General features: G+C 39.4%; 1 protein-coding gene across 2 annotated transcripts; it reads right to left on the bottom strand.

Moving 5' to 3' along the window:
* Positions 1-27655: 27655 nt before the first annotated feature.
* On the bottom strand, positions 27656-114432 carry efna5b (ephrin-A5b). 2 transcript variants are annotated; one of them, XM_072387717.1, is made up of 5 exons: positions 113289-114432; positions 44905-45197; positions 31545-31610; positions 31111-31191; positions 27656-29681 (listed from the first exon to the last, which is right to left on the bottom strand). In XM_072387717.1, exons 1-5 carry the CDS (start codon positions 113411-113413, stop codon positions 29557-29559), a joined length of 690 nt encoding a protein of 229 aa, XP_072243818.1. In that variant the 5' UTR covers positions 113414-114432; the 3' UTR covers positions 27656-29556. The 2 variants fall into 2 exon arrangements, with proteins under 2 accessions (XP_072243818.1, XP_072243819.1); XM_072387718.1 differs by lacking the exon at positions 31111-31191.
* Positions 114433-144179: the final 29747 nt, after the last annotated feature.

The raw sequence follows: 144179 nt of genomic DNA, 5'->3' as shown, positions 1-144179 counted from the left end.
CTTAATGTTATTTCTCCCTTTCTGACTGAGATTACAAGCTGACAAGTTTAAGAGTTATAATGTTCTCCTAAATTATCTTACAAGACCAAGTTGAATGATTTTAACATGGCTGTTCCTTTGAATTATATTCTTCTTCTCTATTATAGGGGGATTCCTCCATCTACCAAATCCTAGCTTTTGTGACTGAGGTCAGCAGTTAGAAGTACCCTTTCAACAAAAATGAAGAAGTGTAAATGAACTGAACTATAATAATGAATGAAGGGCATAATGAGAAGCTACAAATTGCCTTTAGTCATTTACTCCCCTTTGGATCATTAGTTGCAGTCATACATGACGCCGCAAATCAGGAAACTACATGAAACCATCAAGCACGTTTTAGGGCTCATTTGCACAGCATGTGAAGAATGTGGAGCTGAGAGCTTGCAAGTGTGGTGATTAACTCCTGGCTCTATTTCATTCCCCAAGAAAGAGAAAAAATGGATTACTTTGAAATAGTTCCATTTATGGGACCAGAAAATGACTGGATTGCTGATGTATTAATCTTGGAGTTTGCCATGCTTGTAGCACATGTATGCGTGAGATGGCATGTGTTATTGATCAAACAATAACCATTGTTTTATCATTTGACTATGAAACTGAGGCAGTTCCTCCACTAGCCTGGTCTTTTTTTTTTGTAAAAAAAAGTTGCAAATAGAAACAGCAGTAGTGTGCAACTCTGGTAAAGTGTTCAACCCAAACCCTAATGAGCCTGGGCTTACACCTATCCTTTAAACTGGGAAAGGTATCAGAGTTGACCCTGAGGTTCCAACTCACATTTAATTACCACCATGACTCAGCGAGCTGGACGGCCAACCAGTCAGTTCTCCTGCTGCCTTCTTGCCTGGTCCAAGCTAAAGGCACACCATAACAGAGCAGACTTAGAGACCAAAGCTTTGACATTTTGAGAGATAACAGCCACACAGCAGTCTGGGGTTTATACCAACTGTCTTTCTTGGCCCAGGATAGTGAAGTTCGTAATATTCAGCATATTTCCGACACGGCTAATATCTTCTGGATAGTGTCTCAGCCAGTAAAAATACTCTCATTTCCAGGCCTTGAAGCTGGCTTACATCCATATCTCCTTGACGATTTATGAAAATATAGGCATGAGGGGAAAAAAAGGAAACTTTTATTTTGTTTTTTTGTATGGGATGATGTAAATTGACTGCCAAAAATAAAAAAAAAACAGTAGCTTACAGCATTTGGTATAACAAGTCAAGAGATAAGAAAAGAAAAATCAGTGATGCAGTGATAATGCTGTGATAATGAAAGGAGATTTTCAGGCGTTGACTTTGACACCCACAGTGGCTGCACACTACATTTTCAACATTGCAAGTTTGCCAGAGGGCTGTATAATAGCATATCCAATGCTCATACGGACTAGGCTGAATTATCACTACCTCAAGGCTTTGTCATGTGCAATGTTACATAAATACATACATGCCCATAAAAATTTAAACATGCATATTTAAGTTCAGACATAAATATAAATGTTGCATCAGCAATACAAATGTCAATGTGTGTCAATGAAAAGTGTTTGCTGTTACTAACCTTCTGAACTGAACCACAGTGAACTCATCTCAGCCTGTCTCTCAGCTCTCAGCAAAGCCTGTTCATGGTTCAAGTGGCTGTGGTTTGCATTTTTGTGGAAGATTTTGGACATGATAGAGAACAGTTTGAGCTGTACCAACATTCTCTGTGTTTTCCCCAAATCTACACGGTCATCAGAAAACACTTAGGCTGAATCTGTGCAGTTGTTTTTGGACACACTTGATTATTCCACATGAAAAGAGAAAAAGTTTCAATGATCATTATCACAATGTCTCCCTGTCACAAAGCTATGATCAGTTATCAGTTCATGAATTAAAGTCCATTTGTTGACGGTGTTCCAATTACGTGTCTCATGATGTTTTGACGTTGGAGTACTTTTAGAGGAAACCAATCTCTTGCCTGCGCCAGGTCAAGATGGATGTGTTGAGAGCCACAGCCCAGACCTTATTCCCATTGGTTATTGAGCAACTTCGCCATTCTAGGTTCTGCTCCCCTCATCCTGGCCCCACTGCTTCCCCTTCAAGGGACTATTCCAACTCAAACTGCTGGAAATCCCCCTGTCTGTTGAAAGGCATCCTTCACTGGCACTCAGCAACCAATTCAGACGGACATGCAATTCGGCCCAGACAGAAAACGACAAGCATTTCAATCTTTCAGGCTCTGTGAAATGACTTCTGACTGGTTTAGGAAGGAAATACTTTGACAGGAAAAATGTGTATGCCTCCAGGACTCAAGATTAGGAAGCATGGATTAGGGACAATATTTCCGGGGCTGACCTGTCAAACTTAACAGGATTATGTTTGCCTATCTTGACAAACTGCACATGAGTTGTTTTCTGTCCAAATAATAATATCAGTTTTTTAGCAACTGCATTGTTCAGGGACCCTAAAGGATGTACTCAATGCTTCAGTGAAAGAAATTGTACAATAGCTGAGAACTAATTAGAGTCCATGTGAAGTGTGTGTTTTCTAGAACTTTATAATAAACAGAGATAGTGGTGTTATAGGGAACTGATTTCCCTTGGAAAGGCATTGTTTCAAAAATTGTTGTAAAAGTATACCTTTACTATACTGTTATGTAAAACCCAGCCTTCTTCCATTTTACAAGGCTTGGTATTATATGACTCTAGATGTCTGTCTCCATCCTCCAGACTCAGGTTTATGGCCCTAGCTGTTGTACCCTAGAGGTAAGTTTTGTCTCAGCATCTATCCCTATTTCACTTTTTAACACTCCTTGTCAGAAAGGGGATATGTCATTTCCCTCTGTAAATCTAAGTGGAACGTAAGCTTCCCTGGAAACACATGTTTTACCTTTGCGGACCCGACGAAGGTTATAGCTTCTCAGTCATCAAAATATTGTACACTGTGACATTCAAGCACACGAGAATGCAATTTCACATGCACAGGCCCTCACAAATATACACACAATTCCACATTTACACCCTCTCAGAAGGCGCACAACAGCCTTCTGCTTGACGAGAGTGATATCATGTGACAGTGCTACAGGCCGTAGATGGTGCCCCACAGTGAAACTGTGAAATGTTATTATTTAGTTCCTTGCCAGTGGTCTGTGACGCTATGAAGGACAGCAGGGCATACAGGGGAGGGGCCCTGGGTTAAACACATGGCGATAAACACTGCAAAGCTCCAATTATTTGGCGGACTCCACTTTAATTCAATTGGTGCAGAGTCATTTAACAGATTTACATGTTTTATTCCCCAGCATTAGATGACATCACACATTCAGTCACGTCCTAAACATCTGGTGAGATTCTTTTTAGCTTCAAAATAATGAAATTACAAAGGCTTTGTTTTTTCCATCTGACTTTCTCATTACGATTTTCCACGTGACTTCTCTGGCAATTACTCTGATAATTTCCTATCAACCACAAGTGTTTGCTTGAGCTCAGTGGCCCTTGCTAACTGTATCTCAAGGTGAAATTGCACTTTCAGGACAGAGCACACTCACACAATTACTAGTACCATCAAGGGTGATATAGGTTTACATTAGACCAGTGATTAAATTAATGCTTAGAGGAGGAGGGACAAATGGACTAACAACCAATTACACCAACTCTCAACTACCGGACCACGTTGCCTAATGAAATCTTCATCACAAATTGCACAACAAAGAAGCAGTTGAGACAAGGGTATGTCCTGTAACCTCTCACTCTGCAAGATTTTCTGCAATTTGAGTTTCATATCCTATCTACCACTCAAAATAAGGATTGCCTCCCGTATGTCATGAAGCAACTTCTCCCTAACTTTCTTCCTCTTCGACACACACACACACACACACACACACACACACACACACACCATATAAGGAAATGTCAAATTTATTTAATATGGTACTCATTAAACTCATATACTTTCCTTTCAACTTCACGCTATAAAGAGGCAATGGCTTGACTTGTTCCATGCTACTCATGAGCATACAACTCTGGGTTAACAATATGGAAGAAAGCCACTAGTTTCAACAGACATTTTTAAGTGCACAATTAAAAGGCATGTAACCAGAAATGTGATATAAAGTGATACATCTTTTTTCAATTTAGGCAAGAGACCTTGTTTACTCTTTGAATCCATTTAATGCTGACTTTAGTAATTGCGTTGATATTTTCTATATGCGTGCAAAATAAATAAAAAAGATGTATAAATATTAGTACATGCGGATATCTTTTTAGTTTGACAGCAATTCATTATGGTGTTTGCGGTTTGCCTGCATATTTTTCTGTCAGTCAGCATTCATTTCAATAGATATATGTTTGTATAATTTCATGTGTAAATTTTGAAACATTTTCATTTGGACTTTTCCTCCTTTGGCCTGAAGCAGACCACCGCTTTGCTTGTTATAGTTGGCAGAGTAGGCAATAAGTGATCACTGAGCTAATGATGTGCAAACCAGCCATGCGCCCTGTTAGTCTGCTCATCTGACCTTGCTCAAGGCGCTGCAGCTGCAGACAGAAGCTGTGCCAAAATACCACACTTAAAGGTGGTAGTAGGATTATCAAAGTAATCCTGCATTTATGCAGGTTTATTACACGTGGCAGTAGTCTTTTTTTCAATGATTTCATAAAGATATGGCAGTTGTCATTGTCTTCCCATAGCTTCGTTAAAAAATAAACTGTGAGGTTCCGCTATATTTAACCATAAAAGAAGTACAAGGTTGAATGACTGAGAGAACAGAGGCACTAATATAAAGGCTGAGAAATAGTTGGACACTGGCATAGCTTTTATCATTTCAGCTGTTTTGTTACTTGATGACTATAGACTAAAGTGTTTCCAAGCCTCTAAAGAAACCAGAAACATGAAAAAGAAAATCTGAGAGCTGAAATCTGGTTTTATGGTAAATTGTTTACTCAACCTTAAGAATACACAAGATGAAAATATTGTGTCTTAGAAGCACTGAAAATTACGCATATATCGCTCCATGTCATACTAAATTCAAAATGTACAATCCCCATCCAGAAATAAGATTTTCAAAGCTTTGTTGAGAACCCTTTTTGGGTCCTAACATTAAGCATTTAGTTTTGTGTTCAGCAAGCAGCATGCAGTTTGCCTGGGTTGGTATCAGGTATTTTACTCTGTTATTGCAAAATATTTCACTTCCATCTTCAAATCTTCCTTTTATGTAGCATTGTCCATTTGAGGGGTGAAGCACTATCCAATAAATGTTACTGCATTTGTCTGAATCTGAACAAATGTTATTTCCCTGTACACATAATTCAACCAGCTGCATCGGTCTTCTGTCACATCATCAATAAACACTAGTGACTCAGTGACAAGCATGTGTATTCTATTAATTAGTTTTTTTTCCTGGTAATCAAATACATTTTTCTGGGTTGCAGGTGTATTCTTGTAGCATGCAAGACAGTTTAAGCCTTAAAGGGGAACTCCGGTATTTTTAAACCTAGACCTTATTTCTGGCATGAAATACGTTTATCTACTCACCGAGAACAGTTTGGTGAAAGTCGGCGTCCTTCGGAAGATATTTAGATTACTCAAGATCCGTGTATATCTGTCAAGGCCTCAGGACACAGGACACATATGCAGGGTCGAGTTCAAAGTCAAGAATGTTTATTGAAACACAGCAGGTTGAGGACCTTCACACAGAGCAAACAAAGAGGCTGTGAAAATCCTGACGCACTCTCCTCAGTAACTATGGTTGAGGAGGGTGCAGCTATGAAAGTTATCCAAATCAAAAACTCTCTCCACTCTGGGAGGAAAACAGAAAGGCTATGAAAGATAATGAAAACTTTCATGCTCTCCTAATGAGGCGGATTCAAACAAAATAAGCTCTCTCGAAAGCAGAGGCACAATGAAACTTTACAATATCCATATAACGGGAGAGAACGGGGGCATTGACAATACAATAAATAAGACGAATATGAACTAACAGTGCAATAGTACGCGTGCATTCATTCATTCGTGTTAAAGTGTTGGTGAAATAAAGACAGATAATGCCTTATTTAGAGGCTGCATCGTCTATGCCCCCGTTCTCTCCCGTTATATGGATATACAGGGATCTTGAGTAATCTAAATATCTTCTGAATGACGTTGACTTTCACCAAGCTGCTCTCGGTGTGTGGATGAACGTATTTCATGCCAGAAATAAGGTCTGGGTTTAAAAATACCGGAGTTCCCCTTTAATATTGCAGTTGTAACTCTGGAAAATAAAAAATAAACAAACTATTTAAACCAGTAAGCCAGCTTATTTGCTGATGGCTGTGCAAGTGAATTGTTGATGGCATCCAGGCAATGAACTGTAAAAAGAGGAACTATTTCAACTCTTGGATAAAATAAACATACAGACACAACTGAAGTAACTCTGAAGTATTGTATATATTTCTTCCAATGGAAACCTGAAGGATTCACGTGGCCTCTAAGTCATGAGAGAGATGGAGGAGAACGAGAAAGAAGATCCTCTCACTACCCAAACACTGATGTTGAACATAACCTGTTAGGTATGCACCATCTGCTCCAAGGCGATATAATCTGATAAAAAGTAGTTACACTTCAAGTTACTTCACGAAATCCATAATACTGCTTTGTTGTAAAAGCCTACCACACTGTTCATATTGCTACTTTCAGTGTTCATAATCTTCCTACTTTTATTTTACAGGCTAAGTATGTTGTAGGTTCACAGCAGGCACCACAAAATGCAAATGGCACACAGAATCAATCCCCCACCTTTTACCACCTCATTTGATGAAGAAATAGTCAAGGGGTAGTCAATAGTTACCCATGAAAAAAAGGGTTCTACATATTCAAGAGCTATTATTTACAAACCCCTACTCAATTCTGGAATTGAATACTCTCAAATTAAAGCAGATGTCCATAATCACTGAATGATTGTAAGTAAAGTGTTTAAAAAAAGAAAAATATTTGCACATAATTCCACATGCATTTTTCCGAGCTCTTCTGGATTTCAATTAATGCTTATGCAAGTCAAGTGAAAGAGCTACAATTCCCTCACCACAACAGACAGCAACTGATTTATGTCGCACAATGCCCTATGATGGATGGAGTTAATTTCTCTCTGATCAGTTACAGATCTTCCTGAGGGGTAATAATGAGAAGTGATCATCCATACCAGTCAGGCCAGCCACATCAGTTAACATTGACTTTGCTATTCCTTTTTACTTGTGACAAATGAATAATGTCTCGTTTGCTGTGCAGTACACAATAGACAGTACTTCTTGAGCAAATGGAGAACTATGCCTGTGCATAATCAATTTTAAGATTTGGAGAAATGATGTCAAATAGAAAGATGAGAGAGGGCAAAAACTGATATGAAGGGAAAACGTCTATAATCAGCTGTGCAGTTGCATTGATGATGCATTCTCAGTGTGGTTTGATTAATTTAGACCATTAGAAATCAGGATGTGAAACACCAAATTTCCTATAGATGTGTGTGAAACGGCAAATGTGCCTGGAGTAATTTGTGTGTTGTTATCCATTATCCCACAGCTCTGCTACGATTATACAAAAGCAAGCAGGGCAAACCATGAAAAACCTTACATGATGCGTCTGTCTAAAAGATATTTTATCAGTAAACTCTTTTGGCATGTTTTGATTCCTTATCTAACAAAAGAAAAATTGAAGAAATAGAAAAACATAAAAAAAAGTGTATGGAAACAAGAAAACACAGTATGCTCTACTGTAGCATATGCTGTTGCATACACAAAAGATTTAAGATAAGGAAAAACAATAAGATGCAGCTCATAAAAGAGGACATCCTCAGTGAGAAATACAAGCTAAAAAAAAACCTCTTCCCCCATGCTTGGCAGTGCTCTCATTTTGTGGTGATGTATTCAGAACGGTGATATTACTGAAAAATCCCATATGGTTCTTCCAGACCCTATAAAAAATTAGTATGATGGCTGCAATACTGATGAGTGACTGTATGGCCCCGAGTGCTCCAGCAGGTGAACGTCCTAGAAAAGCCAGAAACCACTGTCCTCCTCAGAACTGGGGATTCTGTGGCCTCTTTCTAAGATGGGAAGAGAAAGCCTACAATTTTATTCTTGTCAGTGGAATTCCACACATACCTCCATTTTTGCTTTAAATGACAGAGGAGTGAATATAGCTAGAAATGAAACACAATGCATCACATTGGTCTCTCTGGTTAGGTTTGAGAAAAGGGTAAGCTTCCTTGCTTTCCTTTGGATTTGTTTTTAAAGGAGACAAATACACAGTAGGTGAAGGGATAGAGACAGCAGGACAATACTGGCAGTGAATCCACAACAAAATCAGTGCTGTGTGACCTTGAGATGAGCTGCTGGCACTGTGAATACCAGGGCCACGGGAGAATGAGGGTAAGCTCATTACAATTAAAGGAAATAAAAGCATAACATTTCCAGAGGAGATAGAGGGATGGGTTCAAATGTGGATACATTCGTGAATGTGGGCATGTTTGTGTGTCTGTGAGGGTGAGTAGTCTTGAGGGGCTGGAGGAGCATGCCTCATGAAAACAAAATAGTCTATACACCTTAATTAGCTGTACTTAGCAGGACCCTGGGAGAACCAGCCTGAAAGCGGTTGAAGGAGTTCAAGTAAAAAGAAGCTTGAAAAAAATCAAAGAGACGTAAAAGGATAAAAAAAAAATTAGAAGCCTCTGTGCGCTTTTATAGCCAAGCCTAGGTTTGAGGGGTTGTGTAGTGCTGGGAGAAAAGCCCTGAAAGCTTTTTACGATGACATGGAGAGCAGATTCTTTAATATGTGTGTTCGAATAGGACTCGCATTTCTGCCATGGCAACAAGGACACCAAATATAAAATCACAACACAATAGAGTATAATTTAGATCAGTAAAAAGAAAAAAAAAAAGAAAGTTCCTTGGGTGAAGTGTAATATCTGAAGTAAAAGACTAGTTTGTGGTCTACAGTGAAAAAGAGTTCTCCCCCAAAGGAGCTTATTATCCACATATAGACACATCGCTTTCCTCTTGAATGACATAGAGGATTGGGGCAAGCTACACTAAGTTTCTGTCAAACTTACACACACACACATACACACACACACACAGGGACTCACTGACAAAAAACTGGTTTTAAAGCAGGATGGCGTATCACAAAGATGTTTTCCACCGTGGTTGACCACCCTGCTAATCAAAGGAAATGAGGTGTTGGTGGCTCTCTTCTGTGGGAAACACATGTGCACTGGTGTGCATATTTCTGTTCATTCTGGCACATGTGCCAGTGTGAGTTTCTTCATCTTTTTGAGTCATGCTTGTTTCCTAACCTTTAAAAAGTGGCTTGGCAAGAGGGGTGCTTTGGAAATGTTTGTATTCCGTCTCGGAAGATTTAGAGACTGGGTTGAAATGGACCAAGAGCTTATGTTGGAATGTTGAATGCTGATTTTTATTGCATGTACGGGAATGACTGTTTGGCTGGGAGACCATAAATATAAGCGAGAGTGCTAAGGATCAATAGGTATTTCTTCACAAGCCACAGAGTATTTTGTGTGCAGAGTAAGAACTGACCCATTTCAAGTTGTTTGGCTTTAAGCTAATGCATTTTGTTAAAATGTAAACTTATAAACGTATTCCTCAATCAGTCAATCAAACTTTCTTTATATAGCCCCTTTTAAAAGAATCAGTGCTATTCAAAATGCTTTAGAACTGATAGAAAATTCATTTTGAGAATACTGCTTGCAGTTAAATAAAACATAAATAAAAGAGTAAGAAGACTAAATAACATAACATGCCTAAAGTTAACTGATGAAAATAGTACCATGCTTATAGTAGGCATTGGCTGGTATTTGATTCTGATTGTATGATAATCTTATACAAATACATTACAGTATTGTAACAATGTATCTAGAATTTGTCATTTTGAAATGTCGCAAAAGAAAACAGATTTTCCATTGAACTGTCTGATTGAATCTTGAACAACATAGATCATTTGGAACATTATTGAAGATGATGTGTCATACTCGATTACACACATTTGAACAATATTACAAATACACAATCTAACTGAGTTCAGGAAAAGTACAAATAGCACTGTGAATAACAATGCAAGATATTGATTCTTTTATCTCAGCGTTAATACACACGTACAAATAAAGAGAACTCAAGCGAATGGGCTTCATAAACCCACACACTCATGCACACACACGTACACTTGTGCTGTGTTTCCTTACACCACAGTCAGAAAAGCTACCAGATAACCAGCAGGCCACTTGAAAAAATGTAGAGTATTTCAACAGACGCACACAACAGTGGAAGACTTTAAAAAAAAGAATAAAAGGGATGACAACTGAATCTTACTAGTTTTCTGGTCTTCTCTGCTCTGTAAAGTAATGTTAGTAGTGTTAAATAGCTGTTGCTGGCTGGTTAATCTGCTATTTTATTTGCATCAGTAAAAAGCCCTTAGAAGGTTTTTGATTTCACCTGTGCAAGAAATATTAATTCCAGTGGCTGTTCATTTCAAAACAGTGTTAACCTTGATTGCTACTGACGAAGGTAGATGTATACTCCGATAGATGTGAAATTCTAAGTATGGCTTCCTCTGCCAGTGCCTCCTTCAAGCACCGTGTTGGATGATCTTCCTCATCCAAAGCCAGTAGAAGTACAGTATCTGTCTATCACTGACTATTCGTTTTTTTAACTTTCTTACTCTGCTTTTATGATCCGTCCCCATAAAGATTCAACCTTGTAAATACAGTACAATGCAAAGTATGCGGAAATGGAAAGGACATAACTCACTTTGCTGTCTGCTCTCTACCGTCTTTCTGTGCACTGACTGACTGACCTGCGACTTTATCATTTACAAATTTATCCCTGCATGAGAAAAGGGTCATACCCCTGTAGCAAATGTTATGTCACCAGTTTATTCATGAAGGCTACAAGCAAAGGTGTCCTTCATTTGATACCACGGATGATGGACTCTGACAGTACACATTGGAGGAGGTTGACGTATAGAGTGAAGTTAGTGGATCTGTGATTTGAGGGAAGAGAAAAGCCTATTGAATCAGAATATATTGCACTTTATGGCAGCAAAGTGGCCAAACGGTTTGCACCGGTGTCTGGCGGTAAGAGAGTTCTATTCTCAGAGTGTAGTTTGCATCTTCTCCTTGTCTTCACATAGAAATCTTCCAGGTACTTGACTTCTAATCCGTCTACGATATTGCCCAGCCTTTAACTGGATCTACTTCATGCCACCTCCAAACCAAAAGTTGATGAAAGCGCAATGAATTTCTCTGCACACCCCTATAAACTATGAATATAGTCTTCCACTGCTTCACTCTCTTTCCATGAATGCTTCTGACTTGTTCATTTTAATCGAGTTATCAGTTTCCATCAGCAGGCACGTGTTGTTTGTATAAAGACCATTATCTCAAGACCAAAGGGTTACATTGCTCTAAGTGGCCACAATAGAAATAGATTGACTGAGAACACCATTATTTTAGGGTTAGGGCTAAGTATCTTAGAGATACTTAGAGAATGTTAACCTCAAAATAAAACAAGAAAAAATACTTCATTTACTCCCTGTTCTATTTCGTAATGGTGCACATAAACTGATTATTTGTCTGTAATCCTTGCAGGATTAGGACTCTTTTAAGACTTGGCTGTTTGTGATTATACCCCACGCAGTCGGCTCTGCCTGGCTGAACCCAGAACATGTGTTTAAACACTTCATTGAGAGTTTCATGCTCGCTCCGGCTTCCAAGATGAACTGCGATTCTGCTTTTTTAATGCCCCCCAATAAAAATTCACAGTAGTTCATATATATTGAATGCTGGTGACCACGAACTGTGCCACAGCACGGCAGAGAGATGTGAAGAGTTTTTTTTGTTTTTTTTTCATCTTTGACACAATGCTTTCATTCCTTTGCAGGTGACTCCTGAAACTCAAGTTGCTCGTGCTCACAAAGAGTAAAACTGCACACTATTGGATGGGGTCATATACCCCAACTTTCTGTTTTTACTGTCTTCGTCTGTCCACACTCCTTGCATCACCATATTCATGTTAATTGATTTGACAATGTTAATGTGATGTCTGCAATAACAGAGTCAAAGCTATTTAGTAAAAAAAGTCCAATGATATAAGTGTGATCAATACCGTCGAGACAGTGGGACCACAGAAAAACTCAGCCTTAAACAGCTTTAACAGTGTTGTGGGAGGAATAATGCAAGGTCACTTTGCCTTCATATGGCTATGCTTCATGATGATTACACTGTGCCTTATTCAAATCATTTTATCCAACGAATAAAGCTGATACACAAACAAAAAAAATGGAACTTTTTATTTTGTGCATCTGTGGATCACCAGGTTCATACTTGCATGTATTGTCAGTATTAAAAAATACATATATAATATAAAAGTAATAAGGAGTTATCACTTTTTAAGCAATTGAACTGGCCACACATGCATACTTTTTTCTTTTGTCATTTCTGCAATAAATAATAGAGCAAATTAATATCACAGCGCAGAGGTGAGATGGGGGGAAATCAATAAGACTATTATGATTCAGGGAATGAACATAAAGAAATTAACATAAGTCATCTATCCTCAGGGACTAAAGCCAGATGATATCATCGGGAGCCTGTCGACGTCATCAACACAATAAAACGGGATGAGTAGCAGGATGAGTAGCTTGAACTGAGTTCATTTAAATAACATTTCTGTTTTCTGAGAACGTGCAACCTACAGTTCAGTGTTGCTCTGTAAAAAAAAAAAGACATTTTCATCCATTTTGCCAGATTATGATGATTATAACACCTATTATATTGTAAAAAAAAATTAAAAACATGTTGAAGAATCCATTTCATCACTGAAATGTTCCCCATCGATGCACTGAGCTAATCTTTGCATGGAGCTGAGTCAATTTTGGCCAAATCCAAGCCAAAATGTTTAGTTTCTCACATAATCAATAAGCTTGTTCAATTTCACCAAACAGAGAGGATCACACTGACTCAGTGGAAATACGGTGATCCATGGTAACCGGCTGAAAAATACAAGAATGGTCATTGTACTTTTGGCAATATGGCCTTATAAATAAATGTGAGCCATGCATTATCTTGTGACAGAGGTCTCATTTTGTTATAACTTGGAATTCTCTGTTTCCATCTCATCACTCTTCATGTCACTGAAGGTCTACGAAGGATGAAAATAAAAAAGTTGATTTATTTACTTTTATCAGATGAAAATGATGACACATAATCCCTGCAAAGCTGCTGTGGAAAATTATACAAACCGTATGTCATAGTACAAGAGGTCTGTGTGACATGCACAATACTATAGAAGCCACCCTCGATTCGTTCTAAGAATTTTCCTAAGAATTACATTACTAAATTGTAAAATATAGACCCTTTTTATTCCATATCTTCCTTTGACCATAAAAGTGAGATGGATGCTCTGCATCACACCATAAATGTATTTGTGTAATTTTGTTTTTATCGCTCTGCACTTGGTAACCAGTTTGATGAATATATCCTGGACCCATTGTGGATACTGCAGATACTGAATTCAAGGTAAAACCAAGTCATTATGTTATGTTATAAGTGTTTCTCTTTGATAAAGTGGCCTCTTCAAGTATTTTTCTCAGCTCTAAGAGTAATTGGTAAGCATATTATGAGCAAAGTTATGCTACTATCTTGGAATTTTGATGACTTTTCAAATAGGCGAGCATTACTGCACGAAGGCGTGGTGGTTAGCATGTTGCCTCACAAGAAGTAGAAAACTGGTTCAAATCTTTTTGTGTGGAGGTTGCATGTTCTCCCTGTGATTTCTCGTTCGGCCCAAAGCCAGGTTGCATCTCATCATTGGTTCTCAGTATGATATATATTTATCGGATATATATATTCATCGGACTGATAGCACCTTCACGAACAACACTAACTGTTTTCCTCATTTCAACCTTTCCCTCTTCCAGAAAATTTGATAAGATCTTTAAACTGTGACAAAAACTTAAATCTGTGATTTGTTTTTTTCATTTGTGTCTTTTTTAAAAGACAAAAGAACAAAAGAAAATTATCTTTGTGTCTTCTCTGTCCAACTTTATTGCATTTAGAAAAATGTAAACAAGTTGGGAGTGGGGGCATGTTTACCAATTTGATTTTTGGGAAGCCCAATCAAGATCCACTGAGCTAATTAATGCAGGGAGAATTTCTAAAATGGGCATGTTTTGGCCGGTTTCAAATCCTCTTCTTGGAGTGAAATAGCCATTGTTTTTACGCAATAGATAATGAGAATAAATACAACCAAAAAAGTTGCAGGAAAAGTTTCTGGGCCTAGTCTTTAGGGATTTATCCTTGAAAATATCATGTCTCTGATCTTCAAATGCTGTACTTATACCCTTAGATCCTGGCATGCGTTTGTGGTTTTAGCTTCACATTACCACAGTTCACTGTGCTTTTATCTGGAATTAGTTCCTAAGCCTACCTAAGAGTTGCCCACCCGCCTGCTTAAAACATTTCACACTCTACACCTTTGCTCTCTCATCATCCATCTACCCACAAAATCCACAACCATACCCACACATGCAAATACCCATCCACTCAAAAAGCTAAAACACACAGATGACTTAAGTACACAACATCTAATACACAGGCATGCACACACACTTCAGTCAACAGCTACATTCCAGATGGGTTACCTAATTTAATTTCCTGCATCTAGTGGCTTTGGGTCCCTTTTCGCCCTTGACCCTGCTGCTACTGGTGATCACCCCCTTCCAGGAGGCCTGCCTGCCTAGCCTATTTATAACTGGGCAAGATGGGGAAATAACACTCACACCAAGCACTAAATAAACATAGACACAAAACTAACACTTACAAAAAAAAAAGATGAAGAAGACAGCTGCTCTGTTGATAGAGTAATGGAGGATGGGTTCTGTAGCTTAAACAGAATAAGATGTGGAGCTGTGGAGAGTTTGGTGATGACACAACCTACTATATCAGCTCATCGTATCTTAGTTTTTGTCAGATGAGTCATGTTCTTATATGACATGTCATTTCATAGAGATTAAGGTTATAGTCATGACAGACAGTGAAGTATACAGCAAAACCTCACGCAGCGCAAAATCCCCATCATAGCTGCTGCCCACACACCAAGCTGGGCATACTGCACCTGTCAGATAACATCTATTCTGTCGGTGTTTTTTGTGAGTAACCTGCACAGATACATGCAAGAGCAACAAGCAGTAAAAGGCTGATAATAACATTTCTACAACTGCAAAACAGGTCCCATTGAAAGAAGTTTCTTTGCAAGAATGAACTAAAATCCCTCAAAGGTGTTTCTTGCAGTGCACAGGGCAATGCTGTCGCCAATTGTAGTATATTTATAATAGATTTCTAATAATTTATAACTGTGTTTCATCTTAATTGTAAGTTAGCATAAAATGTATATCTAAAACGTGCATGATGAGGTAATACTGACAGTTAAAAAAGGATACTTGATAGTTGTAATTCATCAGCCGAAAACAGTATTTATTGGCAAGCAAACACCACCTACTCTCACTGTCCAACACCATAAGGATGGTGGGTGCTGGATTGATCACAATCCCTGTCTTCATGCTGATTTATACATTTCATGATCAGTACATTCTTATGGAAGTTTGAGATTTTAAAACAGAAATACCCATCTGAGGAAACTTCCAGACCTCACTGGTGTCAAACCATAAATTGATAAAGAGTAATGTTAATATATGCTTTAGATTTTTTATGACTGCAAATACAGGAAATACAAATAAAATACAGCGATATATTGCAGTATCAATTATGATAAGTGTCTGCAATGGATACAATGGAAGAATCTGCTTTTGTGTGCTTTGTAATGTCTACAGCTGCTGAATGACTTTGCTATACCTGTAAGCATACCTGTAGTCAGGGTGTGATTTGTGAAAAAAAACAGAGGGAGAGATCATTTTTAGAAACATTTTATTCAGAAAAATTACCACACAACAGTGTGGAAATGTCACGGTTTATGTTTTAATATTCTTGTTTTCAGGATTCTTGGTTATGTTTCAGGTTCTGTCACGTTTTATGTTTTGATCTTCATGTTTTCAGGTTCTTATGTTTCTAGGTTTCTAGGTCATGGTTTTTCCCCTGTCACTTAGCTTCACTCAAGTCACCTGTTTTCTGTTCCACAGCTGCACATCATCACCAATCACCTCCCCACAGTATATAGTTTCCTGGTTCCTCTCACTCATTGCAAAATCCTCACTTTACCTTTCATGCCACAGTCACGATTGCCAAGCCGCCATAGCCACAGTTATTTCATAGTCTTGTTAATCATAGTCTTAGTCATAGTCTTGCCTTGTTTTTCTAACGCTAAGTATTTTTGATATCCGGCTCAGCCCCGTCCTCTGTTTTTGTCCTGTGTGCCTTTTTGTTAATAAATCACGTCTGCTTTGGAAGTCTGCATCTGCGTCTGCATCGTTCCTGACAGAAAACATGAAAACTGTTGATTCTTGCGTAGATAAACCTTACACTTAGGCTACATAACATAGGCGGTAGGCCTATTTTGAACGTGAACTTAACCACTGCATTTGCAGAAATATTTTCTAAAAATATTGTTTTTAAATTTGTCAAATAGAATTAAGATTTAAATTCTTTCCCGTGACACTTCTAGACAGTGCGTTGTAAAATCAACAAAGACATAAGTAACAGTAAAAATTAAATAAAAACATTAATTAAATAGGCTAACATATTATTAAATGAAAAAGTTTATTTTCAGTGACAATACTAACTTTAAAAAGTTCATATCATGTAGTGGAATGTATGACTCTGGTGGCCCAGAGAGAAACTTCAACTGACTTTGGAAGTTAGAATAAAGACAATGTTGACCTTGTAGCCTCTGACATTTAGCACGGTCCCTAAAGGGTTGTTCATGAACGGCAAATAGTTGGGGGTCAGCAGTGGGTGGCAGGCGTGTGACTATTTGACTTGTATGAAGACCTGAAGTTGTGTGACAAGGATTATAATTTTTATTTTTTATTTTTAGGTATGACAAAAGAATATCAAAAAAGCATGAATGTGTATGCTCCGAATGTTTTAGGTGAAATATTAAATGAGCCATGTTTCTGCCAACATGAAATTTTTACCATAACCTGCATAATGAAATCACATAAAATATAAATGAAAGATCAGTTGGATTTTGTCACCAGTAATTCAAAGTATGCCTACTCTGTGTGTGTGTGTGTGTGTGTGTGTGTGTGAGTGATGAAGAGGGAGAGACGACAGCAAGGAGTAAAAGACATAAGTGGAAGTTAGAGGGGTCATCTGTATGACCTTTGGGAATTTTAGGCTTTCACAAACTGAGCTAATACAAAAATGTGTTATTTCCCATGCTCTGTGGCCACTCTCAGAGTACATGAGAAACAAATGCTTTTTCCTTGGCATAATCAAACCACCAAAAAAATAGTGCTTTCACAGTTAGCTCCACTTTTTCCATTAATTGACGTAATTTAGTAATACTTTAGAATAATGACCTTTAATGAGAAAGAGTAGTGAGTAATAAGATTCCTCATGCATAATTTGAACAGTATTACCATAACTGATTCATTTTACCATTTATCACAAACCTATTGCTGCCCCATAAAATATGTGGACAGTTAAAATATCTGGGAATTTCCATGAGGTTGAAAAGGTAATTTTTTCAAAATGCAAGATAAACTAGTATACGTGCCAAAGAACAACACATTGAGCACAACTTAAACCATTTCAAGTTGTTATTTGAGTAACCATGCCTCTTTTAACGCCTCTATAAACCAAAAAATAGTTTGAATGGGTTCTGATTGCTCACGTTGCCATGAATACTTACTTTGAAGTATCGCATTAGAGAACATTAATAGAAACGGGACAATTTAAAACAAACTGCCTTAATTTCACGCAAAAAAAGTTTTTATGTTCGCTTGAAGTGTTTTTTGCCTTTTTTTCTGTGAAAGAGTTGATCCACATCAGGGGAGATGGAAAAACATTTAAAGTAAGTACATTCTCGCACAGCAAACACTTTACTCTCATTAATGATAACATAACTGACCAGAAAAAAAAACAATATTAGATTACATGAAAGGATAATCACAAGATCCCTCTTCAGTTTACTCTCCTATATGGCTACTGGTTTATTTGTGTAAAAATGGCACTCACGATGGTGAAGATAATGTAGAAATGTTTTTTTGCCCTAACTATGATTGGGATGTTATTTTCTAAAGCCAGCCACATTGTGACTGCACTCTTGTGAGCTGTATTTTCTTTCTGCAGCTTGCAGTGGCAGTGCTTTTATGAGGCAGTTAGGAGGTGTATTGATGGGTATGAACTAACGACCATTTCAGTTGGAAGACTTGTTGGATTACAGCATGGCCAATTCAGGATAGAGGTGTGGAAACTGATACATTTCAGGATGCGTCTGGATGTGGACGTGAATGTTTCTGCAACCTACCCAAAATATAGCATTTGATTGTTGATTGATTTTCTGGCCTCAGCAGAACAATAAAGTTGTAGGAACGAGTATAAACGAAGATGTAATTAGACTGTAAAGCCAACATCGCCATAACAGTAATATTCATGTTACTGTGAGAGAAGAAAGATAGTACCAAATCTATGTCAGCTTTCTGCTTTCTAAGAAACTTTGGAAGACCTTGGAGTCGCAGTATAATCTCCAATCACAAACTTCATTTGGCAGAAATTGCTATAACTGCACTATACAGCCAAAGTCAAACCCAGGTAAGTAAATGATATATGAGTTATATAGCAATTTGAAGAAGCAAAACAGTGAGATGCATTTTTAGATGTATCAAATTGGTATAACAGATTTATCGGAACTGTATCAAATTGTGAAGTCAATAAAGATTCATTGCTCTTTTTCAAGATCAGTGAAAGAGGTCTTAGATTTTACATAACTAGCCTGTACACCCATTCAATAGATTTACTGTAAGATATATTTGTAACTTTACATTTAAAAACACTGATTTTTTTTTATGTCTCAACTTGGAAATTTTTATTTCCAAAGTCTCCATGTTGACAATTATAATTGAAGAGTACCCTTTTTGTTTGTCAAAAAGTGTCATTTCAGATCCAACTCTGAGCTCTGTGCTAATCTGATCTCTGACAAATTGTATTCTCCTTTTGAAATACAACACAATGCCATCAACTGAAGTGATAATCTACCTAAAGTATCATTTCAACCAGAAATCCCTCAAAGAAATTGTAAGTGAATGTCGGGTAAGAAAAGCTTCGAATTAAGAATCAAGATCAAAGTTATGGCAAGCTTTATGAATAATTCAGCCATTGTTTATTTCCCCGGAAGTCAACTGTAAAACTTCCTTTTGCCAAGTCTCCCTGCTCTCGGTACTCTGAATTTCATCTACATCAGTGGTGATGGATAACATTTTAAAGTAAACTAATTAAACCCATAAAGGAAAATGAATTGTGACAATATTTCATCCCATCAGCATCATAATGGCACAAGTGTCAGACTATTTCAAGCCATCAAAAAATTAAAACCATCAATCAAAGGTTACGGAGGCAAAAAAAAAAAAAGAGACTGGGTCTGAAAGTTATTGTTTTAACAGAATGGCAGAATCATTAGAATCTAATTTATAACCCCAGGGCAAAGACTTCTATGATCTAGTGCCAACATGTCAGCGTAATATCCCCGTCACTTTTACCTCATTCATTCAATGGGTACTGGCAGGAAATATTTTCTCATTTCAGTGGTACACACAGTCAGAGCGGAATGAGCTGCTAAGGAGAAGACAAAGGCCCTCTCCTCTTTTGGTTAAGCTTGTGAATTGGGATGATCAAATGCCACTGAATTGTCCACAGGTAGCAAAGGAGGGGTGCGTGGAAGTGGATGTGCAGGATATAATTCTAAAATGTGACAACTGTATGTCATATTGGCCACAAATATTAAATTCTGCAATGTTAGATTGACAAAATACAAGCAAATAAACATGTCTCAGTACACTCTATACTACTAACATTTATGTGTATTCTTTTAGCATAAAGTTTGCATTAACAGCTCCATATTTCGACCTGTCCAAGGTGTAACCCGCTTCCTGCTTTGGGTCAGCTAGGACTCACTCTAGGATAAACCAAATATGAAAAATGAATGAATAAATGAATGAGTTTCATAAATCTCTGATCTTCTTTTATTGGATGTTACTAAAAAACTCAATACTTATTGACAGTAGTGTCACAACGAATTTGATTAAAATCAACTTGCTGCTTGACATATTCCATTGTTCAATATTCTATGTTTGCGTTTGTCTTCTGTCAGAACAACCGAGCCATCTTGTGCCAATGCTTCTGCTAATATTCCACTAGTTTGCTTTCATTTTTCACAGCTCCATGTGAAATTAGCTGTCACTTTGGAAGAGGAGAGCTTCATTTCTGCATGTGTGAATTCTCAGTGTAACACATCAAACATCGTGTGAAATACCGTGTGAAAGTCTGTTGTCTAACTCTTCATACAACAGCAATCTTTCAGATTCCACAGAGGAATAGAAGCCCTTAGTCTTTAATAGCAAATAATTCTACTATATAAGACATACATGTTTGGGCCAACATGTGATCCTACGTTTTATTACTCTCCTGCTACCACTGACAACTCTTTCAGTCTGTCTCACCTGTATTTAAGTTGACATTTTGTAGTGGCATCACATCTTTCCGTAATCCTCCTGTGGATTGGCTGTAGTCCCTCATCCCTCAGCCCTGAAGGTCAACATGTGAGAGGCATAAGTAAAAGAAAATGACCTGAGCAAAACATACTCCGGTGACCTCTGCCTAAGTTGAGGGTAACCTGTACTGAATGGTTAGAAGAGACTCATGACTTGCTACAGACAATTTCTCTGTTTAGAAAAGAAAACTTCTGAAACAACAGCATTTGACTTCATCATTGACAGGGTGATGGCTTTTCGTATTTAGTTTCTGAGACTAACTATTAAAAGAATTAATTTGTCTGATTTGCTTAAATCACCTAACAAATTCACCAAGGTACTAACCCTTAAAAACCGCGAAAGAGACCGAGAGATTATACTTAAATGAATATTGATCAAACACTGCTGAGGCATACTGCACAGGCTTTGATAGCATTAGGATGTTTCACACAAATATGTTCTCTGTGCTTTTCTCATAAATCTATGTAAAACCACTGAGCTTTTTTTCTTCCAATATCACCCAATTTTTTCCCTTTCATTGAATTTTCTTTTTTGTTTGGGCTCTCTATCACTTTTGTATCTATATTTCCTGATATAACTGGTAAAGTTGTCATAAATCTTAACTCCTGACCTTGAATTCTGTACCAACTTTCTAACACAGTAAGACTGTGACATTCCACAGTGTGACTGACACTCTAAAATGTATGCAGCTTATCAGTTATTTCTGGCAGAAGCAGCCACTCAGCAGCCCCCTCTCAGTAAATATGGGGTTGACTAAGTTGATATGCTTTGGGTGCATTTTAAATAATCCCCCCAAAATATCTATTCATAAAAGGGGGGGGGGACGTAATTGGGTAATTTATGACCTTTTCACACCACTGAAGCGATTAACTGAAGACATCATTCAGAGCTGTCAGTCAAACTGATTGTTCACATAGAAACGAAATACATTGCAGCCAATAAGTGAGCCAGCCGACTGGAGAATGATGCCTTATAACGCCTTTGACTAAAGTGGCCTCTTCAGAACTGTCAGATAAGCTGTTACTATGCTAAGATAAAACTTCCCATCAGCGAGCTACACTTGTGAAAGAAGAAATCGGAAGAAAAGGAACAGGTAAATCTCACCGTATTCTTGCATTCATGTTGTCATCACATGTGTCGTATACGTTGAGCTGAATACCATCTCATCTCAGTTTGCTGGTCAAAGAACTTGGCCTAATAGTACACCTGGGATCAATCTTCATATAAAGCTATCATCATCCTGGAATTAGTGATCAAGCATGATTTGTCTTTATTGGTCCTCTTATATGCACACACACCTGGAACCCCAGTCTTTTTGGGTAATAACACACAGAACAACTTGACACTAATTGGCTCATCAAGTCAAGAGTGTTCATGCATAAAGCATTTTCTTCCACTGATGCTTAAAAAAGCACCATCTTTAAAAAAGTAAGAGATTGGATGGAATTCAATTTTGAATGAAATTTCATGTAATTTGCATCAACACATTTTCTTCCTCATCTTTACTTTGACCCACAGAGATATTGAAAAAGCCTTCAGAAATCCTTGTTTTTTTTAAAAAAAAAAAGCTTATTTATATTATATACAAGTTCATCATTTCTTTATGCGTATTTAATGTATTGATTCACATGCTTCAGTATTTAAATAATGCATGCTTCTTTTTTTTTATTCTTCATATTGCTGCAGCCCATGTCTAAAGCTAGTTTTTTTTAGCTCCTGTCTCAGCTACATGCGCAAGTTTTTACTTGATTTACAGCTTAAATCAGTTATGGCTTACTTGTTAATAATTAAAACGCACCACAGTCAAAGATACATCTTTGTGCATTTCAGTGCACTATCTTCTCATAATGTAATATAATGACAAATAGCATATTTAAGAAGAAAAGCTGATGAAACCCAGAGTTCTCGATCACCAAATATGGCTCTCGACCCTTACCGATGAATGTTTTGGTGATCCTCTTCCCTCTCTCAAAGTTGGAAGGGCAAAGTTGACAGTGCATCATTTATTTCCTAAATGATTTGTCAGTCTGGCTGTGTTTCTCGAGGTTGCAGACATTAGGTCAGGAGCACAGCTGTTAATGTGGTTCCACATATCAGTTGTTTTGCAAAAGTTCACAACTTGCACTGCAGATTGTACACACCAAATACATCTTAAATATTATAGTTTGTGCTTTCCAGTAAGTAAAACAATTCAAAGAAGGCCTAGATGTCTGCTTTCAAAACACATGCCCAATATATCACAGCAATGTCAGGGTAATTTTGCATGAAAGTTTCAACAGAAGCAACATATATTCAATCACGGACATTTGAGAAAATCAGGAAATCGGAATTTTAGCAGTAGCAGACTAAAATTCCTCGTAGTCTAAAAGCATAAAAATACTCACTGCAACTAAGGATCAATAATATACATATTTTCAGAATTTCTTTCAGACTGTGTATACATGTTTTCAGAGCAAATGAAGCCGGATATGACAAAGCTGAAAAAGAATAAAAAGGTGACAGAATTAAATTTAAGCTAAATAAAACAGGCCAGAACAGAAGCCTTTGACAGTGATTTATATAGCCTTCATGCAAATAATAACTACTTAGGAAATCATCATCAATCATCAATTTATGGCTAAAAATGGGGGAGTAGATGAGGTTTGTGCACGTGCATATAGTTACACTATGACTGAGAAACTGTGCAGTCCATGACGGTGTATAATTTTCTCACCCTAACAGAGTATTTTCGAACATCTAAAACTGATCATGTATATTCATTTTAACCCTAAATGTGTACTTTTAAATCCTAACCATAGCCATTAGTATGTGGGAATGAAGTAGAAATGTGAAAGGACTGGAAAAAAAAGATAGGGTCAGAACCAACTATTGCCTGCTTAAAAAGCCAATGGCTTTAATGCCACCCATCATCCCCTTCCGCAGTATTTTTCCGGTACACAAGAGTGGCAACTTTCAACATCATTACATGGAAAGCAATAACAGTGTCATGTAATGACAGGAGCAGAAACATAATAGGAGTGGTATTGCAGAAGAAAACTTAGCTTTGCATCATTTTAAAGCTTAATTGTAACATAAGCTCCTGTGGACCATCTTGCATTTTGTCTATCTGTCATGACACCACATTGCTGAGAGAATGATTCTTTTGTATAGACTTTGGAAGTTGTAATAAAAGTTTAATGCGTGGCAATGTCCAGAGCTGAAAAATGTCAGTGCGAGCATGGCAGAAATTGCTATTGGCTTCCTGAAGCTGACTTCAAATCAAGTTTATCCATTTGGATCCCCATATTAAAGAGGTCATATCATGATTTGGGGAGTGTTATAATATCTATTTGTTAAGTGTTATCTAGCTTTGTGAAAGAAAAACATTTGCAATTACAAAATCCCAGCATCCTCACCAAAGGGAGATAATCTCTCCAACAGAGGACACTCCTGCTTAAAGTTTCTAGTTTGAAGCCTTTTTTTTTTTCTTCCTTTGGCTCACAAAATTACCTTGACACACATCTGCATAATGCTTGCCCACTGGCAAGCTTGGCACAACTCAAAATAATGCTCAATTTAACAGCCTGGTATACACAAAAAAAACAAAAAACAGTTTTGTTCTCCATAAGTCGCTTTGGATAAAAGTGTCTGCCAAATGCATAAACATAAGCATACACTCCGTAGCCATTTTCCCCACAACCTTGAGCATAATTATGAATGCCGCTGCTTTGACTGACTTAGGCGTGCTGTTACCATGACCCAGTGAACATGGATGGTGTCTTTGGATTCTGAGCCAGGTCCATCAGATTTACACTTCTCCTGGAAGCAGAAACTACAAATACATTGCAAACCATAGGCTTTTAAACTCTAATCCACATCAAACTGGTGAAGACACAGTAGCTACATGAAAAAATATATATATATATATATATATATATATATATAACCCTTAAAGAAAGATACAAAAGAACAAATGTAGAACAACTTGATGTGAGGGACTGATTTTATTCATTTTAGTCCATCAAATCCAGCTGCTTGGGGTTGCCACCTATAGTACTGTTAAATTCCGTAAAGTTAGATTTCACTGATCTTCGTAACACTGATGGATTCAAATTGACTTATCAGGGGGGCTTTACCCCCCATTTGGTCCTTAGGGCCCTTTGACTCAGTCTAATTACAAGAGAAAATGGAAGGTGAAGCTAAATGGTGCTGATGGAGTCCAGCGGAAGGTTATCAGGTGTCCTCATTACTGCTCGACTAAAATGAAAAGAGTGCTTAGGTCTTACTCTGATCCTAATGGAGAGTGTTCCTTTTAGTTTGTCTTTGTATGATTGCTTGATGTCGACAGCCAAGTAGAAGGTCCAACAGGGATAAACCTAAGAGAGAAGAGTGCGTGCGTGTGCATAATGATAGTATACAATCTGGCACATGATGAGAAGTTTCTCTACTTGAGTGTGTTGAGCATGTTCATTTTCTGGATTAGGAAACCTATGTTAACTAAAGTAAAACGTTCCCAAAGCCGTGATAACACATTTAAATTGCAGTCTTCTAGCTTTATACAAGAGTTTGAAAAAGGGAGAAGCAAACACAATCATCAAAGCAATGTATTTCTGATTTATTGTAGTACTCATAGTTGCTCAGACACGTGTATATACAAATACAGATCATTTTTTGTCAAATTTTCTTGTTGTTTATATACTGTAAAAGAGCAGGTTGGAAACATTCCCCACTGATGGCGAGTACGAGCAGGGTTCAAAGGAGAAGGAGGAAGGACAGCAGGTGGTGTGTTCGGGGTTGTACAAGCACAAGAAGAATGAGGCAGGACATAAAATGAACAAGTGGTTCATCAGCCAGAGGAGAACCTGGATCGATGATAGGCTTTACCCCCCTGCTAACAATCCTGTTCAGGATTTGGTGGAGGGGGTGCTCTAATCCTTGAACTGTGCCCAGGACCACCATCTACCGTTGTGACAAGTGATTTAGGGTTGTTAAAAAGGGAGAGAAAGTGAAGGGCCCTGTTGTAGTCTCTTCGAAGCCAGCAGCTGTTCTGTGTAAAAGCACAATGGCAGAAAGCGTCTTGAACTCAGACAGGGCTGCCAGGGCAGAGGCTATAGGGCTAAGGCATGGGAAACACTCTTCACTGCCAAAGAGGGTTGCCGCTTCCCATTCACTGGAGCAACAGTAAATGAGACACGCACTCACACTCAAACTTATAGGTCTCACACATTTTTTCACACCGAGAAATGTCCACATTGATGTATCCACTCCCAAACTCCTCCTCTTGGGAGCGCAGAGTGAGAATGAATGGACTTTTGAGTCATGGGATGAATACCATAAATGGATACAGAGACAGTGCTTCTTAAGAAAAGAAAAGTTGCTTTTGAACTACATAATGACTGACCCCCACTGTAACTTCACAACAAATGTTTGTGTTATGTACATTTGTCATCTGTAACTACATGGTTTGACATCACTCAAATGGGGAGGCAAAAAACACACAACATGAAAGTGATCAGAAAATCTAATACATCTGAAAGAAAATGAAAATTGCAAAAGAAAACTTTCTGAAAAAAACGTTTGATTTTTTTTCTTTTTTTTTTTCCTTAACATATCATCAAGTTCATGCGCATGCCACATAATGAAACTGGTGAGATCCTTCCAATAAAAAGCCAACAGTCCACTCTTAGCTGATCTTTTAGTTGACCAACATGCTTCTAAAACCCCTGAAGGCAAAAAAGTACAAATAAGCCATCGATTAAGTCCCAAATGTTTCGTTCCAAGGCAGGATCCTCATATGAAGAGATGTTGAAGGTTGGTGACTGGTTTGAAACATGTAAGAGGTGAGCCTCTCATTGGCTAATGTCCAGCCGTCTCTACACTGATGTGTACAGCTCCCACAGGTTTCCCCTTTGTATTAACTCAAAGTCTCTTTTGGCATTGAGGACCAAAGCACTCAATGCATTGTTTGAGAACAGTACACACTCCGCAAAACCCAGAGATAATACGGTATTCATTTTTAGAAAAGACATAAGAACCAAATTAATACTTTAATATCAAACACTATTTACATCAAGAAGTTTTCCTAATAATAATAATAGTCATAATCATTATCATCATAACAATAATAATAATTATACAGTTTTAACAATGACATATCTTAGTTTTCTTCTTTTGTCCTCCAGAAAGGTACAAAACAGATACTAACCTAACACTACATGTTTTATGATTGACTACCTCAGGATACACGGTATCCAGTACATAAGTTGATCCTCATTTCCCAGGTGAAGGTGTTTGAAGAATAAATCATGGTAATGATAGCAATAAGGACAAATAGTATTGATAATTATAAGAGAGTATAATTGAAGCTGGTTTCTGATAAAAGTGTTGTGTTAATCTGCTGGCAAGCATCCATTTTGAATCTTATGCAGTGCTTATTTCAGGTGGTGTTATAAAAAAATTAGTACCTCATTAAATGGCCTTGTCTCCTATTACCCCTCATAGCTGAGCTGCTATTTTGCCATAATAGCATTGTACAAAAGAAACAAATGGCTGAAGGCGAAAGCTGTTTTTTCGATCAAGAAAAAAAAAAAAAAAAGAGAAACAAAGCCACAAAAATGAAAATAAAGCAAAAACAAAAACAGTGCATGTCTCTGAGACTGAATGATAAAAAGGCAAACCTTGTTTGTTATTCAATTGGATGTTTTCCAGTTGTGTTGCATGGACCTTTTTGATGTTTTGTCTAGATTTGTTTTGTTAGGCACTAATCATACTATCTTCAGCTATCTCCCCTGACTTCACTAACTCTGTGTGTGTGCAGCTCTCCTTCTCATTCTTTCTGTCTCCTTCAGTCACCAGTTTTCTCAAACAGCAAGGTCACTGGTGCTTTAATACCCCCCACAGTGGAAATCTACACCCTGCACCCCCCACCCCCGCCCCCATCCTCCTCCCGAGACCCCCCCTAAAGCCTTTCACCATCTATTTCTAATACCAGAAATAACTCCCCTTGCCACAACATGGGGTCTGCATGCCTGTCATTTTGAACCTCATTAAAGAGTCACTTAAACCAGTAACACTAGAAACCGAAGGTGGACATTCATTTGCTCCTGTACTCCTTTTCTTGCTCCATTTCTCTCTTTGTTTGTCTGTCTAAACCAATTGGTGCCCCGTCTCTCAGACCCTGGCTCTGAAAGGAAGTCGGCTTCAGTAGACTTAAGTTTCATATCTGTTCATAACTGTTTGAAAGTAAAGAAAAAAAAGTTCTTATTATGCAAAATCACTGTGTACACTGCTGCTGCCCAGTGCATGCCTTTGAATCTCAGTGCCAATATAAACCTAGCAAGGCTAAACAGAGTTGTGCATTGCCTTGAAATTGATGGATGGCTTTTTCTGTTTGCACAGTCTGATCTTGACTAATAGGAGCGAAGCAAAAATCCTGTAAATGATGTACCAACTGCTGCAATAAGTGGGAAACGACCAACAAGTATATAGCTATTATAAGCCACCATTACTGTATGTTCAAGGAACAAAGAATTGAGGAAAAAAATATGGCACTATGAAAGACATTGTCTTTTCAAACACTTTCCCCTAACCTCTGTCATTGTTGTTATTTAATTAGATCTCAAACCAAAGTTTACAGTGTCTGCAAGCTTAAAGACAACATCTGACGACACGATTGCCAGAGTCAAATAACGTAATGGTTTAGAAGAAATTGTAAGGCAAAGTTTTAGTTATGAATCATTTTTAAACTCTCATTTTAACAATCAATAGTGAGGTGGGGTGAGGCGGTGGGGGCTGTAGATGTAAATGTTTATGGGAGTGTTAATATTGACTAATGCTCAACTGGAACAGAGAAAACAATTGTTCAGTAAACATTCACAAATGACTGTGCCTGTAGCCGTGAAATTATGGGATCAATTTTCAAAAGATATCGATCCTTGATTTTAACAGCATTTAACAAAGAGTCTGGTCAGAAAGTTTTAATTCAGTTGCTTTGCGAGTCAGAGTGAACCGAATTCTTTGAGATATGTTTTATTGCTACCTTTAGGTAGACAATCTGTAACATTCAAACACTCCACTATATTTAAGAGAAACTGGCTACTAGCTTTAAATCCAGGCAGTTTGATAAAGGTGCGTACTGTGTACATATTTCTCGTCCGTATGGTAGTTTCTAATCTGGCCCCAAATTAAAAACATTGTTCCTCTTTTTATGTCTTCATCTATCAGATTTATATTCTGCTAATAGAGCCCCAAAATTCTATGACTTCTGATCCTGTACAACTTGATTAAACATTTTTTGAAAGGCTTCTTGAGGGGTCTCGGGACAAATTTCTATATGTATATGTACAGCAATTTCTAAGTCTTAGAATCTTCACTGTCCTACTGTGCAATACTACCACTGTATTAACTACTGTAGAAAAAAAGCCATTTTATGCTGTTTTGTGTGTGTGTGTGTGTGTGCAGTGTTGTGTAACGCTGTCTGTGTGTATGTGCTATACAGTACGTGTGTTTGTTTGCGTAGGTAAACATCAGTGCTGCTATGACATAAATGTGATGTAAAGCAATGTCAAAAGTCACGGGAAAATAAGAATCACTAAGTGTCAAAAAAACAGGATTTGGCATCTTAGTTGAAGGTTTGAGAGGGGGAACTGTCTCTCCCACTTCTAACATCAACTTTTTTCACTCACACACGGAGAAAGACCACTTAAATATTTTTCTGAAAAAAATAGAGGGTTCCTTTAGAAGCCTGCTCTTATGCCCAATCAAGCAAATGCATTCTACCCTAACCCCACCCCCTACCATTCAGCCTAGGGTAGACTCAGGCCACGCTAGGTGTAAATGGCCTCCAGCATAGAGGGAGGCGCTATAAAGTGAAGAGTGCTGCTAGGCTGACCAGCAGTGAAGCCAGAAGTTGACTTGTTTTCTGCAGGTGTGGCGCAGCATTTGTTTCACTTCGGGAAGGTGCAGCCGTTTCATGGCTGGTATCATCTAAAAGATAAAAAAAAAATAATAAAAGAGGTGAATTAATGGCATGGCTGCTCTCCTGTGGCAGAGAATTACAATCAAATTGTGACATTTGTGCAGTTCTTAAATGATTTTTGATTTATAAACCGCAAAAATTACATTATAAATAACAGTTTTTAGATTTTTAGGCTTATGTCATGAAGTCTGAGTTGCCATTTGAACTTCAGTTGCTATATAATGTTTCTACTTTCACTGTCAGAAACATTTTGGATTTATCTCCCAGGTGAGCTGCCGCCTGTGTCTGTGTGAGAGGGGCATCTGTATCTGTGTTCAATGTTTGCCCACTGCTTCATGGAAAAATAGCTGAACCATGCACAGCACAGGACAGAAAGACAGAACAGAGAATCTGACAGTTACATAACTATTACAAGTGTGTGTGTGTGTGTGTGTGTGTGTGTGTGTGGTAGGGAGTGGAGGGACAGGGCAACAGCAGATGAAGAATGAATGTTTTAATCTTCCTTCTTTCGAGTGCATAAAGCAGGGAATGAGTCAAAAGAAGCTTGTTACTTTAGATTAGAGGCAGCCATTAAGGACGTAGGCTAGATAGGACAGCGGGCAAATGAGCATGGAGGAAAATCAGGCGGGCTGGCATGAAAAAATGTCCAATCATCTGGACTTGCTCTGTGTGCTCCATTTAGGTGGAAGTTTATACTGCATATTCACCATATTTAATAGTGTAAAAACTGCAATTTTCTGAACTTTTCATCATTTAAAAAATATATATATATATTACGATTTTACTGAGTAGTTCGTTATACTTTCTGAAAGTGGAATAGTCTTTGTGTTATTTCACACCCTGGGGTTCGCTGGTGCTGGGAATGAAAGAACAGCATGTGGCTGATGTGGAGTGATTTTTACTCCAGTGACTGGATTAGGCTCAAAAATAAAGACATAAAAATGTGTGCAGTCTGAGCACAGGAAATTCACTGAGCTACAGGGCCAAATGGCTAGTCAAAGAAGCCTTAAGCAGACAGTGTCTATATTCTGCATTTACATTCATGACTTTTAAGGGTATTTTTCTTACTTTTACTACATTCATTCTAAATTTCAAGTGACTGTATGTGTAAGATACAAAGGCAGAATCATTGTGATACTGAAGATGAGGACTGTAATGGTATGGAGCACAACAGAGCTGCAAATTACACTGTGTATGGTGTGTACAGATGTAGAATCAGTGCATGTCAACACAACATATTGCTCACAGTATAATTACGGAAACAGCCAATCTTAACATGAAAGCAGCAGCAGAGACACAACACCAATTTGACAATCTGGAGAAGAATCTGTTTTAGAGAAAGCATCAAGCGGTGATGTGGAAGGACATGCAGGACAGAACAAGAGATCTGCGGAAGTCATACAGAAAAGGATAAAAGAAGCAGGAAGCCATACTAACCTCGTGGTTCTAATGTATTGTCTACTTTGTCGTTTACATCAAAAACACGGTCATGTACGCCTATAGTTTTCACACAGCTGTCTATAACAGAAAATAGGGAGAATGAGAAAACATTAGAGGTGTATGCCAAATAGGTTAGATACATTTGTACCCCCCCACCCGACCCCCAACCCTCAAATTAAACATCCCAAGCAACAAAGCTCATGGCAACATTCAGATGATCTACCATCCCTTTTCATGTTTTCAGAAATCCTTTTTGTAACAAGTAAAGCAGGTCTGTAATAGATTAAAAGAGCATGTTGGACAGTGAGCTAAAGGTAAATCAGGGTGGTGATGTAACCACGCAATTAGTCTAAAACTGTTTTGATTTTTGGTCCAAGTGTGTTCTTCAGCTAGCTCTGTTACAAAGCCTCCTGTCGTATACGAACACTTACTTGATGGTCGGACGAAAACTTTGAGCTTTAGGCATGTTTTCCTCCCGTTCTCAGCAATGGTGGAGGCTGAAAAGATGAAATAGACACCGGTGTTAATTTGACACGTACTGCACATGCAGTAAACAATGACAAAATTCCACTGCAGGTTTTTCTTCCCCTTCATGCAAAGATTTGCTTCATAAATTCTTATTAACTAATATATTTAGTTTCTTGCAGTAAACAGAAGTGAAGTGTTTCATTCAGACGAGAGAAAAATTCTCTCGTCTGAAAAATATTTACTGTTGACTCGTAAGTAGATTTTGTAGGTTCAGTCATGGTTTTTGTGGAATTATAGCTCAAAATCATTTACAGATGTTCAAGTCACAGTTTAATTGTACCATTTTAGATTTTACAACTGGCCGCAACTCAAGAAGTGCCACGAGTTTCTTTTCTTTTTTTCTACTAAAAAAACAAAAAACATTTTATGAATACTTAATAAGTTTACGTTGACACGAAAGTGACACGAGTTCACACATGGAGGATATATATACTTCATGTGTGGATGGTTTGTGGTTGCTGTCAGGAAATGGATCCCATCCTGTCAAGGCCATGGGGTGTGAATCTCTGAGCGTTAGTTACCATAGAGGTTGTATCACTAAACCTCTACGTTCACTAAAAATATCTCAAGTAGTATACGTGTATGAGAGGGTGTGTATGTCCACCTGCATGAAGCAATTTGCTTCTTCTCTACCAGCAAAATATCCAGTGGCATCAGATGGAGGACAGCTAACAGTAGCACATCCTTCTGGCTGAACCAGTTTAGCTTCTTTGCAGCCTCTTAATGAGCAAACCGGAGGTGGTGATTTATTCATTTGCTACAAGGCTGCAATCTCTGATACTGATACGTTCAGCTTGACACTTGACTGTATGCAACAGACACTTTTCAAATGTTCTCATGACCCACAATTTTCAGTGAAATAGAAATCTGTAATCGTGGTGGAAAGAAAACGCACACAGAGCAGCTAGTACAGTTATTTTTTCAGTCCCTTTGTTGGCTCATGCTTTGAATTGTGCCATACAGACTGATTATTTGCTGAGCTGAATTTTCAAGGAGGTTGCAAAGTGAAATGACAAATTGCACCCAGAGAGGTACAACTCGGGATAGACAAAGTCAATCTTTGACAGTAGGTTCAGCACTACTTTTAAAGTTTCTTCAACAACTGTTTTTATTCAGTTCGATACCTAACAATCAACTCCATGTAAAGACATGGAAAAAGATTGTTTCTCTTGATATGAAATATTTTCAATGACAGAATTATTGGCTTCTAAACTATGGAAAATGGTCGAAGAAGATGCAACTATTTTGCTTTCTAGGATCCCCCTTATATTGTGAACTAAGCAGTCTTCATTTTGTAACATGCAGCTTCTTATTAAAATCTATACTGCTTTATACTCTGCTCATCAAGCTCTTGCTCTCCTTTTCTCTTCATGGCCTCACTGCTATCATTTTAATTTTGACACCTCATCAGCTGTTATGCGTCCCTTCATGATGTGTCACCACACAAGACAGGTCACTTGAGACCAGATGCTATTTGTCACAGCTGAGTTCATGTTTAGCAGATGCGGGAAAGAGAGGAGGGTGGTGGGGTGGAGGGGAGGGAACAGAGAGAAATAGGGCCTTATTATTTCACCGTGGAGGCAGCTGATGACACGCTAATGAACCTTGGCCACAGTCGCTCACCCTCTCAGTCACATATAAACACCAGTCCCCACACAATTTATGTCACTCCTATTATTACTCCACTTTTTTACTCTCCCATTTTCAATGTGCGCACACACACACACACACACACACACGCACGCGCGCACACCATCTCCACATGTTTTATCTTCATCATCATTGTGGGCTGAGTTGAGTCACAGCCATCGACACCAGCCACTTAGCAAAGGCAGCTGATCATGAGAGAAGTATGGCCCTGATGACAATAGGTAAAGAGCACGTGGGAGTCCCTTGGCAGTTTGCGAAGCTGTTATGTTTATAGATTTGGCCGTGACACTCGATTTGCCTCCTACACGGGAAAAAAAATCATGAACATCAGTAACAGAAGTAGACTTTTGCATTCATAGTTCAGTATTGTTTTTTGTTTTTTTTTAGTAGTTTGCAGGAAATATAATGCTAAAATCCCTTTTACTATAAATACAATATATGAGAATGATCAACCATGTTTAGATTTTTTTTTTTTATTTTACTGACAAAAAAACTAAATTGGCGCAACTGAGTTTTTAATTCAACTATTCTTTCATGTCCACAAAGTGAAGAAAAAGCTTTGGCTCCATGTTCCACTTGAAAGAAATTGTGATCCCTCTACCCCAGACCCAGTCTGTCAACACCTTTGCTCGTTTACTTTAGATTAACAAGCTACTGAGGGCCAGCATATTGTTCTTGGAGGCACTGACATAAACACCTGTTATTCTAGTAACCTTCAACTTCACAACCTCAACCGTCAATCCATCCAGCCTGAGCGAGTGGTCGCTTTAAAGGACAGAGGGCCTGAAAAGATGTCTCGAGATGAAGGGGGTGAATAGGTGATGAGGCGGAGGTCAGGTTACTTCTCCGTGCAGTGTCCCCTAGTTGGTAATGGCCGGTTCCTTCAGTGCACTGCATTATGCATCAGCATTAAGGCAAATGGAATGAAGAAGAATCCAATTACCGAAGAACAAACAGGTGGGCTCAGTGGAGCTTAGGCACAATATTGTTTAATCACAGCTCAAGCCAAGCTTTATTGCAAAAGTAATACTATGTGGAAAACACATATCCTCTGTCTTGAAATGGAAGATTCCCTTACCAGACGTTAGATTGATATGAAGGCAAAGCAAATTTTAGTAAGACATGATAAATCATATTTGGTTAACATACTGATTTGGAATCAATCTTTTGGGATATGCAAGCCCTGGATTCCACTTGATGTGGTTGGGTCACATGCCGTCTCCAACACGGTTGCTGTAAATTATCGCAGTCAGTCTAGACAATGCTTGTGATTCCATTCCAAAACAATTACTCTACTCTACTAAAAGTATATATATTTTTTTTTATAAATTCTAGTCTATGTTTGATCAAAGTCATTTCGATCAGCGCAGAGCAGATGAGTCGGATAAAAAGATGGGCCCGAGAATGACACAGACAATCATATTCATCATAAAACTCTCCGTTCAGACTCCTGCTCATACATCACATGACTGCAACTTTTATCACGGATGATAGCAAGCCAGAAAACAACCCGTCTGAGGACTTCAACCATGGATAACGAGAGCTTCAGCAGCTGAAAAACTCAAACTGTTCTATGACATCAGAAAATCTTGTGTCAAATGAAGGACAAAAGAGAAAAAGAAATGAACTTCAGGAATTTTGTACAGCGAGTAATTCATTTTCAGATATCAGAGACGTGATTTTGCCTGACTAAATGTGATTTGTCCAGTCGAGGTGAATGTATGCAGCCTCTGAAATCCTCCCATCGGGAAATGAAGCCACATTAGGGCGAAAGGAACGCCACACTGATTCCAGAATAAGATTAATGTGCATCTACTGGATTCCTGGGGTAATCATTCAGCTTCGGTCCTGGAATTCGATTGTTTCTTTAACATCGAATCTGGTGTCATGTGCAGCCCTCTCATTGTCATTGAACCATTACTCAAATTTGTACATTTGCCAGTGTCAGTGCAACCACAATGCTCAGTCCAACGTGTCAGATTATGACGCACTATATCACAAACGACTTTGATCACAGTCATCACAGTGAGTATTTCAAGTTCCCCTTTATTGACAAGTATGTTAAACATTTTCTTTGTGGCACCCCATCTGTTCATAAGTCCTCTCATACTAAGAGGGATGATTTTTTCACATCATAATATTTCACTGCGAGCACACACTGAGTTTTTGTTTCAAGAGTCAAGCCTTAAATAGACTTGCTTGCTGTCATGTGAAAATGTAGCATTAATAGAATCACATTAGCATGCCTCTAGTCTGCATTAGGCCTCCAGCTGGCTTGTATAATGGGCTCAAATCCTTATATCCCTTCTTATTTGGTGGATGGAATGGGTTTAACTAAATATCCAGCCATGTTGTGTCCAGTACTGTGCATTCCTAGTCAAACAATTCTGCCAGCTCTTTGAAAAACAGCCCGCTGGCCTCGTCTTTCATTTTCTAGGATTACTCATGTGGATTATGTTGTACAAACCTAGTTAAAGTTTAGGACTAGGAATCTGAATAAACATGTAACAATTTCTCAGAGATGGGACACGTAAAAACAAGTTTTCTCCCACAGCATTGCTTTCCAGAACCTTTACGCCATCTCCGTTTGTACAGTCTGTGGCCACCAAGCACCATTTACAGAAACCCCTGCTTAGAAAATGTTGAACCCCAGACAGAAGAGGAAACGTTCTACTGAATGGATTTAAGTTAATTTCAGAAAGATTGAATCTTCATGACCCCCTAAGACCTCTTAATCTTTTCCATGCAATATTTTTGCACACACATGCATTGCATAAAACATGTGGTATAAAATATTAATTTGCGCAAAATGATTAAACCAAAAATGTGTTTGTATATAAGAAGATGGAGGACATCATCAACTGAAAAGGCCCATTAACCATATGCTTCTTAAGTGAACACACAAAAGGAGGGAATGAAAAAGCTGGGACGACAAGTAAAAGATGAAGACTTGGAATCAAGCATCAGTGAGAACTCTCCCCCCTGATGATAGCTGGCCTTTTGCTCTTTCCCAGTGCCTATCTTTCATCAATCTTTGACAAAAGTGAACAAAAGTCCTTCCTTATGCCACTTGTGTAAGGATGACAAGGTCACAAGTAATGAGGAAGAGGGAGAGGAAAACTGAAGATGAGAGGGGGAAATCATTTTGAATTGATAAGGCCTAATTATACTGTGATTGTCTAGTTTCCTTACACTGTTTTATGTGAGCGCAAGAGTGTGGCGATACAATTATTTCCTTTGGCTATTGTGTCAAAGTAGATCCAGCGTCATCATTCTCTCAGAAACCACATAATGGTGCTCTAACAAATGACTGTCTTGTTTAAGATGAAAGGCAAGTGATTGAATATCTAAAAACTCTTCAAGTCATCAATTCACTCTTGTCTTTTACTCAAACTACAATAAACTTGGTGATTTATTCATCTATGGGGAAGTTTGGTTTTTAAGGCGGCCACAGAATGACAGTCATTGTCCATAATGATGTTTTATTGCTGCACTTGGTGTTTCAAATATAATCATAGCATATCCACTCACAATGTAACTGAGAAAAAATGCAAAAGAACAAAAAAAAATGAACAATTATCAGTTAAAGATAAAGACCTACCACAGAGCCCTGATGTAAGCACCATCATGTCAGAGTGGGATTACATGAGCAGGCAGGAGCAACTGAGTTAAACTAAATGGATTTAAAGCATTCTTCCTTTGCTTCTCAAAAACTTTTGCTCATCACTGTATGTGTCAGCGGTTTTAATGACAAAGGATAAAATGCCCTTGTCTTTGAATGAGGGAATAATAATCAGCTCTTGAGGATGGCTCTTAGAGACATGACTCTAACATCAGAAATACCTTGTGCCTTTAGAATCACAGCGGTCAACTGTCCTACTTTTCTTCTGATCTCTTGGCTTTTCACAGTCTTTCTATTTTAATTAATATTATTGTGTTTTTAATTCTATTCTAAGTGATGACTTATTCATTGACAGTCAAACTCGCTTATGTTGATTAGAAACGTTCCCGTTCTCTTCCATAACTTAGCATATGCTCTGCTATTAACCAAATCTGGCTCAGCTGGTTAACTGTTTTTAATTTATTTCTTTAATGTAGACTTTTGGAATTCAAATGAGCATGTCATTGAACATGATATTCTTATGTTACTGAATCCTGTTCGAAGCCTGCAGGCTGTAATTATAGATTTCCTAATGTGGGTTTAATTTGCATTTGCAGATAGGTGGCAAAAGCCTTGAAGAAATTTGTTGAAGCACAAAGGGCAGCCAGAAAAAGTCAAATGTTAAGAACCAAAAATACAATTTTCTGAAGAAAAGACATGACAGTTCGTTGATGGTTTACAGTGCCTACTCTCAATGTGATTGAAAATATCTCACAGGAATTATCTTGAGGTGTTGTTGAATATAATCACTATAATACACAACAAAATATGGTGGGCTCCCTGTGTGGAAGTATCTAAATTGGTTATGTACCCCACACCAAAAAAATAATTTTAGGTGAGTATGTGGAGAATGCAAAGTGTGTCTTGGATGTGCCTGTGGCATACAATAACATAAGCAAAGAGGTAAAGCAGATAGATGTTTGATGCAAAACAAACACATAGAAGAGACTTGATTAAAGTGTAGTGCAGACAATCTGCCAGAGTAGATGCAAGCTCCAAAAATACCCTTCAACTGACTGCTATTGAAAAAAAAAACAAAAAAAACAAAACATCAATTTCTCTGGAACTATGGAGTCTTGCAGTTCTTTTTCAATAAGTCATGATGTTCACCGTTGTTAAATCCAGGCCCTGCAATAAATATGCCAGTGGTCACTGTGGAGAATCGCTCTGTTAAAAAAGAGATTGCTCTGTTAATGAGGAGGCTTATAAAGGGTTTTGATGCCCATTGTGTGGCAGCTGATTGACCACCGTGATTGACAGTAGGTTCACCTGCTGCTTTTTCCGCCTCCTGAGCTCAACCTGTCTCAGACTTTCAGGGCTTCTGTAGATTAGACGGATATGTTTCTTTAGTTTTGCAAGACCTCCATCATTAATGGTGGTTATACCAACAAGACATTTACATTTTAGGTTTAGAGCTTTAATGATCAAATTTGATTAAAACAGCTCACTGTTCCCGGTTCCATAAGCTGCAACTCTAAGCTTCACTCTGGCTCCAATGGAAACTAAGGTGTGACGTCAAACTTTGTTGTGTCCAACACTGTATATAGAGTCTATGGTGGAGAGAGCTGTACTTAAATCCAAAAAAAGAGATGGGATGAATATGTGAGACAAGTAATGATGTAGTAACCAGGGGAGACAGGGGAGGTGGAAAGTCTATCCATCTATCAGGATTAGAATAATGCATTCCAGATGGAGAGCATTTGTGTGCTTCTATATGTCTGTTTATGCATGTACAATATACGTGAGTGCATGTATGTTCATACAAGTGTGTGTGTCGTTTTCTACACACTTCCTGTCACATTACTCCATGTTGTCAGATCATTTCTGACTGCTGATGACAGGATGGATTTTTCATGTGAATGGATGAAAGGCTTGAACTATGATGGGGTCCATATGCAGGTTCCCTTTTTCTACCACAAATGGAGCACCACTGACTATTTATCATTATTAGCAACCCTCCAAAAGCTCCAACAAAATACAGGCTGCATACACCATCTCCTGCCACTATTTCATTTGTCCATTAATGCCATTTTCCTCTTGCTGCTCCCTGATCCATCACTACTCCTCCCCCCCACCCCTTGAGAGTAGTTTGAAGGAGCGTAGTGCATCACAACATTTATGATCAATCACAGGACAGCTATAGCCAATGTTTTCAAGATTGTGTTTGAGCTTTGTGTGCATGTGTAAGTCCAGTTAAGTTGAAAACAAGCTTATGGAAAGGCTTGAACAGATAGAAAGTTTTGCCTGGGATGTATCATCATGTTCAGTCATGTGTAACAGTTGCATTTTGTATATTGGCCTACAGGCATCCACAGAGTGATGAAACCTTATTGGATGTTTTTCTATTTGTAATCTAAGGGGCAGCTTAATCAGGACTTTCTGGGTTTTAATGGACGTTTAACAAGTGCTCATTTGCTTGCAGCCACAAACTATTCTGAGGACCAAATGGTGTTGTTGATTATGTGAGAAGCAGCTCCGGTCCATGTGGATTGGCAAGTCAGTCAGCAAGAAAACAACATCATGTCTTCAACCGTCAGTCTGCCACTGCAGAATTACAGCCAGTAGTTTCCTATTTTCCACAAATCTTACATGTCTAAAAACGCCATAACTCTTTTCACTCATATCTTGCGAGCTGCCAGTGATATTGGATTTCTGCCCTTTTCAGATTAAAATCACTCAAATACAATCTTGCGGATTGTGTCCATATTACAAAAATGTGCTCGCATCAGCATTCTGTGAGATAGGTTTCACTTGAATCAAGAATGCACTGTGAACTCCGACCCAAGTTCTCCCACTGTCCTCGCTTATCCCATCTGTCTCTCGTAGAAGCAGACACTTCAGAGCTGTAACTCACTGCTAATGCTGCATTTTACTAAATTGCTTGCATATGGGAAAGGCATTAGATTACGCCTTGCCCTGGATCCCCCAGAATCTGTTCAATTTACCCTCTGCAATGAATTCTATCTGTTAATTCTTTGTCGCTCTGCTCCTTGTCAGTCGGTTTTGTGTTCACTTGTTTACAAAATATAGCCGGGTGTTTTCTGCAAGAAATGCAGGCTCCAGTCCAATTTAATTTTTTATTTTTTGTCTTCAATTAGCTGCTGCTGACAGAAACAAGAGGCTGACACAGACAAAAATGAAGAATTATGACCTCCATTTGTGTAAATTCCCTCTGTCCTGCAAGCGTTGATTAAGTTGTTTCTGTTGTTGAAGCAGATGACAGCAGAACGCTGTCTCCTCTCTCTAATTCTATCAGAGATGCAACAAATCAACCCTCAACTCGCATCAAACTCATAGGGCAAAAACACCATTAACAGGCATTTTCTCTGTAGGAATATGATTTGACATCTTAATTTTCATCTACAAACAAGAAAGCTAATCAATCATGTCAGTGAGGGCAATTTTTTCATCCCTCACTCCCTCCAGTCATTGGACTACAGGAAGGTAAAAGAGATACAGGAAAGATTAACATTTTGCTCCCGCATATCAACACTGTTTTTGAATAGAGGCTCAGTTATGTACAAACCTAATTTCCAGAAAGGTTGAGACATTTTCAAAAAAGCAACAATTTAAGTATGCAATTTGTTATTGTGAATTAAACTTTATTTAATGGGGACACTTCTAAAGAAATTATTTTCAGTGTTTAAAGGTACCAAGGATGAAGAAGTCTATATTAGAATTTTGAAGTGACATATGCTGCCATCAAGGCAATGTCTGTTCCTGGAAGGTAATAATATCAGATGCCAGTTTGCATCATTTACAGTGCCTTTGTGTTCGACTGGTCTGCCTGTAGTCCAGAAATGTATGGTGCATTGTGCGGAGAAGATGAGACTGACAGATGAGACTGAATCACAGACTGTCTCTTCAGTGTTGAAGTGCAGATGCCATGTATGATCAAGTTGTCCTGTACAGCAGAAATTTTTTTGACTATGTTAAAGCTAAGTATAGTCCACTGGTATGCTTTTTAGAACTTTTGGAAATTCAATCAATAGAAACTACGAAGCTACAACATTTTTAAAGAATGACGGCATGTGTGTAAATATAGTCTTTATCTCGAGCTGTTTTTTTTAAAAAACTTTTGTTACTTAGAAAATGAATCACGAAAAATATCACAAACAATCCCTAAAAAGGTGCACCCTGGGTCTGGCGCTAAAGTTTCATCAGCATTTCCTCACAGCTCTTTATTGTCATCAGAGATTGTTCCACTGTTGAATAAGCATTCACATCTGAGACATTGTACAAGACATAACACTACAATCATCATTTAAAGAGAGCGATACTTCATTAAATAAGAATGGCGTTATGGGGCAGTGACAAACTACTGGAACCACGGAATGTTCCAGAAGTTGATTATTACAATAAAACCAAGAGATAAAACTGTGATAAAAGTTGCAAAAACCTCACATAACCTCGCAACATTTGCTACAAAAAAAACAAAACATGAAGGTAGAATTATGCCAAAAGCTTCACTGCTTCATTAAGTCCAGTTGCTTTACCCAGTACTTAGGTCAATGGCTCACAAAAGAAATAATTTCAGAAATTGACTAGCTGTAAATGTGGAAGACATCCATGAAAGAAATTAGCTGCAAAACTTTGGAGTTCCTTAGTGATACTGAATAAAACAACTATGTATGCCAGCATACAACAGACAAGACAAACACAACTTGAAAAGTTTTCCTAAAAGTTTTCACCAACTTTATATGATCATAGAGTATTTGTTGTCGATGCCAAACAGATTAGCTTTTTAGGTACAAATAAGATTAGGGGATAGTTTTCAGTTACTATGACATCAGCATCAGCTTTGTGTTCTTAAAGAATTACAGACAGAAGATATTTTGTAATAAAAAAATTTTTCCCTCACTTTTTTTAACAAAACTTTTATATTAACAGTTTGCCAATACAAAATGTAATCTCAGAGATTAGATAGACTAACATAATTCATCACCAGTGTTGGTAATAACGGTGTTAGAGTATGATGGCGTTACTAACGGCATTATATTTTTCAGTAACGAATAATATAATTGACTACTTTTCCCATCGTTGCAACGCCGTTGCCGTTACTGAGAATGTGAAGTGGCACATTACTACAGTTTGGTTGAATAAAGCACAAGGTGTCAGGTTTTGGCTACACATCAGCTGCCTGGAGAGAGCAGGGGTGGGGATGATGACACCGTTGCAAATGCGATGACGATTGGCTGGGTGTGGGGATCGCGTCCCGCTCACGTTGTCTCACCGCACGCTCTGACTGCTAAACACAACAAGACAGCGACAATGGCAACAAGCCAGGGAAATTCAAAGGTAGCGTCCCCAAACTGGATGTACCGGCAATTACTTCTCGCCCATTTTAATTAAAGACAAGAATGTTTCTGGAACATGCACGCTATACCCAGGAAAAAAGACTTTATGCACGTCTGCCTCAAGCAACTCGAATCTTATGAAGCACCTCACATCAACACATGCTAACATGACACTTGTTGCTGCTGCTGCTAACCAAACCCCAAGCACAAATATATAAATATAGTGTTCTGTTGGCCTAAAATACAGCTACAGAGAATTGCACTACTTAATGGCCAGATTTTCCTTTGTTCCGTTTTACCCAAGTTTACAGTGTTTCTTAATTTTGCACTTGAATTTTATTTTCAATATTTATTTTTAATATATTTGTATTTCTATGCATGTCATATGGCAGACTGCAGTCTGTTGAGTTCAAATAAATACCTAATGTTCTAAAATACTGTATATAGTATTTTTAGTCTTCAAACAATATAAACATCTTTGACGCTAAAGATGTTATAGAACGTAACAGCATGTAAAACATGAAACATTACTTAGTTACTTTACTAAATTAGTTACTTTGCTGAGTAACTAATTACTCTTACAATGAGGTAACTGAGTTACTAACTCAATTACTTTTTGGGAGAAGTGATTTGTAACTGTAACTAATTACTTTTTAAAAGTAAGATGACCAACACTGTTCATCACAGTAATTAGTTAATATTGATTTGAAAAGCAAGACTTCTCCGTTGTAATTTGATTTACAGCTTTTTTAACTTTGGCGAGTAAGTTGTAAGATTTATTAAGAATCAGAAGTATAGCAGTTAAGTATAAGCAGATGCAACCTGAAAAATTCTGATATGTTGCTGGACAAGAGGAAAATTGTTGGAAGGTGCAGTGATGCAACTCCCTCTCTCCCTCTTACTCCTTCAGCTTTACATTATGTCCACTAAAGTGATTGCCCAATCCATCAGCAGCCATCTGCCCTTCCTCTTATGGGGAGTCATGCTGGACACAATGGCAGTGGGATATCACATGTCAGATGACTTCATGGTAGATGACTTTAATATCCGCTACAGTAGCCAGTGAGGCTATATGCTAGAATCATTCAATAGCCAATGAAGCCGCAGGCTACTAAACCAATATGGTGTGCTATGGCAGAATGGATGTGTTCCATGGAAATCCTGTTGGTCGCAGTGTAATTTAATCCAACCCTTAGGACAAGCATATCTCAACAGAATTGGAAAAAAATGTTTGAGACCTTAGGGAGTGGATGAATTTTATAACCCTAAACTAACCCCAATTTTCGCTCACGAGTTACAGCACTTTCATTTTTTAAACGTGCCTGGAAAAAAGAGGCTTTTTGTTTTGTCTTGTAGACAAGCAAGATAGAAACCATGCCCAATAACCATAGACACAACCTCAAACATTAGTTAGGCGAGTTTGTTTTGTTCTATTTCTAACTCAAGTCCACATCTATGAAATGCAACAGTGCACAATAAGGGAACAAAATATGTGAAATTAATTAACTTAGCAGACTGTCAGGTTCACCTGTTTCATAGAAAGGTATCAAGTTATAAAGCAGATCACAGTGAAAGAGTAGAGCTCAGGCCTGACTCCTTCAACAATGAGAGAGAAAAAACACAAAGACAAAGGGATTTGACAACCACTTACAGCTGCAATAACGCCTCTTGTCAAACTTTATAGATACAAAGATACAAACAATAACTAATTTAATACAAAAAAATAAAGTTTTCTTTCAGTAGGTAAAGACATAAAGTACCACACTGCAAAATGAGCAAATAAAAAACGATTAGCATCGTTGTAACAAATGAACAAGAAGCAGTGAGCCGGCCACCTGACAGCAACTGACGTCCGTATGTCTGAGGTGGAAGGACAGCTCAACTCAATTCCACTCTATTACCAAGCTTTGATAAAACCTAATTTCCCCGGGGCTTCAACTTCAGATGAACTCAGTTTGGTTCAGTTCCTCTGCCAAGAGGCAGACAACATAACATCTACAACAAGCTGAGAAGAATTATTCTATAATGCAGACGGAGAGGCCCTCCTTTTTGAAGGATGCAGTATCGCACAATGAGGGAAGTGAGGTATGGTTTTCAAAATGTCTCAATTTAACTCCCCTCAGAATTCTACAGCCATTTTAGGGAAGAGATTTCTGTAAGCGACAAGAGTGTGAAAGCATGAAAACATGTGTTAGGATCACTGTCATATCACTCTCGAAGCTCAGTTGAGAGGCTGAGGGAACACGGTTGAGGGAATGGTGTGTTTCTCGCTCTGTTGGATTAATAGAGAAACATTTGGTGGAGAAGGTTTGGCCAGTTTGTATTTTCTGTAAATGCACGTGGGCTTTTGTACAGCTTTTATTTACAGCAAACAGCATAGTGCTTCAATTTACAAATGACAGGATTAAGACGAGGGAAGTGTCTCAATCTTATATCCAAGTGTGTCTGTTATTTGTTGCTTCTGTAAAGTTTGCTGACAAATTAAATTGAAAACGAAAAGAGAAGAGGAAGGGTGTCCTCGTCGACCCAATCTACAGGGGACCATTGATTTTGGCTTCTGGTTGTTAAACACCTTAACTCTGATGAAGTTTTTACTTTAGCAATTATCTATTAGTATTTTATGTATGCTGAGATGCAAACTTGGCAGTTACTTACAGATGTAGTAGTATTCTCTGCCCGGTCTGAATTCAAAGCCCAAGGAGAAGGGAGTGAAGAGCTGGAACTTCTCTGAAAACTTGAGCGGGCCGTTCGGGGAATGCGGCCTATTACACTCCCAGCGCTTAAAGCCCTTGGAGGTGTGGTCGCATGTGCTGTAGCCATCATAGTTGACCATGTAGAGGACATAGCGCTCTGTCCGCTCCTCAGGCACTGAGTCTTCATAGTGGGGGCAATAGACATCCAGGTAGTCGTTTATGCACACATCGATGTGGTAGTCACCACGATGGAACCTGGTTGGAGAACAAAAGAGAGGCGGAAAAGGTTATTTTTTTCAAGAGTAGTAATTTAAATTAATTAAATCATCTCATTAAACTTTCGTGTCAATTAATCAACACTGCTTTTATGTGTTAGAGACAGACGTTCATTTGAATTTAGAACCAACACAAAACAAAGGCAGGTTAGATTTTCAAGCCCTAGAAGTATTTCGTGGAGTTTACAAGCACCAACACTCTTCTCCTCTTGCTTCAATAAATGTGGATGGATCAGTTTTCAATATGTCTTCCCCTGTGACAGATATTTACTCATACATACAAACACATGCCTTCCAAATGATAGCAAACTCGTGTATGCAGCTCAGAAAATGTGCTCACAAGAAAACAGTTTTTAAGTCTCTCAAGAAATGGGAAAACATTCACTCAAGCATTTTCCTACAAAAAGAAGTGAGTGTAAAGTAGAAATTGTTACAGGGATACAGGATTGCAGGAGGGCAGGACGGTAAATGTCACAATGGGAAAAATACGGTGCCTGGCTGTCTCCGAGGGCTGTGCAGTGAAGCATCTTTACAGCAGCAATGATCTAGAACAGGACGCACAGGGTCAGAGGGCTGCAATACATACAGGGAGTTTCATCAAAAGGCCACACACTGTCACAGGCTGGCATCTCCACACACACAATCACAATCTCTTCTGTTGCTCACTAGATTGGACTTTTTACAGAATTAGAAAGCAATTTCAGTGTTGTGAGCCCTCTGGTTTATCTGGGGTGGCATAACCCTAACCTCTGGGTAACATGGGGCTCAAAGGGAGAAAAGAAAATGCTGAGCACCTGTTAACTTGTTAGTGATGCCCCCAATTAAGCATGTACACCAGAAGCGCTCTAAGAATGATTATGTTAACCACAAAATTGCCAAGCCCATCCACACACAGCTGGTGCTAACTGGCTCATTTCACACAGAAGCCAGGTGATGTGAGCCTACAATGGAGACCTAGTCTTTAATGTTGTAAGATCACAACCTTACAAGAGTTTTTGAAAAAAAAATTTAATTGAAATCTACCACTGCTGCTGTATATAAGAAGGGCTCCTCAAGCCCAAGAATTCACAAGGGGCAGAGTGTGCAACAGGCAAAAATCATTTAATTCTAAGGACTCTGGAGCCACAGCATTAACATACTGAGGCAGCATTGTGAGCTCTTTTTTTCACCATACAGTCTTTTGTTTCACTGTGTAAATAATGTCCATTAAATCATAAAAAAATTTCTGAGGAAATAACAATTAATGGGCTCTTTCAAGTGGGGGATAGGTATTATAAAGAACATCTTAAGATGCAGTTGAAAATGTATTCAAGACAGCTGCATGAAATTCTCTTTCTACCTTATTTTCCCTCGTTTCTTTCCTTCCCCCACTTATTCGCTTTCTTAGTTCATAACAACCCTACTGTTCAGCTGCCGTTTCTGTGCGATGTTGGATATCTGGCTAGAATAGAACTTTTGAAATCAAATTGCTGTACGTCCAGACAAACTTCACAAAATTATAATCCCAGAGAAAACAAGACCACTATACTTCAAGATCAAATTGGAATAAAAAATTTTTAAAAAAAGATTCAGGTCGGTGTAATGAAATATTTTGAGTAATAATCGAGCGACAAATTGAACCAAGCCATTTCTCATTATTGTGATCATGTGTGTCAGCTGGATATGCTCGGTATATTTCTGTCCATCTGTGTATATGCAAGCTCGAGCTGGCATGAAATGCTTCTTTTTCTGCGTTTACCCATGTAGGGTAAATATCAGTGTAAGGGTGTTTACAACCGAGGCGTGAAGGAGCTCATCTGTAACGTTTAATTTAAAACATGTCTGTGGAGGTCCAAGAAGAGCCATGCATCTCTGTTACTGCTTTAAAATGTCACTGACTTAATGGTCACATCCTCCCATCCGCTTGTCCCGGCTTCTGCGTATGTGTACACTTTGTGCGTGTGTGAGAGACAGAGCAAGAGAGAGACAGAGCAAGAGAGAATGTATGCATGCATGCGTGCATGTGTGATGTTTCAGCTGCCCTTCTCTCCATGCCTCAGTAGTCAGAATAGTGGCTTGTGGCCCTGACTGCAAATGAGCCAGAGGATGTTTGGGTGAGTGAGCTCATAAAAATGGCCAGGACAGGCATTTGTAACATGTATCACATACACATACACACTAGTACAGGCATATATGCAGCAAAAACTAACCCAACACACACCCGGCGAGCATACACACACACGCATTAAGATAGTGTTATCAGCTGAGTGAGCTTCCTGGCACTTTGGTAAAGGACCAGCAGTGACACAGCCAGAAGCTGCTAATGGCACAGAGTGAGAAAGAGCGTGAGGGTGAGAAACAGACAGGGGAGAGAGAGAAAAAAGACCTGCTTCCAAAAGAGAGTGTCAGGATACAAGAAGGAGTCAGCAAGACTAAATTCTGTAGACGGTAAAGACAGGAATTGTTCAACCATGTATTTGTCATTGAAGAAGATGCTGCTAAAACTCTATGTGCATCACATGACCGTATGCAGCCAAGTCCCTTTAAAAGACTACTTGTGATCAAGATAACAAAAAGGTTTTTTTTTTTTTTTTTTTCGATAGCCATAAAAACTTTGTTATCGTAGGACTAATGTGGGATCTTTAGATGCGGTTGGTGTCTGGTTCATAGCAATGGTAGACTTATTAAACAATTCCAACTTTTCGGCAAAAGTTTCTTCACAAAACGGACATGTGCTTCTCAAACAGACTGTACGTCAATCACTGGGTTGCAAATACACACATCAAGAGTTTACATGCCAATTAAATGTAAATCGAGGCTCTGTTTGAATTCAAAGGAGTAAAATGTATGCAGGAGAGAAAGAGCAGCAGTAGTGCGGTCAATAAAATATAAAGACTGCAATAATACTGCAGGATTAATTAATCCAGAAAAAGCAAATTAATGATCCATCACCACTGGCTGTTTTGGGCATGTGTATTTCAGCAATATAGTGTAATATAGTGTAATTCAGAATAATTGTATCTATTCATGTATTGCAACAGTGATTTGATCTTTTAAAGCGCAGTCTAATTTAAGAAGAATAAAAAGGCAAACAAATGTAACTAAATATGTTTAATATCATATTAAACAATGCTTGTATACACTTTGTCTAACTAAATACTCATCTTATAAAACAAGTTGTTCAGCCCCAAAACAGTGACTCCCTCTACCAGTTGCTACGTTCAAAACTCAATCACATCCAACAACCTCTGGTGTAATCACTTCTCCGTTCACTTCACTTCTCCTTATGTCTTTAAATTAAAGACAATTATAGTAAACTAGATACTGCAAAAAGCATGCTGCGAACATGTAACTGGTTCTTCATTTGTTCATAGGCTCTCTCCAATGCCACAGTTTTCTTATCATTTGTTTATATGAAGACTAAAATGGCATAATAATGTATAACTTTAAGTGGCAGGTGAGTTGCTCAGAGTTTAGGTTCTTGTTGAGCATCATTCCTTACACACTGGTTCTGGCAACAAACATCCAAAAAGGAGATAGCTAAATACTGAATTGAAAGCAAAGGGGCCTCTAACCAATGAGTGACATCCATCTGTCTTTTACAAAAAGTTTATGGTACTCCTATGGGTCAAACCAGACATTGTGAGAAGTTTTTACTACAGGAAGCTGGCAGGGTAAAGGTCATAGTGTCTGGTCTGACTGGTTTTGACATTTACACTCTGACACACAGCTCCACAGGGTAATATCTACAAAATATAAGGCTTCCAATACATATGATGAAATTACTTTCTACCTAAATTAGAGACAAAGCTGGTGCAAATCATTTAAGAGAGTGTCCAGATGGAGTTTGCGCTTAGTTATCCTCGTTCCTCCCCCAATGCCACACACATACATGCACTCCACCCAACCACAGTTACTTCTCTGTATTTTATGGCATACTTCTGGCAACAATTTTTTTCCATTCTTGTAAGAAACTTCAGTGTCACAGAGTGAGAGCGGATGCTTTCAACCAGTAAAATAGGTAATTAAGGAGCAAACTTGGATGGGAGGCTAATTGTCCAATGGTGATAATTACATGTCTTTGTTATGCCACAGCTGTCCCAGAGAGCTGTGGGTCACAACACAAAGCCAGGGAAATCAGCTGGACACACAATGTGGGCACATGTGTGTGCTTGTCAGATAGAGGGAGATAATCATTATTACCAACTGATTACATTTTCATGTTGCCTACTCAGGCCCTTGGGTTAAAACTGAGGGGCCAAGTATTGTCAGTGCACACACAAACAGAGACACACAAACAGAATCACAAACAGAGAGGATGCAGGGTAAGGTGGCACACCACTGCAGTCCTTGATTGGCTCATTTCCATTTCAATTACACAGCCCAGTGACATTGCAGTGCACACACTGGGGCAAAACTCACTCATTCAGTGAGCAAGAGAGAAACATACACACAACTGCATGTGCACGCACAGGCCCTGTGCTCACACACTGTACCCTATGCAGTCCCATCAGCCACTTCACCTAAGCTGTGCATCGGTGGCTGCAGACAGATGGCAAGGAGGACAGGAAGAGAAAGATAATCTGAGTGAAAAAGGAAGACAGAGGAGGAAAAAAGAGCACGAGCTCAGTGGCAGTCACAGAGCCATCTGAGTCGTCTAAGCAGTTGAATAAGTGAGATTCAATAGAGGTAGAGAGAGGAAAAACCTTGACGTGCTGTTGAACAGCACCACAGTAACTACCTCTGCTTGAAGGTGTCACTCTGAGGCAGAGGTGGAGGCTAATTCCTGGCGGAGAATATAAGTGGATTAAAAGTCTTTAATTGATGTACTCTTTCAAAAAAATGTGAAAAGACACTTAACATTTCATTTAGTCTTCTTGTGTTTTGTAAATTGATAATATCATAACCTTGTCATATCAATCCAATATGTGATTTTTAAAGCTAAAACTAAGGAGAAATCTCTGGGTAAATAATGACTCTCTGGAAGACAGTCCATCATTGGTGTCACAGATAAAGAGGAATGTTGACATGAATGCACAGCGACAACAAAATGTTAACACAGTACATGTTCCATGTGAAACAAAAATGCCTGAAACAATCCTGCTTCCTGCTGTACTGTAGAGACTGGCATGAATTGTCAGTGCTAAAGTGCATAAACTCTGCTGACAGGTATTTGCATTCTGAAGTCAAAGCCCCATCCACCTCAGAATAGAAGATTATTTAAGTGTGTTTCTTCCTTCCCCCCCCCTTTATGTTATGTATTTTCCCACTCCTATGTTTCTGACTGCTTGAGTTCCTCACACTTCCTAATCTGGCTCATGCCCCCAAATCAGATCCATTTACATTATTTCGCCTATCTCTGTTGAAATTCATACATTTGATACATTTTCAATTCAATATCCCCTGGCAATGTTCTGCTGCCTGATAAATCAAATCACAGTAACCTGGAAACTAGAAATGGAACCTTAAAAAAGCAAATCTGTTGTCACACACACACAGACACACTTTTTTCTGCACTGTGTTTAGTGTGTGCGCTCATACTGACTTGTGTGTGAGGGGAAGAGTAAATGTGCATGTGCTAAAGTGAAGGATCACTTGTTGATTTTGGTCCAGAGGGAAAATATGTTTCGCAAAGAGGAGGTGAACTCTGCCTGAACCCTGACTAATGTTCAGATGTTATAGCCTTTTCAGCCTTTCAACACATAAGCTACAAAAAACACACATCGCAAACACTTCTCAGTATAGTTTGCACAGTTGTCTAATTACAGATGATTGGTTTGGGTCCGAGGATGAAAGAGAGAGAGAGTTGAAAGAAAGAACACATTGACAGACACATCGAGGCAGGAGGAAGAAGAAGGAGCCTGTTGCACTTCATCATTCTTATTTTTTGTTCACAGCAGTAAGAAAAGGACTTGGCCTTCTTCACAGATATCCACCACGCTATTACTGATGTAGTGGTGAAAAGGAAAGAGGGATGAAGCACAAATGCCTGCACTGTGTGTTTCCACACCACAATCATCCCAGCTATAAAATTTAATTTCTCACCAGCCCACAATTTCAGCAATTCTGTGACTTTTTTTTTGTCTGAGAGACAGGCTTGCAAAGACAACACCAACTTTGGGGATACTCATATTAGAGCTCATAACAAGCTAGCAGAAAAACAGTTGTACAATAATCACATAAACCAGGTTCCTACAAACCTGGCCTTAACCGGACTCAAATACTGCTCAACATGGTCAGAATGTACTGTACAACTGTATGTGTAGAGAGTAAAATTACAGTGATAGCTGAACTTGACAGTCAGGACATTTGGGCAACATTATCCATTCCTCCCAGCATTTTTTGGGTTTTTGATGTCCCATCTGATGTAGTTGTACCAAAGTTGGCATGCTTCTCCAACATAAGTCATAAGAAATTATAGCTAAAAGTATAATCATAACACCGTTATATGAGAACATAATTATCCATATTAAGAGTTGAAGTGACTGAATGGATCATTTGGGCTTGGGTGGTAAAAATATTTTAAATCCCTCCTGCCAAACAAATAATAATAATAAAAAATTAAAAAAATAATAAATGGCATCATCTACGAATTTCTTTAATATTGAAATTAAAATTGAAATGAATAATAACAGATATCTTACACTCAATGTTAAAGGAATTTTGATCCTTAACTGGCTCCTGAATCAGTTTTCCATCATTAAAAATCTTGTTTTGTAATCAAATCTTGGTTCCACCAACTTCTTCTCTTTTAAAGAACTACTTGGATAAATAATACCATGAGAATTACAGATGACGTGCTGAGTTAAAGAGGCTACTACTGAAAAGAGGAAGTACATGAGAGAATGTCATTTTGTTGTATGAGTTGACAGCCACATTCCTAACTGGCTAACTGGCCGATAGGCTTATGACATTGAGAGGGGTTCAGGGAGAAGACACGGTGACATCAGACCTATAGAGTGTCACATATTATTGCCTCTGGGACATGTTGGAGGGCTGGAGTGTGTGTGAATGTGGGCATATTTTAATATTTATTTGGGCTCTCTGGCTTAATGGACAAACACACACATGGGTGTGTAGCTGCTGGTCATGGGTCATTTTACTGTGTCCATCTGCTAAGCTTTATAGATGGTGTTCCTCAAGGCACATAACAGGTGGCCAGGCCAGTATAATATACTGACTGTCAGCAGTGCATTCCTTCATCTCTCCTTCTCACATCTAGTTTCATTCCCTCTTCTATCTAAAGCCTGTTCACCATATTTCTTTCCCATACCTCCTGTGCTCCATTACTCTTTTTTTCCACCCACTCTCCCACCACCTTCACCCTTGACTGTGATCTTACAATATTCATTTTCAGCATTTATGTCTGTCAGTGCTCATTTTGCCCCGGGGAGACAATGAATTAAGAGCAGTGACAGACAAGTTCTCGTTCTTCTCTTGATGCTGAGTGAGACGGTGAGATGTAGGGCTCTAGTAGGTGTTTGATGTAGTCTGCATCAGCATGCTGCTGCTCAAGTCCAAAACAGGAGGGGAAGAAAAGGCAGACGGATACTTCCTCTGAGCTCATCACTTTGCCAAATAACCTTTTTTTCTCATGGGTGTGTAACATTGATGTGTGAACACTATATGTGTGAATGAATGACTATGTGTACATGGGTCTGTGTGTAAAAGGATTTCTTTATGTGTTCCCTCATCACCATGGGAGTCAGGGAAAAAATGACACATCCCCCAACATCCTGTCAGGCCTCGGGGCCATTCTTCTGAATCACTGCAGCCCCAAACCCACTTCAATCCCTTTGTAAATACTGTTCGCCTTGACATGTTTACTGGGACCAGAGTGGATGTGTGTTTGCTTGTGCTTGTGTGAGTTTTCCATGGTCACACATGGGCAGTAAGCATCAATTAATAGCTATGTATCACTGAGCAGTGAGACACATTGGCCATTAATCATAAGTCATTGTTTTATGGTGACATTGTGCATGGCAGCTGGGACATAACAGCAGCAGCTATGAGCCATGAAACATGTTGCAGGTAGAAGGCGAAGGGCATCTTACACAGATAGAAAAAGAGTTGAAATATTGGTCTGAGCCCTGAATGGAAAGCTGGCCAGCTTTCGCCGAAGAAATTTCAGGAGGTTAAATAAACACCAGAAAAAAAGTGCACGGCTTCTTAAATTTGCCATGTGTCTGCAGCCATTAACGCTTGGTGAGTGACAGAACTAAACACTTTGATAGGTGGGGTGACACACAAGTGTAAACACAGGGAACATTCCCAGGTGTACGTTTGCTTGTGTGCACAGTGGGCAGCAATGCATAATGCAAACTTTAAAATGAACTGATAGGGTATCTCCAAAGTAGATGAAGCAGTAAGTAGACGGAAAAAAATTAGGAGTTAAAATATGTACCGATTGTGCTCACAATAAAGTGGTACATAAGACTGTTTGGCTTATGTATAAGGTATACAGTATAAAGGGGGGCATGTATAAAGGTTTAAGTGCTGCAAAGGATGGAGGGGGCATGAAAGGAAAGGGTAAATATGAGGGAAGCAAGGTGAAAGGAGAAAAAAGCAGTACAAACAGGTATGTGTCCTGCTTGTTTTTTCACACCCGTTGCACTCATCATAAATACTCTCTCTCTCTCACACACACTAATCAACTCGGACACCCCCATGTGCTGTATATCTATACTCTAAATACGTGAGGGAAAACGCAGACACCCACACTGACCTTCAAGTAGGTTGCCATGGAGCTGTGACAGGATGTTATAATGCCACCACTTTCATAAAACCCTTGCCCCTTTCACAGTTCACAAACCACTAGCAGCACACATTGTCTTGTGTGTGTGTGCGTGCGTGTGTGTGTGTGCATGTGTGTGTGTGCATGCGTATATGAGGCTCTCTGTGATTGCATTGCTTTTAAGAGTTAGATATGTAACAAGGGAACCATGGGAAGCCAAATGATAATCCCTGTGCATTTATCTTGGCAATTTAATCACTTTACTGACAGATTGTAGCTATAGTTGTGCCTGACTCGATATCACTGTTATCATATGTTCTTTGTACATTCCCTCTTTTTCTTTAAAGATTTCTTTTTCCACACATCTTTAATGTTTACTTTTGAGTAAAGAAAACAATTAATTGAAGATTGAAATTAGACAGACAAACTTTGACGAGTGATTCTTATGTTATGATCAAATATAAATTTCATACGGTTGGAGAAATGTCTTCGATCTTCTCCATTTAAAATCTTAATTTTTCACTTACATTTGTCATATTTTTAGGTCAGATTTTGTCATGCATGTATAAATAAATTAAACAATTCAACATATGTACAGTAGCAGAAAAGCACACCATACAAAACACACTTAAGGCTATCCAAATCTTGCTCATACATGGTTGAATGCACTTGGAATGTGGCCAAAGTGGCTGCCAAATAAACTTAGCAAAAAGTACAATTATACACCTGCTTTTTTAAGAGAACATTTATGTTTAAAAAAAAAAACTGCAGCTTGGTATGAGCCCAGCCAATACAAAAATAAAAATACCATTTTACCTTTCCTCAATCTAAGAAGGACACATACGAGGAAACATATGGCAGACTTTCTGAAACTTTAAGATACTCACAAGGTGTCCTTTCGCATTGTTCGGTGACCCAGCAGGCATTGAAGTGTTCTATCAATATTCTTTCAGGAAGTTTTGTCCTGTGTTCAAGTTTCATGTGTGGAAATGATTGTGGTTTAGGCTACACATTTTCAAAAAGTGTGATACAGGACGAGGCCAAGGTTCTTGACAAAGCAGGCACTTTTAGTTCACCGATGTCATTATCTGCTGTTGGCAGGAACTTAAAATTCCAACGATCATCTTCAGTTAGATGTTCTGCCCTGAAATTGATGTTTGCATTTTCATTATTCAATTTCCTTGTTGACACTGATATTATATTAGCCTGAACAGATGACTTACAGTTGTCAGCAAAATTATTCAGCTAACCATGCAGAAGGGTTCAAATATGTTTTCTGGCAACTGTAGATGTTTAGAACTGTAAATCACCAAGAATTCTTTAGATGGAGTTAAAACTGTTTAACAAAGCTTGTTGAGATTTCTAACATATACTTCTGCTCTCTGCATATTTTTCTAACTACTTAAGCTGTAATCTATATCTTCCCCTACTACAATTCTTGCACTCTGGAGCTCAGTGTAATAATGGAAAAAGTATTTCATTTAATGTATTTCGCTTGTTCCCCTAATGAGAGGATATATCCACCATTCATTTTTACACTAATTACTGTCTTTAGACAATGAGAGGCCTTTGAAATTAAATGTAGTACAAAATGCAATCTTACATTAGGGGAAACCAGTCTATGATCTAAATACTACCCAGCTCTTGCTCAATAGACTGAGAAAGGTTTTTGAACTCTGTCCCGTCTCTTGTTCCTTTTTTATCCCCAGGGATGCTTATAATACGAGTGTATTTTTTTTTTCCATTGTACTAAAGGTTTCTCTGAACTGTAATTGTACCAGTAGCTCATGTGACAGCATGTTTTGTCACATCATATTATGGTTTCTTCCAATCCTCTTATCTCCATCAGGCTAGACAGTGCATAGACGTCTTGGTAACAAAATAGTCAAAACAATAACACCTTGGGCGAGGTTGATCTCCAATAGCCATTATTCGGCATGCGGCTTTCCCGACCAAGTTTTTTCATTCTGACTTAAGGGTTTTAAGTTCACAATAACATCCTAAATGAATAAATAAAATTTTAAAAAACTTACCTTTTACAATGAGACCGCAAGGACAACAGGGCCCTGCCTTATCTGCAGACAGATAACTTTAAAGTTCAAACTTAACCCTTTGGTGAGATGTTGTTGAATTGGCAGTGGATGTGTGTGTGGTGGTGGTGGTGGGGGGGGTGGGGGGAGGTAATTTCCAAAGCATCTGTTGATTGTTAAAAAGTAGTGTTTCAACAGCAGATGTTTAAGGAGAGTTTATGACCTTGGCACAAGGCAACAACAGCAATGCTTCTACATGTATATGTAAATACCTGCTGGTTTTTTATTTGGGGTATTTATTTCAATGTCTGTTATGTCATTTAAAGTGCAGCATAGGCTGATAGGCTGTTTATTTTAAACAGACACTAAAATTATGTCTTCACATTTCTTGTTTTATTGGGGAAAAAAATGCTGCTAAGCTAATGTTTGAAGTAACGGAAGCTGTGATTTTTTCATTCTTATCTAACAAAAATAGAACCTTCCGTACTTCCTTAAGGTATACATGTTTCAATGTCTGTGATTTCACATGTGCGTGTCAGAGGGAGATAAATGGATACAAGAGAGATATGCAGGGTGGTCAGAAGCAGTAGCTGTGGCTCCAGGGAGATCGACAATGCTTTTGCCAGCAGGAAGCTGACACATGGGCCTCTTTGCTAATTCCTCATGCCTGTTTAACAGCTATGTGGTCCTTCAGCTCCTACACTGTGCACACATGTGTGCACATGCATGTCCGGAATATAAGTCAACATGAATGCAGCAAGTTTAGTGTGTGTGTTTGGTATGAACAAAGCATTTTCCAGGACCTTCAGGGTCAGCCTCCCATGGAGAAGCTGTCAAGGTCCTAGGCAGGGGGTTAAGTGGTATGTCGGGCACTTGGACTGGGTGTCTTATTGTGGGCAATACTGATGTAATATAAAGGCAGCAAAGGTCACTATGTAATATAGACATGAACTTTCGCGCTATCCAACACACATGCACAAATCTGATTGCATACGTGCTCGTGGCATGGTTGTGTGCACATAAATCCTTTTGTTAAACTGTATAGTTCAGGGCCGTTTTGAAGTCATCCTTGTACTGCTCTCATTATAGAAGCCTTACATTATTCAGGCCTTGGTCTGACTACATTTTACCAATTTATTGCACAGATCTTATTCAATGTTAATATAAAGAAAAACTGAATACTTTGACTTGCTGGTAGATTACTCTATTCAGCGTACTGGATTGAGTTGGTGTTTAATCAAATTTCGCACATTTATCCATATATAGAAAATAGAAAATATCATCAACAACAATGACCTCTTGTAGCATTAGAGCTTGTTATGAGCTTGAAAAGAAAAAGAAAAAGTTGTCCACCTGACTACTTTTCACAGCTTGCTGACCTTTTTCTCAGAAGAGATCAAAACCATTTCTCTTTGCAGCAAGCCAGATCAAACCATGCAAAGTGGGACCAGTCAGTTTGATTCCAACTCAACCCTGTTTAAAAGACGCAGTTTGACAGCACTTTATGTCATGTCAAACAAGGTCAAAGATGTTCAGAGCGCCTTTGTTCTGAGCCACAGGCCATTAGTGGTACAAGTACACTGCATATGTGGGGGTTGACCTTACTGTATACGAATACATATTTGAGCATGTGCACTCATTTTCATATCCATGTTACTTTGCTGTAGTTTTTTTTTAAGTAGTTGTTGCTGATTCTTCCGTTTCGGAGCTTTAAAAGCGAGAGAATAATGAGAATAATTATATTTGTATCCTAACCACTCATTGGGTTAAGCATGATTTTTTTTTTTTATCTTTATGCACACACAACCCCAAACCCTCATCTCTAGATTATCTTAATATCGGCACACGCACACACACAAATTCTAAAATCATTCCTCTGATAAAATAGATTCTGATTGATTCTTGCCAAGCCAAAACTAGCTCCCTTTTTTAATCTAATTGACCTAGTTTAGGTTCCCCTTTGAGGGAGACTCAAGGTTCTGGCACTAAAATGAGGTCTGTAGGTCACGCCCTGGTGGGCACAAGCTACTTTTTTTTCTTTTTCTTTTTTCCACACTTCAAGCTATAAGGTCATGAACTACTGAACTTGCCTCACAGAACAAGACACTGAAACGATCAGCTTTTGTGGTGAAAATTGAATTTCAACACATCGATCGAATTTGTTTTTACTAAGAAATTATAAAGACAGTTTGTGCTGTTTATCTATTAATCCTAGTTTGTTGGTGCATGTTGGAGAGCATTTCTGTTTTTGAAAACACACACACACACACCTCTGTGGCATACACAAAGGAGATTTTATGGAGGCATGTGGTGACACGCTGTGGATAGATTTTGGGAGGTTTACCGACATGTGTGGTCTAAAGTTAGCACAGTTGGAGAATGCTGTCCATCCTTGCATCCATCCATCCCCGGACATACACTCCTCTCCAGCTGTCTCCTTCATCTCATCCTCTGACCTGAGCTGGCTGTCAGGGCCTCCTGCTTAAGCATAGCATACTGCACGTTCACCACATGCCACGAATGGGTAGAGCAAGAGCTCATAAAATAAAATGACTATTAATCCCTAAAAATAGGGTCCAATTATTGCTTAACAATAACCACATGTTGTGCCACATATAGCACATAAGGGGTGTTTATTTTCAGCAATCTATAAAAGTGCCAAATAGATTTCATATTCTTTGACAGAACATCAGATGATGGCAACTGACTGTGTGCCGCACCCTTCTTAAAGTTTATTGCAGCAGTGAAGTACAGTTTTAATTTTACAATAAAATAATCACTCTGTCCAGAACTCTCCCATCTGCCTGTCGTCCATTTTGTGTTCGCCTCTTTCCACCTGCTGCTTTCTCTCCACACTTTGACAGTAGTGTGTCGAAAGCCTAAACTGCCTGGTATTGATGTCCCCATCACAGCACAGCAGGGGCCCCTTCATCACAGGCACACAGACGCCTGGGTGAGATGTCCCAGTTGAGGCATTACTCAACTGTGCGTAAACTGTATGTGCAAAGAGACAATCTATATCAAGTCAGCAGCATAGGGTTTGTGGGGTCAGGGGAGTCCTCCCACAGGTGTTAAGGATCAATTCAAACACAAATCATCTCACACTATAATCCCTCGTCACAGTCTCACCTGCATCCTGACTTTTTCACATTACGCAGTCGCTAACAGATGCAGAGTACATCCTCCTTGTTATCACTTAAGAGTCAGCCTTTTTCATTCCATGAGACAATATTATGATTTCCTATAAATAAAGCTGACCCGTTGTTTCTGTTGTTTCTGAGAAAACATCAGGCAGGTATTTGGAGAGACAGCTGAAGAAAGACTCGAAAATACTATGTAATCTATGTAACTATGTAAAAAAAAAAAAGATCTTCTCAATTCTATAGTATGAAGTACTATGATGTCTGGTAGAAATGAGAATTGCATATGGTAAAAGACAAGAGAAGAAAAGACGATTAACAAAACAATGAATCTTATATGTTATGATTCAGATGATCGACTATGCATTTCAGCACTGTGGGCTTAATATCAGACTCTGGCTTCATGCTGTTTGGCTTCAAGAGGCTCATGAGAAAGAGAGGGAATGAGGAGGGAGAGAGAGAGAAGCACCTTCTGTTAAACTACAGAGACCTCTTGCACATCTCACTTAAGCAAATTTGACGGATGACACTGGATCAAAGTAATAACAGAAACAATCAGTGTTTCACAAAATGTAACAAAAGTCGAGGCTCCAGCTCAGCTCACTGGCTGATGTTACAGGTGGTTTTACGGAAAACTCACCGACACAGACACATATGTAAAACCCCTGACACTTCCATTATCTATCCGGCCTGATTTGATATATTTCTCGATGAGTGGTGAAATATTTGAAGTGGAGCCGTCATGAATAAATGATTGCCTGGAAAAGCTTATTTATTGGGAGGATGGTGCAAGAGTGGGGAGGCGAGAGAAAGCCGTGTATAATATTTCCACATGCTTTCCAGTCACACTTGGTCAGCCTTAAATTAAATTGGCACACAAGGGAGCACACCAACACATTCAAACATGTATGCAAGCACGCACGCAACATAAACATGAATTTTAGACACGTCCAGACAAACATGAGGCTGAGAGTATCCATAGGAGTTGTATTTGTATATCCGCATCCAATTGGGAAACTCAGATTTTCATCAACAACATCTACACAAAACAAATACTCTCTCAGTCGAAAAACAGGCCGATGGCCAGCCACCAGAGATTACTGTGAGGCAAAAAAACCACACAAAAACAATGGAATGCATACACTAAGGAGCCACTATAATATAGCAGACGTACACCTCTGAAGCTGATCCTGCTCTTGCATAAACCATCAGTCGTTGAGGATTTTAAGTGCCTCTATTGTAATCAGGCCGAAGCCTTAACAACTCTAATAAAGGCCTGGCGAGAGTTGCTCAAGGTCCATTTAGGTGTCCAGAACAAAGAGCATCACTTGATCAATAGACAACCTCGTTAGGGCGATATGCTGTGGCGGGCAGATTCTGAGGCACATGGGGATGATGGGGGGGCAGCGATGACAGGGGGAAGGGGCGGATGAAAGATCATCTCTGTGGTGTTCCTCCGCACATGGGCTTTAAGAGAGAGGCAACAAAAGCTAATGCAATGTACAGACAAGAAGCAACATGCTTGAACTACTGTCCTTCAATCACTAACCAAATGTTTTGTGTTTGGAAAACCCCAAAAACCCAATTAGGCCTGTGTGTATTTGTGTGAGTACATTTGTGTTCGTGTGTGATTGCAAGCCACTAAAAGCTCTTTAGGGGCACCTCTGGGGGCTATCCTTCATGACTTATCAACAAGGCAGACAGACATAAGTGTGCGTACACATCCACATATACACACAGACGCAAACACTCACGTGCACTTGTACACGCAAAGTGGATCCTTAATGAACCCTTGTCAGTTTGAGGGGAACAAAGGTTGGGGAGAAAGACGAGAGGCAAGAAGAGCAGATGAATGGGGAGTGTAAAAAAGAAGACTAGGAGTGGAGGTAAAGGGAAACAGAGAGAGAGGGGGGGGGGGGGTCCTCCCTGGGCTGTTTGGCCTTGAGATCGATGGCTTATCACTGTCACCTAATCTGTCCATCTTTCCAATCCACCCCACCCTCTGTTTCTTCCTCCCTCCTTCTCTCCATCTTTCTCTGGTGCAGAAAGGTGTAGAGAAAATGAAGGGCAGACAGAGATATAGGGTGACAGGATGATGGAGTGCGCAGCCCTCATGAATAGAATTAGAGAGGAGAAAGAGGGAGAGGAAGTCAGTGTGGAGATGGAGTAAGAAACAAAGGCAAATAAAGACCAACAGGAAGGGAAGTGGAATGACAGTAAGTACCGAGTGACAAAGAAACAGAGAGAGTGATGCTGTGGAGCTTTCCAATAAATCTACAGTAAATCTTTTCAGGAGTGCAGCAGCACACTTTAGATACATGGACAAAACAAAACGGTTAAACAAAAGCAATAGCAAAGTCAGAGTAGCAGTATTAAACTACTTCACAAAGTCATCCATGTTTGATCTTATGTGCACAAGTATAAATAGTTGTGAAATATGGGTTATCTACATAGACCATTCTATTGTTTGCAATGTTCCTGAGACAACACATGAACTTCTGGACAGCATCAAGGTCTTCCTTGTGTTTTTTTTTTGTTTTTCCTTTTTAGTATTTCTCGAAAAAAATAATTCTAAATTCTGTTTGTATTCTGTTCACATTCTAAAAAATTTTTAACAAGTCATTTTTCTGCAGGCTCGGTAGCATGTAGGTAAACATCACGGGGAGACCAAATAACATGAAGAAAAGGGTCCCAAACATCATCTGATGATCATGATTATTTAGTTCATGAATGTTACTACACTGAATACATACATGAATGTTACGCCAAACTGTTCTCGGTGAGTAGATAAACATATTTCCAGCCAGAAATAAGGTCTAGGTTTAGAAATACTGGAGTTCCCTTTTAAGAATCACTTTCCATGCAGTGCAACAGGTAAACAGTTGTCACCTGTACTTTTCTCTTCTGTTGCAGTTGATACTCAAAGCTTCCTCTTTCATCCCTCCATCAACCATCTTCTCTTCCTTCCTTTTCTCCCTGTTATTACCCCACACCCATTTCCTGCCCCCTAGCTGTCTTATGGCAATACAGAATGGCTGACAGATGAAAGGGAAGAAACAAGAGACGGACGCATTACAGAAAGAGCAAGGGGTTGTTGTTTGATTTTACTACAAACAACGGTTATGAAACAGCTTTCTGTGCAACTTTGATATTTCCCCAATACTCAAGCTTAGAAAACTGATACTGTACTATAAAGCTTCATGTACAGGAAAGAGAGCAAGAGGCAGGACAGACAGCTTGAAGTATTTCCCAAAAGGTCGCTTTGAAACAACAGAGAACAGACGATGGTGTGAATGAAATAATAAAGGACATTAAGGATGGTGTGGAAATTTCCTCTTTAGCTGCAGTGAGGGCACCACTTAAGGCTGCAATTAACCTGAGCACTTAACCCCCATCAGGGGATCCCAACACAGAAATGGAGGCACAGAGAGAGAGAGAGAGAGAGAGAGAGAGAGAGAGAGAGAGAGAGAGAGAGAGAGAGAGAGAGAGAGAGAGAGAGAGAGAGAGAGAGAGAGAGAGAGAGAGAGAGAGAGAGAGAGAGAGAGAGAGACAAAAGCAGAAAAAAAAATCCCCAAAAAAATCAAATCCTAGTTTTCTCAGACCACACAGAATGACTGGAAAAGTTTACGGACTTGGAGCCAATTCCTCTTCTTTTTGTGTCTAACTGTCCTTGTGGGTCTACCATAGAGGACCATGATGTAAATTTCACCGTCTGCATTGGTCTGCCAGAATTTGCTGGAACCGCTCCCCACAGTCAACTGCGCAGGAGGCAGGGAAAACAAAAACAGTAGACAAATTTGTGTATCACCATTACTACTTTTTATTAGAATGGGGCTGCAAGAGCACACGAGTGACATTTTATTTTCTCCTGACGTTTTTCTTATTGTTGCCATTTTTCTTCCTCCTTCATGTGGAATGTCTCAACATTGAACATCAGCTGAAACACAAATTGCAGTATAAATGTAACCTTTTATGGATGGATTGAGGCTTTGCAGATACGCACAAGGAAACCACGAATTTGCCTAAAAAAAAAATATATATATATATATATTTTTTAAAATAAGCATATAATGTATAGCACAATTATCAAACTCCATATTACACAAGCACACATTTTGTCTCTTCTCTGGAGTGTATTTTTCAACATGCTGCAAACAATACCACATTACTGCCAAGCCTGTAGCTTGTCCCCACCTCGCACATTTCGACACTGTGGCTGAATTTGTAAGGACTCTTACTATTATTTTCAAAGCCTCATATTGATCCATATTAAAAATCAGAGAGCAAATACCTCTGGCTGCATAATAAGCAGCTGAAATATTGACCTGATAATGGGAAAGGATGCTTTCTCCTCTTAGTTTGCTGTGATCAATTATTTTTCCAGTCTTCCACAGCATGCCCACCAAATTAAAGTAGAGGAAAACAAATGATAAGTAGACTGTGAGTGAAAACTTTGACATCAGGAAATTTGACATAGGCAACAAAGAGAAACACCAACATATAGTAGCTGGACAAGCATATGTACAGAACACCCATGCATACATACTCATGCAACTCCAACAGTAGGAGGGTCACTGTTGTAAAAATGACATTGTGACATAACAGAAACACTTTTCTGCCTCCTCTGGTTTAATCTTCTAGCTGTATCCCTCTCTCCTTCTCAGCACAGCTGTCACATCAGGACGAATGTGCAGCTCTGCTTTGCTTTCTGTTATGCCACTCTCACTTTCTCCCTGTTATTATCTCAGACTCAACCATAGGCCCACTATTCAATCCCTTTCATAAGTGTGTAAGAACATAGCGGTGATTATTATTTTAGTCTCTGTATCCACAAGCATTCTGTCCACTTACTTCAGCGCCTGTAAGACTGCTGTAATGAGACAGATATATTCTGTTTAATTGCCTACTCATGCACCTGACCTCATCTGAGACAGCCCAGTCATTAACAAACATGCCTGACATTTTCATCAGTGATCTTGTATTGTCAACAGAATGTGTAATAGAACATGCTGCACCATCAGTCAACAAACATCAGGATGGATATCGCACACTTCTCCAAAGAAACAGTGAATTTCTGGATGAAGACATTGGTAAAACCTCTACCTATTTGCTAACTTCAGTGGCAGTGTTCATTTTACACAAGACTATACAAACAAGCAGTTCCTATGAAAAGTAATTTTGGTTTAGTAAAACATTATGCTTACTTTGTAGTTACTTCAGAAGGACACAAAGAAGTTACTGTGCAACACTGCGAATAGAGGATAGTCTGCAGGCACCACCATAAATACTGAGTGTTGATTATCATCAACAGAAGATTGTATTAAAAAAAAAAAAGATTGTTTAAAAGTCACAGAGGTGTGATAAAAAAAATGGTCAAGAAAAAGCTATCAGCATGACTGGGACATTTAAGATAACCCAACTGAAAGCTGGAGCCCCTCTGAATTTGGGATAGGTTTATCATGTAATAAGCAAAGAGTAAACTGAGAGTGCTCATCGCTGTGATATATTACCAAATACCATCTGGCAGGGAGGACTTCGGTTAAATGTTGACAGTAATGACAATTTAGATCACCGGCCTTATTAAATAAAGAGCTCATTTGTGCAGACATATGGCCAATCAACTCATTGCCTGGCACTCCATCATGCACACAAACTCAAACACACTCTCTCTTAGACACACACACACACACAGTCATATGTGCATAGCACAAACAAGAAAATAATGGGCAGGTAGTTGTCTGCTCTCAAAGTACCAGGATATGCCTTCCGCCAAGTACTTACAAAGATATGTTTTGTCTGACGCCAAGTTGTGTTTGCTGAAAATATACAGCAGAAACACTAGCAGGACTTAGTTAAAGACCTAGCCTGTCATGTGAAAGAAGACAGTTTACAGTTATGTGTTACATTGAAACACTAGCCTGTTATCTAACCCAATACATAAATCAAACATTTTCTAATTTGCTTGCAAAAAGAAACTAGGATTAGGAATATTCTTTGAAATAAAACCATCCCTGAAGGGATTAAATCCGCTAAAGGCTGATTTATACTATACTTTACATGGCTGTCCCAAATCAAAGATGACCAATGAAAAATAATTGTGGGATACCTTTGATTGTGGCTAAAAACAGTAGTCCAACAGTGGACAGTGAGAAAGGTTCAAAACCTACCATTGTAGCGGTCTCGCAGTCAAAGATAGCCAGGTACCAGGTTCTGACTGAGTCACATAATTGGGATGATATTTATGCAGTCTAACTGCGGTTATGACCAACATTACCTAACCAATCAACAGCAACATGAAATGACGTGATGATTAGCACAACATTGGTGCCATTGGCTACAAAGCAAACAGACCTAAACATTGTAGATGGAAGCCAAATGAGAGAATCTTGTTGATTTATGGCAGCAGAAATCTTTTCTGTTTTATGTGTCCTTCAGCTTATACCGTGACCGCACCAAGACAGATGCAGCGTGGAGAGAAAATGGAGAAAAGAAAAAAAACTTTCAAGTGTGTAGCAAACCAGTGAATATAACACTAAACCCTGTAGTAAAGAGGGCAGTCATTTTTCAGTCCATCAGCTCATAAAACCTACTTTGCCTTAAAATATCACTTTGAATCCGTGTCGGTCTTGGCAGTGGAAGCATACCAGGACTCAGCAGCTATTATGATCATTGTGCAGTCTGCATACATCAAACATGATAGTGAGGCCTATCTAATCAGATGCAAGTCTAATAGTATGGCTTGAAGTCAACTTAAAAGATGAAATTGTACTGTGTGCAGCTGCCTTTACAGTAAGTCCATCACTCATAGACATACAAACACATGTGCATAATCATTCGTTCATGCTCCAGATGTCAATGTAAATGTTGACATCTGGAATAATGTAATAAATGTAATAAATGTAAATCATTGTGAAGACAAAAAGATGGCATGTATGATTACTGATTTGAGGAGAAGCCCCACAGACAGCTGTCTATCTTTACTAGATTCCGCACGGACATTCTAAATGTATGTTTGAGCACGTGTCTGTCTTCCACTTGCCTGTTTTGTGGGGTGTGTACAGGTTTTGATCTGTGTAACATTCATATAATGCAGCTCCTGTTTTCCATGCCTACCACCGGCATTCATCTCTGAGCAAACACATGCTCACACACAGAGGTAAAAAGGAGGAACTTGAGGCTGGTGGAAGCATAGAAAGGCGAAGGAGGGAGACAAATACCCTGTATGAGTTTTTCAAGCACAACCATCTGCATCATCCATCTAATCTTGCTTTTCTGCCGTTCTGTCAATTCTCTGCTCCTCTTTAGCCTTTGGCAGCTTCAGGAATGCAATGTGGCCATCTATTAGCTAGTTTTATCCATGACAGGGGGTTAGCAACACAACACAAAACACTGTAGAAACATCAATAATGTTGGCAAAGATTTCCATACTAAATCCCCTGTTGTTTTGACTCAAGCTTGACTGGCGGAGATAATCCCAAATCATAACATATTTTAAATAAAAGAGATTGTTTCGCTTAACTGGTTTTGGCAAGAAATCTGGAAATGTTTACCCAGCTTTCTTTGTTCGCCTTGCTCTACTTACTGACTGACCGTCTCGCATTCTTCAGTCATCACCTTCAGCATGCACTGAGGCAGTTTACAACAGAGTGCAAATCAGCCAGGATGGGAGTAAGCACCTCAAAGTCTAAGGCCATGGTTTTCTGCCAGAGAACTGTGGATGTTCCATTCAGGTTCTGGGTGAGTTGTATGAGTTGAAAAACCTCTGGTTCACATGTGACAGTAAAATGGAGAGTGAAACAGAAAGGCAGAATGGTGAGATGTCAACAGTAATGTGATTGTTGTTTCAGACCATTGTGGTGAAGAGGAAGCTGCGCAGGTAATGACAGAATTGGGTTGAGGATACAAGTGGCTGAAGTGAGTGTCCTGAGCAGGGTGACTGGGCTCAGCCTGAGTAATCACATGATAAGCTCAGACATCAACTCCTTCCTTTGGACGTTTTTTTTTTTTTTTTTTTTTTTTTTTTTAAATGTCAGCTGGGAAGAATGGAAGAAGATGGATGAGTGGATTTTTATCTTTTCGTGATTCGCAAGAAAAAAATTATTTTCTCTTGTGTTGGCCGCAGTATGTTCCTGGTTATTTTCACAAAAGTATAAATTCCTTAAAAAAATATAAGAAATCAAACATTTTACTCCAATAACCAATGTTCTCTTTGTTGCAAGGCTTAGAAAACGACACCACTTAATGACATATTTTACTAACCTTGAATTTTACTTCTTTGAGACAGTCTGCAGGAGCTTTCAGTAAAGCCTTCTTTCCATTCATACTAATTTCCAAATGGTGTTGGCCAAGCTAAGCCAATCACAAACGCTTATCTAACATGGGGAGGGGTTAATATGATATGGTAGTACAAAGGAGTTCAGTTGAAGGACATAGCTCAGCTGTTCATCATACATGTCTTTGCTCTGATTGCTTATAAATCTATCCAGTTGTATTAAGTGATACTGACAAGACCTCTTGAAAATGAGGCACAAGAAAGATTGCACGTGTGTTCCCATACCAGGCATCTTCCCACTACAATAGAAAAACTTATTGATTGTCCAGAACAAGACCCAAGTCATTCATTTTTGCCACATCAGTTGGCCCCATATGGTTAGTATATCTGCTCATCCTAATTTTGTACAAGATATTGTTGTTTTTTTTTGTCTTTCTCTATATTGCACCTTAGTCTCCAATCACTGTCATTATGTCCTTTCACTCATCCATCCAACTTTCCCGCACTCATCCTTAATCTATTATACTAAACTTACCTCACACAGTAACTCTTTCTTTCTCTGTTCTCTCTTCCTTCTTCAACCTCCTCACCTCTCATCTTTTCACCTCTCCTTTGCTTTCAGGTGTAGTTTAGATAAGACTACAGAGGGGGATTAGTGAGAGCTCTCTGCCAGGTTTGCCTTTGGAACAGAGGACAAAAGGACTGTGACGCTGCTGCGCCATCTTCATTCACCTGTCTGTGTGAGGCAAATAGCTATGCAAGGACGCACACAGACATATAACACACCCTCACACTCACCTGCATAATGACTGTGTCATCGTGCCCCAGTTATGAACTGAATCAGCATAATCCCGTCACACGCCATTAATCAAGCAAAGACAGGGTGTAGTCTCAAAAAAAAAAAAAGAAATGCACAAACACATAAAAGGAATTCTGTGCTGACACAGATCCTCACCCTGTGTGGTCCGCAAATTTTGACTGGTCCCCTGGGTTGACACTACTGGTCTGGTGAACAAAGTCAGACACAACATTGACATTCTACAGATGTGTTTGCGTGTTTGTATGCAAGCTTTTTTTTTTCTTCCATCAGAATATGACTAAGGCTACTGAAGACAACATGTTGTGCAGTGTAATTATGATACGATTAGCCTTGTTTCAAACACACGGCCTAGCAAAGCTTGGCAGGTGGTTCTTATTATTGTGATATTTAAGATTTTCAAGCATTTCTATGATTATGTTGTAATCAAGTGTGTTGAAAAGCTGATTAGTCATCTCTTTTTCAGCTTGCAATTAAAACATTAGAATGTTTATCATATTATTTGAATAAAAAAAACATAACAGTACATTTTTACACTCAAAGTTTTGATTTACAGAAGGTTTGTGTTGTGTACAGAGACTTTTTTTTCCCATAAGAATCAAATACAACTTTTATTTATTTCCCAGTCTGGAGATTAATATAATATTTTACTAGTGAATACATGAAAAACATCTCTGTGAACCGGTTAACTCAATGATTATCTATATATCATGGTGTGTATTTATACTGCAGTATTTTTGAGACCAATCATTCTACTCACATCTTGAATGTCTACCACTTATCCATCAGTCTTTCATGCCCAGCTGGGCAGTGCTTCAAGACTCAATTGGTCGGAAGTCCAGTGCAGGCTGTAATCTGGAGCTCCTATCATCAGAGCTCCACTCATCACTCTGCTAAGCAGTGGATCAGCCTGATACTGAGCCCAGTGGGCAATGAGCCACCACTGATGGACACGACAATCAGTGAAATACATACACAACTTCACCAGATCACGTAGCAACCCATTTACACACACAGAAACATAACCACAAGGAAATGTTTACATCAAAACAGACTAAACCAGTGAGTGGGTAAAGAAAATATTGAGTTGGCAAGGGCAAAAGAAGAGACTGAAAAGAAAATAGGCAAGGGAGGAGGATAAATATCTGCTGGTTTTTATGTGTTTGCAAGAGACAAAGAGCTTGTATATCTGTTTTCTATTGAATGACTGTGTGTGTGTGTGCATGTTGTTTTTGTAGCACCCACCTATCAGTCAGGGCCTGCAGGCAGGGAGCAGTGTGGGTTGGAAAGGTGTCAGCTAATCTGCTGTGATTGATGTGAGAGTCCAGAACTGATGAAACTTTACTGTACTCCTCAGTCTTCTAAATAGCAACATACATGCACGCACACGTCCACGCCAGTGCACACACACAGACAAAACAAACAGTGAATGCCTGTTTCTGTGGAGCCCCAAAAATCATGCATACTTGTACATGATAGTGCAGACATGAACCCTAATCTGCTACGCTCAGCTCAACATCTAAAGTCTGCGATGCCGCAGCTGAGGCTTCGGTGAGACATGCATTCCATTTCATCTAACTGGCCATGAAGAATGAATGACAAACATTAACCGTGACTGTCATGCCATTATGTGTGTCCTGGACCTACATGCGCTCATGAGGTGTGAACTATATGGAGAGTTTAGGCATGTGTACACTAGTGTTTATGTATGGAGAATGGCAAGCGTAAACCTATGGTATTAGATTTGTTTTGAAGCTTAATTGACAAAATAACAGTTTACTTTCAAACTGCCCCCAGATGTGGTGAGCTGGCAGGACTATCAGAACACCCACACTAAACTGAGAGAGAGAAGAGAAAGAGACACAAAGAGAAAGAAGGAGTAGAAGAAGAGAAATGATCCTGTCAAGACCATTTTTAGAAAACAGAAACTCATCATTGAAAATAGAAAAAGATGTTGCTACGTAACCTTGTCTTTTTCCTTCTCACTATGGTTTCAGTGCAAAATACCATACATATAGCACACACAGCACATTCCATTACATGAACACACTTCAGTGATGTCATCAGTGTAAGAGGAAAAACAAGTTCTGAGGAAAGACATTTGTTCTGTCTTTATTTGTAATGATTCATCATACCAGCTCTTTATTAAGTAGTGTCAATAAAGAGGAAGATCATGACTATACTTGTAAGAAGTCCCTGCTGTTAAGATAAAAGGCAGTTTAGAACAGAGGCTTTCTTTCAAAGAAAAAATTGTCATTTCAACATCATCATCTTTGTGTTTCTTTTAATCAGAACCTGAGACACTATGCACATCTAGGGGGTATAGGCCATCGTGCCCACCTTTAATTCAAAGTTACAGCACACTTAATTTAGCATCACCCTTGACATTATCTAAAAAGTAGAGTTGTATAAAAATTCACCGCACATACAGTTTTTATACTGTACTAGTTTAGTACTAGGCTGTTACTGATGTATGCTGTAAAATTAGTCATCAGAACATAAATGATCATTTAAGGAATTACAGTCATTCACACCTTTGGCTTAATTTTCGTATGTGAAGGTACTACCTGGTCTGAATGAGCGAACATCTTTAAATCTAAGCCTTCAAGTATTTACATAGTGACTCATTCTTTGTTTTCTGAAGCCGACTTTTCAAAATTTCTGTAGTAAACTTACAGCACTCTTTATTTCTTATAAAGTCCTCTCCGTCATGAAAGCTTTAGATCAAATACAGACTTTTGCTGGCTTGTACTGCAGTACTGTACAGGTACAATGTCCCCATGTCAAGTATGCAAGACATACAGTAGTGTGCTGGGTATAAGGGTTGATATCTAAACGCTATCTGTGTTGGTCAGGAAGGGATTATGTGTTCTGATAGTAGGCAAACACACTTACAGTTTGGTAGAAGCAGTGTGTGAGAGAGTACGTTAGAAAATGTGGTCACCGTAGTTTATTATAGATCAAAATATGAGGCAGGTGAGTTTCACTTGAATTTAAATCTTCCCAGCACCACTCAACAAAAAGCACTTATATCAAAGCACAGAGATTTTTTTCTAATCTTTTTGGATTTTGCCATTGTTGTCCCTGTTATTCATAATAGAACAATTTGAAGAAACAAACTGAAAAGTCCAATGATGAAATAGATGATTTGTCTCAACCAAACTCAAAAACAAACTAGCAAATATGTGAACGTAACTCATAAACCCATGCAGTCTTTCTCCCACCTCCTGCCTCATTTGTGTTTGTAGTGATGCTAAGAACTAAACATTATGCAGGAATTTTTTTTGTTCACAGTTAGACTAAATCCAAATTCCCACCACTTCTTTCAATTACACTGTCTTGTTGGAACACATGGAGAAACATGCATATGCAGACACTGAAACAGCACTCTCTTTCTTTCCCTCTGCTTTGCAATTTAAACTTAAACACAGAACACACAGCTAAATGCAAAAGTCCTGCACATTTCAAAAGCCTCCTCAACAAATCTTCCGCAGGTCCCCAAAGCAAAGGGGCCAGGGTTAGCATTAGAATCCAAATCAGTTGGCAGGGACATTGACATTCTGGATAAGGTTTGGTGATGAACACTTTGTCCGACATGTTTGGTTGTGTGAGGCTTGAATTCTTGATGGGACGATGTTTATCTTATCTGGGAAGAAGAGCAATTTCTGAGGTGTTACATCAATTCAATATATTTAAAAGAGACTTAAAGGAAAAGAATTACAGCACCCAATCAGACAGGGAATGCTGTCACACAAAGACTCCTAAGTAGACTCTTGGAGACACTGGCATCCAACTAAACATCGTTAATTGTCAATGCCTGATAAACGGTGTACTCGCTCATTGTGAAATTCGGAATGAGAGCAGTAAGGGTGGGCCTGCTGCAGGACAGGAATGACAAGTAGATGAGTTACTTGAGAGCCAATTAGTTGGAGGAGACATAGTTAACGTTGCACAACCCTCTTCTCTGCTTTATTTAAATTGATGGCCCCCTTAACCACGATTTAAACATGTAGAAAAAGTGCGGCACATTGTGGTATAAAGACATTCAGAAATAGGCTAAGTGAAGAAGTTCACATTCAACAACTCCTTGAACGTGATCTGTATTTCTTAAATCTGGTTGTTTTTCCGAAGAAAAATGTCGTTTCTTAATTCTCATCATCACAGAAAAAAATAGAAAAACACTCTATTCATCCCCAAGTTGGGGAAATTCAAATTAGTCAAGTAGCTCAAAAAATTAGAAAATTAGAACAGTAATAATAATAATAATAAATTAATAAGTAAATTTGAGGAAAAACATTTCAGCAGTCACTCTTAAAAGACCTTATGGCTGTGGGGACAAAGGACCTCCTGAACCTCTCGGTCCTGCAGCGCAGTGAGATGAGCCTCTCACTATTTCCTGCCAGGATCCTGTGATGGGGGCGTTTATTATTATCCAAAACAGAATATAATTTCCTCCTCATCCACTGCACCACCACAGCAGTGAGAGGGTCTAGCCTTCTGCCTACCACAGAACTGGCCATTTTCACCAGTTTGTCCAGGCACCTACACTTTTTGTCTATACTGCCACTCCCCCAGCAGACAACAGCATAGAACAGTGCACTAAAACATGCATATTATGTCACCGCAGACATTGAAGGACCCGAGCCGTCTCAGGAAGAAGAGACGGCTCTGGCTTCCATGTTGGCAGACCATTCCAGTTTATTTATATTTTATCTATATTTACATCTCCCTACAAAACTGCCCATTTTTAAATGTCTGATGAAGCTTTAATCAAAGGTCTAACACCTCACTGGTTCTTGCTGGTTGCCTTCCTGCTCGCTACCAGCATTCTTTCCTGGTGCAACAAAAGTAATTACCAGAGACCTCTACCTCACCCTGGGGACAGAGAGGAGAGCGTATGCTATTAGACACACATACACACACCCTCAGAGTAATACCTACCAATACACCACCCCAACTCCCTGGCCAGTGAATGACAGCCCAGCTAATTAGAATCTGATTTACCCATTTAATGAAAAAAGGAATAATTAGATAGTTAGATAGAAGCCCGGAGACATTTATTCGGTATGCGTTTAGAGTCAGAAAGTCACTCCGTGTGTGTGTGTGTGTGTGTGTCACCTGGGGGAATAGAGTTCTAAAATGAGATGCCATATTGCAACGCCCATCTAACCGATTTCTAAATGAAATTACTGTTCATTAGATACACATATGTACACGATCAAGGCGAATAAACTCGACAACACGTCTTCTCTCTTTTTTTCTTTATTTCCAAGGGTCTCGCTCTTCAAACTGGTGTGTACATCCACATAAGACTTTGATTGGCCACAGGCTAATTTGAATTAGGCATTTTCATTTTATTTTGCCACAGCTGTTGTTAGAAGTGAATCTGAAGAAGCTCTTTGTAGTTCAAGAAGCTTTCTGTGTCATGAGCTCAGAACTCTCTGGCCTTGGAGATACTTACTATGTGGGAGGTTTTATCATTGAAAACAGGCATTGCTAAAATTCATAACTACAACTTAATGTCTCTAGAGAAAATGAAACACTGGTCTTTTCTATTGGAAAACAAATTGGGCATTATTGCCTCACATTCAGCAAGAGGTTTTGGTTGTAATAAAGCTTGTATGAATAACATAGTGCACGAGAGACACAATACAGCATTTCTATAACAGCTGCTCATTAAATTGTTCATACTGGCTGTATTTAGGATCATGTGTGCAAGATTAATACATCAATTTGATTCTAGGTTTGTGTTTAAAGCAATGGTGGGGATAGGCAACCACACTCAGGAATTGTCATAATCTTAAAACTTAGTTAGAAAGCAAATGTCTCCATATTTTTCATTGGCTCATAGGCTCATACGCACTTTTGTAACTGGATTAATTTGGCACAGTCTCATACTTAAAACAAATTGGTCTTTCAGGACTTAAAAGTCAGTTGCCACAAATAAATGCACACACAAGGTATGTTCTCAGAAAACCATGCTTGGATGATATAAGGATAATGAGAATTTGCTTGTAAATTTAGATGCTTAAACATTAAGTTTTCATGTCTGTTTCCAATCGAGAAAACACAAATTCTTAAAACAACCCGTATTGAAGCTTTACAGCTTAGAGAAAATTTACCCAAATAGTAAAAACTAAATTAAACATAAATACATTTAGAATGCACAAGAAATTCACTAAGCAGTGATTATTGAATTATTGAATAGGGATTATTGAATTCTGCACGGTAGTGTAAGAAGACTCCCTCACAAGTATAAGACACCAACAAAAGCATCCTACTGAAGCAAAAGTATATTAATGTGACTATAAAACTTCCACACAAATCTGTTTTTAGTTTTTTTTTTTGGTCTTTTTCTCTAATCTTTGTTTTTTGGTAAAGATTTCAGGTTTCAACTTAATGTCATGGAGTAGAAAGCAGTGGAATGAAAGAACAAAGTGGAAATAGAAGAAACTGGACATACTGGAAATAGTCAAGAGCAGGTCTCTTCAACTTAAAGACAATACTTGACCATTTTTTCTTACCACAATATTTACTAAGCATGATTTGTATAATTGTGTAACACAAGCCATGGCTAATTTATAACATTTGAGAATGTGAACAAATTAATGCAAAGGCTAATTCCAAAACGCTGCGTACAGATGGACCAAGAGGCCTCTGCTGCTTGTCCTTGAGCACAATACATAGAAAAATACTCATAATGCACAGTTTTCAGTTACGACTGTGTCCAGTCCATTTTCCCAGTGCAAACTTGTCCACTGGCCCTTACGTTACATGCTAATGGGTTTTTAGAGAATCTACCAACACAAATAAGAGGTAAGATTTTGTCAAGGTCAAAACTTCATACCTTCTTTTATCCTTCTGGCTCCAAACTCTCCATATGGTGTAAACAAATACAAAGGACATTTGTTAATGAGGTGACACTGTTACAGTTTCTCAAGTTGTGTGCAGCAAAGGGATCTCTCTTTCAGGGCCACATACTAATGGGCGTTTACGGAGGAAAACATAGCTCATGTGTGAACTTGTGGAGAAGAGGAACAAATTGCCTCAGACAGATTTTTAAAAACATGCGTGTATAGTACACAGAGAGTGTTTCTTTATTTCACAAAGTTTGGCTCATGTCTGTACCAAGATTAATTACCCGTTATGAGGTGTGTCAGATAAAATCAGTGTGATGCATATCTTTTTATTTATTTTCTTTTTACTAATCTAGTTTTGCATTTCAGAGAAAAACACTAGGCATCAAAAACATGCGCTGCCAAGTCCACTCGTCAAAAGCTTTGGTCCTATGAACAAACTTCCAAAGGTCTACTTTCTCTCCAAAAAAAAGGGCTTCTCTCGAAGCCAAAATGCCCAGCCATTCTCAGGGAGTTGATGGAGCATCCACCTTATGCCTCATTGAGCTGACTCACTGTAGCATTGCAGAAGATATAGCATATGGGAGAAAATAAATAAACAAATGTTTCAAGTGTCCTCTTTCCATCTTGGCTCTCCCAGTCTCACAGCCAGAGGATGTTACCCCTCCCATCACTCGACTCTAGTGAGAGCAGCCCCAAGCGACTACTAGGCCCCATGTTGATCCATCGCAAGTCATCATTATGCTGGATCAACCTCCACTCTAGTGCCTGAAGAGCTCTGTGCATTACAGACAAATGTGTCACAGATGCCGTGCAACTCGTCTTCCATTCTCTCTTTCCTTTGTTTTTCCCTCTCACTCACACCTCTATACACACCTGGTGGAGCAATAGATACCTTCTTTGCCATGCCCTCCAGCATGCTAGGACCGCCTGTCAGAAAACTGTCTCCCAATTTCAAGACCGCACACTAACATGTTGAACAAATCAAAATACACACAATGGAACTGGAGGGCCAGCTAGTAGACAGGTTGATACCTTGTTGCATGGTGGAACAGGTAGATAGACGTTTATATCCTTGGGGCCACTGATTAGGTCATTTACTGCTAGCAAGAACTGCAACATACACTATAGATATCAGTAGGATTCAGATAGTAAGTCTTTCCTTGTGCTGCTCAGTCTTTGAAAAGCATCCTATTGTAAAACAAACATAAGAAAAAGGATGCTTGTCTGGGTGTAAGAAGGGAATTGTCTACATGGCTTTGTTTGTGAATATGCAAGTAAGACCTGCATGCATGAATGAACAAATGTCCCTACATGTGGATGCAAGCTTAAACGCAAACTTGCCCAGGGCAGAGTGCTGTCTCACCACTGAGAGGAAGACAGAATGATTGACATGAGGCTGTTTAGCATAAATACGTATATAGGTTGGCACAATGGTGATTACACAGGAATGTACACTGCTCTCATTTTCCCTTTTGTGTACCCGTGTATGTGTGTGTGTTTGGCTATTCACCCCCAAAACACCAACGCATCAGCATATTGTCACTTTGACATAGCTAATGTGTAAATTATATATTTAATGGCTACACACGACAAGACTGATCACAGCAGCATGTGTGGGAACACAGTGAACGTACAGAATGTGTTTGATTAAGAACTGGAGGCAGTTTGTAGTAGATCTAATTACTTAACTTGACTCTGAGTCAGAAAGTTAGCTAACAAATCGTTGGAATTCATCGTGCCACTAATATGTCTTCATGTTCTGCATATGCAAACAAAAAAAATTTACTCAAAATCACAAATTCATACATAGTGACTGTCCATCATTTGGCTTCTCAAACATCTGTTAAACTGCCTTTTCCTCTCTATCCATCTGGAGGTAGGTATGATAATTATCTTAAGTCAAGGGTGGTACCACCGAGTCAATTTTTGAGATATGATCTAATCTAAACCCCTTTGATCCCATTCCCTGACTTCCTGCCTATGTCTGTTCCACTCTAACTGCACTCATCACCTTAATCAACATACTGTATGACATAGTGTTGTTAAGTGATGATTTGAGTGCCATTGATAATTATTATTTATAGTGAGCTGTATTTGCAGTGGAATTTTTGACTCTGTAATTCTTCCGAAAGCCATCCTCAATGTTGATTAACTGCTGTTTACTGTACATTTCTGGTCCTATTATCTATTGTTCTTGCAGGAAACAGTCTTCCACTTATCTACACTAGTCCCTCATGTTGGATAAGATGAACTCTTAAACACACAGAGTGATTATACATAAGCCTGCTCATATATACAGATGGTTTTTCTCTGCTCTCTTACTTCGTGATGTCCCAGATGAGTTCTCTCACTCACAGTTTGTGCTTCAGAAGCTTCTATAGTAACAAAAGCCAAGCCACACTGTGTACAGTTCACATGCAAAGGCATACAACCTTTTGAAGAACTGCAGATGCACACATGCACACACTACCATTTATGCTCATTTTCTTTTCTGGATTTTTTGTTGCTTTGTTAACATGGTGAGAAAAAAACTTTTATAGTTGATAACAGATTGACCATGTTTTCTGGGGGGTGATGCCACAGCATCACAATGTCTAGTTTTCACTGTGATAATTCAATCCAGCTGGTGTATGTGTTGCATATTACAATATTATGTATAGGAAAGTTATCAACAGCCTTAAAATCCATTTCTGTCTTGCCACCTCTCGATCCCTTTTCTAACTGCATTCCCTCACCTATACTCTCAAATCCAAAATATATTCTGCCTTTTTTCATACTTTACTTTTTAACAGCTTCTTCCCTACTTTGACACCTGCACCTCTATTCTTCTGGCAGGTATTATACTGGCCTGACATCGTCTTAGGAACTGTTACTAGATCACACAAAGATCATCAACGAGCATTTCTTGATCTCATTCCACCTTCACCCTTTTCTCATCACTCCTTCATTTCAAGATGTCTGTTCTAGTTAACTGTCAGGTCCACATTCCTTTGCTCTGCCTCAGCTCTCACATCATCCCAAGGCAAGTCTAACTCTTCTGTCATAGCAGGGTTCGTCTTGATTTCGGCCAACCCTTTTATTCACGTTTCTTTTAGCTTTTTTCTTTGTTAGCACTTTTATGTAAACTATCCACTTCCAATCTTAAACCAACACTATATCTCTGTTGCTGTCCCTTTGCTAATCTACAGGAAAACCAAACCCCTGTGCCAATCTCCTAATCAAAGTGTATTTTTTTTCCTCTCTGTGTCTTTTACAGGAAATCAAACCGAGTGAAAAAAATGCATAGCTGATCATGGTTGCTAGGAGACCATGTGTCCATGCTTCAAGCAGCTATTCACAAGCTTTTATTTACTTTTCTCTCCATCCATCTTTCCCTGTTCTCTCAATTTCACCCTGACTGACTTCATCTGTTTATTATCTTATTACTATATTTCTCACTCTTTGGCAAACTAAGAGAAAGACACAGGACAAGGGAGCCAAAAGGAAGAGAAATGAACTTGGAGGAAAGTGAGCCAGAAAGGACAGACAGCTCTAGCTTTCTCCTGCATGATGCAGAAAAATGAGGGAAAACAGGAAGAAGAGAAAAAGGAAAGTCAGACGATTGATTTTTTTTCCTCTCCATGTTCTTACTTGTGCCACACAAGTGGGAGTTGTGAAATCAAAAGGCCTAATTTCTCTTTTTCCTTCACATTTCCCATCTTTTTTCTTTCCTTCCTTTACACTATCCAATATCAGTATCCCACTCCTTTGCCAGATATCTGTCCTCATCTGTCTCCACTCCCCTCGCCTCTGGACACCCACAGCCCCTCCTCTTTGTGTATCTATCTGACAGCAGTGCCGATGGCCTAGGGCAGTTGGGGAGGTGTGCTGGCCATTAGCTGAGCACCTCGATGCTGCCACAGGGTGGGAGGATGAATCAGGCAAGGAAGAGGATGTAGTGCAGCTGATCTGAGATGATCTCGCTTGCATGTTCCCTCCCATGTTCAGTTCAGCTTTGTTTTGTCCTTCCCCTGAATGCTTCTAATGGCTTCCTAATGACAGCTTGCAGGCACCACACACCCAGCCATTTATAACCATCTAGACAGAGCACTGTGTGTGTGTGGAATCTTTAAAAGACAGGGAGACATTAAAAAGCAGATGCACCTTATCCATACTGTGCACACCAACACACGCATGCTGTTCGCCATCAACCTACACAGTCTCTGTGTAAACAACTGTAGCCTAAGGCAGCTCTACATGAACCCAAAGGTGACATAAAGAGTTTTAGCATCTTACCAGGAGTCACTCTAGCTTCATGTTGTGTAAAAGCCATTAGGAAAGGGTAGTTTGTCTAAATACCTGTAGGCTATTTTTTCATGCAGTTCGCAATCTGGCTCCATCGTTCTTTCTACCTCCGCACAAAACTCACAAAGAGATGCAATCAAACTCACAACTTGGCACCAAACTGTCAGACTTTTCACTGCAGGTTGTTAGAATAAACATTGACCTGCATCTGATGAAGCAGAGTTAGAGAAGAAGAGTAGAGCATATGTCACATTTCCTCTCTCTGCCCATAAGTTATGCCCATAAGACATCTACAGTCAAGTCAAGGAAATGATACAGGTGCTGCTGTCGGAGAAATTATCTAAAAGATTTAAAAGATTTAACTCAGCACCTGGCATATAAGACAACTCAACACACACTCTCTATTGACATATGGACCGTATAAATTCTAGAGACATTCTCGCAACGATTAGTGCGCTTTTGTTGGGAAATAAAGTTGTAGGTTGGTGTAGGAGGAAGTGTTCAGTATATTGCAAACAGCAACAAGCTCTGTCAATTAGGAACCACAAGGATCAATGAAGATCCGAGGGAATACCTAATCTAAATAACTGCTAATCTGACATATATCTATGACATGAGCATTGAATCTACAGCTTTCTAACATTCTACTAAGTATATATATATAAATAAACATATTACTGTCGAAGTCACTAAAAAGACAAATAACAGATGGAAAATACAGGCAAGTACAATTGCACACAGAGATTTCTATGCTACCTTACCCATCTTACCTGCTTCGTATATGAGAGTTAAGAGAGATACTATCTGTGTCTGAAAATCATCTACAACATTCCTTTGGGCTAAAGGGGAAATCCCATTCCCTCAGAGTACGTATGACTTTGTATGTGTGTATTGGGGGTGTTGGTGTGGGATCAAATCAACACCTTCTCACATGATGTCTCTGATGTCTCAGCATGTGTTGAAAAGCCACACTGACAAGAAAAAACTGTGACCACACACATACCCAGACACAGCAGCTATCTGAGGGCAGATCATAGGAGAATTTATCCCAAGATCAGCTTGGTTTTAATTAGTTTAAGACTTCAGTTGTTTGTTTCACCAATTCATGTGCACATTTATGACACAGAGCAGCTGACTGTTTCACCTCATGTCCCTCTGTATGTTTGCCTCTCAGCCTGTTCTCCTTTAGAACAAATTAATTTCTCAATCTTCTCCAGAGCTTGTGATTCCCATGAGAATGTGAAACACAGAGTTGCCATTGGAAGTGCATCCTCAGCTGTTAGCAAAGCCAGTAGCAGTCATATGATCACAGTGTTGACAGCTCTCCATGACCTCATCCATTTAAGTCCATTTTCAGCTCAGAGGCAAAAAGTAAAGAAAGGCGGTGGTGAATAAAGGAACGGAAAAAAAAGGAGGCTGTGGTAGGACGATAAATAGAGAGACAGAAAGATAAGGAGTCAGAGACAGAGGGAGTATAGTCAGAAAGAATGCAGAAAGGAACAAAGAAAAGGAAGGAGAAACCTTGTAGCCAGTCAATGCAAATGCACTTTAAAGCTTTACAGCAAAAGGTGGAATTGTATGCTGGAGAGAAATGATGTTGTCAGAGGTGACTTGAAAACTTGATCTTCAAGACACATACACACACTGGTGAACACTTGAAATATCTGCAAGCATGCAGAAAATAAAATAAAAGAGTCCTTTTGCTGTGTGTGTATTATGAAGATGCTCAGGATCAAAGAGGGTAATCAAATTTGACACTTGGATTTCTATTTTGGAAACATTCGATATGCATCATCATAATGCTCTTTTTAAAGGTTGTGTCAGCTTCTCACACTGTCTGTCTAATCAGCCTCTCCTTCAGGTCTAAGTCACTTAACATTACTACATGTAGGAAAAGGAGCTGATGGGTGAGGTAATGGGGCTGACTCACAACCTGTCCATATCAACTGGTGTGTACTCGAGGCCCACACACACACCTATATTAGCAACTGCACGCAGCTACATTAGCAACTGCATGCATGCACACAGACAGATGTCCAGAGCCTCAAGAAGGAGATCAGGGTGAAGTGGATAATGAAACTGCTTCTGACCCTGTACACTTACGATCCACTGTCCATTATCCAAATGGATACCACTCTCTTCTATTGATCTATTCTCTTCTTCATTGCTCTTGTCGTTTCTCATCTCGTTACCTCTACGCTCATCTACATCTCTCTGCTGATGGTTTCCGTGGCCGTTGATGGGACTATAAATCAGTGGCCACACCTAGCGATTATCACCACGGAGACCAACTGAGCACACGCTATGTGACCCTGAAAACCACAAATGTCCTCATTGGAAACAAAGCACACCTCCGAAGACATGCACAATGACTCTAGCTCAAGTCTACCATTTATGAGTCGGTGGTGGACTGTGTGCACGTGTTTGTGAGTTATGGCTTGCAAAGGCAGTAATGGAATCCCTTCATTGATGTGAGGTGCTCGCCCTATTCGAAGTCCTGTCAGCCGTGAAAATGTCAGCTATGATCTAGATGGGCTGGAGCAGGTTTATGACATCATCAGTGTGCTGCCACAGCAGAGATATGGCACTGAGAGCCCAGACTGCCTGATCTATCTGGAAGGTCTAATGTTGTACAAACAGTCACAAAATGTTGGACAGGACATGTCTCTAAGTGCTTCATTCTTTCCCAAACAGAATAAGACACTTCAGACACTGAAGTAGCATAGAGAGTGGTTTCAATTAAATCTAAAAGGTACACACTTTAAGCCAGACAGGAAAGCTACAAGTGTGTTGTGGGTGAGATAGGAGGACACTGGATATAGGCATTTTAGCCTGGTATTTAGTCTGTGGCAGGGGCTTAGCTACTTCTCTAGTGTCTGCCTGTGCCACTTTAAGTGCCAATCCAAGCAAACTCACTGGGCTGTAATCAGAACAGGACAATCAAAGTGGATTAATACTTCATCCTTCACCACATATACACACTGAGACACTCAAAAATATGCAAGCGAATATACAAACACGAGCATAACCACACTTGAACTTGCACACTTGGAAACCCACAAATGTACACAGTGGGCACTCTAACCCTGAGTCAAGCTCCTGATTTTTAAACATATGGTTGTCTACATTTTCCCTGTGCAAATGTGAGAGGCTGAGATGTTGGAAATGATGTTTCACTCGCTGTCAGGGGACTAATGTAAATAAACGTTCTCACAACACACACCCTCACACCCACAGTGAATTTTAATATAACATGTGGAGACAGCATCACTCCTTAGTGTATTTTGGACAGACAAATGTGGTTGGTTGCTATTCAAGACCTCCACCCCAATTATTGTTTATGTAATTCCTTGGTGAGTCCAGATCATGGTCATAGATCTTTACAACCCCATTTGCTGAACAATAAAATGTTGTTTGTACGTGTCCAGGATTTTTTGTTTGCTTGCTTTTCATGTGTTTAGATTCCTCTTTTCATAAAAAAAAAAGTACAACCTGTTTAAGAATGTTATTACAGCCAGGTCACTAACAATAATACAATTTAACACTGAAAGCCTCAGAAGAACCACTGGGGTAGAAATAGAGAACTGTGAATAAGAAAAAAAATAAGAAAGAAGGCAGATTGACGAGGGAAAAAAAGGACGTAAGAAAACAGAAATGAGGAGGAGAGGAGGAGCAAAAAGATGTGGATAGTGGTAAATGATAGGGTACAACTAAATGAGGGTATGTAATTTGGGGTGTTTAGTAATTACACTGGTTTGACAGAGCCATGTCAAACCATCCCTTTCTTCATCCCCCCGCGGCTCGCCTGCCTGCCTTATGGCCAGCATCCTCATGTTTTCCACATTTAGCTCTTCTCACTCTCTCTTCCCTGCTCTCCCACCCACTTGCTCTAAGTTTAAACGCTCTACTCCAAGCAGCAATCATCAGTCAAAAAGTTTTACTCGCCATATATCCCATCTACCCCCTTTCATTTGACAAGCTTAAAATATGGAGGAAAATGTTAATATATGTTTTCTAGTCACTGGCCAGGTCTATGAAATTCATTTATATTGCTGCATGCTGGGCCAAGGATTTCACGTCTGGTGTATGTGATCTTGTGATTTATTTCATCCCAAAAGCATAATATTCTGAGGGTGTGAATGTGAAGAGCGTGCGTGTCTGAAAGAGGTAAAGTGTTTATGTGTAACATTGGACAAATGTGTGTCCAAGAACATATTCCTAAAACTGTATCATAAAGAGTTTGGTTGGAAATTTTTTTAAATAGGGGGGAATAGTTACTTTTCTCTCAAACATCAATACACACATGCTGACTTGATAAAATCCACATTAGCGAGGCAGGAAACCAGTAATAAAATCCAACACATGGAAACAGTCAGGCTCCTGTGATTTTGTAGAAGTATAGGGGCTCTCCAATGAACATAAACTACGATATGCCAATGATGAAAGACTAAATAAAATGGGGAATACAAGGATAAAGAAATAAAGGAGAAATAGTGTGTGAATGAGTGTATCTGATCATCTGGGATACAGAAACAACTGATATCTCCAAGCACTGGGGTCATGAAAAACCACTTTTTTTTTCACTTCTACCACATTTACGTTTGTTTCGTTATTTCCATATGCTGAAACCAAAGGACAAATCCTAATGAACCTCTGCAGTACTCTAGAGCCCAACCAACTACACATACACACACACACAGGTAGAAAAGGACTGAAAGGGTGTTGAAATAACCATAAATACCGGCATTAGCTGAACGACTCAAACTGTAGGAGAACAGTTCCTTTTAATCCACCTCCTTCTTATATTACATGACCACAGATTTTTAACAGTCACACTCATAAGCATATAAACACATCCAGGCAGGGATACACACTAACACGTGCACATTCACTCACATAAACATATGCAGTATGCTGCCTCCCTGTTCTATTTGACTGCCCTAGGCCCCTGACAGTGTTTGAACCCTGACCTTGTCACATTCGAGTGAGTCTGAAGGGATTGGGGGGGGTTCTTGGGGTTCGATTTTACACGGAATAGGTCGCGGGGAGCTCCATCTTCATACAAAAGCCCCGGTTGTGGCGGGTGTCTGTGGGTCAGTGTGGGTCATGGGTCGGCCCCAAATCCTAACCCTCTTTCTGTCTCTTGCCTTCTTCTCTTCCACTCTTCCATCCATTTCTCTTTTCAAATAAAGAGGAAGACCCCAAAGGAACAATGGCCTTTTTCTGCCCTCAATATCATCCCAACACTGGGGATGCATACTGAGTAGGGGCCATAGTGAGCCAAGGGGTTTCTCTCAGTGCTTAGCCTATTTTCTCCTTGCATTCACGATAGCCTCATTCTATTGCCAATTGTTACAACCTGAAACAAACTATTAAGCATTTTTTTCTTATACCTGCATTATTGTAATATGACAAAATATATATAAGATATACAAAGACTCAGCATCTAAATAATCACCACCACCATTTATTCTCTGTCCCCTTTTTTCACGTCTGCCAGTCCTGAGGGCCTCGGAGGCCTCTCTCCAGCCGGCACTACATGGTGACCTTTGCCACATCAAAACATCTAGAACACTCTCTGTCTCAACCTACACTCACAAAACACATGCACTCATGCAAACACACAAAGACTGGCAGGCCTACTACTACTACAAATGCAGCAGGAATGCCTGCACGGGTGCAAAATGGGGCCTAGCGAGAATTAAAAATGACAGCCTTGTTCTTCTTTCTGCTGAGTTAAACTAGAGATCTCTGCCTCCTTCTCTCAGCCTTTCATTTTGTGCATGTCTGACCCCCTTCAGTCCTTCTAGTTGCACCTTAGCAAGGGGTTCATATTGAAAAGTGGCAGCCAATCCAAGTCCAAATGTGATTAATTTGGTGCATTCACAAGGGTTTTCTCCACATACAATAGAAATGGACTGCCCAGGAGTCCATTAAAAAGACTCACAAGCCAGAGCGCCCCCATCTCATGCACTTAGTAATGATCAGGGGGTCACCTACTGTAGTCAAGAAGTTTTAAAAGGCGTGTGTGAGAAAGAAAAAGTGTAATTGGTACCCCACACAAGAGTGCAGTTTAAAGTTTCATTAACTGGAGAAATAATATTTTGATAGCTTAGCACATCTCAGGATCTGACGGTTTAGTTTAGCCAATTCAGTATAACAAGAGGTGATCCTACTGTGAGACTGGAACCCATAAAAAGGATTTCTTGAGGTAATCAATCATGGAAGGCATTTAATGCAGCAGTGATAAGAATTATCTTCCAAGTTGGATCACGGAGCAGTTGTTAAGCCAATTCTAATAGTTGTGCTGTGCATTTTGTGCATTGTAGGCTTAAATCTTGCTGGCCCTTCCGCTAAGTCTTTAAATGTAATGCCAATTTGCATCTTATTGAGAAAGCACTATGAAAGAAAAATACAAAAGAATACGTTGAAAATTTCATCAGCAGTTCCTCTGTTGACTGAAGAACTACAGAAAAGGTAGTTACACACTTTTTTTTTTAACAACTGCACATCACTCGTATTTGCAATCCGCTCTGCTTATGAAGTCTTTGTTTCCTGTCAGTCTCCCTCTCTTTTGTTCACTATGTCTCATTTGCAGAAAGAAAGCTGAGTGCTAGAACAGTGTCATAATCAGTCCTGATTGATGTAGCATATTAAGTTGTGAACAATTAGCATACAATATATTGCTCCTCTGGCCATCTGAAAATGAATGATGTGACTGATCGGCACTGCACCCAAGCTCAGTAACAATAAAAGACACGTGTGATGCTGAAAAAAAAAAAATAAAATTGTTCTTTTTCTCATAAAAAAAACCCCAAAACAATTCAGTTTGTATGTAAAAGGTTAAAAGGCCTTCATGAGTACTTTTTAAAGTGTTGAACATCTGATCTGATCTGTCAGGCATGAAGCAGTTGTTTATACAGTGTGTAGTTACAATATAATGTGTATGAGAAGGAGAGTGCATTTAATTTAAACCAGGTTTAAATTAAATTATCAAGAGGTTATGAGCTATAACCAGTCATGCTTGATAATACTCACTTACAATTAAGTGCAGTTAAGCTCAAAAACCAGTACATTCACAGTACATGAGAAATGAGGGAGGGCCCTGTCAATTGTGAAGTTGTCCATTACAACTAAAACTTGTCATCCATGTTGTGTAATAAAGGAGGAAAGATTACAGGATGCGTATTTTAAGTTGCTGAAAGGCATTCAGTAGATAACTGAAAACACACCAAGTACACAAAGAGACAGAAATTACAAATAGCTTACATTTACAGGCACTCTACTTTATTTCAATCAAAGTGAACAAAGCGTGGAACAGTTTGTGTTTCTGCCTCTTTTAGTGCCTGTGTGTGAGCATGAGTATGACCGTCAGTGCATTCATGTATACACAAACCGCTTTTGTGTGTGCACAGCCACCTCGGTTCGACAGCCCGCTTAAGCCATGCGAGAGCCACTGAAGGGGTTTGATTATCCAGTTCTGTTTCTAGTGTGGGACATCATATTTACCAAAGCAGAGACTGAGACAGGGCTTCTGAAACCACGGTAACCATTTGTTCTTTCTTTGTTAGACAAAAGGTGGACACAAATTTACATGTAGGAGGGATTTTAGGGAATATGTGGTGGGATCCTTTCCTTTTCCAATCCAGTTATGAAGATTTGAAAACAAAATTCAGAAATCAGAGAAATTCAGGTCTTGTGCAACATAAGACCTCGCACTACCACTACAGGGTCTTTATAGCTTGCAAATCCCTGTGAGGACCCCCATCTTAGCCACAAGCCTAGCCTTGGGCACCCTACCTGGGGCTCTGCATCTTTAGATGTCTCCTTCAGGGGCTGAGACAATGGGATAGAGAGGCGGTGAGGATAAACATACATTTGATTTCTACTGGGAGAATTTAAGAGGTGACAATAAGAAAGAGAACATAAAATGTTATGAAAGCATATAATACTCAGAATAACTTAAGCAGAGAAAAAGATAAGGGACGCTGTTGCTATCTGTGCACCTGTGTATGCAGCTATTTCCCTTAAGCATGGGGCAGGTATGACTGGGCACAATTCCCAAATGCAAATTAAACAACAGGTTTGTATAGTGTCGTTATTTAAGAGGACAGTGGCTTGCCAGCACAGAGAGTTGGTTGGTGCATTTTTTTTTTCTAACTTCTTAACTTAACTTTTTAACTTCTCTTCCCTTTGAATTTTATAGACCCATCCAGCCGGTTTCTACTTTCAGGTAGAAGGCTTTTCAGTACCACTAATATTCAAGCAATCAAAACAACTTTCTGCATCCGTTTTTTTTTTTGCAGCATATATGGCAACAAATGCATTATATATATATTCTCATGTGCATTTGTGCGTGCCTGTGAAGCACAATGCGGGTTGAAAATAATTCCTAACATAAAACCACAGGGGATGGAGGGCACTCCTGATCTCTGGCCAACAGAAAAGGTCAAACTCCTCAATATTAACGCTGGCTCAGGTCACCACACTGATTACGATACAATAACCATTTTACACACTGCATCCATGGACCCCTTCCATCCCCACATAGACACACGTTTTTACTCGGCCAGTCCTCACACGTCCATTTGGAATTAAAACCCAAACCTAGACACAGTCCTGTCGGCGCCCGATGCAGACATACATAAACACATTCTCACACAATCCTCTGCAATCACAACTCTTTACGAGGGTCTTAACATCAAGCAGGGGCCTCAGAGACCTCTGCTCTCCACGATACGCCACACAGTGGAAACATAAGTTGATATGGTAGAAGTGTGGAAATGCACACATCCATGTGTGGGAATCAAATGGAATAGAAGAGTAGAGCTCATAGAATGTTGTGGCTTTACAGCAGCGACCTAACCTGATCTTAACATTTCTTCCAGCCCAGTCTCACGGTGAACTCTGAAATAGTCACGAAATGAAAATCACACTATTAAAGCAGATTAACACAATTTGTTCTTTTTGTGTGTATGCCAGTACAGCTTTTAGAGCTTTTTTCCATGTTTTGCTACAACTTTTTAAAAAATATAAATGAGGAGGGATTATCACCCCAGAAAGGTAGAAAACTGACATTTTTAACAGATTCACATTATGAAAAACTTTAAGGGAAATAGGCACATAACAATGTTTTTGCCAACCCTTACAAAATAGTTTTTAATATTTAAGCCTAACCTGTCTATATTTCAAATCTAAACCTGACCACATGTTGACTGAAAAGAGATGAGGAGTTTAGGCATTAAAACTGGTTAGGTTTAGGTACAAACCTACTTGAACAGGGTTGAAAAGTTCATAGTTGGCTTAAAATTCAGCCTTTCACAATGTTAACCTTACACATTGAAAACAAAACACTTAAAGGTCCTACAGTTTGACAGCAAAAGGTCTCTGACACAGTAGCTGTATGCAAAGCACCTTGAATGACATGGGCCCTGGTGTAAATCATATTATAGTTTCTTGACAAACCTGTTGACAGAGCAAGCCTCAGCAGGCTTCAAAGAAACTGAAATTGTCATGTGTGAGCATTTCAAACACTCCCCCTCCCTCCCCTCATGTCAATAATTACATAAATGAAATGCAGTAATTTTCTTGCAAATTAGAGGTATTCTGATTGCTGTCAGATTATAAAAATAAGACTAGAGTTACATAAACCTATTTAAACCGGGATTAATGTGAGGGAGAGAGGCAGAGGGACAAATATAACATGTAAATATATAAATAAAGAAAAGAAAATGAGCAGAAGTCATGAATCTATTAATATTAAATGACACCTTGTGAGATGTGTGGTTCAAGCTGTCATCTCCAGTGCCTCCTTCCCACACTGAATCACCATAATCCCATTTAATACTGTACTACTGGATGTCTGTCTGTACTGCTCTTAATGTCTTACAGTAGCCTAGTGTTGTGTTAAATTATGTGCCTGAGCTTTTTCTTCCAGTATAGGACTGAATAAAAGAAATGTAGTGGGGCAGACTCAAATGGAACATTACTTTATTTAATACGATTATGCCATTATGGTCATAAGGTGTCTTGGTGTGAAACAGAGCAAAGCTAGCATTTGATGATTTTTCCCCCCCTTTCTTCTATTTCAAATAGTTTTACAGACAAAATTAAATCTCAGTCACAAAATACTCTTACATATGAGGAGAAGACATATTTATCTCACTCTTTCTGGAAAAACAGAATTGACCATCTATTCTTTTTTACACAAACATAAGCACCAAAGGTTTCCTTAATAACCTTTTCAAAGCACAAAAAACTCTGCTCAAGTTCATCCAAAAGCAACATCATTATAATCACTGCTGATTCAGAGTTTAACAGTGGAGCTAAAAGATAAATCAGAGTTAATTGTAATGCTGGCGGCTCCTATAGCTATGTTGGCCACCACTAAGCCGTTGCTTGCTGTATAAATCACATTTACCACTAAGAGATGCCACACACGTGCCCATCCAGTAGCTGAAATATGATTTCCAGGAACAAAGGGGAGTTGTGACAGATCTCCTCCCCGGTCTCATATCAGCTCCTACTGTGATCTGGGCCATCCGAGGGTGAGAGATGAGACTCCGAGAGCACAGCAGTAACACTTTGTCATCTCAGACGATGAGAAGGAGGAACTGTCAGGTATAATCAGCGGGGTGATGTGTGAAAGTAGAGAAGGGCACAATTTGAGGATGGATGAAAAGAGGCTGGCATCCCTCTTGTTAACACAAATTATTAATCCCGCCCTGTTGGCGTCAGAGTTTAGAGTAAAAAAAGAAGAAACACAATCATTTATCTGTCAAAATGCTTTGGGGGAGATTTTGAACAAATTGCCCACTAGCAGCAATCACAATACCTGTCATGACAGTGTTTCTCTCTATTGGGATGGATGCGTGTTCTTGGCCATGACCTCTATAGTATATGAGCAGCTTAGGTCTTGTCCACGATCAGTTGCATAAATAACACATTATACAAAAGAGTGGTAGAAAGTCTACACACACAGACTCCAAGTTTGAATAACTTCTACTTTTCCTTTCAAATGAGTTGTTGTGTATGCCAACATTAGTGAGAGAAAGATGTGAGAACAAAGTCTCAGGACTGTATGAGGATAGAGTGAGAACACCATTTGTGCATTTTTATTAAAATTGCAAGATTTAACACAAAAGTAGCAGAATAACATGTAACTCCCATTTTCTACATCATATTTCCTTTTTTATCATTTTGACAGAAAATAGTGTATCTAGTGGTTCTCTAGTCAGTCTGTTTCAGTGTAATTCAATTTTCTCTATGGGGTATGTAAACGAAGCCATACTATATCGCATATATACCATAGAAGCCAACTATATCGCACAGACACACAAGGTATCAACCTTGAACTCATACAACATTGTACAAAACCTGTATTGACAGGATTCTGTTCTTTTATCCTATACATCAATATATGTCAACTCAGTTACACGGCTTGACATTTTTTTAATATTTTGTCTTCTTAATCCTCAAAATGCAAAATTACTCATATACACACACATTCAGAAAACCGGTGCTCCAAACACTGATAGTAAGGATTCAATTAAATATCTTTATTGGTTTCTAAACCCATGCAGTGCCATAATTGCTCTATAATGGCATTTTCCATTGCACGGTATGGTCCGATCTGACTTCACTCTAGTTTGCTTTCCACTGCAGATTATATCCCTTCAACGTGGGCGAAATCTGCTGCTTATCATCATCATCGTGGCTCTTTGTGAAGCTGAAACACACGAGAAAAAAGCAACTTCCCAGTCCGCGGAGAGTGATGACTGCATATCTTGAATTTGTGACCAGCTCTGAGTACAAAGATGTTTAGCTCTTTTTCTTTTGTTTTATAGTCATCATAACCACTGTGTGATACAGAGCTCATCTCTGATTAGCAGAGACAAAAAAAAATAAGCCTTGATTACACAAAAATTTCGTAAGTGATTTTAGATGCTTGCACACAGATGTGATACATCTTATCCCCACAGATTTGTAAACTGTTCAAAGAGATTTGCATAAACTTGTTGCTGTTAAGCCCACAGTTGAAGATTCTTTCTGACTACTCAGTGGTTTGCAGTGTTTTTCCATCACTATTTAGTATCTGCATCGCTTTCATCAAAGGTCAGTTGAGGAAGCACTAAAAAAAAAAAAAGCACCTGGTACCAGGATGATATGACAATGGAAAACGAAAAAGCATTGCTAAGTCATGTTGAGCCGTACCATGTAATCGAAAACAGCCCAAAGAAGATTTGTAGACTTGTGTTGGGGGAAAAAGATTTCATATTTGCATGTGCACACACTCACAAACCATCTGAAGCACACGCATTCCTTCATTTAACCTGCCCGATTGTGTTAATCTGGTCATTATTCCAAAAAGGCCTGAGGTGTCCCGTAAATATGAACACAGACACATTCATGTGTTTTATAAGTTGTGATTGGGCTAAACAAAGAGCCTGCTACTTAAATTTGAAAAGCAAGTCGACATTGTAATTCATTTTCCTTGCAAGGACTTTTCTTTTAATTCCTGTTGATTAATTAAGGTTGCTGAGAAGAGCAGAACTCCAGAGCAGAATTTTACCTTTAGACTTAAGGCCTTAAAGAACTTGCAGGATGTGTAACATGTGAAAGGAGAGAGAAAGCTCTTTTTTACTCTCTGACCTCCTGATGGAATCAGGGAGCTGTCATGAAGCAAAGTGCCTAAAAAGGGCAGAGGTTCCTGGGCTACCTTTTCACCGCAAGAACCCAACAACCGGAGTCCCCCTGTGGGAATGAAAGAAGAGAGACAGATGAAAGCGGGAAAGAGGGGATGACTTTCCTGATCCCCTGCTCTCTTCTCTGTCACCCACCCGGAGGAAAATTTAATAAAGTCCACATACCAAGAGCCACACAAGAGAGAGATGAGAATACATGAAAGGAAAGATGGAGAGAGGGAAAGATGGAAAGAGGGGGAGATGGAGGGGTTGCAGTGATGACTGACGCCTCTCCCACGGCGTCATCTCTGACCTTCAGAATAGCCAGATAGCACAGAGATGGCACACACAAGCACAGGAAAAATACAAATAATACAGACACCAAAACAGTACACATGCAGAATTACATCGCTGAAAAGCACCGTCTTTACAAGAATGTACACACTCACTTAAATTCGGCATAAGTTCCTGATAAATGGCTCTACAGAGTGTGAGCCAATTTCAAAAATAAGATTTGAAAAACATGTCAGGGATTCAGTAGAGAAAGAGCCCTTTTTATGGAGATACAAGGGTCATGGACTCTACAACAGACTGATAGGCACACACACAAAAGCAAATTGAGTCTGGTTTGAGTGGTTTTGACCTTGGTGAGTGCTGGGTGAAACAAAGTGTGCCACATTGGCATCTTATGCCACTCAGACAGTGACACATATGCACACAGCCACCAGTGTTAGCTGTGGATGCATTAATTTGTCCCCTTTCATAGATGATTACACCCAGCAGGATACAGGGGGCATCTCTTTAATGACAACCTTTCTCACCCAAGCACTTCACCACATAGGAGAGGAAGAGGAAGATATTTTAAACGTAATACAAGCTAGAGTTAACAATAAAGGACACACACAGAGAGGGATGACACAAGGAAGGGCAGGAGGGCAATAAAGTGGAAGAAGAAAAAGAGGGAGGGGAAATTAAAGTAAAACAGGAGAAGGATGGCAGAGATATATCATGGTTAAAGGGAGGAGAAACAGGTCAGGATAGATGGAAGAAAAAGAAGGTGAGGAGATGAAGGTGAAAGTCAGAAAAGTCAAGGGAAAAACAAAGAAGTAAATATTGTCGAAACTGTAGACCTGCACAATGGATGTGGGAGGTGTGTGTGTGAGGTTGTGTGCGCGCTTTTGAATGTGCAAGAGGGCAATGTGTTGTCAAGTGCCAGCCAACAGATGGTGTCTAATCTATGGAAGACACCCCCCCACCCTCCACGGCACAGCAGGAACTAAGAACCCCAAGTGGTGCTCACACACTTATCAACAGTCAGTGGATTTGTGCTCTAAAAAGAACACATGCAAACATGTGAAATGTTGCCTAAAAGATTTAAAAGTACAGACGCACATGTCTGAGGAAAAGGTATAGACCCTTATAAATCATGCATCTCATCAGTCCCAAATTCATTCTGCAGCGAGACAATGACCCCAAATATAAAGTTATATGGAACTATTCTGGTGACAAAAAAGGACAAGGAGTCCTATAACAGATGGTGTGGCCCCCTCAGCACAATCGCCTAAACACAGTTAAGTTGGTCAGGGATTAAATGAAGAGACTGACAACACTGAGGCAGCCTGAAGCCACAGAAGTGGAAACCTTCTCCTGGGTAATTGAAATAACCTACAAGCTAAGCACAGTGGAAAATGTTGCACAGCTACACAGTAGGAGATTTTACCCGACATCAGTATTGATTTTTCTATTTGGTGCACTTTGTATATAGTTACTTGATCAATGCAGCTATTCATGACATTATTTCTGACATAATCTTAATGTCGTTTTTAGTGAGAGTAACTTGAGTGACTCTCTGTTCAATGCACAGTACAAATGTCTACACATGTCGTTATGTTGTTGAAAGAGTCAGTTCATCCAAAATATTCACCAGTATTGGGGATATATGTATATGTATAAATGTTTATATGTATATGTATGTATGTACGTGAATCATATATATTTCTTTCCTTTGCACAAACCGAGGTTTTTGAGCTTGGGGTTAATTCACAGCCAGGAATTTTCTTTTAGAATCAAATCAATGAGGAGTTTTGCGATTTAATGACTGTCAATGGTCAGAAAAGCTAACACTTTATCGAGATCAAATCACCATGAATGAGCAGATACAACATCGAGAGCACTCATCTGTAAACACTGGCTGTTGTATCTGTGACTTCTCTTTTATAGCACTGTCATTCCAACCGGCTTCCCTGCCTGCCTTTGTAAACTAACGTGGAAAATATGGTTAGAACAAACCTTACAGCTGACCTGAGAATAAACTGAATTCATCTAAACCACTGATGTATGGTTAGACACATGTCAATTCCCCCACATGATAATGTCTACGTGGCTTTGCATGGTGTCTGGCTGATGTAGCCACCGATGCTGAAACTGCTGTGACAGCTGTCTGAATCAGCAAGATCTAACGCTGAATGACTGACTGGGGAAGATGAAGCCATTAAGAAGTAAAGAGTGAAAATGTTTGCTTTTGTAACCCTGTAAATGTGTGTTTGTGAGGTTGAGTCTGTGCAAGTATCAACTCTGATGTGTGTGCATGAATTTAAAAATGAAAAAAAAAAATGGGTGTAGTGAAAGAAGGTAAACGGGAACATGTGGGATGAATTAGGCATTTTGTGTTTAAAAGAAAAAATGGAGGTCTTGAAGGCCTGATGAAAACCTTGGTGTGAACAAAAAGGGAACTGTTAGTCACACCGACCCCCTCAGGCTGCCCCGTCCTGTGATACACAGTGAATCAGAGGCCATTTACTCTGTAATGCAAAGAAATAATAGCGTCTACAATCAGTGGCTATTCTAATAGACCTAAATTGCTCAGCATTACCACTCTGTCAATTTTGAAGTTATTTTTTCTTGAGCTGCAAGTGTAATGGGACTCGCATTTCCAAAGGTCTCAATTTCAATAGCACATTCGAGCCGCTGGGAATATTCTCTATGGACTGCAAGGTGATTAGTTTTATTGTGTGCAATAGGCATATGTATTTGCACGTACTACACACAGTTTGGGGTGCATCAATCTTGTGGTATAGTGGATACAATTTTGATCATCTTTAATGTCTGTACAACTCAAATTAAAGCTGATGTTTTCACATGATTCATCATAAAAACACTGCATTTGTGGGACATAGTAAATTTGAGTCAATTAGAAAAAAGGTGAGTGAAGTCCTTATCATCTGGTTCTCACAGATGTGGTTTATGCTGTCGCTCCGTGGCTCGTCTTTTTCTCTACTGCCCTCTACTAGAATGTGTTTTTCAATTCAGTTCATATAACTCAGCACCTTACGCCATTAAACCCTCCCTAACCCCACCCCCACAGCAGCTCCCAGTGTCTGATCCAGAGACACAGGTCATTTGTCATCAGAGAGGGGAACTCGAGGAAACAGCAAGCCCAGCATGAGAGCTCCACATAGGGCATGACAGCTTTCAATGCTGCCCGGCAGAACCGCTGAATGCTGTCAAATAGAGAGGTAGCAGTCAGTCCCTGACCATTTTTTATTGTTTTTAACGCGTGAATGTGTGTACCTCTCTCAGGACTGGGGACAAGAGAAGGTTAAAGTAGAACAGCAGATGGAGTCAGCCTGCATAATACTATTGAGGAGCTTACTCACACATACAACCCCTGAAATGCTCATGTACCTACGCACAGTGACCGCACGGGCCAAGGGGTTATAATGGTGAGCATCGTGCCGTTCTTTCTCTGTGACCCTATAACAACCAATATGATTTATTTCTCATAGACAACACACAACACCCACTGACACATACTCAGACTCTCATAACAAATCAGTCTGAGGAGGAGGCGGAGGAGGAGGAGGAGGAGAAGGAGGAGGAGGAGGAGGAGCACAGGCCAAGAGGTGTACAGTAAATGCATTCTCAATCTCTTAACTTTCTCACCTTTTTGCATTAGATCCTCACTGCCCTGAGAGGGAGGCAGCAAGGAAGGAGAGCAGGCATGTAAACTGAATAAAATAATCAAGAGGACAGACTAGAAGAGGTGGCCGAGGAAAGCTGCAGTGACAAACTGAAAACTGAAAACAGGAAGATAGACACTTGCATCAGAGTAGTTGAACCCACAGCAACCGTGTTATAGTATGTGCTTGTACTTGACCCAGTGCGCATGCAGATACTGTATTGATTTGGGCTGTGAGAGGTCTGTGATGGTAGAGGGGTATTAGATCAAAACAAAGGAGGAGAAGAAAGGATGAAAAAAAATCAATTTTCTTTTACTTATATAGCAGACAACTCTATATAAAAGACGAGGGAAAAAGAAACAGGTCATTGAGGAAAACAGCTGAAATGAAGTAAGAGTGTTGGTCAGTAAGCCAAGCTGGTTTATTTGAGCCAGGCCATTGTTGGTAGATCTACCCTCTCTGCACCCTTGCCTCAGCCTGCACTCCTTGCTGCTTTTGTTGCTGGATGCTCTGGTAAGCACATTCTGCCTCTTTGTCTGCAGCAACCTCACCTTTCCCTCTGTTGTCAATAACTACATTGCTACTAAGGTTGGGTGGAAAAGCACTGAGCCACACACTGGGATGCACATGCTTACATATGCAGTTAGAGAATACAATACACAAACACTAAGATGAACAATACAGCTCTCAAATGTCTGATTCAAAGCAAAAAAAAAATTATATTTTTTTGCATTGATGTAAAAGGTGTGTGTTTGTGAGAGTCCAGTGGGCATTTTGTATATGTAGAGTTCAAAATGCTGCGTTCCAAGAATCACCCAGAGATATCCTTTTGTGGGCCCACCATGTAGCCCAGCCTACATCAGCAGTCTGAGCCAGACATCAAGCACTTATCTGACCACGGGTACCCCCCCCTCACACACGCACACCCTCCATATTCCTCACCACACCCTCCACACAAACCCCATCAATGACACGGGACCAGGCAAGCGTGAGAGAAGGGTTGGCGATAGACACGAAATGTGGCACCAAATGCAGAAACGGAGCCTAACAGACACACACACACACGCACGTATCATAAAGCACACAGACGTCTCAGCCTTCCAGCCAAGCTGAGGCTGTGGTTAACTCCTGGCATGTCATGCGGGACCAAAGGCAGCTGTTCTGAAGAGGGACAACGTGACCCGATGGAAAAACATCTTCCTGGTTTCAGAGCATCCATGAATGGAGAGAATCAGTAAACAGTACCGTGCGATCTTATACAGATTCTAACATTTAAAAAGAAGCCTGCTTGTATGTTTGGAAAGATGTGAAAGAAAGTTTTAACCCACTTTTAAAAGAAATCACTCTGGCATGATATATTCTTTACCCAAATGGCAAATTATATGTATACATATATTTATACAAACATACACACGTGCATGTATATGCATGAGGGATATTGGTGGATAACCTTTACAACTACAGTATGCAGGTGATCTCCTGTTACTCTAAAACTCATCCCCCTGACCTTCCAATTAGCACTCACTACATAACAACTGCAGCACACTAAATCTTCCCCGGGCTGTTGATTTGGACACCGATATAAAACAGCCCGCTATAAAATCATTACTGAGCTGAAAAACACTGGAAAAATTCTCTATTCAAAGACCAGCTGAGACACAGAGAAAACAAAGCCAGAAGGCAAGGAATTATTTCATGTCCAGATATGTGGAAGTAAAACATTTGCACAACAGACACAATAACATACAATTCCACTGGGAAATAAAAATGCACTAATGTAATGTTTTCTCCCAGGTTTACAAGGGCATAAATAGCAAATAATAAAAAAAAAAAAACTGACAAAGAGATTTAATCAACTCATACTCAATTGAAGTGGTTTTACATTAATCCCTATGATGGGCTATGACAAGAAAACACCACATCAGTCGTGAACCAATAGGCTTCTCATTAATTGTCATACATCACAATACAGTCTGTGAGCAAGTAAACACATGGATAATCTGAGCTTTGCTGTCACATCTAATTAATTAGCTGTAAAGTAAAAGTACACATAACACATGTTCGAACAAACATCAAAAAAGAGCAGCTCATCCCCCATCAGCTTTGTGTGAATTTAAACCAAATGCCTTCAAAAGGCATTAGCAGTGAAATATCCTGATGGGATTGTTTCTTAGTAATACACTAATTAAGTCTGGAAAATTGTGGGGGTCCATCATAGAATAAAAAGAGTAGGAATCTCAGGAACTTCTGGGCAGTTTCTGTGTATGAATACTTAAATAAATACAGATTACCAGTGATGGTTTGGCAAATGATGGTGGAGCGGGATGATAACACATCTAACTGCTGTACAATCTAATTAGTGACATCGTAATAAGGCATTATATCATATTACTGGCACTACATTAGCGGGGAAAGGGGCTGGTGGTCTGATGAGGAGGGAGTGTGTAAAAGGTCACAGAGAAAGGATTTATTAGATGCAGTCTCATCAGATTGGAGTCAGAAACTGTCAACTCAAATTAAAAGTCAAAGAGCTGTGCTTTGTAAACCAAGTCTGCATGCAGACCTGAAACAGTCCCAGTCCACTGTGGGAGGAAGATTCCCTCAATTAACTTCACAGTAAGACAGAAAAGGGGTCTAATCCATACCTGCCAGTGCCAGTAGCATCCCTGGCACGCTGAGCCTGAATATAAATAAGCATTAGATCTCAGCTACACAAATGGCTGTTTAAATACAGTATCCTACTGACGGATAACCAAAAAGTATTTCACAGTAGGCTGAAACTTTTGCTTCTACACACCAGAGAGGCAACATTTCTAAGTAATGTTGTGGTTTTGATTGCTTAAATTTGCCGTTAATTAAATTGATTTCCTCATTGGAGCTGCAGCAAAAAAAAAAACATTCTGCTCCATGCAATCTTTTGTCTTCTGAGAATTTTAACAATACAGAAGAAAACAGAAATACTGTGCAGATGTCTCCATGCATTTAGCCTGTGGGAAGGAAACAACTAAACAAATCAATGGTAAGCTTGTAAATGCTCCAATATTAGTTTGAAAAGGAGTGCCTAAACTGGAAATAACTGGGTAAATCAGAGATTAACCTCCCACCATCACTTATCGATCCACATTTATTACTTTTAAAATGTGAGTAATTGGGTAGAGTTTGGTGCAATCTCTGTCTGCATCTTTATAGAATGGCTCCAGTAGGTGTATTGCCCTTAAGTGCACTCATAAATTGTTTTTATGAGTTTCTGAGACGTATCGCTGTTCGCGTTTCAATTCAACGGCTTTATGACCACATTGTAGTGACTCTGGTGAGAGATACATTCCAACATATAGCAAAGGTGTTGCTGATAAAAAATATGTAGCTTAGATGTAAAGCTTCCATTTAAATGTTAATTAAATGTTTTGTACAGCAATGCTGTATCAGTCCTTTTTGCATTTTTTATTTTCGTGAACTGCTGTTTAACCGAATTAAAAAGAATTAAGTAACTAATTGTAAAGAAAAAAAAAATAGTCGGATGAAGAAGTGACTACAGAAGGAACAAAATGTAACACTGCTGTGACCCTCTTAGCGTGCATGTGTACACGTCTGCATGAGCAAGCATTAGCACACACCCTGTACAACTCCCTCTATTATTCTCCAGATGTTCTCTTTCACAGCTCTGTAACAGACTACCGGCATTCAACCGCCTTTCTATTTTCCGTCATCGTCATTTCTCCTACTCACACCATCAGATCCCTTCATCAAAGCGGGCCACTTTGCCAAACATGATCCCTGCCTGTTGTGTGTTGGTCTGGTTTCCAGAGGCGGATTAAACAGTTCCCACCAACTCTGTGATGTGGACCTTATCTCAGGTTTCTCTTAACACTGGCAGTGCTGTGGTGTTATTAGAAGCTAAAGGGCTTTGTTATGGAACACAAAAGCCAGAGGTAGGCACCAGTTAGCACGGCTTTGTTAAGGGTTAGAGAGGTGTTAAATAGACTACACATGGGGATGTGTTAACACCTTCACCTGTGACATCTCCAGCCTTCCTCGGAACAGTTCCTTTTAATTAAGGAAATTCAAAAAGATGGCTGAAATTGCAGGGAACAGAAATATCAAATATTAAGATAAACCTTTAAAAATAATGTAGGAATAATTGCAGATCAACTAAAAAAAGTCAAATAAGTTTCAAAGTCTAAACTTTGTGAAGAGTATCTTAATTTCTTAACAGATTGGCTCTCTTTACTGTTGGAATAGAGCCAATCCCTGCTGTTCTATCGGGGTTGCCATTTATTGATCTTGCATTGCATGGTTGTAATGTGATGTCAGTGCCTGTCAAACCTGCCTGAGCAAGCATATGGTGGAAAAAAAAAAGAACTTGCTGGAGAAGTCAAATACAAAAACAACCAAAGGTTAGATGAAACCAAAACCCAACGGTATAAATCAGCTGCACAGAATCACTGTTCTATTGCTCAATAATTAAAAAAAGTAAACTTTTGTGGTCAGTTGGTAAATTCAATTCAATTCAATTCCATTTCAAATATACATTTGCCCACAGTGGAGCTCCAGAATGGCTTTAGGAGGGAAAAAGACAGCATTCTGGGCCAGCTCAGCGTCAGGCCTTGTTACTCTGGATCCCCATCTCTTCTCCCTCCCACCTCCTTTTATCCCTCTCTTATCCCCCTCTTACCCCCCCACCCTTCCTCCCCCCTTCCATCTCCTCCTCAAGACCAGTCTGGCTGGCCTACACACGCGATCCTCACGCTAGTGCCGCCTAAGCCCTGTAAAGGCTAACACAAGCTCAGTGTAAAAACTCCTATTGGACCCCACCTCCATCCCTCTATCCTCCTCACTTACCCACCAATCCCCTCTTCCCCCCTTGTGCTGCCTGACTACACTTTCGCTTCGCATTACTTCTGCTATTCTAACTTTTCCACTTCTGAGCACTATCAATTATGCACTAGAATAACAGTGGGGCCAGTCTTGGCAGCAGGACATAAAGGCCGATTATGAGTGTGAATAATTCAACCATCTTCGTGCCATGTTCCTCTTAACAGTGATACAGGCAGGAAAGCTCTGAAGGTAATGTATGACAGAAGACAAAATGTGACCTGGGCTAAATGTACGCACAGCTCTTTACATCCCAGAGAAGTATAGAGGAGTATAAAAAAAGTCTGCTGGCTACACTGCACTATCAAAGCAGCTGCAAACTCTGTGTCACTTGACGACTGACAAGTCTGACACCTTCAAGGGCCTGACAACTGGCACCTGTCAATCTGTTACCATGAAAACTGTTAATCCAGGAGTAATTCAGAATTTCATACATGGTATCAAAGCAATAAAAATGTGCAAAACATTATCATAAAACACGTTTAATTTATTACAAAACGAGCCAATCATGAATTTCCCCGTTTTAAGTCACAACATTAGCAAAGAAATCTTCCACAACCTTCATGCTCTGAACATATCTACCTTAACTTGAATTTTCAATAATCGCATGCAAAAGTTTGCAAGTGTGGCTCTTCTTAGAAATCACAAACAGTAATAAATGTTTCATCACTCCAACAAGAGGCAACCTAAAACAAGAAATATGGTGCATCTCATTTCCCTTCAAGCTATTCGACTACCTTAATTCTATACCTCATTACAAATATCACTTACACATCAACACATTTTCAGGAAAGCATATTTTTAGGGGCAAAAAAAAAAGATATAATTAACAGCAGTTTTTTTTAAAACATAGAATTGAACTGTAAATTCTAGACTACACAATATAAAATCCACCATATGTGACAGTGAAAATATTATCATCCATGAATATAATTTAGTGATATATATTAAAATTATAACATAAATTACGTGCTATTTATTCAGCAAAACAGCAATACATTGGGTGGACAGGAACAGACTTAACAAAGATAAATAAAAATTTGATTAATTTTAGGGTTTTTGTGTTGAGCTGCATCCTCCTGCCAGACAAAATTCTCATCAACTATGTATAGCTAGTATATGTGACAAATAAAACTATTATCTCAGCTTTATGACACTGCTACCTGCTTCGTTGATTGATATTTTAAGCGTGTGTATTTTAATGTATATAAATATATACGTTTGATTGTTTAAAAAAAAACAATAAGTTGACGTATTTTCAATCTTGAACGTCATAAAAAATTTACCTGCTTAAATAGTTTATAGAAAAACAAACTTTGACACAAAAATGTCGCTACAAAAAAACATGTTAATAGCATATTATCTACATAAAGAGCCAGGCCAGATGTCATTCCATTTCCGAAAAAAAAAGACACTTCACTCGCTCCTATTTGTGCTTCCGTTTGACATGCACGCTCTAATCCTGGCTGGAATGTCTCCGGTCGTGGAGTCCTGCGGCCCCAAGGAACAGAACAGCAGGTGAAACTAAACTCTCTGGGGACTTGTCCCGCCTCACAGCTACTCCAGTAGTTCTGCCAAATAGTTTAACCAGAGCCTCCATTACACGAGAATCTAAATGTGAGAATTTTTCTTTTCTTTTTTTTCTTTTTTTTGAAACTGGGAAAGTGTTTTTCACAAAGCCAGAAAATTTTAACTGAACTTCACAAGTATCTTTTAAATTAAACCAGTATTATTTTATGTCTTAACATAACCAACGCTGAGCTTCAGCACCTGGTGAAGAAGAGACGGATTATTACAGATTGCAAAATTTGCCAAGAAAGGTTATGTTTAAAAATGGAAAAGGAGTTAGAGAAGTGACATAAAGCCCGCCCCGCCAAAAAAAAAAGGGAAAATACGGGAAAGAATTTTTTTTTCTTCTGCAGCTACAACATAAAGTCTAATTCTGACAGCGGGCGTGCTGTGTCACCTCTACAAGGCCCAAAAAGCCGAGGACTGTACAGTTAGAGATCAGATAATCCCAGAGACAGGAAGGCTGGATGGAAGGACAAGAAGGAGAGGGCAATATGGCAAAAAGGACGGAAGAGTGGGAGGAAACTGACTGGCCTATATTCCTGGGATACTTGGTGGGATAAGGAGCAGAGGCCATCATTGTGCGGATTAAGAAAAGGAAGGGAGATACTGATTGAAAAAAAATTAAAAAAAATCCTTAAACACACTGAGCACAAGTTTTTCAAACCCAACCAAAATCATCAAAACCCATATCCATCGTCACATCAACTTTTACAAGGCCAGGTGATGATTGTCCCTTCAGCAAACCAGGTTTAGGGATGTTTTGGTTTTCAAAGCCCCACAGAGAGATTAAGGACTTTAAAGACTTTTGTATGCATGACCATCGTGGAGAAAAAACACACACACTCCTGAGGATGTGGCTATAGGCAGCGCTCATCACCTCTGTTTATCTGGAGGGCTTAGGCCACTTTGGGGACTCCCCTTAAGTCTCACTTATCTCATTAGAACCTTAAAACTGATTAATATGAATGCCAGCAGAGGCCAGCTCAAGGCATTCGTAAGAAAGGAGGAAAGGAGGAAAAGAGAAGAGAAGGATGGGGGGGGATTTTAGAGGAAGGGGGTTTTTGTGTCTCCGGACAATGAGCTGATGGCTTTTTAAGCCTCTCAGTGGCTCTGGGTTAATACCCTGGGCTGCAGTCATGGGATAGGCTGCGGTTCAAAGGCTGCTGCACTCCAAAGCTCACTGCTCGCTGATTTAGAGGAAGAAAATAAACAAGCTGAATAAATACTGCATCTCCTTCAACTTAAACCTCAACAGAAAAATAATGAACTGCCCTACCAATGCAGCACAGTAATATACTGTATATATTTATATGTGTGTGTTCTATGGTGTCACATTTGCTTGTGTAGTATAATGTTCAGAGTAAGCCTGGCCAGTCAAAGCTGGGCATAGATGAGAGGAGGGTGAAGATGGGATTTATCAAACGTTCTGGGGATCAATCGTTTTCTCTTCACAGGGGGGAAAAAAAAGCCCACCCAATACAGTTTCACAGTGGAATACCAAACACCACACATAAACAAAGATGCACATGTACACGCACACACACACAATGCAACTTCATGAAATGGGAAAACTATCAAACAGCTCTCCAAGGAGCAGGCTCAGAGAAATGGGTCAAGAATAGTGCTGTGCTCTGCCATAGCAGTGGGTACGCGTTTCTGCCGCTTCATTAAAGCAGAGGTCGGCTCAGGATAACTGTGCAAGCACACACAATCTCACGCATGCGTACAAATAACTACGCACAAGTATGCCAGCAGACACACAGACGTAGACGCCCACGAGCACGAAACACTTGCTTGTCTGAGCATCAAAGCCAAATTCCACTGAAGATGTTAGATTCGGTTCAATGTTACACACTTTTCAAAATGATTTATCAATGTACTTGATTCCTGATTCTACTTAGAGTTTACATCAGACAAGTATGTGCTGCCTTAGATGCAGAAGAGTCGGGAAAACAAAGATTCATGCCAAAGTAGTAGTTGTTGAAGGTAATTTCAGTGGATTTTAAATTATGACTCAAGACAGAGACAAAAAAATACTTTCAAGTATGCGATTTTTTTCTAAATTTCATTTAGTGCCATTGTTCATTAAAGCCTTTTAAGTAACGCAGCCAGAGAGACAGACAAGACAAATATGAAATTTGTTTCCTCTACTGTTTGAATTACAATAATGTATAATCAATCACATTCTTCATTATAGTGAAAGGAATGCATTTTACTGCTCTCGCCTGCAAAGTGTGTCTGAGGACAAAAGAAGCTCATTCTTTTTGTACCAATTTGTCTCCACAGCAAATATACAACATTTTGGAGTGAAACCCTCCATTAAGCCGCTACATTGCACACACCCTGGTATTCTGACTTTGATACATGCTTTTCAGTGGGAAATGCAGTTTCAAGGGCACAGCGTGCTATATGTCACTGTAGTCAAGACCAAGATGCAACTTAGTACCACAATACCAACCCCCAAGTAAACACAACCCGGTGCGGTGGTCTTCGCTGTCAGAGGAAACAAAGCAGGGGTCTAAACCTGCAGGCTTAATCCTATCTCTGCAGAAAACAGCCCCAGGGTTCATTAAACCAAGACCGCGAAGGAAACATCTCCTCAGGGTGAAGATGCAGTCTCTCCACCTGGAGAACCACAACCAACCAACCAGTCATGGTCACCACCAGGGAGACTGACAGCAAGCAAGCTGCATGCATCTTTAAGCCTTGGAAAGGGCAGGCAAGAGGGAGAGTGGTGGAGAGTTGATGGAGTGGAGGAAAGGGAAGCAGGTTACTTGGGAATGAGAGAAAATGCCAGTTTTTCTTTTCCACACACTGTCACCCCTGGCTCCTACATGCCTTTCCCTTCATGTCTAGCTCTTGCATTATACTGCTCCTCTCCTCCCTTTTTCTGTCCGTAAGCGTACTACAACTTCAGCTGTGCACGCTCCCTTTCTCCTATGCCATTCACCCAATTCTCCCTCACTCCTCTCCTTTACCCTCCCTTTTTTCCCCTCTCCCTCAGCTTAAAACGCATGCATTACTTTCAGCCCTGGCTATTTGGAGTGGACAGAGAACGCAGAACAATGGCCGCCTTTCAGTCTCACAGCCCGACACTGGGGGCGGGGGGGGTAAGGGGTGAGGGGAGGGGGTGGGCATTGGCTGCTAGTATTTTTTCTCCACTGTCATTTCAAATAATCTAATACAGCTAGCTTATTATTGGCAGGTCTTGCTGCAAACACAGCCTGAACAAAGTGAAAGCGACATTGTTTGACTACTTGTTTGGTTATATTCGGATCTGTAGTAAATGGTCACAACAGTGAGAACTTCACAAAGAGGCATACATATGAAAATAAAGGGCATCAATCAAGAACAAATGAGTGCTTTCACCTGATTTCGTTTAACTTTGTTGTGACTGTGTCCAATGCGAACATAAAAACACCATGAGAAGCTCTGATACTCAACACACAAAGGCAAGGAAGGTGATAACACCATTTCTGACTGCAGGCAGTACACTGATGACTGAAATGTGTTTTTGGGGATATAGAAGTCTGGAAATAAACCAAATAGGTTGTATCAATTCTGAAGGGAGAGCCGACAACACAACTGTACATGTGTGTTTCTCTGTCTGTGAAGACGAATTACCTCATGAGTCATTTACAACTGGCTGCAACCCCTCAATTAGGTCTTTATTCACAAGCTGGAGATGTGTTCTCTTGTGGGATCTATTCTCCACACTGCTATCCAGCTAGAAAAACATCCACTCACTCCCCCACAGCCCCCTAAGTTAAATAAGGAAAACGGCAGCATACGGTCCGAAGTCAGCGTACCATGAAAGGAATTATCTGTGGAAAATGTGTCTGGCAAAAACCAAACTGTCTCGACTGTTCCCGTCAAATTTTCCAGTTGAATAGTGAGCGGTGACAAAAAAAAAAAAAATAAGAGGAGACCAAAAAATTTGAAACCCATCAGTGGCGCTGGCCGTTACATGCAGATTTCCTGTAAATACAATATGACTTTGACAGTAATTGAGTATAACAAAGTACAATCAAAGCAGGGCTGATACATATCCACAAATGTATGCAGCTCTCACTTCAACTGTACGCCTCATATGATTTTGGCTGAGAGCAGAGGGCACACGAGGCTATCAGACCTCTTCAGTAGCGCCCCTCTCTGGTCAGGGGAGAGTAAATCTAGCAAGTAACAGCTGTTTCCAAGCCTCCATCTTACAGAGCAGAGTAGAGGATGTGATGAATAGGATATGGTAGCGCCATTTTCAGCGATGAACGAGGAGCTATGACACACAATAGAAGATTCCTTGACTGACATTTAAAGTCTCGCTGTACCCCGAGTTATCATTTATTCTTAATAACCACGCATTTTTAGGGGTCCTAATATGAAACATAAGCCAGTCTTTGTATTCTTACCTCCTTCTCTATTTTCTATGTTGACCTTAACTGTAAATCCACTGAGGTGGTCACAGTAAAACCACAGCTTTGTAATGCGGTGATTTAAGAAAAATAAAAAGCTGGAAAAACATTTTTCCACTTCTTATAATTCGATTCAATCAGTAAAGGTGAGAAAAGAGGGAGGAAAATAGCCTGTGAATAAACAAACGATATGGAAGAAAAACCCTAAACTAGTAGAAGAGAGGACATTTCTTTTTGGCGGTCTTATGCCAGAATACAAGTTTTCCATCAAGCTTTGCACATGTGGATGTTGCATAAGCTGGTTAATACTTTATTGTTTCCAAGTACAGCTATAGAGAATGTTCCCCCACGGACTGAATGCCAAGGGTTGAAAGGGGGCTAAAAGACTGATCGCTTAGCTGATAGCAGTGTTTTCAGCACTCCATCTGACCTTGGAGTGATTACTCTGAAAACAAAAACCTGAACATTAATATGTGGTTCCCAGGGCAAGCGAGGGAAACATGTGCAACTGAAATGAAGCTGCCATTCAATATTGCCCAAGTTTGTAAGTGCAGACAAGAAACCCTGCTGCTCTTTGATGGATAAGCTAACATTTGAATTGACGGTGAGTTTTTAAGGCTTTTGCCAATTTAATACCGTTAACCTGGGTCAGGCTGAGAAATATCTATCCAATCATGAGCAAATACAGGTTTCCTTAAACTTAAGTGAATATATCACCAACTGAAGGTCAATAGAAATTAGATTTGCTCACACGTAAGAGCAAAGAACAGTTTATAAGCATTTTCTAAAAAAGTTAAAAGTTTAAAACAAAAAATTGTTGGATTTACAAAAATAAAAATGATTTCAATCTATACGTATACATACACACACAGACAATGAATGTCTTTTCTGTCCAGTTGTAGGCTGCCTTCAACGGGATTAGCATATCCAAGACTACAGCCTGACCACCAGGCACCCCTAGCGACAGGGCTGCTTCTGTCCACCGCATAGCACCTCCACAAGGGTCACGGCCAAGAGTCCTCCCCCTCTTCCACTGCGCACTGAAGAACAGCTGCTCTCGCCAAGCACATTGACTAAGCATTGACTACTGCCTGCTGGGCTCATTTTCTAGTTAATAGAAAAAAAAAAAAAACTAATTTAAACAGAAAGTGCATTTACAGGTCTGGTGAGAAAATACAAAGTGTCATTTAAACCTAATAAAGGAATTATATCGGGCAACGCCGTCATTACAGTTTGCTGGTTTTCCATTAAGGTCTGTGTTTAGTTTTCTATAACCTCTGCCTTGTTCTCTTTGTGACCCTCTCCTCTCACTGTTTAGTTGGCGCTTGTGCTTACCAATGGTACAGGCATTAAAAAAAAATGACAGAAGGAAGGGTTATTAACAAGAACTAATCAACTCTCAGACAAAGGCAAAGGGTGATGACTCGAACTAGACGAGAACAAAACAGGCTTCAGGGCCAGTCTGGATGGAAATGATGAGGTTAGAATGGGACGAAAAAAAACATCAAATGTTACATGAATCTGATTTAAATAATTACAGGTTCTCAGAATTTCATAAATAAAAGCTAATGTAAACGTTATATTGTAACATATCATTTTCACATCCGTCAGATGAGTGTCTAGACCAACTATTCACCTCCTTGCAAATGTGTTTTAGTGTAGGGTCAGCATTCACACACACATACATGCAAACACTGCTGCTCTGCGTGAGGAAATGAGAAGCCATTTGATTATATGTCCTTGTGGCTCATTTGTCACTTTGCAAGCAAATATGGATACATTTAAACACAAAAACATGCACAGACAAAGACAAAGACAAGAGCAGCGACGCGACTACTGACTAGAGTTCTCCGATTACAATGCATTTGAAGAATACAAACGTGAAACTACAACACACGGCAACATTGCAGGAAAATGTCTTTGCTGAGCTACATATCATGGAGCAAAATACAAATCACCTTGCGAAATTTGCATGACTACAACTGCATCAGACTTTATGTTAATAACACCCTCCACTTCAAGGAGAGTTGGTCACTACTTTGTGATTCACAAGCCAACTTTATGCTTCGTTACTCCTCGCCGTATGTGCGTGACCTTCCTCTCAGCTCCTCACAGAGCGTGCCTGACCTCTGAGCGTCTTTCTCCACCATCAACCGTGTGGGGACTTCGAAAATGTCTAATTGTATTCATTCATTTTCTGCGCCTGGCTGGAAGAGATGGAGGGAGGGAAGGGAAGGAGGGGGAGCGAACGAGTCAGGTAGTGGGAGAGAGCTCAGAGGTAACACGGGAGAATGGCAAGGAGGGATATGGGGAGGAAGAGAGAGCAGTGCGGGGGGAGTAGAAGGTAAGGGCTGCTGTCTCTTCGGCACTACAGCAGAGGCATCATTAGAGCAACGTCTGCCCCCTTATTAGAATAAATGTTCATAAGCAAAGACGGCCAGTGTGATAGCAGAGGGCAGAAAGATAATTTCAAACTGAGGGAAGTCTCTTGGGACAAGAAAAACCTCAATATTTCTTTTGTGTCTCTGTTGTACCAAACTTTAAGAAAAAAATAACAAAAAAGTGAGAACTAGAAGAGAGATTTTATGTGTCAAAGGGAGGGAAGAGAGAGGTGTTATTCAGAATAATTAAGCAGTTAGCAAGTTCCTGGTTTCATGCCGCGATTGTCAAACACAACAGTGGAAGAAAGCCAGCAAAACTGCTAGTAAGCCGATCTCAGCCACTGCCCAAATTACCACAAACACGCAACAGAAATGACTGCGAGCACTTAGTACAATTAACAGTACTCTAAATTAGCCGACCATTCCTAACTGATCTACAGAATTACTATGATTCTGACAACTCGAAAATTATGATAAAAAAATCTAATCTAAGGAAAAAATAAAATGAAATATTTTTAAAAAACAAAATAAACATATATAGATATGTAAATAACAAAAGAATAGAATTTATCCTGTTCTTTTTTTTTTCTTTAATGTCAAATTTAAATGTTTTCATTGATAAAACAGACAATTTCATGTGTAGTTTCTTGTGGTGATGTGGCAAAGTTTTTAGACAAGACTGATTTAGTTTGTGTTTCCATGTACAGTTTTGCTCCATAAGATTTCTCTATGTGTATTTCAATTAAGTAAATAAAATAAAAAACACATTACACACTTATACCAATCATCCAATGTAGGTGCAGTAAATTAAAAGCAAAAGAGAATTTATGACAGAACAATACTCAAACTATAGCTCTGGTTTGATGCATTATCCAACTTGAGCAGTTTTAATATATGTTTCATTCAGTGGAAGAAAGAACAGCAACATATAGCTTATACTGAAGGTAGGAAAGAAAATCCCTGAATGACTCCAACAACTACAAACCAAGAGTCAGACTGAAAATAATAATAATAATTTAAAGAAAAAAAAAAACTGTAAAATGATCCTTTAAATCACCCGATAACAATGTTCCAAGCAAATTACATGAGGTTTACATTACCGATAACATATGTAACATGTGTCTTTGGCTGAAATATTTGTGTGCACGGGTGCTCTCGGTGTAAATTCTCGAAGCAGTCGTGCTTTCGGTGTGACCGTGAAGCCTCTGAACAAAGAATGACGGAGACAAGTTTCAGTGCCACACCAATTCTCGACAGTAATGCAAGAGGAAAGGGACTCAATATTTATCAACTGAGTCATCAATGAGGTGCGTTTGCCACCTCTCCCTCTCTCCTTTTCCTCTCTGCTTTTAAGTTACCTTTCTAACTTTCTCCCTCAGCCCTGCAGAGGTGAGAGTCGAACAAACTCTATTTAGAGTAAGTAGAACGAAGTGACTGTTAGCGCTCCAGCCTACGTGAAAACCTGTTTCCTTTCCTCGGGCAAGTACGGGCTTCAGAAACAGCTGAGGCTCAGGAAATTATCCATTTCTCAGATTTTGCTGGAGCTCAAAGAAAGCAAAAAGAAAAGCACAGCGAGCGGGCAGACTGTTGCATCACAGTGATGGTGTTTTCTCCGCAGTGGGTCAGAGATTAACAGTAGATCTACCCAAATTCCCTGTTTTCTAAATGAGCTTTATTTGTCCTTGGCCAAAAATGAGAAAATGTGTCAGCACATCTGGAAGGTATCAAGTTAACTGAGCAGCCAGTCCCGTCAAAACTTTTTTCTTGTTAAAAAAAAAAAGAAGCAAAGTCTAATGAAAGTATGTCTGTCAACGGCAGAAATCAAGATTCAACTCAGAATTGTGTTTGCCTCTATTGAGGACAGTGGTCCATATAAATAAACAGCCAGCGTAAGTCGTAAGGGGCCGAGAGCATAGCAGTCACGGTCTATGGTATATCAAGCCCAGGATCTACACACCCCGCTGGACTGGCCCTGACTTCAGCAGAGAGCTTACAGTCAGCACTCCGTTTGTACCCTAACCACTAATTGTTTCAAGCAATAAATCATGTTTTTCCAAACTTCAAACTGAAAGTAAATAGTTGTGTAACAAATTCAGCATGTGCTATTAATGGCTTTGCTCACTCTGAGGATTTTATTCAACAAATACTAAGTGCCACTGGCAGCTGAGTGAAAGATCTCAGTAAACTCCACAACCAGCGCTCAGGCTTAATGAGCCCGGGACAAAGCTGTGCAGTGTAGCTCCAACAGGGACTTTCGGTAGCAAACGCTGTCTCAACAAACATGTACAATTTACACTGAAATGGACTCAAGGTGCCCCGAGCCGAGAGCTTTGTGATCCGAGGGTTGCAGGACATATGAGGAAAAACTTTTATTCTAACTTTGCTGAAGTTCACGAGAGCGGCAGATCCCTTTCAGCAGAAGAACCCTCCCACAACTCCCATCAAGTTTTTGTTGGATTTTGTTATGTTGAACACACATTTGTCGATATATTAATCCAAATGAAAAGTTAAAAAGCCCTCTTTTTATATTCCTATAACTTTTGACAGTAGCTATTTGAACATTTATGCTTTTAAACACACTATATTAGCACTTTGAGACGATAAACTTTTGAACAGTCCCGGTTCATTCTCACCAATATGAAAAATAGTTCAAACAACATGGAAACATCCACTTGGAGCTGAGCGGTGTAACATGGGGTCAAAGTTTTCAGAGGTTTTAAAAGCCATTTCCACAGTTGAAAACCTGTCACAGTCGTGCACTTTCATGTGACACTGGATTGCATCAAACTTAGCTTAAAAAAAAAAAAATCAAGATTAATTTGGACAATAGATTTGTTATATTTTTTCCAAAAGCTTGAAAAACTTCCTCACTAATTTAATTGGGTTTTTTTTCCACTGCACACTAGTATGCCTCAGAGTGTTTGGTGCACTATATAACCATGTTGCACAGTTACAAAAGAAGGAGAAACTTCCCAGAAATATCAAGTTAATTAGAAAACAATTAAACTTAATCAAAACTAACTTTTTTAAAAGCTTTTTCTTTCTTCCCCCTTTCCGTCAGGAACATTTTGAACCCAAAAGATTATTCTTTTATGGATGAACTCGTTAAAGAAATAACTGTTTAAAGAAAAAAGACAAAAACTTGAGCTTTTCACAGTTGGAAACAATAACAAATGAATAGATAAAAGATTCCACTTGGGCTTCAGCTTATTATGTGTCTATTTTATTCAAAGGTAAGTTAGACTTTTTATGCAATTCTTCTGCTGTGGTGCCTCTGTAATATCTACGAAGCACTCCCTAAAGTACTTTTTTAACTTCAAGGTTAGAATGATAGCTGTGCCAAACTGCGTAAAAGGACACTGAAATTGATTGATACATTGTATGAGCTTGCTGGCTACATTCACTCGCCAGTTTCTGAGGAAGTCACAGGAAGAAGAATAAAGGAATAAACACATAAACCAGCTTTCCCTCGTGTATTCACTTCTCAATCGCTTGGCCTGTAAGTTTCTCTGCAACTGAAGTTCTCCCATTAAAGCGGGTTTTGAAACGAGCAAACGAATGTTCATATTTTGAAGGAATTTAGACTGTACGCGTTGATCTCGGCGTGTTTGGGGGTTAGCCTGATTGGAAATGGTTAGATAGTGTAGTTGATGAGTCGATACAAAAAGTAAAACTTCAATTAAAAACAAGTCAATCCTGGAGGTTGTATAGGTCTGCCTTTGTGTCTGCCTGAATAGCTGCGAATGTGCTTATCTGGACAATACTGGCAAGCAGGTAAAGCTATGCAACACCGGACCATGAATGTTGTGCCCGGGCCTTATTGCGCACGGTTTATTCTACAGCTTCTGGGGGACGCGCTGTTCATGAGCAGCCACGTATTGAACATAAGACACAGCAGCCTTTTGTACTGCGTTTCCTATCATTTGTGTCTTTACTGTCTACAGCTACTGGCATTACGCCCTCAATGCAGAGAATAAACACCGACGTGGTCCTGCAAACCTGGGTACCCTGTGGTTCACGAGGAGAGGGAAACATCGCCGACTCTCCGTGGTAAACCTGTCCGGTGCGAGCCCACTTACTTGGTGTTGGTCCGGTTCCAGAAGACGGCGTAGCGGTCGGCCACCACTTTGGAGCCGGGCTCCTGGCTAAATACACACATCAACAGCACCAGGCAGATGAAGAGGACCATTTCCACTTGCAGCATCACTACAGCAAAACTTCGGCACGTATTCCTCTTCAGTGTTGGTCAATCAGTCGAGTTATACACAGGCGCTTCAACCGGGACAGGTGATGAGTCTCAGTCACATGTGGCCGCGTGTTTCTGGCGCACTTTAGTGAATGTTAAACAAACTCGAAAGGAAAGGGAGATTTTTGAACATTCAAGGGAACACTTGTTCAGGTAGACGGAAATGTGAAGTTACAAAGACAATGCGTCGCCGTCTCTTCTCTCTAATGCGGGGTTAAGGTCCAGATAAATCATAAGCTTTATTTCTTGGAGGATGTCAGCTCTGAGAAAATTCGTGGTGGTCTGGCAAAATATATTTCCCTCGAATGCACAAACCGGGAGATCAGCACATAGCCACAAAACGCGCAGCACAACAGACAGTGTCTTCGGTGCTGTGTTCCTCCTCTGCATGCAGTCTCGGGACGCAGCCTGTGTCAGGGCAAGTGACAACTGCTGAACACTTATTCCTACTCCAAACAGAAAGCGCAGGGGATTAGTCGGCCCAAGATGTGATGGGGAGAAAAGAGAGAGGGGCTCAATGTGTCCAATGACGCTGTGAGGCGCACGTCAGATGTCCATGTTTTGCAGGCAACTTTTTAAAGCCATACAGTCAGTCAGTATCTGGGGATCAATGACAACGTCACACTCGGTATTTCGCTTCCAGCGTAAAAAACTGTGTCATCCTTTCTTTGCGATTTACCGGAGGTGTCACGGACGAGGTGGGGAGGAGTCCTTCTCGGTGTCGGAGAGGACAGACTGCGTTGTGTTTTCTCATGCGCTTCTCTCTGTGTAGACGCTTCTTAATGGCCGCATCCCAAAGTGTCCTCCTCATATATAAGCCATCGTGGAGCGTGGTGGAATGAAAAAATGACGGCGTTCTTCCATGTGCGTGCTCTGCTGTCGTTGTCTTTCTCGTGTTTTGGTTGAAAACGCCGGGACACGCACGACGGTGGAGGTAAAGCAGGGAGCTCCAGACGCCGACTGAGAGAGTGGGTTCGGTTACGGCGGAGCGGGGGATAGTCCCATTGGTTTGAAATTATTTGAATGGGCGTCACTTGAACAAAGCCAAGCCCCTCCCCCCAGCCAAAACTGAGCTAATTCAATTAGCACAAGGTAGAGCTGGAAGGGGAGAGAGGAGAGAGCTACCCTGGACAGGGAGCGCCTTTGGACTCCACTGACAGATCCAACTGATAAGGGCGCCTGGCGCTATTTAATTACGGCCAAACGGACGCAACGGACAAGAAAGAGCACGAGCTCGAGTTTCTCTCACTCAAATAAATTCAACTCAATATATAGTTGCTTTTTTGTAGCTAGAAAGCCAGTATTACCCGGCATAAATCTATCATACTTTTATACATTTATAATTTCACAATGGCACAAATAAAGAGGGAAAAAGTAAAGTCAAACAATATACTGTGTCTCTTTAAATAAAAAAAAAAACGAAACGTCCATTTTATTTTAGTACTGCCAATTAAAGAAACAAAAAGAGAAGAAAATGTTAGAACAGTTTCAACTCCAGAAAGATTAAATCTGTTCCACAAGTTTGGGAGAGGCGGAGGGTGGTGATGGCTCACATCCCTCTGTGCGAAAAATGATGCGCCTCGCAGATTCGATGTGAGTGTAGGAGGACAGCCTGTTGCAGGGAGCGGACTTAACGGGGTCCAGGGCGGCGCTGCAGCGCCCAGACGCCCCGCCGTGGCGTTTCGCAGACTCAGCCATGGACAAAGACCAGTTCCAGCGCGCCAGAGGTACCATGTCTGTCGTCCATTTAATCACACAAATGTTCTCATGAGGGGTTTGTGAACCTTTAAGCTGCAGGGCTAAAATCAGATGGGGAATTCCCAACGAAATTAACTGTAATATGAATAGCCCATTAAATGTGCGGGGGATTTTGGGGTGAATTAAAACTGACGTGACAGTTGGCGTGATAATGCCCTATGATATTAATAATAGCAATAACAGCAACAACAACAACAACAATAATAATAATAATAATAATAACAATAATAACATCAATAATAATAATAAACGATATATCTAAAAATAATTCACATTAGATGCAACAATTCTTGCAAACAGATGCAAACAGTTCTTTGCGTGAGCTGTAATGTAAATGTTTTTTTTTCCTTTTTTTAAAATATAGTGACTTTGTTCATGTAGAATTATATAAATTACGATGACAAATGAATCTTAGAAAATAAAGATAAATCATTCAAAATGACTCTAAAAGTTTGAAGGTAAATTATTCAAAAGATGTATGTAGCATCGTTTTTTTTCTTTTTTTAAGATCTCATCGAATGTCTCTGTAATATAAGCACCAGGCAAAATGTGACAGCATATAATAAAGATAAATTAGTACATGGAGGTGAAACCTTGGCTTTTGTATCAGGAAATCAGATGCCGTTACATGGAAATGCCTGAAACGCCCTGCTGTGTGTGTGTGTGTGTGTGTGAGTGCAACAGGTGCGGTGTGCCTTCAACGGAGCAGAAGGGAGGACACAATGGATTGGGAAGACAGGAGGAGGGAGGAGAGGGTAAGAGGGCAGCTAATATTATAAGATAATCCTCTTGACCTGTTCTCTTGCTCTTGTGCAAACTCGGGCCATTCACTTACAGCTATCACCAGACATGCTGGCAGAGGGGCGCTCTCGCTGCAGCCACACAATCGTGATCGTCACAAAAACTGGAGAGCTGGAGAGCTGGTGAGTGTCAAGCATTTCCTCTCTTTTTTTTTTTTTTTTGTTTTGTGCACACACACACGCACATGCAAAGAGAAGACACTATCAGCTATTAGACGAGGAGGGGTGGGGAGGTCAGCCTCGAGGTCAGTGAACATGGCTGTTTTCACACCCATTTTGAAGCCATGTCTGCATTCCTTTCCCCCGTGACATATCTCTCTCTCTCTCTCTCTCTCTCTCTCTCTCTCTCTCTCTCTCTCTCTCTCTCTCTCTTTCTCTCTCTCTCTCTCCCACACACACATGCAAGAAAATAAAAAGTAACAACCCCCCCCCAAAAAAAAACACTCAATAACAAGCCTGTTTGACTGAAGTGTACTGTACCCCCAGCTGCTTCCATTTTCTCCTCCTCATCCCCATACTCCTCTTAACCTGCTGCCACTATCATAGTTGGGTGCGTTGATTACTACTCATGCAGGCTGTTCTCTCCCTCAGCTCCATCCATATGTTCCAGCAGAGTGGTGCAAGGATGGCTTGAACTCTGTTTTTAAGGAGCTGGGTTTATTTCTCCTTTGTTTGATTAATAAGGAAGAAAACAATATCACAGTGATCCAGTGATGTGTTTTATATTTCTCCTCACTTTTCCTCCTCCATATCCTTCTGCTCCCTCATTAGTCTCTTTCATGCATTGTGTAAACTCCCATAATATGCACAAAGAGACTTATTATCCCACTAAAAGCCATTTAACGTTGAGGTTTTATAGTTCAATTCAATTTCAGTCATGGTTCGTATAATGCCTTTTTGATAAAGAATAACTGGCTTCATCAAGAGCTTCATTTTGATATATAGAAGTCACTCTGGCCAAAATGACAAGTATCTGGCTTCAAGCCGGAGATTTTTCTCCCTTTGCTCACAGTAATCTGCACACTTACAGAGCCGGGGTCACAGCAGGGTGACATGGGAAGACCGGCTTACTGGCTGTGTGGCTGGATGATTCATACCTTTTTTTATGTTTCTGCATTTTGCCACCGTGATAATTAGAGACCAACTAAAAACAAAGACTCATTAAAAAGTAAAGTGAGAATAAGAATGCAGCTCTGCTTTTTCTGGTGTCAGTATTGTAGGTCAGGCATGCCAACAAGCTATTACAGACATGAAAAAGATCCTTTGGAAATACATGCCAATTAAAGATCTATAAGGGAAATAAAGAAATCAGTAAATTAAAAAAAGAAATTCAAACTGCTTGGCAAAGCATCATTTACAAGTCTTCTGTATATTGCTATTCTGAATTTGGATCCATTGTCAAAGTTCACTCAGTCTTACAAGAAAATGTGTAAAATGTACGTTTGTCTGCATGACCCAAATATACAGTTTGACAGCAACAGCCTGTGAGATGGTCACATTTTTCACTGCCTTTCCTTTTGTATAGTGAAGTCCTGAGGCAACAAGATGCAAACCTGGAACCATGTTTTTGTTTGAATTTGAGCCTAACCACATGCTTTTTGACCATAAACCTATAGTAATCATATTTATATCAATGTATAAAGCCTAACTACATATTAATTATATCTTACCCTAACCAACTCCAACTGACAGCAAAGCAGAACACTGAGCTGCTGGACCAAATGTGGTCTGATTGAAGTTTAATTTTGTTTTCTTGCAGTGTAACAGCATTAGCCACTTCGTCTTGCAGCCACTTCGTCTTGCAGCCACTTCGTCTTGCAGCCACTTCGTCTTGCCTCTTTATGAACATTTTGAATTTTGTGCAATGTCCCTTTTGTAGCAGTTTCATGTAATCCAAAACATAGGAATTTGCAAAGAAAACCATAAGCATATAACTTTTGAGAAAGCTTGAAAGTTTGAAGTTATGATTTTGAAGGACAGGTGTAGGCATATACCAAATTTGTATCCCAGAAAGTATAAGAATTTTACAATTCTAGAGCCTTTTTTAATAAAACAAATAGTTTTTTTTTAGGCTTTTGCGCTGTGGACCAGTGCAGCTGTTTCCCATTCTGATGTGAGACTGCAGTGATAAAGAGGTAACTTTCTGTGAAATATTCATTAAATGTGCTTTCAAGACAACTTTAGAATAATCATCCCTTATCAAGAAAGTTCTCCAAAGTATCTCCAGATTTTTTGAATATATAACAGCGTTTTACAGGATATGTCATCTCCCAAAAGCTGTGTCTGTATGCAGCGATACAGAGCAGCAATCGCGTACTGTAGGCCAAGTCATGTAGCCCGTCAGGGGTCATTGTAAGAATCTGTTCAGACAGTGTAGCTCCAAATCTCATTGATATACAGCTCACACATCCACAAATTTGATGCTTTCTCACAAGCCCGGGCAATGGGATCCTTGTTGGTTGGAATTACTGAGAATATCGTGCATGCATTGTGTCCCGTAACCCCATTCACACTATCAAACTGCAAAAGAAGATTAGGTTGGGTTGAGAAAATGGGATTTCACCTCTTTGGAGTACAGATTAAAAAAAAAAAAAAGACTTCATGTCTATTTCAGAGGATAATAATCACAATTTTCTCCATAGACGACAAGATAGTTCCCACAAAGAGCTAGAAAGAGCCCCTAGTATCAGTGTATATTCATAATTTGATAACTTAGAAGACTGTTTGACAACGAATTTAACACCACATACCTAAAATCATAGATGTTTCAGTCAGGTTCAAGACACAAGGGCAGCATTAAAAACATTTCAGGTTTGAATCCCGTATATTAATAAACTCGACAGAAACTGTTCTCATTTCATTTGAGCTCACAGAGAACATTGACTCGCCTCCTCGATTTCTCACTCTCTCTTTATTCTCCACCATCTCCCTCTTTAGGATGCATATTAGATTAAAGATTTTATTGTCACACTCAATGCACTTAGAGTGTTGGCAAACTAAATCACAAGGAGACAGCATGTCATAGAAGAGACACCTTGGGTTGACTAAGTCATGACGAGCCAGCACAAATCGATGAGATGGACTAATCGGATGTATCTGCTGGGAGGGACCCTGCCCTGAATCCAAATGATGGGCACCAGATGGGGACTGATGTTGCCATTAGTACACAATCAGTGCGGTAGACAGAGCAATGTAAGGACAAGGGCTTCCTATTCAATGAGGAATCAGGTTTTCAATAGAGACAGCCAAGGTCCCTCCATTCAGAGAGGCATAGCAGCAATCTACAGGCAAAATGGATCGCCTTTGTTTGTGTAGTTAAAAGAAATAGAGAGATACAGTAGAGATGAAAAAATTAATAAGGACATAAATTTGCATTTATTTGATACTTGCAATGACAAAAAGTCTTGCTGATTCTAGAGGGATATGGACAAGCCCTTTTTTCTACAAAACAAAACAGATCCAAAAGCATGTGAATCCTATGACAATGATTCATATGAGCTCTTAATAACTTTTTTAGGGTCAAATCTTACTACATTTAGGCAACAAAAATCACCTGGACGCATTTTAGGAAAAAGTGCAGCCTCATTAAAAAAAAATAAAAAATGATGACTGCTTGTTTTCCTTGTAAAGTACCTCTGCTGGGAACCTGTACATGTAAATGATACTAAATCCAACTTATTCAATTGAATCCCTTATAGGAGACAGAATGCATCTTTCATGTGAAAAATGGAAACTGAAATGGAAAAAACTCTCCCATTTGGTCATGACAGTCTCCGTTTAAACACATTTTTATTTATTTAGTTATAGTTATAAATGAAAGTTCAAGTAAGAAAACTGTCCACCCAAATTCAGCCCCATGGATCATTATCCACGCAGGCTGAAACGGCCCGTATTAAGGTTTGTAGATTATGCAACCTGCTGTGGTTCTGAGAACAACTGCATGTGAACTGTAAGAACAAAATCCATGAAAGTGACCGTTGTGGTTGTGTCGTAAAAAGAATGTTTTAGTCCAAACCATGATTTTTTTTTTTTTTGCCCTAACCATAGTTTTTATTGACCAGTTTAAGTAGAAGGTGAAGAAAAACTCTCGTATTTCCCTTCTGCTGCTTGTAAGGGTGGTACTTTACTGGATCCTGCAAGGGGAACAAACAGTTAATGTTTTAATTAGAATTGTTGGTTGTGAGAGGATCATTTTTAAAGCAAGCCATTATGTTTTCATGTCCCTAAACAAGTAGTTGTTAGTGCTTAAACCCACCCAACCAGCCAATGTGTAAAAAGTCGTGGGTCTGCAGGTCTTCTGCATGACAGCCATTTGTAACACCACAACCACACCCTCCAATGAAGTAATGCCTTTAAGTGTAAAACTGTATGACTAATGGCTGGTGTGGGCTGGCTCCAACAGATTCCTATTAAAAAAGAGTAAACGTCTGTCATAGAATACGAAGACACAACAGTTATTTCTATTCAGTCACTATAATGCCATAAGCTTAATGCACTCCTTCTAATCAGTAGGTAGACATTTAAAAAGTCATTACATGAATGAACTGAAATTAGCCCTAAAAGATAAAGATTTTTGTCCAATCAGCTTTCAAGTATTTCTTTCCAGCTCTTATCTTGTGAGCCAGCAAGATTCCCACAAGTTCACAATCATGAGATAATCCATCTAGCCAGGTTTCAAGCATTCCATTTGCTTAGTCGAACTCAGGTCTTCAAAATGAGAATTTCTTAATTACTTACACGGCTACCCCTCCTCCCTCCAAATATGGACCCTGTTGCTCTTTATCAAGGCTGCTTTTTCTTCCCGCATCAAAAAGTGGCACCAGCTCACACCTCGTTGTAGTTAAAATCTTTAATCTTTAAAAAATATTCTATTTGGTGGTATATTTACTACATATTTATCGTACAAGCTGTGTAGATCCTCTCACTAAAATTTGTGCGGGTAAATAAAGGTGATAATCCCCTTAGTGAGAGGCTTAGAGAGAATTTAGCTTTTTAAGTCTAGTTTATTGTTCTCAGTAAATGTTCCCCGTGACACTTTTAATTTCTTGGAGGATTGAAAATATTCCCACAGGTTTGTTTTCCCCAGGGTTTGGGGATATTCCATCAGTTAATGAAGTATTAATAGAAAATTAATTTTCATCTGGACATTGTCACTGATGTGGGGAGGGGGGTATGACCTTTGCCCAGTATTTAAGCAAGTTCTTTTCCTCCCTTCCCATTCGTTGATGAATGACTGATAGTTCCCTCACATACACAGAGGGAAACTACAAACATGCCTCTGCCCCTGTAGTACAAATGTTTCCTAAGCCTGCAACAAAGCAGTTTGTTTCTTTATGTCCATGTTTGATGCATTATTTTGTCCAATATATTATCACAATATGTACTAATGGCATCACCTCCAGCTGTGTGCTGTATTCACCGAGAAACAAGATATATAACTCTTGTGTGTGCAGCATACACACTAAGTAGGTGCTCTTGTGTGCACTCTTCAGTTTGTCTACTTAAAATTTTAAGGGTATTAGCCACAACAGTATTGAGTTACTATTTCTCCATGATTTAAACCAAAGCTTCCCCATTTATTATCCTTAATTGAATTGCTTCCAGCAGGCAAATAGAGGGTTAATGATAAAGAATACATGGGATGGTGGCATTCTTATCCTTAGATTTAATTCAGAAAAGTCTAACTTATCCTTATTACAGGGACCTGTAGAGTAGCAAATGACAAATCACAGTATGTGATAATAAAGGTGACACTGTGAAAATCCCTTGGCTGGAATCCATCTCATCATTATGAGAGCATTATGAATGGATGTAATAAAAGTGAATTAAGACAGGACACCGCTGATATAGATATTATGATCACATTGTCCCTTGCCTAATGTGAATAGTTGTGCAACTGGCTGCTGCAATAAGGGTCTTTGGATTTGGAGAGGCTATCCTCAGCTCTGAGTAATACTTACACACAGTCATGACCAAAAAGCAGGGAGGAGAGAACGTGGGCAACTATAGAGTCCTCTTTTGTACTCTGCCATTTCATTATAGCAATGAATGTAAAATATAAAAGCCTTTGATATCCCTGGCTGCAGTGTACAACACAGCAGTCGTTCAGCTCTATGGGGCCTCGTGTCTGTCTTTGAAGTTCCAGGAAGAAATTGATGTTCCTACGTGCCTCTATGACTCCTCTGTCAAAAGGAAATATAGATTCATAGGCCCATGACAAAGCTAATAGCTAGATTTGTTCAAAGTGAAATAGCAGGATGATAGTTCTGTGCATCAGTTAAGCCGAAGAGCATTAGTCTCTTATTAATATTAGTTGATTCTCTTTTCAAACACTACTTTCCCTGCTTCTGTCTGTTCTTCTTCCTCATTCTCTGATGAGTGCTGCTCTGTGGAAAAGGCCACCACTGAAGAGCTCAGCTATACATCATTGATGACGCCACAATAGTATTAGTGTATGTTTAGCCTGCTAATTCTCACTGTCACTGTGGAAAGTTTTGTAATCGAACCATTTGTAATTCCGTGCATAAAGGGGTATGCTGAGATCGAAGCTTGCAAAAGGGCTCATGACGCTGATCAAATTAGGATAATTTTCTCCCAACAGGAAAATCTGATGATGAGAAGTACAATTGCTATGGACAACGTCACTGACAAGCTATTGCCAAAGACATTTTCCTTCTCGTATGTATTAGTGGGTATTTGTTATGTGCACTGCAGATACAAGAATGTTTGATCTATAGACCATCCATTTTCATCTCATGTACAGTGTCTTTTCTTTACTGAGGTATTCCAAACATTAAACATTGTTTATTTTATGTACATTCATCATTGAATCTTGGCCCTGTTGTGTCAGTCATACATTCTGTAAGAATGTGATAATGTTTCATATCCCCCTGATGCCACAGTAATCCCCCAACTCCACATATCACAAAATCATTTGGAGAGACTATTTCCTTCTCATGTTCTTGATTTTCCTCTTTTTAAATGGAGGGAACAAGGGACATACAGGAGCTCAGTTTACTGGCATCTATATCCTCCCATTAATATGTGCACATATTTGTGCCCAACCAGCAGGAAATACACACATGCACATGAATTCAGTCACAAACACAGTCACCTATAGATTTATGTTAAAATGCATCTGCAAATCTAAATACATTCTCACCTGCATGATCACAGACACAAAGATTTGAACATATAGCCTCCTGGAATTGCAGAGTGAAAACATTCAAGGTTTGTTTTACCTGAATAGAAAATATTTTGAGTAATTACATCAGCGAAAAAAAAAGAGTATGGTACTGTTTGGAATAATGCAGACACATAATTATGAGTAAATAAGACTTAATTTACATGCTTAGTAAATAAACTTTCTCTGATTTATGACTATTTTGGGTGAGGCACTTTTCACAGCTGTACATAAATGTCATCTATTCTCTTCTCAGTTCTTTTTCTTTTTTATGAATTATGATTTAATCAGATACTTCCTTGTCCAACTATACAATCCAGGGAAATGTGAGGTCATTCCAGTTCCCACAAATGTAACATTGATCACTCCCAGAAAAGTAAAGTGTGATCCAAGCCGTGGCTGTGCTCAGAGTGGATCAGGACTTCCCAAATACGTGCATAGGGAAAATAATGTCACTGCCATTTGGCTTTTAATCATAGCTTTGCTTTTACATTCCCGCAGCATGAGAATTGCAATCACTGGTACCAGAAGAGCATGTGGTTTTGTTGTCCTTTATTTACATACTAATGGCATTTACATTATGGCAGCAAAACCAGACAAGGTGAGCAGCTAAGGCATCTTACATTGTAAAAGTGCAACTTATTCAAGGTTCACTTCATCAAAATGACTAAATATGTGACAAAATGACTAAAAGTACCCCATGAGCATTTTGACATTGTCTTTTTCAGTTATAGACAAAACAAAGTTCCCTTTCCACAGAAAACCAAAGTGGAGGTGAAGATAAGCATAACGTAACCTAAAACAGATCAAATCTGTTTTTTGTGACACGTTCATGTTGTAACCTCATTTGAGCTAGTTCAAAAGGGATGCTGAATGTGCGGTCAAACAGTATTTAACTCGAGATCATGATAAGTGCTCAATGGTTTCATGAGAAAGTATGTGCTGAATGGGTCCAGCTAAGACTTTAAATGTGGGAGTGGGATTTTGCAACATTTTCTACAAGATTCACATCCATTTGTCTAAACACAGTCGTCTCATGAAACCCGTGTGATAAGCATCAGTGAAACACATCTACCCACCAGACTCCCACACCTGCAGGCCAGTAGAACACAGAGACGCCCTCTAAACCACCACATTTGACTAATACCATCTTGTCAGCACCGTATTTCCCTGCAGCTCAGGATATTGGAGAAATTACCTTCATACAGAACCCCCTAGAAGAACAGAGGTCATCAGAGCCCTATTCGTCTGTAGGACCCAGTCAAACAGACCTAACAACGCCAACACTGACTTGTAAGGCAATAAGGAGCTTGTCATAATTAGCAGTGACATTTGCTGACAGAGAGGCCAAGCTGGCCTGGCCTCCACTGAGATGCTTCAGCACAGAGGAAGAGAGTAAGATCTATTAGATAGAGAGGGGTCTTTCACCCGCCTCTGAAATGGAAGTTTTTGCTAAAGGGGCCAATGTGCCAATCAGCAACTTTCCAAAACAAATCATTTGCATCATAAACAGTCACTCATGATGTGCTTTGAATTAATTAATTGTTCAATAGTCTCTGTGAGAATTAAAGCATTGACTGAAATATGGAGTGTTGAAATTGTATGAAATTGTTTGGGTATTGCTGCATTTGGCAACTCCAGTGACAATTACCAATAGTTGTGTTGCCTGCTAATTGTCAGTCACTGGGGAGTAGAGATGATAATGCAACTCTTCTTCTCTGTATTTGAACCTTTTTCTCTTTTCAGCTTTGTAAAATACTATCTCCATGGGTGGATAACTCAACTAGTACAAGAGCCGCTCAAGGGTGTGGCTGAAAAAAATGAATGGGAAGCCTATATTGTTAGCTGGTCCATGGGGCCTGTATTGTACTGTATCACCACCAAAGGAGTACACGGATTAAAATGGAAGGTCAGAGTGGAAGATGGCCAAAGAAAATATGAGGAAATGGAGAATCTTTTCTACTTTCATATGCATCGCAACCTGCACTGAAAAATACTGTATGTGTATGAGGGCTAACATGGTTCCATAAAAACACATCTGGTGTCCATCAGACACTTTTTTTCTGAGGTCAGAGTCCACAGGATATTTAACATTTCCACCAAAGAATCCAGATGACAAGGTAATGTCTTGGACTGAGACAAAGGCTCATAAAATTACTTGTATTACTCCTGTGTCTTGAAAGCCTGATGAAAAAATTACTTGGGTAATAATTTTAAAGAGCATGAAATGTAACAGACACAGTCCAGATGATGCTTTACCTTGCACAAGTTGTTCATGTAATACAAAAGTTGGCACAGGACAGAATAGTGTGCATTTTTGTATCCACTAATATTTTCCCCGTAGTAAAAATGGAACATGCGTTATACTGTAAGTATTTGTTGAGTAAAGGAGCTTTGAGTGTCATGTCTAAGCAGTAGTAAAACCAATCTCCCTTTTCATTGATCAGATTTAGGAAAAGTGGCAGTGATAGGAAATGGATGAATCACCTTCAAAGATAAATGAGCACAAGCGTGTCTTGATTTGCTCACTGTCAGCTAGCCAGTAAGTAAGTTTACCTTCTCACCTGTAGCAATATCTCACTGGCTCGCTCTCTATCTGTCTTTCTGCTTTGCTCCCTCTTTTGCTCTTGCTTCCCTGCCCCGGGCTGGACATGGAAACACCTGCCATCACTGAAACTGGAGCACGGGTGGCAATGACAGCACTCCAGGAAACTCGCACATCACTGAAGGCCTGCAGGCCCTGTGGTAAAGAGGGGGAGGAGGAGTGGGGGAAGCAAGAGAAATGAGGTGAACGAGACATAAACCGACTGCCTTGCCTAGAAAACAAAACAATTAATTACGCTTTGGGCAGACGGATATACTCTGCGGTAACTGGTCATTTACACACATGATACAGGAGGAGGGTCACTATTCACTATTGGCTACTTGTCACTATTGAATCTAAGCCAAAGAAGAATCAGTCCAATTGGACCAGTCAGCAGTATATATATATATACTGGGAGCTACAGAGGGGCTTTGGGAGTGATGACAGTCAACAGTGGTGACTTCTGAAGACGTTACGGTGAATGTTTATAACAACAGTTATATCAGAGGTAGAGAGAACCAGAAAATACTGATATGAAACATTTTTGCAATGATCATGTGTACTTTGGATGTAACCACCAAGCAGTGTTGAACTGATTGTGGAAAGCTTGTAAAAATATTCACAGCATGGGAAGACTGTGAGGTTTGTTCCAGAGGTGCAACCTAAAAATATCTTGCATGTGCTGCTTATTTCCTTTTAGCATTACAGCAGCTGGGATGCATTTTATGAAAACGTATATAGTACTTTCGTCATTATTGTTGAGCACCATTCCCTAGTTGCAATATTATGACAATTTACTAGTATTTTATCTGTTTTTTTTTTTATTTTCACTTCTCTCATTATTTCCCTGACTATACCCATATAGACAGCATGCAGCCTGACAAACCTGAGGAAGAGTTATCTCCAGTTCCATTACAGACTTTACACAGGACATATTTCAGATAGGCTCCTCGTGCCTGTAAAACAATGGCATATCAGACATGCTCAACTCAAATGATGTTTTTCTTGTATGAAATGGAATCAGCTGTGGATTTTCCTCTTACTTGTCAGAGGGTCCTGTGGTCCTTGTTCAGTTCACAAGCACCTTCAAAAACGTGTACGTGTAGTGTGTGTTACTTTAGCGTGCATTTGGGTATACTCTGTTCGAGGGCCTACTGCAGCATGACAGCACCAGCAAGATAAAAAGGATGAGAAAATGGGGACAGACAGAGAATGAGGCAATATATATGGAAGATATGGACAAGTTAGATTCTGAGACAATAGATCCCCTTTGAAAGTCTCACAATATAAATTAAACATATGCATTTTATTAATACTGTATGGGAAAAAGAACACCATCCCGAGTGGGGTTTCTAATGCTTTCTGCAGTCACATGCCTGCCTCTTACAAGGGTAGACTGCATGGATACTCCAATCAGGGCTGCATCCGCACTACAGAGCTATATGTGAATAACAGAGGACAGATTTAAGAAGGGACAGAGAGGTCATTGTTTTGGCAGGGCAATATATAGGGCCTAAAAGAAAGACAAAGTAGGAGGGTCATTAAATGGAAAAACACAGAGTCACAAGGAAGGATGTGATCTAAGTATGTAAAAACTGCAAAAGAAAAAAATGTTCATTCACAGTGCCATCCTGTTTTTACTTTGATTTGTCAGTTAGGAAACAGTGTAATTCACACAGCCTGCTCAACCCTCTACTTTCCATGATACAACAACCACATAAGGTTAAGGTTACAGAAAAAGTTTCTTTCTGTCTGTCATAATCATACGTGTGATAGATTTGTTGTTATTGCAGTCTTTGTTAGCTTTCCTTTGGTTTTTCTACAGAGTCTCTGTACACCTGTTGGTGTAGGTGTGCATGTCAGGGGGATGGAGTGTTTGTGTGCACACAGTGCAGATAAAGCAAAAGCTGCAGGAGGAGACACAGCCGAGCTCTCTGCACAGTGGTGCCAGAGGCAAACCATTAATTAAGCAAAGAGACAGAAATTGACCCAGCTGGTGGTACAGCTTAAACACATGAAATACTCAGAATGCATACCCGAATACAGTCAGCGCATACAGACGTATATTTACCGATGCAGGCAGTCCCAACAGTGCACTTTCACGAGCAAAGGGAAAATTTGCACCAACTTACGAAGAGTAAGTGAACAAGGAAACACTTTCACCCAACAATTTTCCCATCGTTATCTACTATTTCTGCTTGTGTGTGGGTGTATGTGTCTGCTTGTACATAAGGGGTTTAGCTGTACTACCCCACCCTTTCTGCAATCGAACCTGCTGTTTAAATATATGTTCATGGCTCCATAGACAGGTCAGCTTGTGAGCTAACGATTGGTTGTTAAAAGAGAGGAGGCTTTTATGGCTTGGCCGTGGAGCTTCCAGGGAGTCACTGGGGCTTTGGTTTATCTCTAACTTTACATCTATGTCCCATTTGTCATGTCCGAGACTGATAGCAAAAAGCTTTACTTATGTACAAAAGGAATGCCCTGCCATATTTCCTACATCTGCCTCTCTACTTCTGCCTCTTTGTCTTAAACTCTTGCTCACACATACATAAACACGCACACACACACACACACACACACACACACACACACACAGACAGAGTTAGTTTCTTACTGAAGAAAAAAGTTAAATCAGGTTGTTTGGATTGGCTGTCTCAGAGTAAATCCTCAGTGCTGGACCCTATGGAGTGAGGTCATTGAAGAGCAGTCAATATGGATTAAGGCAAATTGCCGGGTTGTCTATGGGAAGAGAGGAGAGGAGAAGAGAGGTGAGAAGCTAAAGCCGAAGCCACAATGATACAATAAAAGCATCAGAGTGGCACAAACACACGCTCATACTATACATATACACTGTTACACAAAAGCTGCACGATGAATTGAAAAACATGCCTTAACACACTCACTTAATCACACTTAACCATTTACCCTTCCATTCTGACACCCTTATATACAGTACACAAACCTGCTCCCACTTAAACACTATACACTATCAAAACAATAGGCATATACAGCACATCATCCTGCAACATCAAGTCTCCGCACAGCCACCAGTTCTGTCTCTCTCACACACACAAAGACAGAAACACTCATGCGTTCCTTCTGTTTCTCATTATGTGGGCATCATGAGACATTTTTCTGCTGACATTTCCAAAGATCTGTCACTCTTAACTCTTTCAACTGTCCTTGCGGAATGTGAGGCATTATAAAAAATTGTGCCCTTGCTGTCTTTCCTTCACACATTAACAAAGCCCCATAATGGTAATTACTCTTCACATCATGATTAGAACATATGCAGCCAGTCAATGGCCAACAGATGTGGCCTGATAATCCTGTGACTTGGGGATGGAGATAAAATCTAACCTTGCCTTGAATACACAATTACCCTCCTTTTGAGGATTTTTTGCAGCTCAGTTTTCTTTGTCCTGTTGTGCCATTTAGAGAAGCAACAAATGCATTTAGTTACTTATTGTACCAAGGAAAGATAAACCCAAGTGATTATCTCCATGTTCATGATTCAGGGATTGAGGTACTCTGATGCCACGTCTACTTGAAAATAAGAATCGGACACAATTTGTTCGTGCAAACATCTCTGGAGCATGTAGAGGAAGACTTAGTGAAATCTGTGTGACCTAATCTTGTCCACATCTGTCTGCTAATTTTGCCCGTTTATCCAAGTATTTTGAAGAGCTGCTCTTGCTTGTTTGTCTTGGCCAGTGCAGCCATGTACAGTTACTCCCTTATGTTTCCTGTTATTGCTGCAGTTTTCCCATCTTTTTTATACAGATTGAACCCACAGAACATTCAGACTGCATTTACACAGAGCTGGGAGATGAAAGGTTTACCCACTGTGACCCACATTTTTCACATTTAGCTATGAGGCTAAATAGACAGAAGTCAGATGAATTGATTTAATTAGATGTTTTAATACGTAAAAGGTTTGCATCCTGAAACAAACACATTCAATCCGATTATGGCGGGCAGGTTTGTCTCACAGACAGAAGATCAAATTACTCTCACTGAATTTTAACCTGAACAATTAAAAGATCACATGCTAAACCAGTCTTGAATCAGCTTGTGACTGACATTGTGCCATAATCCCCAGGAAGGGCCATAGGCTCCATGGAGTAATATCCATTACCCATCAAGCACCATGGCAGCCCTGGGCTGCCCATCACAAATGAAACCATCTGCCTGTTCCATCTGCACTCATTTTGTTCATTATTTGTGAGCCAAAAACAGTTCCTGCATGCACAACTCCATACACACCATCTTTTATCTAAAGGCGTGTTGCATATTCATACACATCAATTTATTCCGCCTTTGCCATTATGTTGCCACGTTAGACAGCATTTAAATCCTCTTTCTAATTTTTTTGTGTGTGGTCATTTGTGAAAGAAATTCTCTGTTTCAGATGTGTGACTGCGAGTGTGTGTGGCTTAATGTCTTTCAACATCTTAATATAGATGGAGATTGTATCGCATCCCAACTTATTAATCAGCCAACCCCCCCTGCATCAGTCAGCACGTCTGCATGTGAACAGGAGTATCTCCATATATTAAACTTCATAAAGCACAGTCTCTTATCTGATTAAGTGATTAACATCTGTTTAAGCTGTAAGTCTTATGTGGCTCATATTCATTAAAAAGGGAATGTTGAGAATACCACCATGTTTTAGCTTTAGATGTTCCATCCAAAGTCCTCATATTCATTATTATGAAATTATATTTGATAAAGACAGATTACAAATCAGATAAAGCTGTTTATCAATCAGACCTCTCTGCACATCAGTTGTGTTTTGGTTGTATAATTTCTTCACTTGTGATGGGTTATGATGTAACAAGTGCAGTCTTGACTAACCCACCAATTTTCCCATCCTTGATTAGTTGAACGCCTCAGATGCCAACATCAGTAATGTTTATGGCAGCCATGTGATTAAGATTTACAAGCACCGCACCCCACTGACAAATTCATGATTAATTTTTTAAGTCTCAATCGATTAGCTTGGGAAAAAAAAATAAAAAATTCTGTTTCCATTAAGCAGAATTGGAGGAGGAGATTTGTGGACATGTTGATAAAATACTTTAGGATCTTAAAGAGGGAGCAGCTTTTCATGTCCTAATTAATCACTTAAAACATGATAGAAGAGATTGACTTTAATGGGTGTGTTTGAAGATTATCAGGTTTATTGTTGGGAATGTTCAGAAACGGATAGTGTCAAGAGATTAAATGAATCATTGGGTTGGATAGGAGTACTATTTTTGATGTCCATGGTATTCTTTTTTGTCACACTGCCTTTATTTATGCAGCATGATTAAAACTTTCCAATCAAAGCAATGAATTACCAGGACTTAAGTTATTTAAATCAGTAACATAAAGAGCATATATGTTTATGATGACATAGAAATCACAACACAGCATAAATCAAAAGGGCAAACGAAGACAAGAAGAATTTAAAGAATAAAATAATTATTAAAAGGATTTTTAAGCAATTCCAAATATACTCATTTCACACTGTGCCGACTTAACTTCCTCCCGCATATGGTTCATCTCTTCTTTGTCTTCCCATTTCCTTCCTTACTCTTCATTTCCGGTGCTTCTCTCTCTTTTCAGAGTACCAGATCCATTTCAGGACAACATTTCCGTTTTCACAGTCATTCAAGTATCTTATCTATAGCGATGGTATCACAGGGACTGTTTATTTGTAGGCATATTCATATGTATATATTACTCTAAATTAAAGTTTCTGCAAGTATTCAATATGATACAAAAACACAATTTTGAATTTCTCCATGAAAGGTCGAGCACCAGCAGGAAAATGGGGTGTGTGTCTGTGAGCCAATGTCTGTGTTCAAAGTGAAAGTTTGCAGATATACAGCAAAGACGGTAGCTGGAAAGTGTTAGATGCAAGAGTTTTACAGCCTTGGGCATTGACTGGGGGAGTGTTTTATTAAAGTTAACGAGAGAAGGCCGCGCCCCTTCCAGTGGCCATGCCCAAGCTTAAGTGCTTGTTACCCCGTTACTCTACAGATGTGTAAATCTCCCTCCTTCTCTTTCACACTCTCTGTCTCTCATCACTTCTTCCTCACACATATTCAGATGTGAGCAGGACAGAGGCGAGTTCAATTAAATCCCCAGAGTACATAGTGAGGTGCTCCAGGATTCACAGGACATGCGCGTCTGCTGATTCGTTTATGACAGCAGCTTGTGCCGCTTTAAACACACACACACGGCAAATTGCTGTGAATGACTCCACTGACCTCTTTCTCTGAGACTCGAACATATAAAAGTTGTCATCTAATTTGTGAACATGTGAAGAGATGAAATAAAGGCGAGGAGCAAAGGCCAAAGATTGTATAAACTGGTTGTAAACATGACCCTATATATGTCAGAACAGGATGTGCTTTTAGCCTCTTTATCTAAGTTTACAAGTTTACTAAGTTGTTGGTGATTCTATGTGGCACTGGAGGAGGAAGACAATGAGACTGTGAGAGATGGAGCAAGAAGAGAAATCAATAAGGCAGAAAATTAGATCATAAAAAATGATGAAGGACAAAGAGCAATGTGTCTCTTACCATTGTTGCATATTGCTTTTTCACATTGATATCAGCATATTAACTTGTTGATGAATTATGACAGTCAGCAATGGAACAATGGGAAGATTTTTTGATGTTTGACAATTTAGGCTGCTCAATGGAAATTAATGCAAGTATTTCAGAAGAGATCACAGATGTGTGAGCAGCTACCCTGTGCCACAAAATTTCTGAGAGTATCAGGTGTAGCGGCTTGACCAGCACTTAGTCTTAATATCCCACCATTTGTAATAACAGCACAATGCTACTGTAGCGCTTCAATGTTCTCATGTGAGGCCACTTTTAAAGCAAGTAATTAAGCACATACCTGAGGGGATTAGTTAAACAGGCTGAACTTGTTTTTTTGTTGACTAAGAACAGAGGTGAAGGCTATAAAAACAGATTATGCTGCATTCATTACAATCCCATGATACATTTTGCCCTGTCTTGAACTCCAGGCAGGTCTTCTTGTTTGGGGCGTATACCAAAACTCAGAGAGGTCCACCTAAGCTAAAGAAAAGAAACTGGTGTGCCTCACCTTGTCAGATCAGACTTCTATTTCACATTTAGGCTAAAATAAACTATAGCAATATGAAACCAAACCAGATTTTAATTAGAAAATGCCCCCAACGCACCTTATTTTCTTTGTTAAATTGTTGTTTTATTTTCATATCAATGTCTTGTGTTGTGAATGTGCCATTCTTCCTCAACCCTAAAAGTCTGAGTACCCTGCAGTCGAGAAAGTGGTACAGACTACTCTGAGAGGAGACCTCTCCTCACCCTCTCAGTAAGCATCCATACACTCAATCTGGGACTGCCTGCATTCTTCACAGGAGCCCATCTCTGTTTATGCTTTAGAGTTTTTCACTATCATTGAATGCTTGTGGCATATTACTTTATTATATATTACTGCTTGGTATTGTTAAACGGCCACAATGAAAGTATGAGAAAAATCTACATAAAAAAAATAGAGGAGGCAGAACAAGTCAGATCGAAAATTAGTCACATGCTTAGTGAGAAACTCATCAGACAGGAATTTTAGCTATCTGAGATGAGTAAAGGGCAAGGAAGGGAGAAGAAGGAAGCATAGAATACAAAAAAAAAGAATGAGAGCCTTGGCAGGATGAGATGGAAAGACATGGGATGAGAAAAGTCAAAAGGCTACAGAAGGAGGATTAGGTTTCTGAGACCACATATGATCAAATATGTGTACATAGTATATGAGTGAATAGAAATTTAGGAAAAAAATGGAAAGAAGAGAAGCAGAGGGATGGGAAGTACAGAAGTCAGTAGGGTAGAGTGTAAATACAGCAGGGATTATAAACTCACTCTGTTCTGCTTTCTGCTCCCCATCACTTGTGACTGAACACAGAAAGGGGCTTACTACTGAGTTATGCAACGCAAACAGGGTGTGTATTTGTGTGTATGCTATTAATCACACCTTTAAGGTATTCAGTAAGAGTTGCCTTGTCGTCACTAATACTTCCCAGGCTGCATACAACTGATCTCATGTTGTAGGCTCACTCTCTGTTAATCCCAATAATAGCAAAAAAAATTCTGATTCACTCTTTTGTACACATGTATTTGCCCACACAAACCTGTGTGTGCATAATCACTGATCTATTTACTCCAGTGGATAACAACCATATAGCCATCATCCAAAATGGGAATTCACTTATCAAAATAAATTATAGTATACCATAACAGTCAATAACATGCTATTGAGGCTCTATTTCATATCAGTAAGTTAGTGGCTGTCTGAATGACTATCCATCAGACCTTTTAAACACTCACAAGCCCAGCTGAGCGACGTTGTAACAATTCCACACCTCTCAGGTTTATTTAGAAGATATTGATTTTACGCCACGGCAGAAGAAATATCACAGCCTTCCAGTAAATATCATAACCACGTATTCAGATGTAAACTAAACAACAATAAATATTCTTAAATTCAACTAAGCTGATGTTGCAACCTGGCTTCCGAGTGTTAGCAGCTGAGCCAAGCTCTATCCAGATATTTGATTGGTTTAAAAGCATGTTTTTACATCCCAGTGACATATACAGAGCAGCAGCATTCTGATGTCAGACATAGTGGTTGGGATTTATACCTTTGGAGCAAAGTAAGTATAAAGAGAATTATAAACAGAATTAACTGGAAGGTGCTTCAGTTTAAGTACTGATCAATAGCAAAATCCAAAACCTGCTTCGGAGATGCAAATATCCAGCAGAAGCTCAGTGAACCGAGTCACCAAGAACTTACACAACAAGCTCCCCTCAAATAAGTAGCTCATGGTAATGAATAACTTGAAACCTGATTAGGTAACAGGTTGATTTCCTAATTTCCTTTGGCTTGAAAACATTTATTAAGAGCAAAATTCAATTCAACTTTATTGCCAAAGACCTAACTTCAACCCTGATCTGATTGAAGTTGACCTGGCAGACTGAATCCCTAACATCCACGTTTCCTTTGTAGATGTCAATCTTTGAACACGCCTCACTTCTCTCATATAACTCATATAATACCTTAAATGCCTGCAAACCCTGAAAAAACTCATTCTTTGAAAGGAATCCAATCCTAAATGTAAAATCAGACTTAATGAAAGCAATGCTTAAATTGTTAAGTCTTGAATTTTATCCTGTCCTCATCATGCAATATTCTTGAGAAATACCAGGATAAAATCCAATGTAGTAGAAGTAATCGTTTTCTCATAAAGGAATCATCCAAAGCATCTTATGTTGATGTATTTTTAAAGATACACCACATCTGCCCGCTGTCAAGGACATTTTAGCTAAGCTGGTGATATCATGATGTGGTCACAGACGATTGTGACGTCTTCTGTGAACTCCAACTCCACTGTAACCCTAATGCTAACCTGCAGTACAGGCTCTCAAAATGAGACCATCAATCTAGGGAACTTTCTCAAGCTTGACGCTGCGCTTCATCGGTTCTGCAAAAAATGCACCAAAGAAGTTTAAAGTAGATCTTAAGTTACCAAGATAGGTAAAGAGCAGACAGACATGGTTTCCAAGATTTTTACAAGAAATAAAGAGTCATCTTCTCTCTGTGAAAGAAACATACAATTTAATATCTTTCAATTTTTTAGCAGCATTAGGCTTGGATGGTTTTGCAATAAAGAAAAAATGGATCGCATGTAAGTATGACATTTATTCAAAAGACAGGAAACATGTATGACAAGGAAGACGGTCTGTCTAAGCAAAGATGACTGGTTTTGTACGTGTGTGTCTTTGTAATTCTCTGCCTTGAGCGTTCATTTTACACTGTTTTACAGGCTAAAACTGCTGGACTCCATAATTTGTTCCTTTTAATGGCTTCAGTGTCTCGGATTCCCACTATTTCTTTAGCTGCATAGATCTCTCTAGTTACAGCATGACATTACATTACACACAAAGAGAAAAGTCTATAAGAGCTGTATTTGTTAATACTGCTATTTGGTGTTGCTGGACAGGTACATTTCAATGATGAGTGACTCATCTGTGTGATTAACATCCAGGCTTCAAATGAGGGCTTTAAATGATAAAAACAATGAGTTTTAAATGCTGCAAGGAACAAAAAGTCTGTGCATAAGATCTTTAAATCATAAAATTGACAAATGTTTAATCAAGACAAATGTTTAATCCCTTCTTTAGGTTGAATTGTGTTTGTGAAGGATTTTATTCTCCAACAGTTAACAGCACCCCAGTGCCCAGGAGTCAAGGATCAATGTCCCAAAGACACCTCTCCTCGTTTATGGCCCATATGACGATGCTCTCAGTCAGTAGCCCTTAATATCAATGATGAGGTAAGCTAATCAGAGAGAGTGCATTGACAAGGCTATTTTCTCTGGTCAGTAAAAATGTAATTGATTGGCATAAGTAGCATTACTTCCTGACCTGTCTGTCTGTTTTGGATAGAAGCTATGTGTCAAAGAAAGATTGATGTATACCACAATTTTTTTTTCGACTTATAAGACCCAGAGTTGTTTGGTTGTGCTGTTTGCCAACTGTTCTACTTCCCTCTCCATTTTGACTTGTTTCAAAATCTTGAGAGCAGAATGTAATGAATGCGTGTGAGTTGAACCAAAAAAAAAAATGTATATAACCTGCTGACCTCTGAAGCTCACCCTGAGCCATAACCTCTGACCCTGATGTAAGATTAGTCCAAAAAGTGCATTTACTTATTAGCTTTAATGACACTGACATACCCTCACCACTGGAAGCTTTCAGCTACTGACCTCTGTAGGCCTCGGGGGTCCTCAAAGCGCAACTGGGGGGAAGGGTCACTGTGGGAACAATTCACAAACAATTCATTAAAATTGATTCATTGTATTCTCAATGTGTAGTTTATGTCCAACTCTCAGCCACAGGAGTATCCAGTAGTCCATGGTGAACAGTAGCCAATAAGTTCACTGCTGCACTACAGCAGCATGTTGCCAGTTATCCCTCTGCGGCAAGTGGGAACAGATTGGCTGTGCGAATAGTAAATGGTGACAGAGAAATGTTATTCTGTATCATTGTCTCATTAATAACTAACACATACCGCATGAGCAAGTCATAAGGGAGTTTGGGATAGACATCCCACTCCCAAACGTGGGACTTGGGATGGAGTTCAACCTTGACACTGTTTTTTACTTCAATTTTTTCTGCCTTTATGTAGACTCACTGTTTTGATGACGTAGGAGTCAGAAAAGGAATGTGGTTGTAAATAAACCGTTAAAACGTCCAAAATTTGACATGTAGAAGCATACGTTTGCAGATACAGTGAGTATACCCCACTCACCCTTTCCTGTCAGGTCCCTTCTAGGTTTTTATATAAACGTGGCAGACTGGGAGGAATAGGAGCCTCATAGTTTGTTCTGAGTAAACAAATACAAAGTGACTATTGTTTTAATGCAGTTCCACAGCAATAAGATTGATTTAAAAAAAATAATAGATAGATAAATAAGAGATCCAAAACAGTTGAGTCTGTGGGAGGCTTCGTGGAAGAAATTTCCAAACCATTTGGGACCAAAATTCATTTAGTCACATCTATCTCTTCATGGGCTCAGCCATGTTAAAAATACACATGACACTCTAGTAATAGAAGCTTTTCAAAATCAAGTACGGGAAGCCCTCTTAGGTACCTCAGTGGTTGTGTCATCTACACAATCTCAAACTAATCCTGGGAGATAGAATTTGCCAATCAGAAATAGGCTGGTCACAGTGCCTCAAAAATGTTTCTTTAGCTCTTTCCCTCCTCTTCCTCTCAGCCCTATGAGTGGGTGACAGCACATTATAAGATTTTACTTTACAACAGTGTTTTCAAGTGATAGCTGTTATCTCTCTTCTTCAGTGATGGTCTCCTTTTGAACAGAGTGTCACGTTGGAATATTGTCATTTTAACGCCCCAGAATGAACTGTTTCATCTCCTTTTCAGTCACACCTATTGTCTATTCCCAACCCACAGTGTTTTACCCAGTACAATGTATATTCTACAGTATTCTTTCCTTCAAAGGCAAACAGTGTATAAATAGATTTCCCCCTCATTTTCTCAAAGTAATTATCATCCACAGCATTTCACTCATGCACTTTCAATTGTGCATTTCGTCTGTGAGCACTGAAGCGTGATTGGTTATTCAACTGCCTTCATCACAGGGCTTGTATTAGATATGCGTATCAGATCATGACTCTGACGGCAAAAAAAGGCCTTAAAAATGCCCTCACACACACACATTGATCTTCTGGGACTGCTGCAAGCACCAGGCATTGTGTGCAAATCCAGTACGTATTCATGTTTCAGCACTGATGTTTGTTCCTCTTCTTCTTTCCTGTTTCCTCAGAGAAGAAAAAGCATGCGCGTGAGAGGAATTTCCCAATGAAAGCATACTGAGGTGTGGGGAGAACAACACTCACCTCTATTCTCCTCGTGTGCAGTGTGTATTTTAGTCATGAGTCCATACTAATGGAAGGTGGAAATCCACTTTACATTTTGAGGTGTTCAAAAAACACGTTTTCCTCCTAAAAGAAATATCTCACTCTGTGTTCATCTCAAAAGTGTGAATACCTGTTTTGTGTGTTTGTACAGACTGTATGTGTGTGTGATCATTTGTTTGTGTTTGGTAGTGGTTGCTTGATATATCATAACTCAGGCTCACTGTCAGTTTGTGTATTCATGCGTGTTCACATATCCAGCATTGGAGGCACGCTTCCATAGGGAAATCTCCTCTACCCCTCACTGTCTGCTTGGACACGGTGTATCTGTGTTTGGACTGCTTCTCCCGGTTGGGGCTTTGTGCCCTGATGTACTCGTCATGCAGCTTTAGTCTACCTCTTTTCTTTTCCCCTATTGCTCCATCTCTTTCTCTCTGTCTCACACTCTATTCCTCTCTCAGTCACACAGCAGCAACACCCACAAACACTCACAACACAAAGGTACACAGGCACCAGAGCATTCATGCACATATTCACATTCAAGTATGTGTGCATACATTTCTGATTTCTTTGCATTCAGGATGATTGAAAGTATTTCAGGCAACTACAGAGGTGGCTAAAGTCATTACTTAGACAGAAGATATGCCACAAGGCTCATAATTTGTATTAAAGTATAATAATAGTTACATGTAATTTTTCACTAATATCCATTAGCTATGGCTGCTTTACACTATTGTGGGTTACAGGCCAGAATATATCCAAGCTGATATACAGATAAGAGCAGGAGTGCATCCTTCATATTTTCAATCCATAACAGGGCAAAAACATTAAACTAGCATCAAAGAAATACACCACTGTGCAATAGTCTGAAGCTACTCATGATTTCTTTATATAAAACAGACAAACAGGAAATAGGTGTTTGTAGGTATTTGATATGACGACCTTAATTCTTTAACACGGTGTGAATCCTTTTCAATAAGTTTTCTTGTAATTTCTTTCTGCAGGCTTCTTGAAGGATATTTCAAAGATTGTTTGAAAGTTGGCTGCCTTTTGTTTCGTTCTGTCAAGATGATCCCACACTGCTTCAATAATGTTGAGGTCCAGGCTCTGGGGAGGATTCATCACTTCATCACTGATTCTTGTGTCATTTGGCATACATCAGCCGTTTCTCCCGGTTTTCCTCCCTTAAAAAGGGCATCTTGACAGCCACACCTCCGCAGAGACCATTTCTGATGAGGTTTCAGGGAGCACTAGATGGATCAACTGAAGGATAAGATACATCTCTCAGGTGCAACGTCAGGTTTTTGTTGGATTTTTTTCCTATCTTTGTAGTACATTACTTTCAAATACTGTCCATCACATGCAGATAGTTTTTTACACCAACCACTTCCTTTGTCCTGCACTTGTCCACTTTCCTAAAGTCTTTGAGGGTTACAGCAGCTCTTTGCGAATCGCTTTGATGGTGCAAATATTCTGGTACTTGTCAAACTGTGTTATCACTGCCATTGTTTTTGGAAGATGCAACAAAAACAAATGGAAACCAATCTATATGTCTTTGCGACAGGTGCAGAAGTATGAAAGATACTCTTCAATTGTTCTGTTGCTAAGTTGTCTGGGAAGCACTGGTTCATCTGTTGAAAAATGTGCCTTTTTTTGTGCTTGAAGGATCCACTGATCAGTGTTATGTGGCTGAAAGAAAACAACACATTCCTCTGAAAATGGTCAGGTACAAAGACCAAAGAAACACACCAGAAAGCCTGGAGAATTATTGCTCAATATCACTCTAAGGTCATTCAAAAGTTTGGTTCCTTGGATGCTAAATATAAAAAAACTCAAGACTTAACTATGTATATTTGCTGTTGGCATGCAATTTAGATTTATGTGCCAGAGAAACTCTTTCATTCCTCTTTCATTATATGTCATAGTGAACGCATGGATTCTCATTCTGCTCAGTTGAGGTATTATAAGGCCCCACAAAATTCTTCTATTGGGGGCACAAATATTGGCTGTAGAAAAGGATAAATGGAAGTCTTTAAGGGGTCTTCCAAGCCAAGAACAGTAACCATAATTATAGGAATATAATGACATGAGCATTTATATTGCTGAGTGGTAACTTTCTGTAAAAAGCTATGCCAAGCACACGTTGCATTGTCTAGCTATACCTGGGCCCCAAAACAGATTCTGACAAGAAGAAATAGGAGAATCCACCACCTTGTTTCAAGAGCTGCCCTTGGAGGACAAATTTTATTCATGTTTTTGTATAAATTAAAAAACAGTTTGATGATATCCTGGGAGTTGTCAAAGGACATCAATAAAGAAGAAGCTTCCCATTAGTGCCAAAGGCTGGCTGGCAGTGTGTCACCGGTTATTTGTTGCTTTTTTATGTGCAATTTTGATCATATATCACGATAATTGAATGTTTAATAAGCATTAGTCTATGGCCAAGACTGATGGATTTTAAAAGAAATGCGTTTCATACACCATCAATTAGTTCACTTAGGAGATAGACAAAGGGCAAACATGACATTTGATAATATTTATTATGATAAAGCTTTATCATTGAGCTTTTATCTATTCTTACAATAAAAATGTGAATTATAATGATATAACAGTGTGAAGGACAGCCTTTTAGCTGCCTGTATTTGAGCACCACAGAATGGAGGGCATGATCCAGGTGTCATCAATTCTCATATTATTTATCAAATCACTTGCAAAATGATCCCAGCAATATTGTTTGCCACAATTGTTGATGTTATACAGTAGTTGTGATGTGGACACCTCCATCCACTTGAATACAATCAGTTTTTACAATCAGTCTTCTCTAGTTATCATCATAGTTATTGTTCTTGTTCCTTTAACCTAGACATCTTGGTTCAACTCCTGAATGGAATCATTAATTATTGTCTCACAGAAGCCTGTTAGAAAATCAATAGATGGATTAATGATTTAATGTTTTGTGCTGGATTTTAAGTGGAGAATAGTTAATCCCAGTTTAATTGAAATCTGACAGTTTTTAACATCTACATGTGTAAGTGGTTGTTATCAGAAATGCTGTCACCGCAGGTTCAGAAACAAAACTGCCAAATGCCCTCAAAAATAGATCCAGCAAGTGTATATTTCAGTTTTCATGAATATCACAGGGCTTCAACAAAGCGAAACCATCTGAGTTTTAAACAAATTGTGTTGAAAAGGTTTTGGGAGACTGCATTTTCCTGACAGTTGCTTTCCTATTACTTGCACAGGCGTAGTAATCTTGTGATCAAATTAAGATATCAACATCTTCCCCCTGGATCCTTGCAAACTTGGAAAACCATCCTCATGTGTGTTTGACAATTGGGTTATTGAGCCTGGGACTGAGCTGCATTTTCAAGCAGATGTTTCCAGGAGATAACTATCATATTGATAATATCATCTAGGGCATGAATGCATAAACAGATGTCTCTCCCTTTCATTTACTGCACTTGTGTAATGACTTTTTGACTTATTCTTTGATAACCTTGTACTTCACTTCTTATCGTCACATGATGTCTGAAACTATGACTACATCGTTAATCGTCGTCTTTTTTCTTTTTCTTTTGCTCAAAAGTGGTGCAAAAGGAAAATGTGAAGAATGCTTAAAAAATGGCTGATGATACAGTACAAAAAGAGCAGTTTGTGAAAAAAAGGACAGTAGTATGGCACTAAAAGGCCTTCAGAAAATCCAGCTTTCTTGCATTTTATGTTTTCAAGTCAAGCTTCATGGAAAGTGATCCATTGTTGCTGTGCCGTGACCAAAAGATGCAAACTGGTGAGAGTAGACAGTAAAATGTAAGGTTTCGTTTCAATACTGCAACCCCCTGTCCATATATTAACGCAAATTTTGGGATTCACTGTGACATGAGATGTCAGAATGCTGTGGGGGGTTTTCCTCTCTGGAAAAGCCATATGGATGCGATCTCATCTTTATCAGCTTCAAGATTTATAAGTAACACAGGAGATGAGGATAAAAAACCAATACAAAATTCAGCTCTTAGCTTATCATGAAATCTTTTGAGAGACAGCAGACATGTCCTAAATCTATCCTGCCACACTCTAGTTTCCTGAGTCAGAGATATGAATGTCACAGATTGAGCTTCTGCACTCCAACTCTCTCTTTCCTCATTTGCAGCCTTGAAAAATTTGCAGCCTTGAAAAACAGCAGTTAACACGGAAATGGAGCCAAAGTAGCGTTTCATTCCACCCGTTCCCATCCTTTAGGCAGTGATTGAATTTTCCTGTTGCCTGCACAAAGCCAGTCCCCACAGGAGCACTGGAATAAATGTCGTTGGAACTCTGCTTGTTAATCCGCTAAGGAGAAGCATGTGATAAGATGTATCATGTTCGTCATGCCCGTCGCATCAGACACACACAGACACTCACATCCAGCGGAGAATGCCCAAGATAGCGGTGAGAATGCATCAGCTGACCTGTGGGAAATAAAGAGGGCTCTCTGGTTAGTCAGCCCTGAATCTCTCTGTTTTTTTGTATGTTTACTAGCTATTATATGTGGGAGGAGAGGCAAAGAGAGAGATGAGATGGATGATAGAGAAGGCACAATAAGTATTAGTGTGTGTGATGCTTCAGGGAGAAAACAGCATGACTTTGACCCCCCCAGATAAAGATACACAGCGGCAGTTAAAGACTTTAAACTTCTGCTCCTTCATACTTTCTCAGTGAATACACTGTCTGCATTTAGTGTAGGCATAGAGAATGCTGGCAGAGCAGAACGATACAGCTGACAAGCATGCTGTCGCCATTAGACATTCCTCTGAAACGGGCTAGATAAGTTCCTCTCAAGATCAGGACGCTGATCAAACTGTAAAGGTTTATAAAATTGGAAGCCAGTGTGTGTGTATGTGTGTATGAATGCGGGCTTCATGTGTGCCATTCCTCATATTACAGAGCATGTCTTTGATGTGATTGATGTGATTGGATTTGATCCAGTCTTTCATCAACATTGAATAAATGAGCAATGAATGAATTCTGACCCCTAAGCACAATGACAAAGAGGGACAACATAGGTAGTTGGTATTGTGTCAAGTATTTATTGCTACCGTAAGTTCACTATGTGCTCTGATATGTTAATGTTCAGTGGGATGTTTAAAATGACAACATTACACAAGCCTATTCTGTAAAATTTAGTTTTTATGCATTAGTGTGAGTATTTTGTAGGAAATATAATGCTACTTGGATCGGTTGTCCTTTCTGACATGATCTGTGAGGATTTGTGACGGCAAAAATGTGTTAAATTAGTTTACTTCTATTACATATTACCTTCTAAGTTGAAAATAAGCCAGTCTGGGTAGTCTTTGGCTATACCACTGAATAACTACTGTAGCAACAACAAAACAGGTAAATTTAAAAAGAAAATTAGGTTAAGTATTATACCCAAATGTTGGTTTATGTCAACTATAATGCAAGATATATTCTACAGCTTAAGCTGGTGAAGGTATAGATTATCAAAGTGTAGCCCATGGGTCAATGGCAGGTTAGTCACACAAATGTATATAAAATGAGCTTCTAATAAAACATATGATCTTAAAGTGCTATTTGGCTCCTAAACCTAACAAGGAGTATTTTACCTTAACCTAGCCAAACACAGACTTAAAGTGAAAGCGATTGTGGTTGTCTTTATGCTACTTCAGTTGAATGAAGGAATCTGTTTCCATCACTACAAAGCCACCAAATGACTTTCCACTGGCATCGTTTCCCTGGTGTGAGCACATAATGGCAACAGATTTTGTGCCACTGCCACATAATACAGTGTTTAAGAGGTCAGAAACAGTTCACGTGGCCTACAATGATGGCAGGAAATGCATGCATGGCTGTAGACTTTATTAAACGATAGTTCTTCAATTTCTTCTGAGCTACTGGTCCAGGATAAGACTATCATGTATGGCAG

Source organism: Leuresthes tenuis, unplaced genomic scaffold (assembly GCF_036924035.1).
Source record: "Leuresthes tenuis unplaced genomic scaffold, fLeuTen1.0.hap1 SCAF_6, whole genome shotgun sequence".
Taxonomy (NCBI): domain Eukaryota; kingdom Metazoa; phylum Chordata; class Actinopteri; order Atheriniformes; family Atherinopsidae; genus Leuresthes; species Leuresthes tenuis.
The sequence above is the reverse complement of the archived record's forward strand: the minus strand, read 5'-3'. Positions and strand labels throughout refer to the sequence as shown.

Excerpts from the sequence above, each read along its gene's own strand:
- efna5b (XM_072387717.1), bottom strand. The coding sequence starts at position 113,413 with ATGCTGCAAGTGGAAATGGTCCTCTTCATCTGCCTGGTGCTGTTGATG. Across the intron at positions 45,198-113,288 it reads TGGAACCGGACCAACACCAA|GTTCCATCGTGGTGACTACC; the intron begins GTAAGTGGGCTC and ends TTCTCCAACCAG. Across the intron at positions 31,192-31,544 it reads AGTTTTCGTCCGACCATCAA|ACAGCTGTGTGAAAACTATA; the intron begins GTAAGTGTTCGT and ends TTTCTGTTATAG.